The sequence below is a fragment of the Coregonus clupeaformis genome, chromosome 16, assembly GCF_020615455.1.
Source record: "Coregonus clupeaformis isolate EN_2021a chromosome 16, ASM2061545v1, whole genome shotgun sequence".
In the NCBI taxonomy this organism is placed as follows: Eukaryota; Metazoa; Chordata; class Actinopteri; order Salmoniformes; family Salmonidae; genus Coregonus; species Coregonus clupeaformis.
Window position 1 is genome coordinate 4,684,594 of NC_059207.1, and position 144,179 is coordinate 4,828,772.

Here is a 144,179-nt window from a genome sequence, read left to right on the forward strand (position 1 = left end):
TTCATGCATTTGGAATCATAACAGACAATTTGTTGAAAAGATGACCTTGGACCTTCAGGACAGTTGCATTGGTGAAGATGAAGTATTTATATCGAACATTCCTTAGAAGTAAAGGCCAGAGTCAAGTACATCCACCTCTGTGATTTTGAGGAAGATTATTTTATTGCTGATTAACATTTCCATATGGCTGGGCTGAAAACCATTGTGATGCTGGACAGTTGGCTCAGAGATGTACATAGATACGATGCATAGAGGCTCTGAGCCGTTGACTTGCTTGAACCAGCCAACGTGTCCTGGAGCCCCAGTGATATCGGTGCATTGCAGGGTGACATTCTCCCCAGGATGGGCCACCACTGAGTGTGGCGGAGAGACAGACAAAACAGGGGTCAGACCTGAAACATAAAAAAAGATTTAGAAACAACTTTCGGTCTAATTCTTATGGAATGTACATCTGGTGTGATTCAATAAAAAACGGTTGTTCACACACACACACACACACATATACTATACACACAGCTAGACACGGTCACAACTATTTGAAAGACCAAATCTATCGATGAATCACAACATCTGAACTGAAGATACAGTAACTTACATAAGCAGTAGAGGACAAGAGCTGGTAAATACAGTATGCGTTTCATTCTGTGTGTACATATACACTGCCAGACAATTAAGGGACTGAATCTTCACATAAGAGAGATTAAAGTAATTTGTGATTGGGGGTGGGACATGGAGTGACAACCATAGCTGCAAACAATGACCAGAGATTAATTTGTTCTTATCACCAACCACTCTTGCATTCGGTGTGAGAGAGAGAATGATAAGATATTTTAGTTGTAAACTGTAGTTTATCATGATCATAAAATTGTAAATACTCAGAATTCAAAAATATCATTTAAATAAAGGGTCTGCATGACAGTTAGTAACTATTCAAAATCAAAATCTCTTTTCACAGTGATGACACCCAGCATGGTTTGGTTTAATAATTCTATTGGGCAGGAGGACCCCCTGGGGTGGGAAGCTATTGGCTGGATTTGGTGGTGGTTAGCCAATAGGGGGCACTCTTCTGACTGCACCAAGTATATCACTAAACTTAGGAACTCTTGTGATTGGCAGGAGCAGTGGTTTGTAGTTCACCCATAGTATAACTTGCAGGGGGGCGTGTTGTTAAGACAACAACATCTGTCCTCCTTTGAAGATTAAGCTTTTGCTAAACTTCATTCTGTGTGTCACACGACCAATGAAATATTGGAGCACTGGAGGGTAACAATTATCCCAGTACGTACCACTATGGTCTGAGACAGAGAAACCGAAACTGGGACCAAACCTGAAACACAAATACACGTAAGAAATGATCAAATGTAATATATATTTAGGAAATCAACAAAAGTCCTGCACGGAACATTCTGTTGAGACACAATCTATCCTCATATTTAGATTCTAGAATGGATGAGGCAGTCAATATTACTTTAACCATAGTCTTCTTACTCAACCCATGGAGCAGTAGAGCTGGTAGGAATGTTCTGGCCATTCTGTGTGTAGATCTATTCTGATCTGTCTGGTTGTGAATCAGAGAACAGCTCTTCATTCACTCTGAGATCACAGTGAGGGATTTCATTGGAAGGGGGCGTGGTACTTGGTATTGGACAGCAATATACATTTATAGGAAACAGAAGTGACACTTTTAAAGGCATTTTATGTGGAATGTAAGTGACCTAAAGTAAAAACACCACAGGGTTTGACATAAGTCGCTCTGGATAAGAGCGTCTGCTAAATGACTAAAATGTAAAATAAAATGTTTGGGGAAGCGTTTGGGTTCGGTTGAGTTCATAGATGACCACAAGACTTTAGCCTAACAGATTTAGTGCTGGTTTATAGATGTTCAACTAACTATCCACTAACCCTAACGCAATCCCTAACCCCTAACCCCAGCCCTAACTCTAACCCTAGACCTAGCCTAACCTTAACCCTAACCCTTGCCTGGCTGTAGCTATAGCTACAAAAGTAGACAGGTCTTTTCAGAGATAGGCCTTTTGGCTCATGATCCTTCAGATCAGTCTGTGTGTCAGAGCTACTAGCCAATAATATCAGGTCATCACTGGCACTTTAAACTTTTAAAATGTCAATTAGACCACGAAGAACAAGCTGCAGGAAATGGGCATTAACTGACCCTATTAGGGACCCTTTTCACACGTTTGAGTCTAACTCTGATGCCGCGATATACTGCGGTTGAAGAGACCGATCACACATAGGACTTTTCATGAGGGACTTTGGAGAAAAGGTACAGTAATTATTACTATACTATTTAATTTAACTTGAAAAGGTGGTTAATTAATGTACATATCATTGTAGGTAAAGTGTAAAAATGAAAAAAATATGTTGATCACCATGTGATCATTCATAACTTTGACAAAACCTCATCTTCGTCCTGATCCGCATCTTTACTGATGTCACGTCAGATCAGCCAATCAGGCCTGTGGACCATCACTCCTTGTCCTTCTCTCCATCATAAGAACTGGAGTTATCTGCTGTCTGATCATCTTCATCATCATCTACACCACCAGGAAATAGATCAATTTAAGACAAATGTCAGTATATTATATGTAGTATGTTACCTGCTTTTGCCATATCCCTGTGTATGCACCTATTGTATGCAAGCATTAATAAATATCACTGTGAACATTGATACTGATTGAAGTTGTTGCAATATGTATTGAGTGCATTGGTCAGAGGTGCCAGAGGTTATCATGAAGGAAAATCGTTTTTTATTTCACGAAAAGTGACAGAGAATCTGGACGTTGTAGTCTTGTTGAATGCTACGGGTATGGGAAAATATTTTAGCTTGTTTATATTCTTCACATACGTTTCATATCTAACTGAGGGGCAGGGGTCTGGTGTTTATCGTCCAGATGAACAGATGGACAGGTGTAGTGCAGGGTGCTTGTCTTCAGCAGAGAAAGAGAATGATGCATGTTAGCCCTACTGCAGTGGAAAGTTACAGTTGGTCAGTGTCTCTGTCCCACATCACCCTTATTGTCAACTACCCCTCAAATCACCCACACATTTACACTTGGTGGAACAGTGACCAGGACCCGGTTTCCCAAAAGCATCTTAAGGCTAAGTTCATCGTTAGAACCACAGGATCTTTGACTTAAGATGCCTTTGGGAACCCGGGCGCTGGTTCTTTTGGAACTGGGTTGAGCAGGCCGAGTAAAGTACAGTCAGACAACAGTTTCAACAAACAACACTTTAATAGGGAATGGCGGTGGTCACACGTTCCATTTCATAGTTTTTTTTTCAATGTTCCAAATCTCAAACAAATAACAGAAATGAAACAAACCAAACAGAAAAGGGGCACAGGAAGTGGTGAAGACCAGGAAACAGGCATCCATATTCTCTCTATAGTACCGTTGCTTCAACTGAAAGTCCTCTGTATGATCTCACCAAACGCATACGCTTTCAGCCAACAAAGGGATCCACCATGCCCCTGGACTGCATCAATTCCTGTGGGCGGCCGTACCTCAAACAAACAGAAACAGGGGTTAAATGGGAGATTTAGTGAGTCAATTAGTCACACCTGTGACACACACCTAAATATTTTGCCCATTTTTTAAAAAGAGAGTCAATGATTAGATGCTTCACCAACCACACTCTGTTGACAGGTGGACAGTAAATCTGGCAAAACATACTGAGACATAATAGCCATCTCTTCTCTCAGTCTATGAGAGACCCAGTGATGTTCACCTCAGCAGGTTTCACTCTACACTGAGCAGCTTCTTCCTGTCACTCACACCACAGGAAGTGATGCGTTCCTCACTTGCCCCTCCTCTAACTCAGACCCCAATCATATTCTCCCGAAAAGGTGCTTCTCGGAATAGGGGGCTGTGATCAGTGCAAAGACAGGAACTACTAATTGACGAATAACATCATGACAAAGGCAATTTTTTAAAAACTCTTTATTTGTCGTCATAAATATTTTGCCAATTCAATCTAATGGCAGGTGGACTGAAAATCGGGCGAGAGAGAGCGAGAGGATAAGGTACATTTCATCCCCCAGTGTTAGTCTATGAGAGACCCAGTGATGTTCACCTCAGCAGGTCTCACTCTACACTGAGCTTCTCCTTCCTGTCACTCACACCACAGGAAGTGAGCAATACCCTCACTGGCCCTCCTCTACCTCAGACCCCTATCATATTCTCCTTATAAGTCATTCTTGGAATAGGGGGCTGTGATCAGTGTAAAGCCCAAACAGGAAATCCTAATTGGCGTTTAACATCATGACAAAGGCAATTTTGGTTTAACTCTTTATTTGTCTTTATAAGTGATCAGTATAATGCAATTGTCTACTGCTGGGTACTTTGCCCCTCAGGGTCACCCTGTAAAAAAAAATACCAAATCACTAACACACACAACAGAGATCTAAGTTAAGAGAGGCCAAAAGAGGCAACTACTCCTCTGCAACCATTAAACAGTTGTGTTTTTACTTCTAACTCCTCCTCTCTAACCTCACCCTGTACCACTGAGCTGTGTGGCCTAACTGAGTTGGAGAGGGCTACAGTCGCCATGAGGTACAATTCACAATTATAAACTGGGTGGTTCGAGCCCCGAATGCAGATTGGCTGACAGCCGTGGTATATCAGACCGTATACCACGGGTATGACAATATATTTATTTTTACTGCTCTAATTAAGTTGGGAACTAGTTTATAATAGCAATAAGGCACGTCAGCGGTCTGTGGTATATGGCCAATATACCCCGGCTAAGGGCTGTATCAGGCACTCAGCGTTGCGTGCGTTAAGAACAGCTCTTAGTCGTGGTATATTGACCATATACCACACCCCCCCAGGCCTTATTGCTTAAATATATACTGCAGAGATTGATTGATTTACATTTTAATACATGTAATATAATTACACATATACAATACAGTAAGATTTCAACTTATATTCAAAGATATGGCCAACCGATTTTCCTCCTCTTCCATCCTCCTCCACTTTGTCATCTTGTAGCAGCATACACTACATGGGGGTCCAGCTCCTTCTCTCTTCTCCTCTCCATCTTCCTCTTCTTGGAGGTTAAATTCAGGGCGGCATAATTCAATGCATCTGGATCTTGGTTCTGTAGATGTATAAATACCATGACATACAATTACAGTGTTTCTGAATAGTATTTCTGAATTATATTTCAAAAATAATATCACTGAACATACAGTATTTAATCATACAATATTTACCTGATCATTTTGTGTTTGTCGTTGAGAATCAGGTCCTGAATATGATATAAAAAGAGAGATGGATGAGAGAAGAGATTAACGGATAATTTCATTCTAGTTCACAGGCCCCATATTATCATGAAATGGGCTCTTACCTGTGTTGTGTCTGTTTGTGTCTCGTCTAATCTTGAGGACCAGGATGAGGATTACTATAGGCAGTGCCGCAGTCACAACACCCAGGATCAAAACCAGTGGAATGGGGTACATTCCTACAAAACCGATTTCAATCAGAATCAGAACTATTTAAAACATTACCCCGTTTGCTACCAATGGAACATTCTCAGTCTAGGTTGCTATAAAATGCTGTTGCACTTTATTTATATTCTGCGGTACTTTCATGGTACATCATATTAATTAATTTACGAAAGATTCTCACTTAACATAACAGAATAAACATACCTTCTTCACAGTGCTCTGTAAGGTCCTTTTCTGAATTGTTGTGACCTTTTGGACGATTAGGAGAGATAAATATTCCCACTGTTATTCCAACTGTAGTACGATACTATATCTCCAACATTTTCTCAATATCTCTGATACCTCATATACATGTTAGTGCATTTGGAGTCATAGCAGACAAGTTGTTGAAAATATTACCTTGGACCTTCAGGAGAGTTGCATTGGTGAAAATGACGTATTTATCGAACATTCCACAGAAGTAAAGACCAGAATCAGCTACATCCAACTCTGTGATTTTGAGGAAGATTATTATATGGCTGACAAACATTTCCATATGGCTGGGCTGAAAACCATTGTGATGCTGGACAGGTAACTCAGAGCTGTACATAGACGCGATGCATAGGGGCTCTGAGTCGTTGACTTGCTTGAACCAGCCAACGTGTCCTGGAGATCCAGTGACATTGGTGCACTGCAAAGTGACATTATCTCCAGGATGGACCACCACTGAGGAAGGAGGAGAGACCGACACAACAGGGGTCAGATCTGAAAGAGAGAAGACAAAGGTTTAGAAACAATTCCAAACATAGAACTTTCTGTTCACTCATGCACTACTATACCTAAGCATAGTCTTAACTATGAATCCCAAAATCATAATGACTTAGAAAACTTACACAAGCTGTAGAGGACAAGAGCTGGTAAATATATGCGTGCCATTCTGTGTTTAGATCTACACTGCCAGACCATGAAGGAAGGACTCCACCTTTAGATGAAAGTAATTTGTGATTAGGGGCGGGACATGGTGTGAGAGCCATATCTGCATAAAATGACCACAGATTATTTTGTTCTTACCACCAACCACTGATTTTCTACTCTTACATTTGGTTTGAGAGAGAGAATGATAATATATTATTGTAGGCTATAGTTTATCATTATAGAAGTTCCCAGAATTACCATTTTAAGTTGGTAAAACATACTGTATATTGTCAATTTTAAAGTAATAACGGGTCTGGATAGTAAACATTAAAAATATGTTTTCACAGTGATGACACCCATTAAAGTTACGTCTAGTCATTATTTTGGCCATTCTATCTGGGGTGGATAACTATTGGCTGGAATTGGTGGTTGTTAACCAATAGGGGGCGCTCCTCTGACTGCACCAGGTAGATCACTGAACGGAAGAACACATGCATTTGGCAGGAGCATTGGCTTTTAGTCACACTATAGTATACCTTAAAGGTATTGTGAGCTTCGCTGCATTACATTTGATCATAGAAGCTAAAAACAATAGTGTCAGCCCAACAGGACGCTCAGGTCTGTCTATCTGGCCTCTTGTAATCTGGGTTGTAATTCTGCTTGAGAATGTAACAGAGAGAATGTTTGTTACGATCAAGATGATGATGATAACTATCAGAACAAACGTTATGTTGTTCAGGAATCGGGTTTGATTCTCTTGAGAAGGAGAAAAATAATATCTATGTTTCAAATGAAGGAATTCGTAAGGTTGCTGACCAAAACAAATGGTGTAGTTAATAATACCTGTACCTATATTTGGTGCTCCGTGTGAGGATATAATGACATTATCAGATTTATTTGCATTGTATGTAGCCTTTTATTTTGAGATCAGGTCTCTGATTGCTAAAATATAATAATGTATCATAAACAATAATAGTCTAATAATTTATAATGGGGAAGATTATGTGTTAAAGTTTACCTGATCGACTGGTGCAGTTGGTAATCTATCAGTTCAGATTAAAAATAGGAAGGAAAAAAATGACATTAAGTAGAGTTTACGAGCAATCTTATTGAAGCGGTATATTTTCCTCTTACATGGACACATCGTCGAACATTACTGTGAAACATACATAACAGTACATCGATTAGTAGCTATTAGTATGCAAATTAGATGCAAATTACAGGTCTTTCTACACCTCTAGGTCCTCTGTTCCTTTCCTTGCATATCCCACATGACAGTAGAATGATCACAATCACAATGACAATGTTTGATGTGACCAGAGCAAGAGCGGTAAGAATCAGGGGGAAATCATACTCTGAAACCAAAGGATTTGATGATTTCAATCTGCTAATTTTCAATAAATGTTTTACTGGAGGAATATCAGGTAATAGTACATTTGATCTTGCAATACAGGTTACAAATTATGCATGCTATGAAACACTGTAAATGGTAAATTGGTGAAATAAGTGAAAGAAATTACCTTGACTCTTCTGGCTGGACTGACTCAGACATCATACTTCAAAAACAAACCTTTCTCAAAGGTCACAGTTTCATAATCCTGTGCAGCAAAGTAATGCATCCCTATACAGTTGCAGTCTGAAGTTTACATACATTAAAACTCGTTTTTCAACCACTCCACAATTTTCTTGTTAACAAACTATAGTTTTGGCATGTCGTTTAGGACATCTACTTTGTGCATGACACAAGTAATTTTTCCAACAATTGTTTACAGACAGATTATTTCACTTATAATTCACAATTCCAGTGGGTCAGAAGTTTACATACACTAAGTTGACTGTGCCTTTAAACAGCTTGGAAAATTCAGGAAAATGATGTCATGGCTTTAGAAGCTTCTGATAGGCTAATTGACATCATTTGAGTCAATTGGTGTGTACCTGTGGATGTATTTCAAGGCCTACCTTCAAACTCAGTGCCTCTTTGCTTGACATCATGGGAAAATCAAAATAAATCAGCCAAGACCTCAGAAAATAAATGGTAGACCTCCACAAGTCTGGTTCATCCTTGGGAGCAATTTCCAAACGCCTGAAGGTACCACGTTCATCTGTACAAACAATAGTACGCAAGTATAAACACCATGGGACCACGCAGCCGTCATACCACTCAGCAAGGAGACGCGTGCTGTCTCCAAGAGATGAACGTACTTTGGTGCGGAAAGTGCAAATCAATCCCAGAACAACAGCAAAGAACCTTGTGAAGATGCTGGAGGAAACAGATACAAAAGTATCTACATCCACAGTAAAACGAGTCCTAAGCCGAAGAACACCATCCCAACCGTGAAGCACGGGAGTGGCAGCATCATGCTGTGGGGGTGCTTTGCTGCAGGAGGGACTGGTGCACTTCACAAAATAGATGGCATCATGAGGAAGGAAAATTATGTGGATATATTGAAGCAACATCTCAAGACATCAGTCAGGAAGTTAAAGCTTGGTCGCAAATGGGTCTTCCAAATGGACAATGACCCCAAGCATTCTTCCAAAGTTGTGGCAAAATGGCTTAAGGACAACAAAATCAAGGTATTGGAGTGGCCATCACAAAGCCCTGACCTCAATCCTATAGAAAATGTGTGGGCAGAACTGAAAAAGCGTGTGCGAACAAGGAGGCCTACAAACCTGACTCAGTTACACCAGCTCTGTCAGGAGAAATGGGCCAAAATTCACCCAACTTATTGTGGGAAGCTTGTGGAAGGCTACCCGAAACGTTTGACCCAAGTTAAACAATTTAAAGGCAATGCTACCAAATATTAATTGAGTGGATGTAAACTTCTGACCCACTGGGAATGTGATGAAAGAAATAAAAGCTGAAATAAATCATTCTCTCTACTATTATTCTGACATTTCACATTCTTAAAATAAAGTGGTGATCTGAACTGAGACAGGACATTTTTACTAGGATTAAATGTCAGGAATTGTAAAAACTGAGTTTAAATTTATTTGACTAAGTTGTATGTAAACTTCCAACTTCAACTGTATCTGACTGCCTTGCATCTGAAATGGTCAGCATGAAGGAGGGAATGAGGTAGAGTATATCACACAATGGGGATTCAACAACCAATCAAATTCACCTGAAGAAAACAATAAATATGCCCAACGGGCCAATGAATTCACTACCACTCTTGATCGAGCCCAAACACCCTGACGGCGTGGGGTCAACATATGTTATACTTCGTTCTCTCCTTTAGGGAACAGGTACTTATATTCATGACTGTATGTTCCCCCTTCAATCGGTCACTCGATATAACATACTATGGGGACACATAATCCCGCCCCAAGCCGGCTCAGAGGGTAGCAAACTAGGAGGCACACGGCAGCCCAATCACACAGAGGTTCCACTGGCTCCAAAAGGGGGTCTAATACTTACCTGAGATGCCTGAACTGTCAGAGCCTCAAGAAGCCTGAGCAGTCAGAGACCCATATAGGGAACCAGATCCTGCTGCAACTTGGCTCTGTGCACTGACACGCTGCAGCCCAAGTCCATAGACACCACAGTTCCAAGAAACTTTCCACACAGAGCACAATACTTACCTTACAAGCCTGAAATGTCAGAACTCATACAAGGAACCGGAAGTCCACAACAACAGAACAGCTGCTGTAACTTGGCAAAGCGCACACACGTGCGCTGCATAGCATTGACCAGAGTCGATTAACCATAGCGGCCCGAGGCTCAAATCCACAGGAAAACCTGCAGTACCCTGGAATCTGTGTACTCATGCGCTGCCATGGCAGCCCAAGGCTCAAACACACAGGGAACTGTGGTAACCCTGATAAATGCACACTCTGTGACTTGATAATGCGCATTCGCACGCCGCCTCATCAACGAACCATGGCAGCACAAGGCTCAATCCCACAGGGGAACTGTGGTAACCCGGATAAAAATGCGCACCCGGCGTGCTGCCTAACACCTGCTCCCCGGACCCAGCCATAAGAACACTATGAGCCAGACTGGGAGCAGTTACATCCAAGCGAAGACATGTGGGGAACCTCAACTCGCTGCAGCACAGATATCACCTATCGTCATGCCCCTGAACAATGCCCAAGAAGCCGCCACACCCCTAGTGGAGTAAGCACGCACACCGCTAGGCAAACCTTCCCCCTTTGCTGTCATGTGGCAAAGTGTGTTTGAACGATGTAAGTAAAAAAACAGACCCAGAAGAGTTTTTTGGTTGAAGAGTTGTGTTTAGTTGTTTAAGGTTCCAACAATGTCATTTTCTTAACACATCTAGTGACTAAATGACAGCATAGGTCTCAAGTATCATGCTAGCTAGTCTTGGGTGTTAGCCTGGAAGAAGTTACAGGAGAGATGGGAGGGACAAAAGTAACACATTGTTAACTGATGACCTGGAATAAAATAAAACAAAGTTTAAGCACAGGCCATTGTCCCCTCTAATTCATATTGCTATTATAATGTTAGCAAAATATCAACAATGTTTGAAAATTATGTCATTTTTAGAATTAGGCAATAATCAATCGACTTGATGGATCAGCATCTCACATAAGCTTTTATAGACAGGTTAGTGGTTAAAAATAGGTATCTTTATGATTCTGGGGGTGAATTACCTTGTGTCAAGCCATGGAAATGTAATAACCATGATGAGTTTCCTGTTTGTGAAGAAAATAAAAATGTTTATTCTATCAAGACACAAGGAGCACGCATGACAAGGACAGCTGGAGTGCACCTGATTGGTAGGGCTAAGCATGAATAGTAATTGAAAATTGTGAAAAACATCTCCTTCTACATTCCCATTAAAGTGAGATGAGAAAATGATTGTTAATATAACTATTATGTCATCCATTTGTGTCCGATAAATATTGTAAGGCAAAATATTGTGGTTGTGCAACATTGCGATAAATTTCGAACCTGTAGCATTCATTTTTCAAATCGACACGAACATGAAATTATGGCTGATAGTACATTTGTTGAAAGTAACAAACATTACAAACCAGAAAAATTTAGATAACAGATATTCTGCACTTTTTGCCAGCTGTTACTTCCGTCCCATGGCTGTGTTACTCCCACCCCACCAGCAGGTACAAAAGTAACGTTGCGGTAGTTCTGTTCTTGGTCTATTTAATTTCAACGCATTTAACCTAGAAATGAAATTACAGTTGCTAATGGTAGTGGACATATATAAGTTGTTTGTCATAAAATATGATGTCTCTAGTTCTATCGATCTCTTAGTAATTAGGAAAAAAAACTAAAAGTGTTTATTTTGTCCCGGTTCTACTTAGACTTTTGCAGACTTTTCTCCTCCACAAGACTATCAGGAGAATGTGTGTTGCTATGAGGATAGTAATGATATCAACCAGAACAAACGTTATGTAGTTCAGCAATCCAGCTTGATTCTCTTGAGAAGTAGAAAAATAAATACATAAGTGTAAAAGGAGGGAATTCTTAAGGATGCTGACCAGAAACCCCCACATATAGTTTATAATAACTGTAACTACATTTGGTGCCCCGTGTGAGGAGAAGACATGATTATCAGAATATGTAAAGTTATATGCATAGCTTTTTTTAAATCAGCTCTTAGAAGTTCTTACCCTCAATGTCCAGCTTGGTTTCGTTCACTTGAGTTATTCATTGGCTAAAGAGAAACTCAGAAATTAAAACTGGAAACATAGTATGCTATTAAACTTCCTGTTTCTTCACTTAACTTGACACATGAGATATGCACCATCTCCAAAATAGTATTAATTATACCAGAATATTCCACAATGATACGATCCAACATAAGCATGGGCAACATTCCATAGGGTCAAATTAAAGCTAAAATCATCCTTTTGCAGCTCAAAACGAGATGTATTTGCGAAATCTTGCTGGAATTGCACTTTTTCATAGTAGGTTGTTACAATGGGTACAAGTCCATGTCCTGGTGTGTGTTTCAGCCATATCCAGGATAACACTGAGTCTACTGTGGAGAACCACTCCAGAGTCACAGATTCCCCTAGGGGCATCGATTCTGTTTGCACAGACTGAGATACAATGGGACGCATGCTACCATCTGGAACACACTGGACATAGTTGGAGAGGGAAATATTTGCCCATGGTGTAAATCATCCAGAGGTAAAGGGCTCATGTTTGGCTAATGTATGTAGATGTAAAATTAATAAATGGACATCCTCATTTGCATAATAGTTACAGTAAAGCCATGTCAATAAGTTGAGCCAAGGTAGAGAACAATGTCAGTTATCTTACAGTAAATAGCTTCCAAAACACAGGAGACTAGGCAGTCTAGATATGCACATACAGTACTTAGTGAGATGCAGAATCACCATACAGATGAATAGTGGGGTCATCTTGCAGTCCACCCTGAGTGGTTACTCTCCCCCACCATGAACCAAATGGACTGGTGCAGTAATCTGATCAGTAGGCTTTTTTGCCTGACAGTTACAGAGAAAGGCAGAAAGTCACCTTTTTTCTCTGATTGGTGGGAGAGACATCACACCCTTCATGGTAGGTGGGTGAACAGACACTGTACTTCTCACAAAGAGAGCATTTATTGCAAATCATATACAATACATGTATATCTATGCAGTATGTGGAGTCAGAGAGATTCTCATGGTGTTTAAGCACCAGGTCTCTCTTGAAAAATATATGTTTATCTCAACGAGACTAAACATAGGTTAAATAAAAAAGCATCTCTTCAGTGATACGGAATACAGTGCCTTCAGAAAGTATTCATACCCCTTGACTTCTTCCACATGTTGTTGTGTTACAGCCTGAATTCAAAATGGATAAAAAATAAATACATCTCTCACCCATCTACACACAATACCCCATAATGACAAAGTGATCATTGCTAGACAGTCATTTTCAAGTCTTGCTATAGACCTTCATGCCGATTTAAGTCAAAACTGTAACTAGGCCACTCAGGAACATTCAATGTAGTCTTGGTAAGCGACTCCAGTCTATATTTGGCTTTGTGTTTTAGGTTATTGTCCTGCTGAAAGGTGAATTTGTCTCCCAGTATCTGTTGGAAAGCAGACTTAACTAGGTTTTCCTCTAGGATTCTGCCTGTGGTTAGCTCTATTCCGTTTCTTTTTATCCTAAAAAGCTCCCTTGCCGATGACAAGCATACCCATAACATGATGGAGCCACCATCATTCTTGAAAATATGAAGAGTGGTACCTAGTGAAGTGCTGTTGCCCCAAACATAACGCTTTGTATTCAGGACATAAAGTTAATTTCTTTGCCATTTGTTTTTGCAGTTTTACTTGAGTACCTTATTGCAAACAGGTTGCATGTTTTGGAATATTTGTATTCTGTACAGGCTTCATTCTTTTCACTATGCCATTTTGTTAGTATTGTGGAGTAACTATAATGTTATTGATCCATCCTCATTTTTTTCCTATCACAGCCATTAAACTCTGGAACTGTTTTAAAGTCACCATTGGCCTCATGGTGAAATCCATGAGTGGTTTCCTTCCTCTCCGGCAACTGAGTTAGGAAGGGCGCCTGTATCTATGTATTGACTGGGTGTATTGATACACTATCTACAGTGTAATTAATAAAATCTCCATGCTCAAAGGAATATTCAATGTCTGCTTTTTTTAAATATTTACCCATCTACCAATAGGTGCCTTCTTTGTGAGCCATTGGAAAACTTCCCTGGTCTTTGTGGTTGAATCTGTGTTCGGAATTCACAGCTCGAGTGAGGGACCGTACAGATAATTGTATGTGTGGGGTACAGATATAAGTTAGTCATTAAAATAAGCATATTTACCCATCTATATATACAAACATTTTACATACCAGATTTCATGGCCCTATGTCCATCAGTTCATCTCATAGCCCGGGTGTTATATGGTGCCATCTAGCGGTGTAGCATAACCAACTTTGAATGCAGCAATTAATCATTCTCAAATTCCCTAGATACTAATTCATTGAGTCTATATGCCGAATCTGGAGTCAATCTGACTTATGGTTCATGAGAAGAAGATTTTTAAAGTATTTTTTTATCATTAGCATATGTGTTAACATGCATCTATAGGTACAGTGCAGCCATAATATTATTCTCAAAACCATTAAAAACTGATGTAGTGAGTCTAAATACAAAATCTGGAGTGATTCTGACGTATGGTTTATGAGGAGAAAATGATTGAAGATGATTTTGAGCATTAGCGTTACACATGCAAAGAATTAGTTGTTAATAGCTTCCTTGTTTTTTGAGATATCAATACAAAATTCAGTGTTGTTCATTTTAGGGATGTTCATGATCACTTTGACATGTTTCAAGCTGATAGGTCACTGTGGAGTGGATTTATAGGGGTTTAGATGGACACATACAATCAGATTTTTTATTAGTCAATAACTCAGCCATCTTTTGACCAATCCCTTGACTTTTCTCAAACTAAGTAAAGATGTGCCATGGGCCTACATTCCTACATTTGCTGTCATTTGGTCTTATGGTTAATGCATATTTTCTGAAAGGTCCCAGAGTCTGCAACACCACTTAGCAAGGGGCACCACCAAGCAAGCGGCACCATGAAGACCAAGGAGCTCTCCAAACAGGTCAGGGACAAAGTTGTGGAAAAGTACAGATCAGGGTTGGGTTATAAAAAAAATATCCAAAACTTTGAACATCCCACGGAGCACTATTAAATCCATTATTAAGAAATGGAAAGAATATGGCAACACAACAAACCTGCCAAGAGAGGGCCGCCCACCAAAACTCACAGACCAGGCAAGGAGGGCATTAATCAGAGAGGCAACAAAAGACCAAAGATAACCCTGAAGGAGCTGCAAAGCTCCACAGCGGAGATTGGAGTATCTGTCCATAGGACCACTTTAAGCCGTACACGCCACAGAGCTGGGCTTTACAGAAGAGTGGCCAGAAAAAAGCCATTGCTTAAAGATAAAAATAAGCAAACACGTTTGGTGTTCGCCAAAAGGCATGTGGGAGACTCCCCAAACATATGGAAGAAGGTACTCTGGTCAGATGAGACTAAAATTGAGCTTTTTGGCCATCAAGGAAAATGTCTGGCGCAAACCCAACACCTCTCATCACCCCGAGAACACCTTCCCAACAGTGAAGCATGGTGGTGGCAGCATCATGCTGTGGGGATGATTTTCATCGGCAGAGACTGGAAAACTGGTCAGAATTGAAGGAATGAGGGATGGCGCTAAATACAGGGAGTTCTTGAGGGAAAACTGTTTCAGACTTACAGAGATTTGAGACTGGGACGAAGGTTCACCTTCCAGCTGGACAATGATCCTAAGCATACTGCTAAAGCAACACTCGAGTGGTTTAAGGGGAAACATTTAAATGTCTTGGAATGGCCTAGTTAAAGCCCAGAACTCAATCCAATTGAGAATCTGTGGTATGACTTAAAGATTGCTGTACACCAGCGGAACCCATCCAACTTAAAGGAGCTGGAGCAGTTTTGCCTTGAAGAATGGGCAAAAATCCCAGTGGCTAGATGTGCCAAGCTTATAGAGACATTTACGCTCAAGTTTTTTATGTTTTAGTCTTAGTTCTTGTTTGTTTCACCCCAAAAAATATTTTGCATTTTCAAAGTGGTAGGCATGTTGTGTAAATCAAATGATACAACCCCCCCCAAAATCTATTTTAATTCCAGGTTGTAAGGCAACAAAATAGGAAAAATGCCAAGGGGGGTGAATACCTTCGCAAGCCACTATATATATCATGTACATTTGTGTTATTTGCGATAATGGTTCATGAGAATACGTTTTTTAAAGGTTTTCCAAAATGTTCAAGGTGGAACCCCAAATGATTACAAGTGAATCTGCATCATCAACATATGGGCATTTTACTTTTACAGTATGTCACCTAAGTTGATAGGTAATGAAACATTTGAACAGACAGTAAACAACATTTGCATTTGTAACAGCTGAAGGATTGAGAAACTGAATCATTGAATTGATCTATTTCCTGAGGAGGTAGATGATAAAGAGGATGGTCAGACAGCAGAAGAGGGCTCCAGTTCTTATGATGGAGAGGAGTACAAGGATCCTCATATCCACCTGAATATCACCACCTGAAAGAATTAAACCTTTTATATTTTCCATTTTTGTATATTTTTATGTAATCAGGGTTGGGTAGGTTACTTTCTAAATTTAATTTGTTACAGTTACTAGTTACCTGTCCCCAAAATTATAATCAGTTATGTAACTTACTGGTCTCTGACTTGTGGTCAGACTCAATCAGGTGAAACAAAATTTAATTTGCGCCTTTTTTCAATGCTGAATTGAATGTCATTGAGAAAACAGAAAGGTGTTATAATGTATTTTTCCCCAACCATCCTTTCTGAATTTAGCAGTAATCCAATAATTCATCATTTAGCTTTTCAAAAGTATCTGAAATCTGATTGCAATATTTTTGCTGGTAACGTAACTGATTATGTTTCTGTAAAAAAAAAAAAAGTTGACATGCAACTGATTACATGTAATCAGTTACTCCCCAGTTACTCCCCAACCCTGTATATAATATAGTATTGGCTAATACAGTGTTATACCTAAGGGTCATGTTTGTATATTGTTAATAAACAAGCATATTATATTTACCATGAATGTACAGCTTGGTCCCGTCTCCAAACAGTATTTCCCCACATGAGGCCACAGCACAGTAGTAAGTCCCAGCATCAGAGAGGTTGAGGTTCTATCGTATCTGAAGATTATGCCTTTGTTAAATGTTTTTCATGACGAAATGGAATGTTGGTTATGTTAGTATCAAAAGGCAATATTTAGTATAAGGTAACATATAATAGACAGGAAGTGTATTGTAAACTGGCCAGCAGAGGGAGCCCATCTTGTTGCATTGGTTATAAATAGGGGTACACGAAGAAGATAGGACAGAGCAGACATTAGAATTGGACGCCACTGCTCTCCGGACCACGCGTGTCTGTAAACTCATGCTGAAGCTTGTGGTCTGAATAAACCTTATGATCAATGTTCAGTATGAGCAGACTCCTTTTGTTGACAGCAATAATTGCCACCATTCATCATATACTACATAATGGCGAGCTTGCCAGGAGGGATGATGCAATCCTTCTTTGCTGCATTTGGAGTTGCCAAGCTAACTCAAGCTAACTTCGGTCTGGAGTCATGACCCGACTAGACACAGCTAAGTTGTTGGTTTTGTTACTGCTTGTGTACACTGGAGGAGTGTACCCTTATGACTGTGCCTTAGGTGGTGTTTTTGCTGATGACTGGGGTCTGGCTAATCATTATACAAATTTTAAAAATTGTTTATAGAGATGTGTTGTTTGAATAGTAAGTCAAGAACAGTCGGGGCCAAGATATGTATACAATTTTAGAGCATTGCAGGTTTAGATAAGCCCTCGTGACGAGGCGACCACAGGGTGGGCCAAAATCCTGGACATGCGTTATGAGTGTTCAGGTTCAGTCTGGGACTGGGGGTTGGTGGGACATTTCTTGGGGATGGCTTACTCAACTTCTGTTCGACGGGATAGTTGCATTGGGGGGGATCGCTCACTGAAATAGCCATACCCACGGCAGAATAAATTTAGGGCAAACGAAACAGTACTCAATTAAAGGAACGCAATGCTGGGTTTTGTTACATGTTGTAGGCTGCAGTTAGCGAAAGGCTAGTGCTAAAGGCTAATTGTGTTGCGTGCTACATGATAATCTCAACCTTAGAGGTCCACTGCAATGGATTCAAGCCTCTTAAACTTGTTTGTATGTGGTGGAACTGAAAGTTTTACGCAAATGTGAGCTCTGTTATGTGTAATTGTGTGAGTATAACGTATAAAATAGTGACGCTGTAGCGTAATGCTATCGGTCTATTGTGTGGGAAGCATGGGCTTAAGGGGTTGTGCGCATGTGCGTGTGATTTTACGGGGCTAAAAACTACGACATGAGGTCGCGTTGAGCCTACAAAACAAAATGGTGGCTTAGGGTCAGAGGTCTTTGGGGTTTCTTTGCAGGGGTTTAATAGCTACTGAGAAGGAAAGGTGGACACCATCTTTTAAAATCGTTAGAGTGACTTTTATTTGAACGGGAAACTATTTGGCGATATGTAGTAAAGTTATAAATCAAATATATGTTGACGGAGTATAATTAATTAAATTAAAAGACGATTAAAATTAAATGAAATGTTTTGGAGCGATCTATGTAATAAATGATATTTGCGCATGCGTGATTCTGCAAAACAACACATTGGTTAAACTGCAGGGGGAGACAGAGGAACACAGACGACGAAACCAATACGCATAAAGAGATTTTAACACGATGATTCTAGTTTAAACTGTGATTGGTTAAAGATGAAACTTGTTTTGTAGCCTATTGAATTTATAAATTAAATATAGGATAACGGATTATAATAGATTGAATTAAATAATTAAATGACGGATTAAAATCAAGGTTTTTGGGCGATCTATAATTAGTCCTGAGTTTAGTCTTAGAGTGAATAATGTAGAACGAATGAATATTGAATGGTTGGAAATACTCAGTGATGGCATGAACTACTAAAAGCTGTTCTTGTGTCTTTGTCCCTTGTCATGAGAGAGGGGGAGCGAGGAGATACAGGAAGTGATCACGTCACGTGGCAGAGGATCAAGTCAAAAAGGTTTTGGTACTGATTGTGGTTACAAGATCTTTCCCTAACAAGATATGTGATGTTATGACGATTTCGCATAAGCTTGGCAAACTGATTCATTAAAAATTGCATTTTGGAGGCTATGTGCATCACTGGGGTTTAATTACAGATGTGTTGGGAATCCAGGATGGATTGAGGATTCTTCTGTGAAATGTATGATAATTAGAGCTAATAGAGCAAGGGGTTATGGGAATTGGAGTATTGAAGGGTTGTAAGGTTAGAAGGCTTTGTTTATGGGTATTTTAGTCTGAAGTTTACTAACTTCATTTACTTGCATTTGATGGGTTGTGGTAAGATAGCCAACACTAATTGATATTGGTGACATAGGAATAGGAATTGGGGTTAATTATTCAGGATGGTTAATGGATTTGTTTAGGTTATATTAAGAATTACAGGGGGAAGCTTATATAACTTATATAGTCTAAAATAGGATAGTTCACAATAAAGGAATATAAAGGGCTTGATATAGGGGAAAATTGATTAAAATAGTCATTTTTTGATCAAAGTAGGGTTAGAGTAGTGTTAGGAGAGACTAATGGCAGATGTTAGTACACCTTTCTCACATATGGATTCAGCAGAAAGACATCATCCAGCAGGGTGATTATGGCATCAGAGATGAAGACGAATACGAGCAGAAACAACGATGAAGATGAATCCAGAAGACGGAAGAAAACCGAGATGTCTGGGAACTTAAGGAGATGAGGATGATGACGATGAGAGTGATTGATGAGAGGCCATGGGTGGAGGTGACTCTGTGATCAGAAGGAAGTGGCAAGAGAGGAAAGAAGGATACTGGAGACTTGATCTCTGATGAAAGTTGAACGAAGAAGGAGACAAGAGATTCGAGTTCTGATGAAGAAAGTGATGAAGATTTGGAGATGAAAGGTGTTGTATGTTCAAGAGGATTTTATCCTACAATGACTAGCAAAGAAGAAATGGAGGTATAGACCGATGCTTATCATGCCTGGATAAAGCGAATAGTTTAGAAGAAGTAACACCGCTGAAGATACAGAAGAGGAGAAACTGCTGAGGAAAGGATCCCAAGAATTGAAGAAGAAGAATACATTGAGGCAAAGATGCTGAAGAAAAGTAAGAAGATGATGGAAGACGATATTTCGAGGACAGAACTTGAAATATAAGCTTTTGAAGAATCCTGATATGTCAACAACAAAGAACAGGGACGAAGAAACTCTGAGAAGTCAATCATACAATTGGTGGAGAAGAGAAGCTTGTGTGATGAAGAATCAGAGTGAACCAAATCAACAATCACTGTTACAGCTTCAACTGAACAATATCCGGAAGGGGGTATCAGCTGAGAGCATCGATTAGAGAAGAAGAGAAAATAGCCAACAATTGAAGTAAAAACAACCGACCATTAGAAGTGATAGTGAATAGGGGAAAAACTTATCTGGGTTCAGCCTAAAGAGGTTAAACATATCACTCTGTAAAATAAACTAATTAGGTTAGGATAGGGATTTGAAGTAGTAAAACAGTTTACTCTTCGGGAATCAATTGAGCTCTGTTATAGAAGTCAAATAGGAATTACAATAGACATACTAATATTAGAAGATACTGTTATTGCAGTGTTGGGAAGAGAATTGAATTGTACAATAAGATGTACACTAGACTGTCTAAGACAATCTGTCTGAAAACTTAATAGGGGTGACTGTTATTTTGGGTTATATTCTTACACTAAGAGATTTGAGGTTAGGCTAAAAGGTGTTTAGTCGGTTTTGCCAAGTCTGTGTAAAGGAGTCAGGAGCAGGTGGGGAATTCCCAATCACGTATTCTAAAAATTGGTGGGGAAGGAATTTTGTCAATAAATCAGGGGAAAAGGTTTTAAATGTTATGAGAGAAAAGATTAGATTAAAATAAGTTAGGAGAACTAGGGGTGAAGGAACTCTGAGACAGTAAGCTAAGTTTCAAAGTTAGTAGTAAGACAGAGAGAGAACAGTGAGGAAGGACATTTTAAAGTTTAGTGGGGAGATATGGTAGGAGTTTAAATCGATTAGGAGCAGATGCATTGAGAAAGTATGTGTTGCTGAATGATTTGAGGGTGATTGAGTATCTATATTTACAGTTTCCAGCAGGGAGATCAAGGTCATTATAGGTGTATTTTGTGTAATCAAAAGTTTGAAAGTCAGGGATTTAGAGATAGGACTGCGATTTGGGGAAAAAGTGACACTAGTGGTGATGGATGGAAGTACAAGGAAAGAGTTCAAAGTCTTAGGGGAAAACTGGGGGAAAAATTAGGAGTAACTAAGGACATCAACACGTGAGGCTATTATAACAACAGTAAGAAGCAATTTAACTCTTTCAACATTGATAGGTATTAAAGTCATAAATATATTGCATTTGATTATAAGGGAACCAATACAGCACCAATTTTAGGGGGGAAAACACTTATTAGGGTTTAGGATGGGGACGTTTCTCTCATATGGAGAGATAATTATGGAGAATAAGTGTTGTTATTAGGACCAGGAGTAAAAGGAGGTATAGTTTAGAAGAGGGTTAGGAGTGACTGTTCACTTATTTTGCGTAAGGTTACAGATAAAGATCAGGGAGAATATGTGTACTTATCTAGTGAAAGCATAGGAATTTGTTCCGGTTAAGAATTATTGGTTAAAGGGCTATGTAATTTGTAAGGTGATGCTTATAATGGAAGATTTGAAGTCTGTAAAACTTTCCACAGTCACAGAGGGAGTTAAGGATAAGTTTATTACAGTAGTCACTCCAACAGGGAATAATCGAATAGGATGTTGGTAGTTTCCCACTAGAGGGAATTAAGGGTTTTAATTCATCAACTAAATCAACAACGTTAATGGTAACTTTGGGAAGGGATTAATGATACGATGGTAATAGCAAATGTAGGAAGGATGACAACAACTTTTCTGAAATTAAAGGAGGCAGCAAGAGAGACTCAGGGGTTTAGGTTACTACGAATAGGGTTAAAAAGTAGAGCAGATAGTAGTAGAGAGCAATATAGGTTAATCTGAAATGGAGAAGAGAGATTCATCATGGAAGCTGCAGGATGGGGTCTTTTGATTTTGATGACAGAGGGGGGGGGCATCTGATCAGTGCTGCTCGTTCCTCTGTTGTGAAAATTAGAGATAGATTAACTCATTCGGTAAGAGTCAGTGAGGAATCTTGAGGGTTGATGTCTGTTGGGGATGCCAGCCCAAGACGTGTTAGACGGTCGCGCGGCCTCTGGCAGGTGTGGGTCAGGGTTATGCTTTGTCATGACTGTGGTATCGGCAACAGTCATTGACCGATAAAATAATGTCATTGTCAGAACAGTGGTTTAAGCCTAGGGTTTAGGTGTTCTTGGGTAAATGGATTACCCTATGGGAATTGTTAGATGGAAAGTAAAGTCAGGTAACAGTGGAAACCTGAAGTATTCAGGTGAACCAGTGAGGATAAAAGTTGTTGTTATTCTAATAAAACATATGAGGTAAGGGGTGTGTTTATGGGAAGATCAGATTGGGATGTTATAGGATTACTTAGGATAAGTATGACCTTAAGGGTAGTAATGACAAATAATATGTTACTTAGGACTTTGATGGTTAAAAGATTAGCTTTTGACTGACAATGTGACTATGGGAATTTTAGAGATATTTGGTAGGTTTGTGATGATAGAGTATATTCTTACCCTATGGGGGATAGGATGTTGTTACAGGTCAACGTTTAAGCTTCCATATGAGGTTTTTACCATTAAAAGAGGAGTGGTACCAATACAGAAATCTGAAGCTAGGGTTGAAAATGGGGTGAAAAGAGACATGGCTACAGGTCATAGTCTTCAAGCCTATCATTGAAGAATAAGTTTAAGGGAGAAGGGGGGACTTCATTCATGGTATGGTGTAACATTTGGGAAGATAATATTGATAAATATTAGTTATACTTTGAGTCCAGATAGTTCAGATAATATCACTGGGGTTATAGATGCATTATAAGGGATGCATTTGAAAGGATTTGGTTGCAAGATCAATTAGGCCAGTAGGGGCAGTGATGGGTTAATGACAGCTTTGATAGCAAGGTGTAATATGTTACTGACTTTTGAGGAAGCTATGAGATTGAAATAGGTTGGAGAATGATGCCGGTGTTGACTGTTCCGGATCTGGACGAAGACGGACGAGGGGGTCTAGATGGACTACTGAATGGATAAATATCCTTTTTGATTATTTGATCATTTTATTTTTATTGTTTCAAGGAAAACATTTTTTTTTTAGTATGATTTTAGTATGATTTATGAATCAAGGGGGGATAGGTTAATGTGATTCATGCATCATTTATGTATCATTTTTTAAATTCTTAGGTGAAATGGAGGTTTAATTTGAAAGTGGTTGTTTTGCAAAGGATACTGTTTGGTCGTTTATTTTCTTGTCATTCCAGAAGCATTTGGGAGAACATGTGGAGATTGGAATACTCAAACAAAGACAATATGAAGGGAGAATATGACTGGAGGAGATGAAACAAGGAGGGTGTGGCTGATTCCATCATCAACAAGTCCATTGGAAGAGGACACTACAGGGAGATGAAGTGTAGTGGACTACATTCCAGTGTCTGCAATGAAATATAGACATATTTGATGTGTAATACATAATTGTGTCATATTCTTAGGTATTGATTTTAGTAGAATGATGTTTGATGTTATTGAATGCAGATGAGGATCTTAGATGCTTTTGTTTATTTCGGTGAATGTTTAGGGACAGAGAAGGTCTAGGAAGGGAGAGATTCATTGTACGATTCGATGGGTTGACCAGCCGTACAATGGATATTTATGGATAGGATTTTGTTTACATGTGTATTTAATTACATCATAGTTTCAAATGCATTTACATGGTTAATGAGGTTATCTGGAGTACCGACGGTGGTTGCCTGGGGCAGAGGGACCGTGAGAGAATTTTACTGTCTTGATTGATATGGATGGATGGCTGCTGGACAGTTTTTCGCTCTTACACTCCATAGAGATTTCTTCATATGTCATAGTAATGTATTCACACTTCATAAACAGGTATTTCATAGGAAGGTATTTACACTCTAGAGGAGAATGTGTTTGGTTTAATGTTAAAGATACTCAAGGAGATAAATGGTTAATAGTCATAATCTTATTCTGTTTGTTTTCGAGACGTTTATTTCGTCTCGAAAGGGGGAATATCGTATCTGAAGATTATGCCTTTGTTAAATGTTTTTCATGACGAAATGGAATGTTGGTTATGTTAGTATCAAAAGGCAATATTTAGTATAAGGTAACATATAATAGACAGGAAGTGTATTGTAAACTGGCCAGCAGAGGGAGCCCATCTTGTTGCATTGGTTATAAATAGGGGTACACGAAGAAGATAGGACAGAGCAGACATTAGAATTGGACGCCACTGCTCTCCGGACCACACGTGTCTGTAAACTCATGCTGAAGCTTGTGGTCTGAATAAACCTTATGATCAATGTTCAGTATGAGCAGACTCCTTTTGTTGACAGCAATAATTGCCACCATTCATCATATACTACAGTTCCTCTTGGGGAGGTTGTAGACACAGCTCTGTGTAGGAGACCCAGCCTCAGAGCTCTTCTCACACTGATCATGCCTGTCTCCATGGGTGTAAATGATTCCTGGATGGGATTCTCCTGAGCCATGTCTGAACCAATAGACACTGTGTCCTCCTGCACAGGTCTCAGTGTGTATTGTACAGTTCAGAGTCACAGAGTCTCCTTGCTGGACTGACTCAGATACAGACTGCTGGAGCACAGTCTTACTGTTGAACTCTGAACCTGAAAATAGTGTTTATATATGTCAGTAAATCAGTGTTGAATATGCTGTAGTAAGATTATATCCAAAATGTTACTTTTATATTTACTGCTCTTTATCGATCAATTACATTTTTTTGGAATGTCTGAAAATCAGTACTATACCTTTTACATTGAGAATGGTTCCTTTTCCAAATTCCACCACATTTGAGTGTGCGCTTCCACAGTAGTACGTGGCTGAATCCGAGCTTTTCAAGTCTGAAATGCTGAGGTGATTTATTCCTTTGCTGCTTTGCACTGAGAAGCGAGGGTTATCCTTAAACTCATGGTAAAATGTAGCACCTTTGTCATACTTATAGATGGTTGAGATGAGATGAGGTTTTTCTCCGAAGGGTTGCTTGTACCAGGAGAAATGCATGGCCATGTCGCTTTTATAGAGGCAGTGCAGAACCACTGTGTCTCCAACATTGGCTGACGTGAGACAACTCTCCTGTTGTATGGCAGAGGGCTCAGTCCCATCTAGCGCATAAACTACAAAAAAACAAAAGAAAACATCTTACAAAGATATATTAAACCTTATATACATTAAAAGATTGGATTGCCTGCAACTTAGAGGCTGCTGCCTATGGTCACTTTAATAATGTTGACATTCTGTTTTACCCTGCCTATATGTATATACTGTATTCTAGTCAAGGCCTATGCTGTTTAACTATTGTTGTCCATATACTATTCTAGACAACGTATTCTTCAGATATACTACATACTCTATCCATATACCGCCCATAATGTCTATACATCCCATCACCTGTTTTCACGTTGTCATTATGGGGTATTGTGTGTAGATTGATGAGGAAAACAATTAATTGAATCAATTTTAGAATAAGGCTGTAACGTAACAAAATGTGGAAAAAGGGAAGGGGTCTGAATAATTTCCGAAGGCACTGTATATACTGGAGTATATTGGAGTAAACTAATGGACAACAACACTTAGGCTTCTACCTCCAGTTTATACATACTATATACATTTTACGGACACAGTATATTTGACAATAGTTATCTTTTGTTTGTTTTTAGTCCCATCCTTCAGCTCCACTCAACCCCCTCCCATCTATCTCTGAACACCATCCAGTTTTGATTTCTATTTGCCATATATTTTTAAACTGTGCTGTGATGTTTCACAAACGTTCTGAACCTTTCTATTCTTATAGTTTCTACAGATTGTAAATTAAAGATTAACATTTTTGCTAAGAGTATTATTATATTGTTGATCTATGACTTTTTAAATCACCCAGTAGTGCTATTTGCAGAGTTAGCTCCAGTTAATTGTTGCAATTCTCCAGCCATTCCTGAACCTGCGACCAAAAACTAGCTACAAATGGACAGTACCAAAACAAATTATCTAATGATTCTGTCTCTTCACAGAAAAATGTGCAGAGCTGGGATGGTTGTAACCCCCATATATATACCATTCTATTGGTTGCAAGAATTTTGTCTAATCATTTAAATGGAAAAACTCTAAGTTTTGTGTATCAGTTCATATACCATGTGCCATGGAATCGGTATATCGGTATATTTTGCAATCTACATGGCACAGCTGTCAATTGTTTGGTCCTTAAATGAAACCGGTATACTTTTTTATTTATCACAATTTTCTTTAACGAATTTTTGTCTTTAATGCAGGGCCGACAGAAAAGTTCCTTACTTTCTCCTCCTTCCACTTGCCTGCATAAAGGGAAAAAGGCCATTCTTGAACATGGGGTGAGACATTCTTACTAATCTGCTAGAGAACCAGTTCGGATTTAAGTATAACTTTTGTATGACTGAAGCCTTTAGTGAGAGGTCTAATGCTATAATATTTAATCATTTCTGCCCTCCGAATTCATATTCATTATATAAATAGGCCCATTTCATTTTGTCTGGCTTGCCGTTCCAAATAAAATGGAATATTTTTTGCTCATATAATTTAAAAACATAAGTCGCTAGGTGTAGGCAAGGCCATAAGCAAATAGGTAAACTGGGATATGACTAAAGAGTTAATCAGGGTGATTTTCCCACAAATAGACAGGTATTTTCCTTTCCACGGTAGCAAGATCTTATCTATTTTTGCTAAATTTCTATAAAAATGTATTGTAGTGAGATTATTTATTTATTTCGGGATATGAATACCGAGTATGTCCACGTCACCATCAGACCATTTTATTGGTAAACTACACGGTAATATAAAAGTTGTATTTTTTTGTACTTATACGTAATATAGTACATTTATCATAATTTGGTTGTAATCCAGAGAGGTTAGACACATTATCTAGATCCTCTATGAGGCTATGGAGGGATCCAAATTGTGGATTTAAAAGAAAACAGGAATCATCAGCGTACAATGACACCTTATGTTTTTGTTGTGTATACACACAGATATTACTGCACTGTTGGAACTAGGAACACAAGCATTTCGCTACACCCGCAATAACATCTGCTAAACATGTGTATACGACCAATAACATTTGATTTGATTTTAAGTGCAAGATTGGATTGCCGCAAAGTGTCTGTGAATGTTAATGAAATCAATTGTACCATTATACACCCTGATGAAGGCTATGCTGAAACATGTCAGCTTTATTTTTTGTAAATGTTGTTCTATTGAACATACCATCAAAATAAAGTTTTAAAAACGTACCCATCTCTCCAAGTAGAAGAAATTTGCACAGTGGTGCGAACATCTTAATAGCTGTCATCCTTTTCAAACCTGTGTCTTGAGTGGAAAAGTCTACCCTTGTAGACCACTTCTCAAATGAGGTTATTTCGTTTCTCAGATGCATTGTATAGTCTGCAGTATGTCATGTAGCATTTCAGCAGAATTTGCTAGTTTCCCCAGTGGTAGGCTAAGTGCCCCTGTGGTGGCTTCACCTAACCCAGATTACAAGAGACCGGATGGACAGAGCTGAGCATCCTGTTGGATTGACACTATTGTGTTTATCTTCTATGATCAAATGTAATGCAGCGAAGCTCAGAATGTCACTTTTTGGATAAAGAATGAAGTTTAGCTAATGCCTGGCCTTCGTTTTCAAACGAGGATAGATACCATTGTCTTAATGAAGTTAAGCTAAAGCCTGGCCTTCATTTTCAAAGGACAATCCCTTTTAAGGTATACATTAGGTGGACTACAAGCCAATGCTCCTGTCATCCGCAAGAGTTCCTAAGTTCAGTGATTTACTTGGTGCAGTCAGAAGAGTGCCATTTCCAGCCAAAAGTTACCCATACCAGGAGCTCCTAACGCCCAATACAATTATTCAATGCAACCGTTCTGGGTGTCATCACTGTGAAAACAGATTTGGAATATTTACTAACGGTCATCCAGACCCTTTATTTAAAACGTTATTACTTTAAAATTGACAATATACAGTATGTTTGACCAACTTTTAAAATGGTACAATACTGGTAACCTCTATGATGATAAACTACAGCCTACAACTAAAATATATTATCCTTTGCTCTCTCAAACCAAATGCAAGAGTGGAAAATCAGTGGTTGGTGATAAGAAAACATTATCTGTGGTCTCACACCATTTTCCGCCCCTAATCACAAATTACTTTCATCTAAAGATGGAGTCCTTCCTTCACGGTCTGGAAGTGTAGATCTAAACACAGAATGGCACGCATATATTTACCAGCTCTTGTCCTCTACAGCTTGTGTACGTTTTCTAAGTCATTATGATTATGTGATTCATAGTTGAGACTAGGTTTAGGTATAGTAGTGCATGAGTGGACAGAAAGTTATTGTTTGGAATTGTTTCTAAACCTTTGTCTTCTCTCTTTCAGATCTGACCCCTGTTGTGTCTGTCTCTCCTCCCTCAGGGGTGGTCCATCCTGGAGATAATGTCACTCTGCAGTGCACCAATGTCACTGGATCTCCAGGACACGTTGGCTGGTTCAAGCAAGTCAACGACTCAGAGCCCCTAGGCATCGCGTCTATGTACAGCTCTGAGTCAACTGTCCGGCATCACAATGGTTTTCAGCCCAGCCATATGGAAATGTTTGGCAGCCATATAATAATCTTCCTCAAAATCACAGAGTTGGATGTAGCTGATTCTGGTCTTTACTTCTGTGGAATGTTCGATAAATACGTCATTTTCACCAATGCGACTGTCCTGAAGGTCCATGGTAATATTTTCAACAACTTGTCTGCTATGACTCCAAATGCACTAACATGTATCTGAGGTATCAGAGATATTATTGAGAAAATGTTAGAGATAAAATACTATAATGTTCTCTCCTAATATAACTCTCCTAATCATCCAACAGGTCACAAAGATTCTGAAAAGGACCTTACAGAGCATTGTGAAGAAGGTATGTTTATTCTGTTATTTTAAGTGAGAATCTTTTGTAAATAAAGTAATATCATGTACCATGAAAGTGCCACAGAATATAAATAAAGTACAACAGCAACTTATAGTAACCTAGCCATAGAATACTTGTTATTTCAGTTGCTGATCCACAGATGAGAATCCTGGTCCTTCTCTCCATCATAAGAACTGGAGTTCTCCTCTGCTGTCTGACCAGCTTCATCATCATCTACACCACCAGGAAATAAATAAAGCTAAGGCCAATGTCAGTAGAGTATATGTAGTATGTTACTTGCTTTCATCAAATCCCTGTGTATCCACCTATTGTATACGCATTAAAGTCCCAGTGCAGTCAAAAACTTGATTTTCCTCATTTCTATATGTGTCCGGATTTCTCTATTGAGGCTTATATCAAATGTAAGTGATTTGTTTATTTGTTATGAAAAGTGCAGATTCAGAGTTTTAAAATGGTATATCATACACTGTAGTTGGAGGAAACATGGGAAAGTTATGCTGCTTTAAAAGTTGATAAACGTGTTATCCCACTAAGTAGGCAAGTAGGAGAAATTAGCTTTTCACACTTCCTAGAGAGCTGTTCTTTGTTTACGCCCATATAGCATTGTTCACACCCTCTTAAGCCTTAGCCCCTTACACACATGTAAAAACATGCGAGTCAGCATTGCATTGTCCTCCAGAAAGTAGTCTCTCTACTAAACCCAGCTATATTCAGGGAGGCAATGCTTTTGAGGGCTGTATCAACACTTTTGCAGTTGTCCAAAGCTTTATATTTCCAAAAATCTGCACTAGCAAAGATTAACTATATACTGACCAGCAAAGCCCCCATTCTGTTATAGACAGAACCCTGTGACATGAAAGACCAATCAGGACTCATCTCTCAGCCAATCATGACCAGCCAGGAAGGATGATTTCTTTCTCCCTGTATAGCTCAGAGCTCATAATTGAACATCTTTATTCATATTAACAGATTCAATACAAGTTTTTAAATAAGGCACATGAAAGTTCACATGTTCAAGAAGGCATTTCTGCAAAAAAATAAAAAATATAAAGTGCATTTGAAAAGTATTCAGACCCCTTGACTTTTTCAAAATGTTGTTACGTTACAGCCTTATTCTAAAATTGATTAAATAAAATATTTTCCTCTTTAATCTACACACAATACTCCATAATGACAAAGTGAAAACAGGTTTTTAGAAATGTTTGTAAATTTCTAAATAATAAAAAACAGAAACACCTTATTTACATAAGTATTCAGACCCTTTGCTATGAGACTCAAAATTGAGCTCAGGTGCATCCTGTTTCCATTGATCATCCTTGAGATGTTCTTACAACTTGATTGAAGTCCACCTGTGGTAAATTCAATTGATTGACGGTGAATGTCAGAGCAAAAACCAAGCCATGAGGTCGAGGCACAGATCTGGGGAAGGGTACCAAAAAATTTCTGCAGCATTGAAGGTCCCCAAGAACACAGTGGCCTCCATCATTCTTAAATGGAAGAAGTTTGGAACCACCAAGACTCTTCCTAGAGCTGGCCGCCCGGCCAAACTGAGCAATCTGGGGAGAAGGGCCTTGGACAGGGAGGTGACCAAAATTCTGATTGTCACTCTGATGGAGATGGGAGAACCTTCCAGAAGTACAACCATCTCTGCAGAACTCCACCAATTAGGCTTTTATGCTAGAGTGGCCAGACGGAAGCCACTTCTCAGTAAAAGGCACATGACAGCCCGCTTGGAGTTTGCCAAAAGGCACCTGAAGAACATGAGAAACAAGATTCTCTGGTCTGAAGAAACCTAGATTGAACTCTTTGGCCTGAATGCCAAGCATCACGTCTGGAGGAAAACTGGCACCATCCCTACGGTGAAGCATGGTGGTGGCCGCATCATGCTGTGGGTATGTTTTTCAAATCGGGACCGAGGGAAAGATGAACGGAGGAAAGTACAGAGAGATCCTTGATGAAAACCTGCTCCAGAGCGCTCAGGACCACAGACTGGGGCGAAGGTTCACCTTCCAACAGGACAACGACCCTAAGCACACAACCAAGACAACGCAGGGGTGGCTTCGGGACAAGTCTCTGAATGTCCATGAGTGGCCCAGCCAGAGCCCGGACTTGAACCTGATCTAACATCTCTGAAGTGACCTGAAAATAGCTGTGCAGCGATGCGCCCCATCCAACCTGACAGAGCTTGAGTGGATCTGCAGAGAAGAATGGGAGAAACTCCCCAAATACATGCTGCCAAAGGTGCTTCAACAAAGTACTGAGGAAAGGGTCTGAAAACTTATGTGAATGTGATATTTCAGTTTTGTATATTTTATAAATTTGCAAACATTACTAAAAACCTGTTTTTGCTTTGTCATTATGGGGTATTGTCACGGATCCCCCCGGTACTGCTGCTCATTCCGTTCACCAGCTCCAGAGGTCTACGTCACCGGCCTTCTAGGTGTCACTGAACTAGATCATTACCAGCAACCCCGGACTGTCTTGTCTCATTACGCACACCTGGTTCCCATTCCCCCTGATTAGTATGTGTATATATGTGCCCTCTGTTCCCCATTGTCCTTGTCGATTATTGTCCCATGTCCGTTGGTCTCGTGAGTACCGTGTATTGTGCTCTGGTTGTTTACGGGTCTCGTCCCGCTCTTTGTTTGGGTTACATCCCTTTGATATACACTGCTCAAAAAAATAAAGGGAACACTTAAACAACACAATGTAACTCCAAGTCAATCACACTTCTGTGAAATCAAACTGTCCACTTAGGAAGCAACACTGATTGACAATAAATGTCACATGCTGTTGTGCAAATGGAATAGACAACAGGTGGAAATTATAGGCAATTAGCAAGACACCCCCAATAAAGGACTGGTTTTGCAGCTGGTGACCACAGACCACTTCTCAGTTCCTATGCTTCCTGGCTGATGTTTTGGTCACTTTTGAATGCTGGTGGTGCTTTCACTCTAGTGGTAGCATGAGACGGAGTCTACAACCCACACAAGTGGCTCAGGTAGTGCAGCACATCCAGGATGGCACATCAATGCGAGCTGTGGCAAGAAGGTTTGCTGTGTCTGTCAGCGTAGTGTCCAGAGCATGGAGGCGCTACCAGGAGACAGGCCAGTACATCAGGAGACGTGGAGGAGGCCGTAGGAGGGCAACAACCCAGCAGCAGGACTGCTACCTCCGCCTTTGTGCAAGGAGGAGCAGGAGGAGCACTGCCAGAGTCCTGCAAAGTGACCTCCAGCAGGCCACAAATGTGCATGTGTCTGCTCAAACGGTCAGAAACAGACTCCATGAGGGTGGTATGAGGGCCCGACGTCCACAGGTGGGGGTTGTGCTTACAGCCCAACACCGTGCAGGACGTTTGGCATTTGCCAGAGAACACCAAGATTGGCAAATTTGCCACTGGCGCCCTGTGCTCTTCACAGATGAAAGCAGGTTCACACTGAGCACGTGACAGATGTGACAGAGTCTGGAGACGCCTTGGAGAACGTTCTGCTGCCTGCAACATCCTCCAGCATGACCAGTTTGGCGGTGGGTCAGTCATGGTGTGGGGTGGCATTTCTTTGGGGGGCCGCACAGCCCTCCATGTGCTCGCCAGAGGTAGCCTGACTGCCATTAGGTACCGAGATGAGATCCTCAGACCCCTTGTGAGACCATATGCTGGTGCGGTTAGCCCTGGGTTCCTCCTAAAGCAAGACAATGCTAGACCTCATGTGGCTGGAGTGTGTCAGCAGTTCCTGCAAGAGGAAGGCATTGATGCTATGGACTGGCCCGCCCTGTTCCCCCAGACCTGAATCCAATTGAGTACATCTGGGACATCATGTCTCGCTCCATCCACCAACGCCACATTGCACCACAGACTGTCCAGGAGTTGGTGGATGCTTTAGTCCAGGTCTGGGAGGAGATCCCTCAGGAGACCATCCGCCACCTCATCAGGAGCATGCCCAGGCGTTGTAGGGAGGTCATACAGGCACGTGGAGGCCACACACACTACTTAGCCTCATTTTGACTTGTTTTAAGGACATTACATCAAAGTTGGATCAGCCTGTAGTGTGGTTTTCCACTTTAATTTTGAGGGGGACTCCAAATCCAGACCTCCATGGGTTGATACATTTGATTTCCATTGATAATTTTTGTGTGATTTTGTTGTCAGCACATTCAACTATGTAAAGAAAAAAGTATTTAATAAGATTATTTCATTCATTCAGATCTAGGATGTGTTATTTGAGTGTTCCCTTTATTTTTTTGAGCAGTGTATATATATATATATATATATATATATATACGTGTTTGTGTTAGGTGAAGTAAATAAAACCCATAATACGTATTCCTGCGCCTGTCTTCTAATCATTATACAACGTGACAGGTATTGTGTGCTGCATATTGCTTCGGCAGCACATATACTAAAATTGGAACGATACAGAGAAGATTAGCATGGCCCCTGCGCAAGGATGACATGCAAATTTGTGAAGCGTTCCATAATTTTTCCTTCTAACCGCCCCCTTACCCCACCCCACCCCCCACACCCTCCCAAAAAAAAAGTATAGTGGTTATCCCACTGGCTATAAGGTGAATGCACCAATTTGTAAGTCGCTCTGGATAAGAGCGTCTGCTAAATGACGTAAATGTAAATGTAAATGTGTGTAGATTGATGAGGATTTTTTTTTTTATAATCCATTTTAGAATAAGGCTGTAATGTAACAAAATGTGGAAAAAGTCAAGGGGTCTGAATACTTTCCGAATGCACTGTATATTTTCAAATGGCCCTATTGTGAATTAAGAACAGGCGTCAAACGCCTCAGTTCCTGTAACCGGTCACATATATTTCCACACTAGGAGGTTGGAATAAGACTGTGTAATTGTGAAAATGATATAATGCCCTTTTAGTGTAAGCTGTTTAAAAAGAGCTCCTGAAATGTCTGCCAGTTTTGGTGAGATGGAGCTTTGGCCTGCCTGGTGACATCACCAGGCTGTAAATTAATAGACCAATAAGAAAGAGAGTTCCTGACCTCTCTGCAAATAACAGCTAGTTTTCAGTTTTTCCCTCCCCACTAAGACCACTCCCGGACAGTCCTAGGAAAATTATTGCTTGAGAAATTGCTCTTTGCTATGAAGCAATTTTTGTTACTTTTTGACCATTTTCATTGTGAACAATCAAAGTTAGGTACTTAATTGTTATCCAGAAATTATTTTATATTGAGATAAAAATGGCTGCATTGGACCCTTAGGTGACAGAGGTTTTCATGAAGAGAAAGAGTTAACAAAACTATTAATATGATACTTTTTTCCCCCTGAAAAGTGAGAGAAAATTTACATTGTACTCGTGTTGAATGATTTTTGGCATGGGAAATGCTTTTAGCTTGTTTTCTGTGTTCTTTAAACACTCTATACTCTACACCCTAATTGAGCAGCTGGGGTCTGGTGTTTTCGTCCAGATAAACAGATGAAGAGAGGTGAGAAAAGAGCTTGTGGTTTTGATGCACTGAAATGAGAGGTGTGGTGAGAACTGAATGCCAGTCTTCCTGTAGTGCAGGGTGCTCGTCTTCAGCAGAGAAAGATGCATGTTAGGTCCCTTATCGTCAACCCCCTGCCGAGAGAGGAGAGAGAGAGAGAGAGAGAGAGAGAGAGAGAGAGAGAGAGAGAGAGAGAGAGAGAGAGAGAGAGAGAGAGAGAGAGAGAGAGAGAGAGAGAGAGAGAGACTCTCTTTCCGTGTTAGTCTGTGAGAGGCCCAGGGATGTTCACCGCAGCAGGTCTCAGGCAACACTGAGCTGCTCCTCCTCACTTCGCCCCTCCTCTACCTCTGACCTATATCATATTCTCAATAAAAGGTGACTAGCTGCTTCTCAGAATATGGGTCTGTGATCAGTGAAAAGAAAAAACAGGAAATAGTAAAGGGATGAATAACATCATGAGAAAGTCAATTTTGATTTAACTCTTTATTTGTCTTTATAAGTGACAAATACAATACAATCGTCAACTGCTGGGTACTTTACCCTTTAAGGCCACCTTATTAGAAATAACCAAATCACTAATATACACAACAGAGATCTAAGTTAAGAGAGGCCAAAAGAGGCAACTACTCCTCTGAAGCCATTAAACAGTTGTGTTTTGACTTCTAACTCCTCCTCTCTAACCACACCCTTACTAGTGGAGTCTTTTGTTTAGACATGTAGCTAGCTAGCTAGCTAGCTATAAAAATTTACCATAATGCCAACTCATAATGTTACTACCCTGCATGAATCTACAGGTAGGTAAAGCTTACCAACTAGTTAGGTTCAATGTTAGTTAGCTAGCTAACATTAGGCTATAACTAGCAATGCAAATAGTTCTGAGATATGAATAATATTACTACATAGATCATACACATAACGTTAGTAAGTGAGCCAGCCAGCCAGCTAACGTTAGCTAGCTAGCTAACAGTACATTTTAACTTGCAATGAAAACGACTTTCTGACTAAATTAGAAACGTATAATATCTGAAAATGTAGCTTGCTAGACTCTCTTACCCGTATACATGGATGAACGCTTCTCCCTCTCTGTCACGGATGCCATGGTTGCCCTTAGTTTGAAGATGCAATCCGGAGACAGATGTTTTATACAACAGCCTTCTGTGTAAGTTGACTGAGAACACATTCTCATTTACAGCAACGAACTGGGGAATAGTTACAGGGGAGAGGAGGGGGATGAATGAGTCAATTGGAAGCTGGTGATGATTAGATGGCCATGACAGTATGAAGTGCCATGAGATCTTCAGTGACAACAGAGAGTCAGGACACCCGTTTAACGTCTCATCCGAAAGACTGCACCCTAATTGTCTACATCACTTCCAATCCCCCATATGTTTTTTTTCTCTTGCAAATATATATATATATATATATATATATATATATATATATATATATATATATATATATATATATATATATATATATATATACAGTGGGGAGAACAAGTATTTGATACACTACCGATTTTGCAGGTTGTCCTACTTACAAAGCATGTAGAGGTCTGTCATTTTTATCATAGGTACACTTCAACTGTGAGAGATGGAATCTAAAACAAAAATCCAGAAAATCACATTGTATGATTTTTAAGTAATTAATTTGCATTTTATTGCATGACATAAGTATTTGATCACCTACCAACCAGTAAGAAATCCGGCTCTCACAGACCTGTTAATTTTTCTTTAAGAAGCCCTCCTGTTCTCCACTCATTACCTGTATTAACTGCACCTGTTTGAACTCGTTACCTGTATAAAAGACACCTGTCCACACACTCAATCAAACAGACTCCAACCTCTCCACAATGGCCAAGACCAGAGAGCTGCGTAAGGACATCAGGGATAAAATTGTAGACCTGCACAAGGCTGGGATGGGCTACAGGACAATAGGCAAGCAGCTTGGTGAGAAGGCAACAACTGTTGGCGCAATTATTAGAAAATGGAAGAAGTTCAAGAAGACGGTCAATCATCCTCGGTCTGGGGCTCCATGCAAGATCTCACCTCATGCGGCATCAATGATCATGAGGAAGGTGAGGGATCAGCCCAGAACTACACGGCAGGACCTGGTCAATGACCTGAAGAGAGCTGGGACCACAGTCTCAAAGAAAACCATTAGTAACACACTACGCCGTCATGGATTAAAATCCTGCAGCGCACGCAAGGTCCCCCTGTTCCAGCCAGCGCATGTCCAGGCCCGTCTGAAGTTTGCCAATGACCATCTGGATGATCCAGAGGAGGAATGGGAGAAGGTCATGTGGTCTGATGAGACAAAAATATAGCTTTTTGGTCTAAACTCCACTCGCCGTGTTTGGAGGAAGAACAAGGATGAGTACAACCCCAAGAACACCATCTCAACCGTGAAGCATGGAGGTGGAAACAACATTCTTTGGGGATGCTTTTCTGCAAAGGGGACAGGACGACTGCACCGTATTGAGGGGAGGATGTATGGTGCCATGTATCGCGAGATCTTGGCCAACAACCTCCTTCCCTCAGTAAGAGAATTGGAGATTGGTCGTGGCTGGGTCTTCCAGCATGACAACGACCCGAAACACACAGCCAGGGCAACTAAGGAGTGGCTCCGTAAGAAGCATCTCAAGGTCCTGGAGTGGCCTAGCCAGTCTCCAGACCTGAACCCAATAGAAAATCTTTGGAGGGAGCTGAAAGTCTGTATTGCCCAACGACAGCCCCGAAACCTGAAGGATCTGGAGAAGGTCTGTATGGAGGAGTGGGCCAAAATCCCTGCTGCAGTGTGTGCAAACCTGGTCAAGACCTACAGGAAACGTATGATCTCTGTAATTGCAAACAAAGGTTTCTGTACCAAATATTAAGTTCTGCTTTTCTGATGTATCAAATACTTATCAAATACTTATGCAAATTAATTACTTAAAAATCATACAATGTGATTTTCTGGATTTTTGTTTTAGATTCCATCTCTCACAGTTGAAGTGTACCTATGATAAAAATTACAGACCTCTACATGCTTTGTAAGTAGGAAAACCTGCAAAATCCGCAGTGTATCAAATACTTGTTCTCCCCACTGTATATATATATACATATCCTTTAAAAAAATATATTTCCCTTTATTACTTTCCAATCCCACCACCCCTTCCCTAATTGGAGTAAACTAGTGAACAACAATGCTTAGGCCTCTACTTCCAGCTTATACATACTATATACATTTTATGGACACAGTCAATTTTACAATAATTATATTTAGTTTGTTTTTACTCCTGAACTTCCTCTACCCTCAACCTCTCCGATCATTTTCATGATATCCATCTGGTTTGCTTCTATATGCCATATCTTTCTAACTGTGATCTTTCACAAAAGCTCTCAACCTATAACCTATATACTTATTATAGACACAGTATGCTTTACATTAGTTATCTTGTTGTTATTAGTTGTTGTTAGTTGTTATTAGTCCCATCCTTCAGCTCCATTCAACACCTCCCATCTATCTCTTAACACCATCCATATTGGATTTCTATTTGCCATATATTTTTCAACTGTACTGTGATGTTTCACAAAAGTTCTGAACCCTTCTATTCTCATTGTTTCTACAGATTGTAAATTGAAAATAAACATGTCTGCTAAAAGTATTATTATATTATTGATCGATTGACTATGACGTTTCACCTGATAATTTGTTGGTTCTCTTTGAGAATGTCTTTGAGTCTACTGTATCATTAGTCCTGCGTTGAACAGTGACCTGTGAAGTTATATGAAATTCCTGAATAATCCCTATAGGTGTACCTTGATTCAAATGTGTGAAAAGGTCCTCTATAGGTGTCAGCTAATGCCCCTTTTTTTGCAATTTGTACTTCATTGTCTAACTGACATTAGAAAGGTGATAAGTGCATCAACTACAGTGAGACAGTGATGACCTGATATTATTAGTTATTGGCTCTAATACCCAGACAGATCTGCAGGCTTTGATCATGAGCTAAAAGGGTCAGGGCTATGGTTAAGGTTAGGGTTAGGGCTATGGTTAACGTTTGGGGTAGGGTTAGGGAGAATAGGATTGGGGTCTGAGGTAGAGGCGGGACCAGTGAGCAACACATCACTTCCTGTGGTATGAGTGACAGGAAGGAGCAGCTCAGTGATGAGTGATACCTGCTGAGGTGAACATCACTGGGCCTCTCATAGACTAACACTGGGGGATGACATGGCCCTTATGTCCTCTCTCTCTCTCACCAGATTTCCAGTCCACCTGCCAACACATCAGTGTGGTTGGTGAAGCATTTGAGTGTAAATGTGTGGGTGATTTTAGGGGGGATTGGCGATAAGGGGATGTGAGACAGAGACACTGACCAACCGTCATTTTCCATTGCGGTAGACTTAACATGCGTCATTCTCTCTCTCTCTCTCTGCTGAAGACAAAAAAACCTGCACCACAGGAAGACTGGCCTTCAGCTCTCAGCTCTCACCACACCTCTCAGTGCATCAAAACCACATACGCTCTTTTCACACATCTCTTCATCTGTTCATCTGGATGAAAAACACTAGACCAGACCCCTGCTGCTCAATTAGATGTTCAAAGTATTTTTTTAAAATACCAACAAGGTAAAAGTATTTCCCATACTATAAAGCATTCAAAAAGCGTACAAAGTACAGACACCTTTAACTTGACAGAAAAAGTATCATCTATTTATACATTTGCCAACTATTTTCCTTCATGAAAAAACAACTGCAGTCAGTATCAATGTTCACAGTGATAGTTATTAATGCTTATACACAGTGCTTAAGTTGTAAATCGGGAGGTATCGGAATAAAAAGTGAATGCGAGAACGGGGGTGACCTGGGGGGCTCTGAGGTACCGGAACGGAAAAAAAGCACCTTTATAATAAAGCAGTGCATGCATATCATCACATTTGCGCAGTGGCATAGACAAGTAGATTCGCTTACAGAAGTTGCACACATGGGAAGAATTTGGCCTTTTATAAACACATTTCATGCACTTCTACAACATTTTATATGACTGGAGACTTTAGCAGAATCTTTTTTAATACTGCACAAATGATTGAAATAACACGACACTGACACTGACAAACTGATAATCTGAGATCAATGAAAACGGATTTGCCGCGCGATCCCGGGCTTTATGCCTTGTGATTGGGCTACATAAACACAATCCACAGCTGGGCAATTTTCTGTGGCTAAATTATAGGCCTACCCCTGGAGTAGTATTCTGAATTATTTGATTTCTTTCTGAACAGACAGCAGTAATTATATAACATTGGCAAATTTATTTCAGTGAATCAGAGGTGCTGCAGCTCCTCCAGCACACTTACCGCGGCTATGATTCTATAAGGAAATAAATGATGATGTGCAATGCTGGAGAGATGAGAGTTGCAGGCTCATGTCTATCAGAGCAGAGAGAGGGAGAGAGACCATAGAAAGTGAATCTCATTCTAGTTCTGAGAGAGAGAGATACAGGCGCGCTTCTCTCTCTCACCACAGCAACGGCCATGCATTGGTCTCAAACATGCGCTATAATGGCTGAAAATCGACGTTTTCACATTAAGTTTTTTAGGGCAGGAGAATTAATGAGGCGGCAACTCGAATGAACTTTGATCGCTTTTATTAGAATTTTTACATTGCAAACAGCTATTTCTTTTCTCAGCGAAACAGTCCACAACTGAGAGGTGTATAATTTGAGCCGGATTCTGGCGGAACAGGATCAGGCTCAAATTAAACACTGCTTATACAGGTGCATACACATGCAGTGGCGTCAGTTCAGCTAAACCTAGGATATGGCAAAGTGAGGGTGGGGGGATATTTTTTTCAGGGGGGGGGGTGGAAGTTGACGCTGATTTACTGCATTTCTACTGTCACACCCTGGCTCTGGGACTCTATATGTTGAGCCAGGGTGTGTTCTTTCTGTTGTGTTTATTTCTATGTTGGCCAGAGTGACTCCCAATCAGAGGCAACGAGTGTCAGCTGTCGTTGGTTGTCTCTGATTGGGAGCCATATTTAAACTATCTGTTTTCCAATTGTGTTTGTGGGTTCTTGTTCCGTGTTGGTCATTGTTACCGTGGACTTCACGAGTCGTTTCTTGTTTTGTTTATTGTTGTCTATTATCACTAAAGATAATAAAGTTTAAACATGTTCGTTCATCACGCTGCGCCTTCGTCTATTCCCTACGACGATCGTGACATCTACACAATTTATAAACTCTAAAATGCTATTTGGAGAACAGCAAAAACAAAAACAGCCATTAATTATCACTGCAAATGATCAATTGATCAATGATGAATTGATGTTTACTGATCATGAAAAGCATACAGTTACTTGCTGTATAACTCTGATGATGGAGCTAAATGTGCACAATTGTTTTGCATGGAATAATCAGGAAATGTGTCGGTCTGACTATGCACTTCAAGAGGTGATGATATTAGCGGAGCTGTGGGCCTCCTTGCCCCCCAGCAGGCAAATTGAGCGCTCTACACCTTATTGTGATGTTTTATTGAAAGTGACCTATAAAATGTCAAACACTATAGTATAACCTCAATCTCATCATAAATTGACTTATTTACTAGTGGAACGGCACATACAGTGCAATGTGAAATAGATGCATAATACACGCTATCAAGTCAGGCGGGTGATCGAAAACGGCCCGAAAGAGGCGAGCAAACTCCCCGTAGTCCTCCAACGCGGCACCTCCCTCGTTCCACACCGCGTTGGCCCACTCCAGGGCTCTCCCACAAAGGCAGGAAACGAGGACAGATACCTTCTCCCGCTCCAGTGGCGCCGGCCTGATGCTGGAGAAATACAGCTCTAGTTGGAGCAGAAATCCCTTACATCGCGCTGCCGTCCCATCAAACGCCGGTGACCGAGATATCTGGATCCCTCCAGGGGCTGGGGTGTAGATGGCTGGATCCGGTTGACCAGCTGGTCTCGATAGATCGGGTCCTCTCTTCTCCAGGCGTTGTGCTACCTGAAGAACTCGATCCATCGCTTCCCCCAAGCTGGCAAGCATTGAGGAATGCTCCTGGACCCTTGCCACAACTCCAAGCATGCGGTCTTCTCCTGCTGACTCCATTCAGCAGGTGAGTGATTCTGTGACGAGGTGTGAATGAAGGAGTCAGGCAAAGGAGGTAAAATACCAAAGTCCAGAGTTTATTCCGTTTACATAAATAAAATGCACCCAGCGTAAAAACGAAACATCACAAGGGAAATATTCCACCTTGGCAAATACAAATGGAAGAGTAGCTCAACCGAGCTACTCGCTCTCACAATGAAACAATCACTCACAAAGACAAGGGGAACAGAGGGAACACTTATACACATACTAATTAGGGGAATGAGCACCAGGTGTGTGTGATTGACAAGACAAGACTTGACAAGTGGAGTGATGAGAATGGGATCGGCAGTAGCTAGTAAGCCGGTGACGACGAACGTCGAAACCTGCCCGAACAAGGAGGGAGGCAGCCTCGGCGGAAGTCGTGACAGTTTCGTCTCTTCTCTATACCCTTTCCAGGCTGTTCTGTCAGCAATTTTACAGTACGTTTTTATACTTATGAATTTCTGAAACCTACCTATGCTAAATGTCAGACAAAAATTGAAAAATAGTTGCGTCAATGTATAATTCCATCTTTGATGACAGCATCTCCTCATGCATAGACTACTCGTCCTGTGTGTCAGATGGGAGTGAGAGTCAGGAGGTTATGGGTGTCTGTTTATACAGAAGTGGAGTGAGGGTCCACAGGCCTGATTGGCTGCTGTGACATCAGTAAACACATGGAACAGCACAGACGTACCCTCCCCTCTGAACTTTTTCTGTCCTCATGCTACAAGAGAACCGTTTCCGTTTTCTTCAGAAAGCTATCATTGGTAATGATTGAGCGATAAGAACACTATATGTACGATATGGATATATACTTCTCATTTCAGTTCTTAAATTTGAATTGCTATGATTTGTAATAATTGTCCAGCAGCATACCACCCTGCATCTTACTGCTGGCTTGCTACAGAAGCTAAGCAGGGTCGGTCCTGGTTCATCTGCGGATGGCAGACCAGATGCTGCTGGAAGTGATGTTTGAGGGACAGTAGGAGGCACTCTTTCCTCTGGTCTAAAAAAAGGTCCCAGGGCAGTGTTTGGGGACATTGTGTCCAGACTCTCTGTGGTCACTAAAAGATCCCATGGCACTTATTGTAAGAGTAGGGGTGTTAACCCTGGTGTCCTGGCAAATTTCCAATTTGACCAACATGGCTTCCAAATGGTTCATTAAACTCCCCTGTTATTATTCCCTATGTTGTTGCTGTAAATGAGAATGTGTTCTCAGTCAACTGGTTGTCAAGCTCATATCTACACACTCAAAGGTATCATTAGTATGACAACTGCTTATAAATGCGTTCTCTAGCAAATGTTTTGAAGAGTGCTTACACTTTTTTGGTCTTTTGTTCCAAAATGTATTTTTTTTTTTTTTTACATTGGATAAACGTACAGACTCAGAGCTTCAAAATGGTATATCGTACACTGCAGTTGAGGACCTTGGGAAAGTAATGCTACTTTGAAAGTTGATTAACTTGTAACCCCACTTTTGAGAAAATGGCCCTTGAATGTTTTGGTACACCTACTAGAGAGCTCTTCCTTGTTTACACACATTCAGCATCGTTCACACCTCTTAAGCCTTAGCCCCACCCATCTCTTTAAGGATTCACATGTGAGGCCATGCGCTAAACAGAGTGAGTACGGTAGTGTAGTAAACAACCAAATATTTAAAGACTAAAAGGGGTGAAAAGTAGTAGCCCACAAGAAGGGAAAAACTCCAGGGAAAAATACACCTTATCTAGTCCTTGGCCTATATCCTAATCTGACTTTGGTGGAGCTCATGTTGTTCTTTACATTGCTGCCTCTGGTAAACTAACTGTAAGTCGCTCTGGATAAGAGCGTCTGCTAAATGACTAAAATGTAATGTAAATGTAAACACACACTATTTCAAATCAAATCTAAGTTTATTCGTCACATGCACAGGATACAGAAGGTGTAAACTGTACAATGAAACGCTTACTTGCACATTTGCAATTAGCAATATCAAAAATAGTATGTGTCAATGGAAAAGAGTCAACAAAGTGTAAATTCCAGTAGAGAAAGAACAAAATAATATACACTATGTACAATAACAATATCAATAACGAGATCAGTGATAGATGAGGTAGTTATATGCATACAATCAACGATAAAGTGACTGAGCAGCAGGATAAAAAATAAATAGTAGCAGCAATGTGTGTGTGTATGTGTGTGAGTGTGTCTGAAATCACCCCCAGACACACCTGGCCAAGTAGATGGTTCATGAAAAAGAAAGGCTATATCCACCCACCAGCCACATCTAGCTAAGTGTATGGGTCTCTATTGTCTAGATATGTACACATGTTCATGAAATACAATAGATTATGTCACGATAGTCGTATACAGAGGAGGACCAAGGCGCAGCGTGATGAACGAACATGTTTAAACTTTATTAATATTTAGTGATAATAGACAACAATAAACAAAACAAGAAACGACACGTGAAGTCCACGGTAACAATGACCAACACGGAACAAGAACCCACAAATACAAAGGGAAAACAGACAGTTTAAATATGGCTCCCAATCAGAGACAACCAACGACAGCTGACACTCGTTGCCTCTGATTGGGAGTCACTCTAGCCAACATAGAAATAAACACAACAGAATGAACACACCCTGGCTCAACATATAGAGTCCCAGAGCCAGGGTGTGACAGATTAGGCCTTAATCATCCCAAGACACACCTGGCTAAGTTGATGGGTCAGATAATCATCTGGCGAAGTTGAGTCTTGTGTTTAGACATTTAACGTTAGCAAGATAGCTAGCTAAACAATGAACAATAATCCCAACGCATACGGTATGGTAATACAAATGGATTGTCATAGCTAGCCACCATGCATGAAATTATGTAGTATGAATCTGCAGGTTGAAAGCTAAACAACTAGGTTAAATGATAGCTAGCTATCAGTAGGCTATATAACTAGCAATGCAAATGGTTTTATGAGATGAATAATATTACTACACAGCTCATACACGTACTGTAGCTAGCTAGTGTCAGGGCGTGTTGTAGGTGTAGTGTAGGAATCAAACGCAGGACGCAGACTGAATGTTCCAAAGGCTGTATTACTGGCCCAACACAGGCAACAGGACAACTAAGCCCGACAGCAAAACCCGCACGAAGGCGAAAGGTAAATGCGCACTAACAGGTGCGACAAAATGTAACGGTGCACACACAAGTGCAAAATAAGCTCCAGCACAGTGGAGAAATACGCTCAACCGAGCAAAACACAACACTGACGGAAACAATCACACACAACACTAGACAAACACAACGAGAAACTTATAGGACACTAATTACGTCAAAACAGAAACAGGTGTGGAAACAAACAGACAAAAGCAAACGAACATGAAACATCTAGCGGTGGCAGCTAGAATTCCGGAGACGCACGTAACGCGAAGCCTGCCCCGAACAAGGAGAGAGAGGCAGCCTCGGCCGAAACCGTGACAGCTAGCCAGCCAGCTAACGTTAGCTAGATAGCTACCTAGCTAGCTAACAGTAGGCTTTAACTTTCAATGGAAACAACTTTCTGACAAAATTTGAAAATGTAGCTAGACTCTTACCCTTATGCATTGTTGAATGCTTCATGACTGGAAAGCCTTTCACTAAGTTAAACATACACTACCGGTCAAAAGTTGTAGAATACCTACTAATTCAAGGGTTTTTCTTTATTTTTACTATTTTCTACATTGTAGAATAATAGTGAAGACATCAAAACTATGAAATAACACATATGGAAGGAATCATGTAGTAACCAAAAAAGTGTTAAACAAATCAAAATATATTTTATATTTGAGATTCTTCAAATAGCCACCCTTTGCCTTGATGACAGCTTTGCACACTCTTCTCATTCTCTCAACCAGCTTGACCTGGAATACTTTTCCAACAGTCTTGAAGGAGTTCCCACATATGCTGAGCACTTGTTGGCTGCTTTTCCTTCACTCTGCGGTCTGACTCATCCAAAACCATCTCAATTGGGTTAAGATTGTGGAGGCCAGATCATTTGATGCTGCACTCCATCACTCTCCTTCTTAGTAAAATAGCCCTTACACAGCCTGGAGGTGTGTTGGGTCATTGTCCTGTTAAAAAAACAAATGATAGTCCCACTAAGCCCAAACCAGATGGGATGGCGTATCACTGCAGAATGCTATGGTAGCCATGCTGATTAAGTGTGCCTTGAATTCTAAATAAATCACAGACATTGTCACCAGTAAAGCACCCCCACACATAACACCTCCTCCTCCATGCTTTACGGTGGGAACTAGACATGCAGTGATCATCTGTTCACCCACATGGCATCTCACAAAGACACAGCGGTTGGAACTGTGGTGAATGATGGACGGAGTCAGGCGCAGGAGTAAAATAACCGGATGCAGATTTATTCCTTCCAGACATACAAGCCTACAACGGCAATCGAAACAGGTACAGGGGAAACAATCCTCCCCGTCCAAACACAGTCTAAGAAAATACAATAAAGGTAATGACACAGGGGAAAATCAACCCTGGCAAAATAAATGAGAGAGTATCTCAACCGAGCTACTCTCCTCCCACATAGAACAATCACTCACAAAGACAAGGGAGCAGAGGGAACACTTATACACAGACTAATTAGGGGATGAGCACCAGGTGTGTGTGAAAGACAAGACAAGACAAGTGGAGTGATGAGAATGGGAGCAGCAGTAGCTAGTAAGCCGGTGACGTACGAACGCCGAAACCTGCCCGAACAAGGAAGGGAGGCAGCCTCGGCGGAAGTCGTGACAGTACCCCCCCACCCCCCTTGATGCGCGGCTCCAGCAGCATACTGACCCCGATGAGAGTTGCAGGCTCATGTCTATCAGAGCAGAGAGAGGGAAAAGTGAATCTCATTCTAGTTCTGAGAGAGAGAGATACAGGCGCGCTTCTCTCTCTCACCACAGCAACGGCCATGCATTGGTCTCAAACATGCGCTATAATGGCTGAAAATCGACGTTTTCACATTACGTTTTTTAGGGCAGGAGAATTAATGAGGCGGCAACTCGAATGAACTTTGATCGCTTTTATTAGAATTTGTACATTGCAAACAGCTATTTCTTTTCACAGCGAAACAGTCCACAACTGAGAGGTGTATAATTTGAGCCGGATTCTGGCGGAACAGGATCAGGCTCAAATTAAACACTGCTTATACAGATGCATTCACATGCAGTGGCGTCAGTTCAGCTTACATTGCAAACAGCTATTTCTTTTCTCAAGTAGAGGTACGGATCAGCCAAATAGGTTCTGGAGCGAAACAGCAACTGAGTATATTGAGTTAAATAAACACTGCTTATACAGGTGCATACACATGCAGTGGCGTCAGTTCAGCTAAACCTAGGATATGGCAAAGTGAGGGTGGGGGGATATTTTTTTCAGGGGGGTGGAAGTTGACGCTGATTTACTGCATTTCTACACAATTTATAAACTCTAAAATGCTATTTGGAGAACAGCAAAAACAAAAACAGCCATTAATTATCACTGCAAATGATCAATTGATCAATGATGAATTGATGTTTACTGATCATGAAAAGCATACAGTTACTTGCTGTATAACTCTGATGATAGAGCTAAATGTGCACAATTGTTTTGCATGGAATAATCAGGAAATGTGTAGGTCTGACTATGCACTTCAAGAGGTGATGATATTAGCGGAGCTGTGGGCCTCCTTGCCCCCAGCAGGCAAATTGAGCGCTCTACACCTTATTGTGATGTTTTATTGAAAGTGACCTATAAAATGACAAACACTATAGTATAACCTCAATCTCATCATAAATTGACTTATTTACTAGTGGAACGGCACATACAGTGCAATGTGAAATAGATGCATAATACACGCTATCAAGTCACAACAAGGCCGACATCAAATGCAGACATCCATAGTTTGGGGAAGATATTTCTTCACCATAAAATTGCACCTTTATAATGAAGGATTTCATACATCTAGCATCGCATTTGCAGACCAATGTAAGATAGGCTACTATTCCTAATGTGATGAGTAGATTGCATAGTCAGAATTTAGGCTAATAATATAACTCAATCACTCTTAGCAAAACAGACAGTTCTGAACAGGTAGGTCTAATCAGAGATGTTTCTTCTCCATTCTTTGCACAGGAAAAATGTGGCCTTTTATAAACAAATTAGTATCCTACTCTGGTGACACTGACAACAGATCATTAAAAGTGACCTTGTCTTGAATGCAACCATCTAATCTGGCCTACGGAAAGGGGAGACACAAATTGTACAATATGATGTCCATCTAGCCTGAAGGAGGAAATTATTGTCCCCAAAAAACGTTCCAGTGGTACTGATCCAATGATAAAGACAGTGAATATGCTCGCGCTCACCGGGGCTTTGGCCTCCGCTGGTGCCAACAACATAAGCTACTGTTCGCTCAATTGGTAGAGACAGATTTGGCTTTTTATTGTGTTCTCTTTTCAGCAATAGCCATTTGCTTTCTGAACTATGTTTTCCTTACGATTGTATTTTGAAAAATGCGATAGGCCTAGGCATATTTAACAGCTTTTCACTAACCGCCACAACTCAACAATAAGTAATTTGGTAGGCTATTTGTCTTGCCGCGTGCACTGCTCAAATTGCACGTTTAAAACAATCCACAGCCCATTTTTTTAAACAAGATGATAATCTGTGGCCAAAACATGCTCTCTGGTGTTGTATTTTGAATGATTTTATTTATTTCTGTACAGGCACGAGTAATTATATAGCTAATTGTGCCGACATCAATATGGATGTAACCGGTGCATAAAACAACTGGCGGCAAGGCTTACATGGCCGAGTTCAAATGCGACATCAAATTCAAAGCAATCGGCGCACTGCCTAAACGGCTGACCAGCAAAGCAAACTTCCTGGCACTGCTCTGCTTTCTTAAAGTGAGAGAAAAGGCGCACAGGCTGGCAGCTTCTCCCCTAACGATGCTCCGCATGGTCCTAAACCCAGCCAATCAATATGCTAAACATCCGTTGTATTTTAATTAGGATTAGAATGATTTTAGTCTACTTTTTTGTAGCCTACTTTTACATGTTTGACTGCCATACCCTGCCACACCCAACTGACACCCCTGTACATAGGGATTTGGTGAAAGCAAGTAACATACTACATATACTCTACTGACATTGGCCTTAGCTTTATTTATTTCCTGGTGGTGTAGATGATGATGAAGCTGGTCATACAGCAGAGGAGAACTCCAGTTCTTATGATGGAGAGAAGGACCAGGATTATCATTTGTTGATCAGCAACTGAAATAACAAGAATTCTCAGTCTAGGTTGCTATAAGACGCTGTTGTACTTTATTTAAATTCTGTGGTACTTTCATGGTACATCATATAAATTCATTTACGAAAGATTCTCACTTAAAATAACAGAATAAACATACCTTCTTCACAATGCTCTGTAAGGTCCTTTTCAGAATCTTTGTGACCTTTTGGAAGATTAGGAGAGATAAATATTCCCACTGTTATTCCCACTGTAGTACGATAGTATTATATCTCCAACATTTTCTCAATAATATCTCTGATACCTCATATACATGTTAGTGCATTTGGAGTCATAGCAGACAAGTTGTTGAAAAGATTACCTTGGACCTTCAGGAGAGTTGCATTGGTGAAAATGACGTATTTATCCAACATTCCACAGAAGTAAAGACCAGAATCAGCTACATCCAACTCTGTCATTTTGAGGAAGATTATTCTATGGCTGACAAACATTTCCATATGGCTGGGCTGAAAACCATTGTGATGCTGGACAGTTGACTCAGAGCTAAACATAGACGCGATGCCTAGGGGCTCTGAGTAGTTGACTTGCTTGAACCAGCCAACGTGTCCTGGAGCTCCAGTGACATTGGTGCACTGCAAAGTGACATTATCTCCAGGATGGACCACCACTGAGGGAGGAGGAGAGACCGACACAACAGGGGTCAGATCTGAAAGAGAGAAGACAAAGGTTTAGAAACAATTCCAAACATATAACTTTCTGTTCACTCATGCATTACTATACCTAAACCTAGTCTCAACTATGAATCATAAACTCGTAATGACTTAGATAACTTACACAAGCCATAGATGACAAGAGCTGATAAACATATGCGTGCCATTCTGTGCTTAGAGCTACACTGCCAGTCCATGAAGGAAGGACTACATCTTTAGATGAAAGTGATTTATGATTAGGGGCGGGACATGGTGTGAGAGCCATAGAGGCATACAATGACCACAGATCGTTTTTTTCTTACAACCAATCCCTGATTTTCCACTCTTTCATTTGGTTTGAGAGAGAATGATAAGATATTAGTTATAGACTGTAGTTTATCATCATAGAGGTTCCCAGAACTGACCATTTTAAGTTGGTCAAACATACTGTATATTTTCCATTTTAAAGTAATAACGTTTAAATAAAGGATCTGGATTACAGTAAATATACAAAAAAATCTGTTTTCACAGTGATGACACCCATTACAGTTGGGTCTAATCATTCTATTGGCATTCTATCCACCCCCCTTGTGTGAATAACAATTGGCTGGAATTGGTGGTTGTTAACCAATAGGGGGCGCTCCTCTGACTGCACCAGGTAGATCACTGAACGGAAGAACACATGCGTTTGGCAGGAGCATTGGCTTTTAGTCACACTATAGTATACCTTAAAGGTATTGTGAGCTTCGCTGCATTACATTTGATCATAGAAGCTAAAAACAATAGTGTCAGCCCAACAGGACGCTCAGGTCTGTCTATCTGGCCTCTTGTAATCTGGGTTGTAATTCTGCTTGAGAATGTAACAGAGAGAATGTTTGTTACGATCAAGATGATAACAATCAGAACAAATATTATGTAGTTCAGCAATCGGGTTTGATTCTCTTGAGAAGGAGAGTTTCAAATGAAGGAATTGGTAAGGTTGCTGACCAAAACAAATGGTGTAGTTAATAATACCTGTACCTATACTTGGTGCCCCGTGTGAGGATAAAATGATATTATCCAATTTTTGGGCATTTTATGCAACCTTTTACTTAGAGATCAGGTCTCTGATCGTTAAAATATAATAATGTATCTAATAATAAATACATAAATAAATAATAATCTATGTATCTAATAATATAATGTTTTATTGGAATAATATCAGGTAATAGTACACTTTATCTTACAATACAGGTTACCAATTATGCATGCTATAAATCTCTGGAAATGGTAAATTGGTAAAATAAGTGAAAGAAATTACCTTGAATGTCCAGCTTGGTCCTGTTCCCAAACAGTATCTCCCCACATGAGGCCACAGCACAGTAGTTAGTCCCAGCATCAGAGAGGCTGAGGTTCCTCCTGGGGAGGTTGTAGACACAGCTCTGTGTAGGAGACCCAGTCTCAGGGCTTTTCTCACACTGATCACTCCTGTATCCATGGGTGTAAATTATTCCTGAACGGGATTCTCCTGAGCCATGTCTGAACCAATAGACACTGTTCTCCTGCACAGGTCTCAGTGTGTATTGTACAGTTCAGAGTCTCTTGGCTGGACTGACTTAGACACAAGCTGCCGAATGAGATGCTTGGTACTGGAATCTGCACATTTTGCAATAAAGCCAAGGCTCTATATGATTCCATATGAATGGCATAATTTCTACATACAAAAAATGCCAGACAGTTACGTATTATTAAACTTCTGTGTTACTTACCATCATACTCAAAAACACACCTTTCCCGAAGGTCACAGTTTCCAAAGTAACTGTATCCTAATATCTGACTGCCTTGCATCTGAAATGGTCAGCACAAAACGTAGAGTTATGAATATAACTACTGTTCTAGTTATCATACTATGGGGAGTCAAGGACCAATCACATTCACCTGAAGAAAGCAAAAAACAATCCCAATGGGCCAATGAATGCAGAGCCTGCCTCGGAAGCCCCGCCTTCCTGGCTATAACACCAGGGCTCGCATTAATTTAGTAAATTCAGAACCGCTCTTGAGCGAGCTCAAACCCCCTGACGGCGCGGGCCAAAATATGTTATACCTTGTTCTCTCCTTCAGGGAACAGGTAGTTATATTCACAACAGTACGTTCCCTTTCAGTCGGTAACTTGATATAACATACTATGGGGACACATAATCCCGCCCCAAGCCGGCTCAGAGGGTAGCAAACTAGGAGGCACACGGTAGCCCAATCACACAGAGGTTCCACTGGCTCCAAAAGGGGGTCTAATACTTACCCGAGACGCCTGAACTGTCAGAGCCTTATGAGGCCTGAACTGTCAGTGCCCCATACAGGGAACCAGAAAATGCTGCAACTTGGCTATGTGCACTGACACGCTGCAGCCCAAGTCCATAGACACCACAGTTCCAAGAAACGTCGCACACAGAGCACAATACTACCTTACAAGCCTGAAATGCCAGAACTCATACAAGGAACCGGAAGTCCACAACAACAGAACAGCTGCTGTAACTTGGCAAAGCGCACACGTGCGCTGCATAGCATTGACCAGAGTCTGTGAACCACAGCAGCCCGAGGCTCAAATCCACAGGAAAACCTGCAGTACCCTGGAATCTGTGTACTCCTGCGCTGCCGTGGCAGCCCATGGCTCAAACACACAGGGAACTGTGGTAACCCTGATAAATGCACACTCTGCGCACTTCCGCACACAGTTATAATGGTGCCAGAGGGGATGGCTGCAGTTTTATGGACTCTTAACCAACCGTGCTGTTAAATTTTTTTTTTGCATTGTTTGTAACTTATTTTGTATATAAGGTTGATGCTACTGTCTTTATGACCGAAAAGAGCTTCTGGACATCAGAACAGCGATTACTCACCTTGAACTGGACGAATACTTTTTCTTTAATGAGTTCTTACGAGAGAGATTTGCTCCAGACACCCGACAGGGCCCGTATCCCCGTCATTCGCAGTAGAAAGAAAAGGAGATATCGCGGAAAGAGATCGGGGTGCCTGTTAAGGAGCTGGCGACGAGTGGCTAATCTGCCTTTGCCATCGATACTATTGGCCAACGTACAATAGCTTGATAATAAAGTGGACAAGCACGTATATCCTACCAACGGGACATTATAAACTGTAATATCTTATGTTTCACTGAGTCGTGGCTGAACGATGGCATGAATAACATACAGCTGGCGGGTTATACACTGTATCGGCACGATAGAACAGCAGCCTCTGGTAAAACAAGGGGTGGCGGTCTTTGTATATTTGTAAACAACAGCTGGTGATTGATATCTAAGGAAATCTCGAGGTTTTGCTCGCCTGAGTTAGAGTATCTCATGATAAGCTGTAGACCACAATATCTACCAAAAGAGTTTTCATCTATATTCTCCGTAGCTGTCTATTTACCACCAGAAACCGATGCTGGCACTAAGACCGCACTCAATGAACTGTATACGGCCATAAGAAAACAGGAAAACGCTCATCCAGAGGCGGCGCTCCTAGAGGCCGGGTACTTTAATGCAGGGAAACCTAAATCCGTTTTACCTCATTTCTACCAGCATGTTAAATGTGCAACCAGTGCGAAAAAAACTCTAGTCCACCTTTACTCCACACACAGAGATGCCTACAAAGCTCTCCCTTGTCCTCCATTTGGCAAATCTGACCATAATTCTATCCTCCTGATTCCTGCTTAAAACAAAAACTAAAGCAGGAAGCACCAGTGACTCGTTCAATAAGAAAGTGGTCAGATGAAGCAGATGCTAAGCTACAGGACTGTTTTGCTAGCACAAACTGGAAAATATTCCGGAATTCTTCCGATGGCATTGAGGAGCACACCACATCAGTCACTCGCTTCATCAATAAGTGCATCGATGATGTCGTCCCCACAGTGACTGTACGTACATACCCCAACCAGAAGCCATGGATTACAGGCGACATCCGCACTGAGCTAAAGGGTAGAGCTGCCACTTTCAACGAGCGGGACTCTAACCCGGAAGCTTATAAGAAATCCCGCTATGCCCTCCGACGAACCAATAAACAGGCAAAGAGTCAATACAGGACTAAGATCGAATCGTACTACAACGGCTCAGACGCTCGTCGGATGTGGAAGGGCTTGCAAACTATTACAGACTACAAAGGGAATCACAGCTGCGAGCTGCCCAGTGACACAATACTTCCAGACGAGCTAAATTACTTTTATGCTCGCTTTCGAGGCTAGTAACACTGAAACATGCATGAGAAAATCAGCTGTTCCAGACGACTGTGTGATCATGCTCTCCGTAGCCGATGTGAGTAAGACCTTTAAACAGGTCAACATTCACAAGGCCGCAGGGCCAGACGGATTACCAGGACGTGTACTCCGAGCATGCGCTGACCAACTGGCAAGTGTCTTCACTGACATTTTCAACTTCTCCCTGTCTGAGTCTGTAATACAAACATGTTTCAAGCAGACCACCATAGTCCCTGTGCCCAAGAACACTAAGGTAACCTGCCTAAATGACTACCGACCCGTAGCACTCACGTCTGTAGCCATGAAGTGCTTTGAAGGCTGGTCATGGCTCACATCAACACCATTATCCCAGAAACCCTAGATCCACTCCTATCTGTATACCGCCCCAACAGATCCACAGATGATGCAATCTCTATTGCGCTCCACACTGCCCTTTCCCACCTGGACAAAAGGAACACCTATGTGAGAATGCTATTAATTGACTACAGCTCAGCGTTCAACACCATAGTGCCCTCAAAGCTCATCACTAAGCTAAGGACGCTGGGACTAAACACCTCCCTCTGCAACTGGATCCTGGACTTCCTGACGGGCCGCCCCCAGGTGGTAAGGGTAGGTAACAACACATCTGCCACGCTGATCCTCAACACGGGGGCCCCTCAGGGGTGCGTGCTCATTCCCCTCCTGTACTCCTTGTTCACTCATGACTGCATGGCCAGGCACGACTCCAACACCATCATTAAGTTTGCCGATGGCACAACAGTGGTAGGCCTGATCACCGACAACGACGAGACAGCCTATAGGGAGGAGGTCAGAGACCTGGCCGTGTGGTGCCAGGACAACAACCTCTCCCTCAACGTGAGCAAGACAAAGGAGATGATTGTGGACTACAAGAAAAAGTAGAGGACCGAGCATGCCCCCCATTCTCATCGACGGGGCTGTAGTGGAGCAGGTTGAGGGCTTCAAGTTCCTTGGTGTCCACATCACCAACAAACTAACATGGTCCAAGCACACCAAGACAGTCATGAAGAGGGCACGACAAAACCTATTCCACCTCAGGAGACTGAAAAGATTTGGCATGGGTCCTCAGATCCTCAAAAGGTTCTACAGCTGCACCACCGAGAGCATCCTGACTGGTTGCATCACTGCCTGGTATGGCAACTGCTAGGCCTCCGACCGCAAGGTGTATGGCCCATTACATCACTGGGGCCAAGCTTCCTGCCATCCAGGACCTCTATACCAGGCGGTGTCAGAGGAAGGCCCTAAAAATTGTCAAAGACTCCAGCCACCCTAGTCATAGACTGTTCTCTCTGCTACCGCACGGCAAGCGGTACGGGATTTTAAAATTCTACAAGCCATAAGACTCTGAACATCTAATCAAAGCTACTGAGACTATTGCATTGTGCCCCCCGCCCGCCCGCCCCCCTTTTACGCTGCTACTACTCTCTGTTTATTATCTATGCATGGTCATAATAATTACCTACATTAATATTACATCAATTACCTCGTCTAACCGTTGCCCCCGCACATGACTCGGTACAGTACCCCTGTATATAGCCTTGCTATTGTTATTTTACTGCTGCTCTTTAATTCTTTGTTACTTTTATTTCTTATTATTTGTAGTATTTTTTTGTATTCTTTCTTAAAACTGCATTGTTGGTTAAGGGCTTGTAAGTAAGTAATTTGATTTGATTTGAAGGCTGCTGAAGGGAATCCACAGGGAAACTGTGGTAACCTGGACATAATGCTGCCTAACTTCGACCACGAACAAGTCCATAGACCCTACCGGTTCCAAAAAGGCTCCTGAGGAGTCTGGAATGCCTGAACTCACACAAGGAGTCCAAAAAAACAACAGGGCACCTGCTGTCACTTGATAATGCGCATTTGCACGCTGCCTCATCGCCGAACCATGGCAGCCCAAGGCTCAAACCCACAGGGAAACTGTGGTAACCCAGATAAGAGTGCGTAAACCGGCGCGCTTCCTAACTCCCAGACACAGCCATAAGAACACTATGAGCCAGACTGGGAGCAGTTACGTCCCAAGCGATAAAACCTCACAAAGGCATGTGGTGAACTTCAACTTGCTGCAGCACAGATAACACCAATCGCTATGCACCTGAACAATGCCCAAGAAGCTGCCACACCCCTAGTGGAGTAAGCACACACAACGCTATGCAAACCTTGCCCTTTGCTGTCATACGCCAAGGAGATAGCCTCCACAAACCAAAGAGAAAGACGCTGTTTAGAAAGTACCTTACCCCGAAATGGATTAGCAAAACAGACAAATAGCTGGTGACAAATGCAGATATCCTTGAGCTGATCTATATACGGGCGCAGAGCGCCAATCTATATACTCGCGCAGAGCACGCAATAGTCACAGGCCACTCAACCATCGTTGCTCACTAGAAGCAAGCGTAGGAGATGAAAAGGGTAACACCTCGAAAGCTAGAAACCTGTAAGATATACGCATAACCTTAGGAACAAAAGCTGCATTAGGACGTAACATCACCTTGGAGTCGCCAGTCGCAAACTCCAAACAGGGAGGGTGTACTTATAGCGCGTGGATATTTCCACAATGGCCATGAGCAGGGCAGACTTGTGGGAAAGGACCTCCAGGTCCACAGACTCCAATGTTTCAAAATGAGGCTCACACAGAGTAGCCAGGGCCAAAGCCAGGTCCCAGGTCAGTGCCAAAGCCTTAGACACTGGTCTGAGTGATGCTCGTTTTTCAGGAACTGCACCACCAGAGGATGAGACCCCGGGGTAGAGCCATCAATCCCTACATGACACGCCGAGATGGCTGCCATATAAACTATCCATGTAGAAAAGGAAAAGCCCTGCTCAAAAAGCTCTTGCAAGAACACCACAATAGAGCTCTGAAAAGGAGAATCTCCTTTAATCTGACACCAACCCTCAAACGCACTCCAATTATACGTTTACAACCCCCTCGTAGAGGGCATTCACGCCAACTGTATAGTCGTAATCAAATTCGAGGGTAAACCCCTAGCCGTCAATTTCAGCCAAACCCAAAGATTCCATATCTGTGGTCGTGGATGCCAAACACTCCTGTGCACCTTGGACAAAAGATACAGACGACACGGAACTCTCCACGGGTCCCTGCCTAACAGGCGGATGATCTCTGCGAACCAGGGTTGTCTCGGCCAACGGGGAGCCCCCAGAAAAAAGACCTCCTGTGGACCCTCTCCAAGAGGAAAAGCATAAAGCCGAGCCCGAGGTCACTGATGCACCAAAGCATCCGTTCCCTACGGATCGTCCAGATCCCTCATTGAGAAGCACAGGAGACAAAGCGCTTTTTCTCGCAATGCGTAAAGATCAACATTGGCCTTGCTGAACCAATCCCATATCTGGGCAACCACCGAGGGGTGAAGTCTTCACTCCATTGAGAGAGGAAAGTAGATCCGCACCCACATTGAGAGATCCGGAAAGGTATGTCGGGGTGAGTGACAAGAAATGTACACTGCTCCTTATGAGCAGATAACGGGCCAGGTTCAGGAGAGGGAGAGAGAGAGAGAGACCACGTCTCCCTGATGTACGTCACCGCCGTCCTGTTGTCAGACCTTACCAACACATGCTGCCCCTCCAATATCGGAAGAAAATGCCTCAGCGCCAGAAAAACTGCAAGTAGCTGCAGGTAATTTATTTGCCAAACCCCCCTTTCCGAGTAGCCCACACACAGTGCTCCCCATCCCAGTGAGGATGACTCTGTTGCGATCACCTTTCGGGACATTACCCGGCCCATGGGAACTCACTGTGACAGCAGTCGCGGGCTTCTCCAAGGAGTTAATGGAACCGAGTCCAGAACGAGACCCAGAAAACTGAACGTGTCAGACAACTTTACCTGTGAGTCACCATGAACCCAGAGACCAAATATCAGAAAACAGTGTGAAGATTCACCTGATCCCTCAACTCCGCTATGACCAGCCAATCATCCAGACAGGCCAATATTCTGATCCCCTGACACAGGACGGTGCCAAAGCTGCCTCGCCACCATAGCAAAGGTGCGGGCGACAGGGAGTGTCTGAAGGCAGGACCAGGAACACGTAAGCCACACCCTCGAAATTAAACCTCAGAAACCTTCTGTGGTGAGGATGTATAGCCACACAAAAATATGCATGCTCTGATCAATGGACATTAACCAATCGCTTGGACGCACCAATGCGTGAGCACCTTGAGTGGTTTGTCCAAACCACTCAAGTCCAGGATGAGATGCAGCGTTCCATTGCTCTTAGGAACTAGGAAAGACCAGCTGTACCAACCGCTCTGTACTTCCGACACAGGAATCACCCGGATAGCTCGCTTCCAAAGAAGGGAGGAAATCTCCTCTCTTAAAACAGATGCTAGGACACACCCACGGGGACATCTCGCATGCCCGCCCACTGGGTGAAGCACGCAGCCAACCTCCCATACATTGTCATCTACACTCACTACTGCAAGTCGCTCTGGATAAGAGCGTCCATCAATGTAGCTTTCCAGAATGCAGTTCTCAAACACCTTCAGGGAAGCAGAGCACCCATCCAGCTAGCCATTGCTTGGCTGGGATGCCCATCAGGGAATTGAAATCCAGTCCCCTGCATTACAGGCGGGAAACAACTCTGACCACAAACAGCCCCCCTCTCCCCATCTCCGGCAGCCCTGAGGCCACTGTAACACAGTTACAGGCAAACAGGACATCACTTGTGAGTATCTTTAATTTTCATTATTAAATCACATGCCCTAGGGCACGGTCTGAGTCTCAAAACTGGCTGTTTAGCCTTTTTGAACTTACTCTTACCACTGGCCATCTTACTCAAGCAGAGCAGAAGTGGTAGGCTTTTAGCAAACACAAATCCTACCCAAGCAAGGAAGCATTAGCTACACAAGCAGAGCAGAAAGTAGCTAGCTTTTAGGAAACACAAAGACTGATACCAAGACCCGAACTCGCAACTAGGGGTACGAGAATTCTCTCCCCACTAACAGACATCTAAGTTGGAGCGGAATTTAGTAGTCTTCATGTGCTTGAAATATTTGTAAATTGCGTGACATGTTCTCCTTCAGGCGAACTGAAGAGCGAAGAATTTAGGAAATGAATGCGAGCACAGGTGTTTTAGCCAGGAAGGCGGGGCTTCCGAGGGCGTGCTCTGCATTCATTGGCCCGTTGGGTGTGTTTTTAGTTTTCTTCAGGTGAATATGATTGGTAATTGACTCCCATAGTATGTTATACCGAGTGACCGACTGAAAGGGAACTGTCCCTGTTCTTCTCTGCAGCGAACCAAGGGTTGTTGTCAAACTCCCTATAAAATGTTGGACTTCCAGAGTGAGCATAAATAGATACAATCATCACTGGAGCTTGTCCCACTGTCAGTTTGAACCCGTAGTAGTTTCCAACTTCACCTGACATGAGGCATTGCAAATTTACTGTATCTCCTTGGGTGAATGTCTTCAGGATATCAGACTGAATGATCGTAGCAAGAGAACAGCCTTAAAAATAATTAAAAAACAAAATGTAGCATACTTCAATACCTTTGTTTCTGTGATGAGGTGTGAATGAAGGAGTCAGGCGCAGAAGGTAAAATACCGAAGTCCAGAGTTTATTCCGTTTACATAAATAAAACGCACCCAGCGACAAAACGAAACATCACAAGGGAAATATTCCACCTTGGCAAATACAAATGGAACGATAGCATGGCATCACGGCAGGCTAGCTCCCGTCGGACATCCTCCCTTAGGAGGCACCGGAAATGGTCGATCAGGGCCCGCTAGTTCCACCCGGAACCCCGCTGCCAGCGTCCGGAACTCCAGCACGTAGTCCTGTGCGGTCCTCGTCCCCTGCCTCAGATGGACCAGTCGTTCGCCCGCCTCGCAACCCTCAGGCGGGTGATCGAAAACGGCCCGAAAGAGGCGAGCAAACTCCCCGTAGTCCTCCAACGCGGCACCTCCCTCGTTCCACACCGCGTTGGCCCACTCCAGGGCTCTCCCACAAAGGCAGGAAACAAGGACAGATACCTTCTCCCGCTCCAGTGGCGCCGGCCTGATGCTGGAGAAATACAGCTCTAGTTGGAGCAGAAATCCCTTACATCGCGCTGCCGTCCCATCAAACGCCGGTGGCCGAGATATCTGGATCCCTCCAGGGGCTGGGGTGTAGATGGCTGGATCCGGTTGACCAGCTGGTCTCGATAGATCGGGTCCTCTCTTCTCCAGGCGTTGCGCTACCTGAAGAACTCGATCCATCGCTTCCCCCAAGCTGGCAAGCATTGAGGAATGCTCCTGGACCCTTGCCACAACTCCAAGCATGCGGTCTTCTCCTGCTGACTCCATTCAGCAGGTGAGTGATTCTGTGACGAGGTGTGAATGAAGGAGTCAGGCAAAGGAGGTAAAATACCGAAGTCCAGAGTTTATTCAGTTTACATAAATAAAATGCACCCAGCGTAAAAACGAAACATCACAAGGGAAATATTCCACCTTGGCAAATACAAATGGAAGAGTAGCTCAACCGAGCTACTCGCTCTCACAATGAAACAATCACTCACAAAGACAAGGGGAACAGAGGGAACACTTATACACATACTAATTAGGGGAATGAGCACCAGGTGTGTGTGATTGACAAGACAAGACATGACAAGTGGAGTGATGAGAATGGGATCGGCAGTAGCTAGTAAGCCGGTGACGACGAACGCCGAAACCTGCCCGAACAAGGAGGGGAGGCAGCCTCGGCGGAAGTCGTGACAGTTTCGTCTCTTCTCTATACCTTTTCCAGGCTGTTCTGTCAGCAATTTTACAGTACGTTTTTATACTTATGAATTTCTGAAACCTACCTATGCTAAATGTCAGACAAAAATGGAAAAATAGTTGCGTCAATGTATAATTCCATCTTTGATGACAGCATCTCCTCATGCATAGACTACTCGTCCTGTGTGTCAGATGGGAGTGAGAGTCAGGAGGTTATGGGTGTCTGTTTCTACAGAAGTGGAGTGAGGGTCCACAGGCCTGATTGGCTGCTGTGACATCAGTAAACACATGGAACAGCACAGACGTACCCTCCCCTCTGAACTTTTTCTGTCCTCATGCTACAAGAGAACCGTTTCCGTTTTCTTCAGAAAGCTATCATTGGTAATGATTGAGAGATAAGAACACTATATGTCCGATATGGATATATACTTCTCATTTCAGTTCTTAAATTTGAATTGTTATGATATGTAATAATTGTCCAGCAGCATACCACCCTGCATCTTACTGCTGGCTTGCCACAGAAGCTAAGCAGGGTCGGTCCTGGTTGATCTGCGGATGGCAGACCAGATGCTGCTGGAAGTGATGTTTGAGGGACAGTAGGAGGCACTCTTTCCTCTGGTCTAAAAAAAGGTCCCAGGGCAGTGTTTGGGGACATTGTGTCCAGACTCTCTGGGGTCACTAAAATATCCCATGGCACTTATTGTAAGAGTAGGGGTGTTAACCCTGGTGTCCTGGCAAATTTCCAATTTGACCAACATGGCTTCCAAATGGTTCATTAAACTCCCCTGTTATTATTCCCTATGTTGTTGCTGTAAATTAGAATGTGTTCTCATTCAACTGGTTGTCAAGCTCATATCTACACACTCAAAGGTATCATTAGTATGACAACTGCTTATAAATGCGTTCTCTAGCAAATGTTTGGAAGAGTGCTTACACTTTTTGGTCTTTTGTACCAAAATAAAATAAAAATAAAATAAAAATTTACATCGGATAAACGTACAGACTCAGAGCTTCAAAATGGTATATCATACACTGCAGTTGAGGACCTTGGGAAAGTAATGCTACTTTGAAAGTTGATTAACTTGTAACCCCACTTTTGAGAAAATGGCCCTTGAATGTTTTGGTACACCTACTAGAGAGCTCTTCCTTGTTTACACACATTCAGCATCGTTCACACCTCTTAAGCCTTAGCCCCACCCATCTCTTTAAGGATTCACATGTGAGGCCATGCGCTAAACAGAGTGAGTAAGGTAGTGTAGTAAACAACCAAATATTTAAAGACTAAAAGGGGTGAAAAGTAGTAGCCCACAATAAGGGAAAAACTCCAGGTAAAAATACACCTTATCTAGTCCTTGGCCTATATCCTAATCTGACTTTGGTGGAGCTCATGTTGTTCTTTACGTTGCTGCCTCTGGTAAACTAACTGTAAGTCGCTCTGGATAAGAGCGTCTGCTAAATGACTAAAATGTAATGTAAATGTAAACACACACTATTTCAAATAAAATCTAAGTTTATTTGTCACATGCACAGGATACAGAAGGTGTAAACGGTACAATGAAACGCTTACTTGCACATTTGCAATTAGCAATATCAAAAATAGAATGTGTCAATGGAAAAGAGTCAACAAAGTGTAAATTCCAGTAGAGAAAGAACAAAATAATATACACTATGTACAATAACAATATCAATAACGAGATCAGTGATACTGGTGATAGATGAGGTAGTTATATGCATACAATCAAGGGTAAAGTGACTGAGCAGCAGGATAAAAAACAAATAGTAGCAGCAATGTGTGTGTGTATGTGTGTGAGTGTGTCTGAAATCTCCCCCAGACACACCTGGCCAAGTAGATGGTTCATGAAAAAGAAAGGCTATATCCACCCACCAGCCACAACTAGCTAAGTGTATGGGTCTCTATTGTCTAGATATGTACACATGTTCATGAAATACAATAGATTAGGCCGTAATCACCCCAAGACACACCTGGCTAAGTTGATGGGTCAGGTAATCATCTGGCGAAGTTGAGTCTTGTGTTTAGACATGTAACGTTAGCAAGATAGCTAGCTAAACAATGAACAATAATCCCAACGCATACGGTATGGTAATACAAATGGATTGTCATAGCTAGCCACCATGCATGAAATTATGTAGTATGAATCTGCAGGTTGAAAGCTAAACAACTAGGTTAAATGATAGCTAGCTATCAGTAGGCTATATAACTAGCAATGCAAATGGTTTTATGAGATTAATAATATTACTACACAGCTCATACACGTACTGTAGCTAGCTAGCCAGCCAGCTAACGTTAGCTAGATAGCAACCTAGCTAGCTAACAGTAGGCTTTAACTTTCAATGGAAACAACTTTCTGACAAAATTTGAAAATGTAGCTAGACTCTTACCCTTATGCATTGTTGAATGCTTCATGACTGGAAAGCCTTTCACTAAGTTAAACATACACTACCGGTCAAAAGTTGTAGAATACCTACTCATTCAAGGGTTTTTCTTTATTTTTACTATTTTCTACATTGTAGAATAATAGTGAAGACATCAAAACTATGAAATAACACATATGGAAGGAATCATGTAGTAACCAAAAAAGTGTTAAACAAATCAAAATATATTTTATATTTTAGATTCTTCAAATAGTCTCCCTTTGCCTTGATGACAGCTTTGCACACTCTTCTCATTCTCTCAACCAGCTTGACCTGGAATACTTTTCCAACAGTCTTGAAGGAGTTCCCACATATGCTGAGCACTTGTTGGCTGCTTTTCCTTCACTCTGCGGTCTGACTCATCCAAAACCATCTCAATTGGGTTAAGATTGTGGAGGCCAGGTCATTTGATGCTGCACTCCATCACTCTCCTTCTTAGTAAAATAGCCCTTACACAGCCTGGAGGTGTGTTGGGTCATTGTCCTGTTAAAAAACAAATGATAGTCCCACTAAGCCCAAACCAGATGGGATGGCGTATCACTGCAGAATGCTATGGTAGCCATGCTTATTAAGTGTGCCTTGAATTCTAAATAAATCACAGACATTGTCACCAGTAAAGCACCCCCATACATAACACCTCCTCCTCCATGCTTTACGGTGGGAACTAGACATGCGGTGATCATCTGTTCACCCACATGGCGTCTCACAAAGACACGGCGGTTGGAACTGTGGTGAATGATGGACGGAGTCAGGCGCAGGAGTAAAATAACCGGATGCAGATTTATTCCTTCCAGACATACAATGCGCCTACAACGGCAATCGAAACAGGTACAGGGGAAACAATCCTCCCCGTCCAAACACAGTCTAAGAAAATACAATAAAGGTAATGACACAGGGGAAAATCAACCCTGGCAAAATAAATGAGAGAGTATCTCAACCGAGCTACTCTCCTCCCACATAGAACAATCACTCACAAAGACAAGGGGGCAGAGGGAACACTTATACACAGACTAATTAGGGGATGAGCACCAGGTGTGTGTGAAAGACAAGACAAGACAAGTGGAGTGATGAGAATGGGAGCAGCAGTAGCTAGTAAGCCGGTGACGACGAACGCCGAAACCTGCCCGAACAAGGAAGGGAGGCAGCCTCGGCGGAAGTCGTGACCGTCCCCCCCCCCCCCCTTGATGCGCGGCTCCAGCAGCATACTGACCCCGATGAGAGTTGCAGGCTCATGTCTATCAGAGCAGAGAGAGGGAAAAGTGAATCTCATTCTAGTTCTGAGAGAGAGAAATACAGGCGCGCTTCTCTCTCTCACCACAGCAACGGCCATGCATTGGTCTCAAACATGCGCTATAATGGCTGAAAATCGACGTTTTCACATTACGTTTTTTAGGGCAGGAGAATTAATGAGGTGGCAACTCGAATGAACTTTGATCGCTTTTATTATAATTTTTACATTGCAAACAGCTATTTATTTTCTCAGCGAAACAGTCCACAACTGAGAGGTGTATAATTTGAGCCGGATTCTGCCGGAACAGGATCAGGCTCAAATTAAACACTGCTTATACAGATGCATTCACATGCAGTGGCGTCAGTTCAGCTTACATTGCAAACAGCTATTTCTTTTCTCAAGTAGAGGTACCGGATCCAGCCAAATAGGTTCTGGAGCGAAACAGTCCACAACTGAGAGGTGTATAATTTGAGCCGGATTCTGGCAGAACAGGATCCGGCTCAAATTAAACACTGCTTATACAGGTGCATACACATGCAGTGGCGTCAGTTCAGCTAAACCTAGGGTATGGCAAAGTGAGGGTGGGGGGATATTTTTTTCAGGGGGGTGGAAGTTGACGCTGATTTACTGCATTTCTACACAATTTATAAACTCTAAAATGCTATTTGGAGAACAGCAAAAACAAAAACAGCCATTAATTATCACTGCAAATGATCAATTGATCAATGATGAATTGATGTTTACTGATCATGAAAAGCATACATTTACTTGCTGTATAACTCTGATGATAGAGCTAAATGTGCACAATTGTTTTGCATGGAATAATCAGGAAATGTGTAGGTCTGACTATGCACTTCAAGAGGTGATGATATTAGCGGAGCTGTGGGCCTCCTTGCCCCCCAGCAGGCAAATTGAGCGCTCTACACCTTATTGTGATGTTTTATTGAAAGTGACCTATAAAATGTCAAACACTATAGTATAACCTCAATCTCATCATAAATTGACTTATTTACTAGTGGAACGGCACATACAGTGCAATGTGAAATAGATGCATAATACACGCTATCAAGTCACAACAAGGCCGACATCAAATGCAGACATCCATAGTTTGGGGAAGATATTTCTTCACCATAAAATTGCACCTTTATAATGAAGGATTTCATACATCTAGCATCGCATTTGCAGACCAATGTAAGATAGGCTACTATTCCTAATGTGATGAGTAGATTGCATAGTCAGAATTTAGGCTAATAATATAACTCAATCACTCTTAGCAAAACAGACAGTTCTGAACACGTAGGTCTAATCAGATATGTTTCTTCTCCATTCTTTGCACAGGAAAAATGTGGCCTTTTATAAACAAATTAGTATCCTACTCTGGTGACACTGACAACAGATCATTAAAAGTTACCTTGTCTTGAATGCAACCATCTAATCTGGCCTACGGAAAGGGGAGACACAAATTGTACAATATGATGTCCATCTAGCCTGAAGGAGGAAATGATTGTCCCCAAAAAACATTCCAGTGGTACTGATCCAATGTTAAAGACAGTGAATATGCTCGCGCTCACCGGGGCTTTGGCCTCCGCTGGTGCCAACAACATAAGCTACTGTTCGCTCAATCGGTAGAGACAGATTTGGCTTTTTATTGTGTTCTCTTTTCAGCAATAGCCATTTGCTTTCTGAACTATGTTTTCCTTACGATTGTATTTTGAAAAATGCGATAGGCCTAGGCATATTTAACAGCTTTTCACTAACCGCCACAACTCAACAATAAGCAATTTGGTAGGCTATTTGTCTTGCCGCGTGCACTGCTCAAATTGCACGTTTAAAACAATCCACAGCCCATTTTTTAAATAAGATGATACTCTATGGCCAAATCATGCTCTCTGGTGTTGTATTTTGAATGATTTTATTTATTTCTGTACAGGCACAAGTAATTATATAGCTAATTGTGCCGACATCAATATGGATGTAACCGGTGCATAAAACAGCTGGCGGCAAGGCTTACATGGCCGAGTTCAAATGCGACATCAAATTCAAAGCAATCGGCGCACTGCCTAAACGGCTGACCAGCAAAGCAAACTGCCTGGCACTGCTTTCTTAAAGTGAGAGAAAAGGCGCACAGGCTGGCAGCTTCTCCCCTAGCGATGCTCCGCATGGTCCTTAACCCAGCCAATCAATATGCTAAACATCCGTTGTATTTTAATTAGGATTAGAATGATTTTAGTCTACTTTTTTGTAGCCTACTTTTACATGTTTGACTGCCATACCCTGCCATACCCAACTGACACACCTGTACATAGGGATTTGGTGAAAGCAAGTAACATACTACATATACTCTACTGACATTGGCCTTAGCTTTATTTATTTCCTGGTGGTGTAGATGATGATGAAGCTGGTCAGACAGCAGAGGAGAACTCCAGTTCTTATGATGGAGAGAAGGACCAGGATTCTCATCTGTTGATCAGCAACTGAAATAACAAGAATTCTCAGTCTAGGTTGCTATAAGACGGTGTTGTACTTTATTTATATTCTGTGGTACTTTCATGGTACATCATATAAATTCATTTACGAAAGATTCTCACTTAAAATAACAGAATAAACATACCTTCTTCACAATGCTCTGTAAGGTCCTTTTCAGAATCTTTATGACCTTTTGGAAGATTAGGAGAGATAAATATTCCCACTGTTATTCCCACTGTAGTACGATAGTATTATATCTCCAACATTTTCTCAATAATATCTCTGATACATCATATACATGTTAGTGCATTTGGAGTCATAGCAGACAAGTTGTTGAAAAGATTACCTTGGACCTTCAGGACAGTCACATTGGTGAAGATGATGTATTTATCGAACGTTCCACAGAAGTAAAGACCAGAATCAGCTACATCCAACTCTGTGATTTTGAGGAAGATTGTTCTATGGCTGACAAACATTTCCATATGGCTGGACTGAAAACCATTGTGATGCTGGACAGTTGACTCAGAGCTGTACATAGACGCGATGCCTAGGGGCTCTGAGTAGTTGACTTGCTTGAACCAGCCAACGTGTCCTGGACCTCCAGTGACATTGGTGCACTGCAAAGTGACATTATCTCCAGGATGGACCACCACTGAGGGAGGAGGAGAGACCGACACAACAGGGGTCAGATCTGAAAGAGAGAAGACAAAGGTTTAGAAACAATTCCAAACATAGAACTTTCTGTTCACTCATGCATTACTATACCTAAACCTAGTCTTAACTATGAATCATAAACTCGTAATGACTTAGATAACTTACACAAGCCATAGATGACAAGAGCTGGTAAACATATGCGTGCCATTCTGTGTTTAGATCTACACTGCCAGTCCATGAAGGAAGGACTACATCTTTATTAGAAAGTGATTTATGATTAGGGGCGGGACATGATGTGAGAGCCATAGAGGCATACAATGACCACAGACAGTTTTTTTTCCTACAACCAATCCCTGATTTTCCACTCTTTCATTTGGTTTGAGAGAGAATGATAAGATATTAGTTATAGACTGTAGTTTATCATCATAGAGGTTCCCAGAACTGACCATTTTAAGTTTGTGAAACATACTGTATATTTTCCATTTTAAAGTAATAACGTTTAAATAAAGGATCTGGATTACAGTAAATATACAAAAAAATCTGTTTTCACAGTGATGACACCCATTACAGTTGGGTTCAATCATTCTATTGGGCTCTGTAAGGTTCAATCATTCTTTTCTATCCAAGATGGCGAAGTAGTGCAGTCCTGTTTCTGTCGTGTGTCTGTAAATAGCCTGTAAATACCCTGTTTTTTTGTATTTTTCGTACATATTTCCCTATCAGACTTTTCATCCTTCTACAAAATATACTTTCCTGCAACCCGCCTCACTCAATGTGGAACGGATTCTATTATTGACTTACCTTTTATCTAGAATCTAGAATCTCCAGTTGAAACTAGCTAGCCAGCTAACTAGCTACTTGCTATTAGCCACAGCTAGCGGTGTTTCACCCAGATCATTGGATTTTTTCCGCGGGATTAATTTTTAATCACTGGACATTGATCACCGGATATTCGGCCAGTCTGCACAGCGCGTTATCGACCCAGAACATATCAGCTTTTCTGCCGGAATCACTGATTCACTGGACCTTTAACTCCGGATTCATCGCTACCAGCTGGCTACAACAACAACAAAACGGACGCTGTGGTCTGGCTAATCATCCCGAGCTAGGCCCATCTCCCGGCTATCTACCTCTCTATCAACCGGACGGGACCACCTAGTGTTGACACGGAGCCCCGCCGATCCTACACGACTGGTCTGCCGACGAAATCGTCTGATGTGGTTACGACGTTAACCACGAAGATTCCATCCATCTGCTAGCCCTGGCCCGTTAGCACACGTTATCCGTGGCCTCTTACTCACTAAACTGAACTAGCTACTGAACTAGCTACTTGCTATTAGCCACAGCTAGCGGTGTTGCACCCAGAATATTGGATTTTTTTCCCGCGGGATTAATTTTTAATCACTGGACATTGATCACCGGATATTCGGCCAGTCTGCACAGCGCGTTATCGACCCAGAACATATCAGTTTTTCCGCCGGAATCACTGAATTCACTGGACCTTTAACTCCGGATTCATCGCTACCAGCTGGCTACAACAAAACGGACGTAGCACACGCTAGCCGTGGCCTCTTACTCACTAGCGCTTCACCACCGGACCTTATGATAACTCAGCTATACAGCTGATATCTGCTGGACTGTTCCTTTTACGGTACTACATCCTGTTTATGTTTAGCCTCAGCCCAAACATGGTTAGTTTATTGTTGTTTCGGTTATTTCTAATTGTACTATATCACTGTAGACCCCCAGCCTAGCTAAACCTGCCTTAGTTAGCTCCTTTGTCCCTCCGCCCATACACTCAGAGACCGACTCAATTGATGCCTCTAGAGATACTATCTCTTTCATTGTTACCCAACGCTTAGGTTTACCTCCACTTTACTCATATCCTTCCATATCCTTGTCTGTACATAATGCCCTGAATCTTTTCTATAACACCCGGAAATCTGCCCCCTTTATTCTATGTACCCAACGCACTAGAAGACCAGTTCTTAAAGCCTTTAGCCGTATCCTTATTCTAGTCCTCCTCTGTTCCTCTGGTGATGTAGAGGCTAACCCAGGGCCTGTAGCCCCCAGTATCACTCCTACTCCCCAGGAGCTATCATTTGATGACTTCTGTAATCGCAAAAGTCTTGGTTTCTTGCACATAAATATCAGAAGTCTACTTCCTAAGTTTGAGTTATTCACTGCGTTAGCACACTCTGCCAACCCTGATGTTCTAGCAGTGTCTGAATCCTGGCTCAGGAAGGCCACCAAAAATTCTGAAATTTCCATCCCCAACTATAACATTTTCCGTCTAGATAGAACTGCCAAAGGGGGTGGAGTTGCAATCTACTGTAGAGATAGCCTGCAGAGCTCTATCATACTATCCAGGTCTGTGCCCAAACAGTTTGAGCTTCTACTTCTAAAAATCCACCTTTCCAGAAATAAGTCTCTCACTGTTGCCGCTTGCTACAGACCCCCTCAGCCCCCAGCTGTGCCCTGGACACCATATGTGAATTGATTGCCCCCATTTATCCTCTGAGTTTGTACTGCTTGGTGACCTAAATTGGGATATGCTTAATACCCCAGCCATCCTACAATCCAAGCTAGATGCCCTCAACCTCACGCAAATTATCAACGAACCTACCAGGTACAACCCTAAATCCTTAAACATGGGTACCCTCATAGATATCATCCTGACTAACATACCCTCTAAATACACCTCAGCTGTCTTCAACCAGGATCTCAGCGATCACTGCCTTATTGCCTGCGTCCGTAACGGGTCTGCGGTCAAACGACCACCCCTCATCACTGTCAAACGCTCCCTAAAACACTTTAGCGAGGAGGCCTTCCTAATTGACCTGGCCCAGGTATCCTGGATGGATATAGATCTCATTCCGTCAGTAGAGGATGCCTGGTTGTTCCTTAAAAGTAATTTCCTCTCAATCTTAAATAAACTTGCCCCATTCAAAAATACAGAACTAAGAACCGATATAGCCCCTGGTTCTCCTCAGACTTGACTGCCCTTGACCAGCACAAAAACATCCTGTGGCGTACAGCATTAGCATCAAATAGCCCCCGCGATATGCAACTTTTCAGGGAAGTTAGGAACCAATATACACAAGCAGTCAGGAAAGCAAAGGCTAACTTTTTCAAACAGAAATTTGCATCCTGTAGCACTAACTCCAAAAAGTTTTGGGACACTGTAAAGTCCATGGAGAATAAGAGCACTTCCTCCCAGCTGCCCACTGCACTGAGGCTAGGAAACACTATCACCACCGATAAATCTACAATAATCGAGAATTTCAACAAGCATTTTGCTACAGCTGGCCATGCTTTCCATCTGGCTACCACTAACCCGGCCACCAACTCTGCACCCTCTGCTGCAACTTGCCCATGCCCCCCCGCTTCTCCTTCACACAAATTCAGACAGCTGATGTTTTGAAAGCGCTGCAAAATCTGGACCCCTACAAATCAGCTGGGCTAGACAATCTGGACCCTTTCTTTCTAAAACTAGCCGCCGAAATTGTCGCAACCCCTATTACTAGTCTGTTCAACCTCTCTTTCATAACGTCTGAGATCCCCAGAGATTGGAAAGCTGCCGCGGTCATCCCCCTCTTCAAAGGGGGTGACACTCTAGATCCAAACTGCTACAGACCTATATCCATCCTGCCCTGCCTTTCGAAAGTATTCGAAAGCCAAGTTAACAAACAGATCACCGACCATTTCGAATACCACCGTACCTTCTCCGCTATGCAATCCGGTTTCCGAGCTGGTCACGGGTGCACTTCAGCCACGCTCAAGGTCCTAAACGATATTATAACCACGATTGATAATAGACAGTACTGTGCAGCCGTCTTCATCGACCTGGCCAAGGCTTTCGACTCCGTCAACCACCGCATTCTTATTGGCAGACTAAATAGCCTTGGTTTCTCAAATGACTGCCTCGCCTGGTTCACCAACTACTTCTCAGATAGAGTTCAGTGTGTCAAATCGGAGGGCCTGTTGTCTGGACCTATGGCAGTCTCTATGGGGGTGCCACAGGGTTCAATTCTTGGGCCGACACTTTTCTCCGTGTATATCAATGATGTCGCTCTTGCTGCTGGTGACTCTCAGATCCACCTCTACGCAGACGACACCATTTTGTATACATCTGGCCCTTCATTGGACACTGTGTTAACAAACCTCCAAACGAGCTTCAATGCCATACAACAATCCTTCAGTAGCCTTCAACTGCTCTTAAACACTAGTAAAACTAAATGCATGCTTTTCAATCGAACGCTGCTAGCACTCCGCCCACCCGACTAGAATCACCACTCTCGACGGGTCTGACCTAGAGTATGTGGAAAACTACAAATATCTAGGTGTCTGGTTAGACTGTAAACTCAACTTCCAGACTCACATAAAGAATCTCCAATCCAAAGTTAAATCTAGAATCGGCTTCCTATTTCGCAACAAAGCCTCCTTCACTCATGCTGCCAAACATGCCCTCGTAAAACTGACTATCCTACCGATCCTTGACTTCGGCGATGTCATTTACAAAATAGCCTCCAACACTCTACTCAGCAAATTGGATGTAGTCTATCACAGTGCCATCCGTTTGTCTCCAAAGCCCCATACACTACCCACCACTGTGACCTGTACGCTCTTGTTGGCTGGTCCTCACTACATGTTCGTCAGTCAAACCCACTGGCTCCAGGCCATCTATAAATCACTGCTAGGCAAATCCCCGCCTTATCTTAGCTCATTGGTCACCATAGCAGCACCCACCCGTAGTCTGCGCTCCAGCAGGTATATCTCACTGGTCATTCCCAAAGCCAACACCTCCTTTGGCCGCCATTCCTTCCAGTTCTCTGCTGCCAATGACTGGAACGAATTGCAAAATCTCTGAAGCTGGAGACTCTTATCTCCCTCAATAACTTTAAGCATCAGTTGTCAGAGCACCTTACCGATCACTGCACCTGTACACAGCCCATCTGAAATTAGCCCACCCAACTACCTCATCCCTATATTGTTATTTATTTTGCTCTTTTGCACCCCAGTATCTCTATTTGCACATCATCTCTTGCACATCTAGCATTCCAGTGTTAATACTATTGTAATTATTCTGCACTATAGCCTATTTATTGCCTTACCTCCATAACTTGCTACATTTGCACACACTGTATATATATTTTCTGTTGTATTTCTGACTTTATGTGTTTTTTACCCCATATGTAACTCTGTGTTGTTTTTATTGCACTACTTTGCTTTATCTTGGCCAGGTCGCAGTTGTAAATGAGAACCTGTTCTCAACTGGCTTACCTGGTTAAATAAAGGTGAAATAAAAAAATAAAATAAATGGGCATTCTATCCACCCCCCTTGTGTGGATAACTATTGGCTGGAATTGGTGGTTGTTAACCAATAGGGGGCACTCCTCTGACTGCACCAAGTAGATCACTGAACGGAAGAACACATGCGTTTGGCAGGAGCATTGGCTTTTAGTCACACTATAGTATACCTTAAAGGTATTCTGAGCTTCGCTGCAGTACATTTGATCATAGAAGCTAAAAACAATAGTGTGAGGATAAAATGATATTATCCAATTTTGGGGCATTTTATGCAACCTTTTACTTAGTGATCAGGTCTCTGATCGTTAAAATATAATAATGTATCTAATAATAAATAAATAAATAAATAAATAAATAATAATCTATGTATCTAATAATATAATGTTTTATTGGAATAATATCAGGTAATAGTACACTTTATCTTACAATACAGGTTACCAATTATGCATGCTATAAAACTCTGGAAATGGTAAATTGGTAAAATAAGTGAAAGAAATTACATTGAATGTCCAGCTTGGTCCCGTTCCCAAACAGTATCTCCCCACATGTGGCCACAGCACAGTAGTAAGTCCCAGCATCAGAGAGGCTGAGGTTCCTCTTGGGGAGGTTGTAGACACAGCTCTGTGTGGGAGACCCAGCCTCAGGGCTTTTCTCACACTGATCACTCCTGTATCCATGGGTGTAAATTATTCCTGAACGGGATTCTCCTGAGCCATGTCTGAACCAATAGACACTGTTCTCCTGCACAGGTCTCAGTGTATATTGTACAGTTCAGAGTCACAGAGTCTCCTGGCTGGACTGACTTAGACACAAGCTGCCGAATGAGATGCTTGGTACTGGAATCTGCACATTTTGCAATAAAGCCAAGGCTCTATATGATTCCATATGAATGGCATAATTTCTACATACAAAAAGCCAGACAGTTACGTATTATTAAACTTCTGTGTTACTTACCATCATACTCAAAAACACACCTTTCCCGAAGGTCACAGTTTCCAAAGTAACTGTATCCTAATATCTGACTGCCTTGCATCTGAAATGGTCAGCACAAAACGTAGAGTTATGAATATAACTACTGTTCTAGTTATCATACTATGCGGAGTCAAGGACCAATCACATTCACCTGAAGAAAGCAAAAAACAAGCCCAACGGGCCAATGAATGCAGAGCCTGCCTCGGAAGCCCCGCCTTCCTGGCTATAACACCAGGGCTCGCATTAATTTAGTCAATTCAGTACCGCTCTTGAGCGAGCTCAAACCCCCTGACGGCGCGGGGCCAAAATATGTTATACCTTGTTCTCTCCTTCAGGGAACAGGTAGTTATATTCACAACAGTACGTTCCCTTTCAGTCGGTAACTTGATATAACATACTATGGGGACACATAATCCCGCCCCAAGCCGGCTCAGAGGGTAGCAAACTAGGAGGCACACGGTAGCCCAATCACACAGAGGTTCCACTGGCTCCAAAAGGGGGTCTAATACTTACCCGAGACGCCTGAACTGTCAGAGCCTTATGAGGCCTGAACTGTCAGTGCCCCATACAGGGAACCAGAAAATGCTGCAACTTGGCTATGTGCACTGACACGCTGCAGCCCAAGTCCATAGACACCACAGTTCCAAGAAACGTCCCACACAGAGCACAATACTACCTTACAAGCCTGAAATGCCAGAACTCATACAAGGAACCGGAAGTCCACAACAACAGAACAGCTGCTGTAACTTGGCAAAGCGCACACGTGCGCTGCATAGCATTGACCAGAGTCCGTGAACCACAGCAGCCCGAGGCTCAAATCCACAGGAAAACCTGCAGTACCCTGGAATCTGTGTACTCATGCGCTGCCATGGCAGCCCATGGCTCAAACACACAGGGAACTGTGGTAACCCTGATAAATGCACACTCTGTGCACTTCCGCACACAATTGTAATGGTGCCAGAGGTGATGGCTGCAGTTTTATGGACTCTTAACCAACCGTGCTGTTAAATTTTTTTTTTGCATTGTTTGTAACTTATTTTGTACATAAGGTTGCTGCTACTGTCTTTATGACCGAAAAGAGCTTCTGGACATCAGAACAGCGATTACTCACCTTGAACTGGATGAATAATTTTTCTTTAATGAGTTCTTACGAGAGGGATTTGCTCCAGACACCCGACAGGGCCCGCATCCCCGTCATTCGCAGTAGAAAGAAAAGGAGATATCGCGGAAAGAGATCGGGGTGCCTGTTAAGGAGCCGGCGACGAGTGGCTAATCTGCCTTTGCCATCGATACTATTGGCCAACGTACAATAGCTTGATAATAAAGTGGACAAGCACGTATATCCTATCAACGGGACATTATAAACTGTAATATCTTATGTTTCACTGAGTCGTGGCTGAACGATGGCATGAATAACAGCTGGCGGATTATACACTGTATCGGCACGATAGAACAGCAGCCTCTGGTAAGACAAGGGGTGGCGGTCTATGTATATTTGTAAACAACAGCTGGTGAATGATATCTAAGAAAATCTTGAGGTTTTGCTCGCCTGAGGTAGAGTATCTCATGATAAGCTGTAGACCACAATATCTACCAAAAGAGTTTTCATCTATATTCTTCGTAGCTGTCTATTTACCACCACAAACCGATGCTGGCACTAAGACCGCACTCAATGAACTGTATACGGCCATAAGAAAACAGGAAAACGCTCATCCAGAGGCAGCGCTCCTAGTGGCCAGGTACTTTAATGCAGGGAAACCTAAATCTGTTTTACCTCATTTCTACCAGCATGTTAAATGTGCAACCAGAGTGAAAAAAACTCTAGACCACCTTTACTCCACACACAGAGACGCCTACAAAGCTCTCCCTTGTCCTCCATTTGGCAAATCTGACCATAATTCTATCCTCCTGATTCCTGCTTAAAACAAAAACTAAAGCAGGAAGCACCAGTGACTCGTTCAGTAAGAAAGTGGTCAGATGAAGCAGATGCTAAGCTACAGGACTGTTTTGCTAGCACAAACTGGAAAATATTCCGGAATTCTTCCGATGGCATTGAGGAGCACACCACATCAGTCACTCGCTTCATCAATAAATGCATCGATGATGTCGTCCCCACAGTGACTGTACGTACATACCCCAACCAGAAGCCATGGATTACAGGCGACATCCGCACTGAGCTAAAAAGGGTAGAGCTGCCACTTTCAAGGAGCGGGACTCTAACCCGGAAGCTTATAAGAAATCCCGCTATGCCCTCCGACGAACCAACAAACAGGCAAAGCGTCAATACAGGACTAAGATCGATCGTACTACAACGGCTCAGATGCTCGTCGGATGTGGAAGGGCTTGCAAACTATTACAGACTACAAAGGGAAGCACAGCCGTGAGCTGCCCAGTGACACAAGACTTCCAGACGAGCTAAACCACTTTTATGCTCGCTGAGGCAAGTAACACTGAAACATGCATGAGAGAATCAGCTGTTCCAGACGACTCTGTGATCATGCTCTCTGTAGCCGATGTGAGTAAGACCTTTAAACAGGTCAACATTCACAAGGCCGCAGGGCCAGACGGATTACCAGGACGTGTACTCCGAGCATGCGCTGACCAACTGGCAAGTGTCTTCACTGACATTTTCAACTTCTCCCTGTCTGAGTCTGTAATACAAACATGTTTCATGCAGACCACCATAGTCCCTGTGCCCAAGAACACTATTTAAAAATAAAAAATAAATTCTTTCACCTTTATTTAACCAGGTAAGCCAGTTGAGAACAGGTTCTCATTTACAACTGCGACCTGGCCAAGATAAAGCAAAGTAGTGCAATAAAAACAACACAGAGTTACATATGGGGTAAAAAACATAAAGTCAGAAATACAACAGAAAATATATATACAGTGTGTGCAAATGTAGCAAGTTATGGAGGTAAGGCAATAAATAGGCTATAGTGCAGAATAATTACAATATTATTAACACTGGAATGCTAGATGTGCAAGAGATTATGTGCAAATAGAGATACTGGGGTGCAAAAGAGCAAAATAAATAACAATATAGGGATGAGGTAGTTGGGTGTGCTAATTTCAGATGGGCTGTGTACAGGTGCAGTGATCGGTAAGGTGCTCTGACAACTGATGCTTAAAGTTATTGAGGGAGATAAGAGTCTCCAGCTTCAGAGATTTTTGCAATTCGTTCCAGTCATTGGCAGCAGAGAACTGGAAGGAATGGCGGCCAAAGGAGGTGTTGGCTTTGGGAATGACCAGTGAGATATACCTGCTGGAGCGCAGACTACGGGTGGGTGCTGCTATGGTGACCAATGAGCTAAGATAAGGCGGGGATTTGCCTAGCAGTGATTTATAGATGGCCTGGAGCCAGTGGGTTTGACGACGAACATGTAGTGAGGACCAGCCAACAAGAGCGTACAGGTCACAGTGGTGGGTAGTGTATGGGGCTTTGGAGACAAAACGGATGGCACTGTGATAGACTACATCCAATTTGCTGAGTAGAGTGTTGGAGGCTATTTTATAAATGACATCGCCGAAGTCAAGGATCGGTAGGATAGTCAGTTTTACGAGGGCATGTTTGGCAGCATGAGTGAAGGAGGCTTTGTTGCGAAATAGGAAGCCGATTCTAGATTTAACTTTGGATTGGAGATTCTTTATGTGAGTCTGGAAGTTGAGTTTACAGTCTAACCAGACACCTAGGTATTTGTAGTTGTCCACATACTCTAGGTCAGACCCGTCGAGAGTGGTGATTCTAGTCGGGTGGGCGGGTGCCAGCAGCGTTCGATTGAAAAGCATGCATTTAGTTTTACTAGTGTTTAAGAGCAGTTGGAGGCTACTGAAGGATTGTTGTATGGCATTGAAGCTCGTTTGGAGGTTTGTTAACACAGTGTCCAATGAAGGGCCAGATGTATACAAAATGGTGTCGTCTGCGTAGAGGTGGATCTGAGAGTCACCAGCACCAACACTAAGGTAACCTGCCAAAATGACTACCGACCCGTAGCACTCACGTCTGTAGCCATGAAGTGCTTTGAAAGGCTGGTCATGGCTCACATCAACACCATTATCCCAGAAACCCTAGATCCACTCCTATCTGTATACCGCCCCAACAGATCCACAGATGATGCAATCTCTATTGCGCTCCACACTGCCCTTTCCCACCTGGACAAAAGGAACACCTATGTGAGAATGCTATTAATTGACTACAGCTCAGCGTTCAACACCATAGTGCCCTCCAAGCTCATCACTAAGCTAAGGACGCTGGGACTAAACACCTCCCTCTGCAACTGGATCCTGGACTTCCTGACGGGCCGCCCCCAGGTGGTAAGGGTAGGTAACAACACATCTGCCAAGCTGATCCTCAACACGGGGGCCCCTCAGGGGTGCGTGCTCATTCCCCTCCTGTACTCCTTCTTCACTCATGACTGCATGGCCAGGCACGACTCCAACACCATCATTAAGTTTGCCGATGGCACAACAGTGGTAGGCCTGATCACCGACAACGACGAGACAGCCTATAGGGAGGAGGTCAGAGACCTGGCCGTGTGGTGCCAGGACAACAACCTCTCTCTCAACGTGAGCAAGACAAAGGAGATGATTGTGGACTACAAGAAAAAGTAGAGGGACCGAGCACGCCCCATTCTCATCGACGGGGCTGTAGTGGAGCAGGTTGAGGGCTTCAAGTTCCTTGGTGTCCACATCACCAACAAACTAACATGGTCCAAGCACACCAAGACAGTCATGAAGAGGGCACGACAAAACCTATTCCCCCTCAGGAGACTGAAAAGATTTGGCATGGGTCCTCAGATCCTCAAAAGGTTCTACAGCTGCACCACCGAGAGCATCCTGACTGGTTGCATCACTGCCTGGTATGGCAACTGCTAGGGCCTCCGACCGCAATGCGTATGGCCCATTACATCACTGGGGCCAAGCTTCCTGCCATCCAGGACCTCTATACCAGGCGGTGTCAGAGGAAGGCCCTAAAAATTGTCAAAGACTCCAGCCACCCTAGTCAGAGACTGTTCTCTCTGCTACCGCACGGCAAGCGGTACCGGTGCGCCAAGTCTAGGTCCAAGAGGTTTCTAAACAGCTTCTACCCCCAAGCCATAAGACTCCTGAACATCTAATCAAATGCTACTGAGACTATTTGCATTGCCCCCCCCCCCGTCCCCGTCCTCTTTTACGCTGCTACTACTCTCTGTTTATTATCTATGCATGGTCACTTTAATAACTCTACCTACATGTACATATGACATAAATTACCTCGTCTAACCGTTTCTCCCGCACATTGACTCGGTACCGGTACCCCCTGTATATAGCCTTGCTATTGTTATTTTACTGCTGCTCTTTAATTCTTTGTTACTTTTATTTCTTATTATTTGTAGTATTTTTTTGTATTCTTTCTTAAAACTGCATTGTTGGTTAAGGGCTTGTAAGTAAGTAATTTGATTTGATTTGAAGGCTGCTGAAGGGAATCCACAGGGAAACTGTGGTAATCTGGACATAATGCTGCCTAACTTCGACCACGAACAAGTCCATAGACCCTACCGGTTTCAAAAAGGCTCCTGAGGAGTCTGGAATGCCTGAACTCACACAAGGAGTCCAAAAAAACAACAGGGCACCTGCTGTCACTTGATAATGCGCATTTGCACGCTGCCTCATCGCCGAACCATGGCAGCCCAAGGCTCAAACCCACAGGGAAACTGTGGTAACCCGGATAAGAGTGCATAACCGGTGCGCTTCCTAACTCCCAGACACAGCCAGAAGAACACTATGAGCCAGACTGGGAGCAGTTACGTCCAAGCGATAAAACCTCACAAAGGCATGTGGTGAACTTCAACTTGCTGCAGCACAGATATCACCAATCGCTATGCACCTGAACAATGCCCAAGAAGCTGCCACTCCCCTAGTGGAGTAAGCACACACACCGCTATGCAAACATTGCCCTTTGCTGTCATACGCCAAGGAGATAGCCTCCACAAACCAAAGAGAAAGACGCTGTTTAGAAAGTACCTTACCCCGAAATGGATTAGCAAAACAGACAAATAGCTGGTGACAAACGCAGATATCCTTGAGCTGATCTATATACGGGCGCAGAGCGCCGATCTATATACTGCGCAGAGCACGCAATAGTCACAGGCCACTCAACCATCGTTGCTCACTAGAAGCAAACGGAGGAGATGAAAAGGGTAACACCTCGAAAGCTAGAAACCTGTAAGATATACGCATAACCTTAGGAACAAAAGCTGCATTAGGACGTAACATCACCTTGGAGTCGCCAGTCGCAAACTCCAAACAGGGAGGGTGTACTTATAGCGCGTGGAGATTTCCACAATGGCCATGAGCAGGGCAGACTTGTGGGAAAGGACCTCCAGGTCCACAGACTCCAATGTTTCAAAATGAGGCTCACACAGAGTAGCCAGGGCCAAAGCCAGGTCCCAGGTCAGTGCCAAAGGCTTAGACACTGGTCTGAGTGATGCTCGTTTTTCAGGAACTGCACCACCAGAGGATGAGACCCCGGGGTAGAGCCATCAATCCCTACATGACACGCCGAGATGGCTGCCATATAAACTATCGATGTAGAAAAGGAAAAGCCCTGCTCAAAAAGCTCTTGCAAGAACACCACAATAGAGCTCTGAAAAGGAGAAACTCCTTTAATCTGACACCAACCCTCAAACGCACTCCAATTATACGTTTACAACCCCCTCATAGGGGGCGTTCACGCCAACTGTATAGTCGTAATCAAATTCGAGGGTAAACCCCTAGCCGTCAATTTCAGCCAAACCCAAAGATTCCATATCTGTGGTCGTGGATGCCAAACACTCCTGTGCACCTTGGACAAAAGATACCGACGACACGGAACTCTCCACGGGTCCCTGCCTAACAGGCGGATGATCTCTGCGAACCAGGGTTGTCTCGGCCAACGGGGAGCCCCCAGAAATCAACAACAGACCCTCCTTTTGGACCCTCTCCAAAGAGGAAAAGCATAAAGCCGAGGCCGAGGTCACTGATGCACCAAAGCATCCGTTCCCTACGGATCGTCCAGATCCCTCATTGAGAAGCACAGGAGAAAAAGCGCTTTTTCTCGCAATGCGTAAAGATCTACATTGGCCTTGCTGAACCGATCCCATATCTGGGCAACCACCAAGGGGTAAAGTCTTCACTCCATTGAGAGAGGAAAGTAGATCCGCACCCACATTGAGAGATCCGGAAAGGTATGTCGGGCTGAGTGACAAGAAATGCACACTGCTCCTTATGAGCAGATAACGGGCCAGGTTCAGGAGAGGGAGAGAGAGATAGGGAGAGAGAGAGAGAGACCACGTCTCCCTGATGTACGTCACCGCCGTCCTGTTGTCAGACCTTACCAACACATGCTGCCCCTCCAATATCGGAAGAAAATGCCTCAGCGCCAGAAAAACTGCAAGTAGCTGCAGGTAATTGATTTGCAGCGCCCTTAGCGCTGTCGACCAAACCCCCCTTTCCGAGTAGCCCACACACAGTGCTCCCCATCCCAGTGAGGATGACTCTGTTGCGATCACCTTTCGGGACATTACCCGGCCCATAGGAACTCACTGTGACAGCAGTCGCGGGCTTCTCCAAGGAGTTAATGGAACCGAGTCCAGAACGAGACCCAGAAAACTGAACGTGTCAGACAACTTTACCTGTGAGTCACCATGAACCCAGAGACCAAATATCAGAAAACAGTGTGAAGATTCACCTGATCCCTCAACTCCGCTATGACCAGCCAATCATCCAGACAGGCCAATATTCTGATCCCCTGACACAGGACGGTGCCAAAGCTGCCTCGCCACCATAGCAAAGGTGCGGGCGACAGGGAGTGTCTGAAGGCAGGACCAGGAACACGTAAGCCACACCCTCGAAATGAAACCTCAGAAACCTTCTGTGGTGAGGATGTATAGCCACACAAAAATATGCATGCTCTGATCAATGGACATGAGCCAATCGCTTGGTCGCACCAATGCGTGAGCACCTTGAGTTGTTTGTCCAAACCACTCAAGTCCAGAATGAGATGCAGCGTTCCATTGCTCTTAGGAACTAGGAAATACCAGCTGTACCAACCGCTCTGTACTTCCGACACAGGAATCACCCGATTAGCTCGCTTCCAAAGAAGGGAGGAAATCTCCTCTCTTAAAACAGATGCTAGGACACACCCACAGGGACATCTCGCATGCCCGCCACTGGGTGGAGCACGCAGCCAACCTCCCATACATTGTCATCTACACTCACTACTGCAAGTCGCTCTGGATAAGAGCGTCCATCAATGTAGGTTTCCAGAATGTAGTTCCCAAACACCTTCAGGGAATTGAACTCCAGTCCCTTGCATTACAGGCGGGAAACAACTCTGACCACAAACAGCCCCCCTCTCCCCATCTCCGGCAGCCCTGAGGCCACTGTAACACAGTTACAGGCAAACAGGACATCACTTGTGAGTATCTTTAATTTTCATTATTAAATCACATGCCCTAGGGCACGGTCTGAGTCTCAAGACCGGCTGTTTAGCCTTTTTGAACTTACTCTTACCACTGGCCATCTTACTCAAGCAGAGCAGAAGTGGTAGGCTTTTAGCAAACACAAATCCTACCCAAGCAAGGAAGCATTAGCTACACAAGCAGAGCAGAAAGTAGCTAGCTTTTAGGAAACACAAAGACTGATACCAAGACCCGAACTCGCAACTAGGGGTACGAGAATTCTCTCCCCACTAACAGACATCTAAGTTGGAGTCGAATTTAGTAGTCTTCATGTGCTTAACATATTTGTAAATTGCGTGACATGTTCTCCTTCAGGCGAACTGAAGAGCGAAGAATTTAGGAAATGAATGCGAGCACTGGTGTTTTAGCCAGGAAGGCGGGGCTTCCGAGGGCGGGCTCTGCATTCATTGGCCCGTTGGGTGTGTTTTTAGTTTTCTTCAGGTGAATATGATTGGTAATTGACTCCCCATAGTATGTTATACCGAGTGACCGACTGAAAGGGAACTGTCCCTGTTCTTCTCTGCAGCGAACCAAGGGTTGTTGTCAAACTCCCTATAAAATGTTGGACTTCCAGAGTGAGCATAAATAGATACAATCATCACTGGAGCTTGTCCCACTGTCAGTTTGAACCCATAGTAGTTTCCAACTTCACCTGACATGAGGCATTGCAAATTTACTGTATCTCCTTGGGTGAATGTCTTCAGGATATCAGACTGAATGATCGTAGCAAGAGAACAGCCTTAAAAATAATTAAAAAACAAAATGTAGCATACTTGAATATCTTTGTTTCTGTGACGAGGTGTGAATGAAGGAGTCAGGCGCAGAAGGTAAAATACCGAAGCTAGAGTTTATTCCGTTTGCATAAATAAAACGCACCCAGCGACAAAACGAAACATCACAAGGGAAATATTCCACCTTGGCAAATACAAATGGAACGATAGCATGGCATCACGGCAGGCTAGCTCCCGTCGGACATCCTCCCTTAGGAGGCACCGGAAATGGTCGATCAGGGCCCGCTCGTTCCACCCGGAACCCCGCTGCCAGCGTCCGGAACTCCAGCGCGTAGTCCTGTGCGGTGCTCGTCCCCTGCCTCAGATGGACCGGTCGTTCGCCCGCCTCTCGACCCTCAGGCGGGTGATCGAAAACGGCCCGAAAGAGGCGAGCAAACTCCCCGTAGTCCTCCAACGCGGCACCTCCCTCGTTCCACACCGCGTTGGCCCACTCCAGGGCTCTCCCACAAAGGCAGGAAACGAGGACAGATACCTTCTCCCGCTCCAGTGGCGCCGGCCTGATGCTGGAGAAATACAGCTCTAGTTGGAGCAGAAATCCCTTACATGCGCTGCCGTCCCATCAAACGCCGGTGACCGAGATATCTGGATCCCTCCAGGGGCTGGGGGTGTAGATGGCTGGATCCGGTTGACCAGCTGGTCTCGATAGATCGGGTCCTCTCTTCTCCAGGCGTTGTGCTACCTGAAGAACTCGATCCATCGCTTCCCCAAGCTGGCAAGCATTGAGGAATGCTCCTGGACCCTTGCCACAACTCCAAGCATGCGGTCTTCTCCTGCTGACTCCATTCAGCAGGTGAGTGATTCTGTGACGAGGTGTGAATGAAGGAGTCAGGCAAAGGAGGTAAAATACCAAAGTCCAGAGTTTATTCCGTTTACATAAATAAAATGCACCCAGCGTAAAAACGAAACATCACAAGGGAAATATTCCACCTTGGCAAATACAAATGGAAGAGTAGCTCAACCGAGCTACTCGCTCTCACAATGAAACAATCACTCACAAAGACAAGGGGAACAGAGGGAACACTTATACACATACTAATTAGGGGAATGAGCACCAGGTGTGTGTGATTGACAAGACAAGACTTGACAAGTGGAGTGATGAGAATGGGATCGGCAGTAGCTAGTAAGCCGGTGACGACGAACGTCGAAACCTGCCCGAACAAGGAGGGGAGGCAGCCTCGGCGGAAGTCGTGACAGTTTCGTCTCTTCTCTATACCCTTTCCAGGCTGTTCTGTCAGCAATTTTACAGTACGTTTTTATACTTATGAATTTCTGAAACCTACCTATGCTAAATGTCAGACAAAAATTGAAAAATAGTTGCGTCAATGTATAATTCCATCTTTGATGACAGCATCTCCTCATGCATAGACTACTCGTCCTGTGTGTCAGATGGGAGTGAGAGTCAGGAGGTTATGGGTGTCTGTTTATACAGAAGTGGAGTGAGGGTCCACAGGCCTGATTGGCTGCTGTGACATCAGTAAACACATGGAACAGCACAGACGTACCCTCCCCTCTGAACTTTTTCTGTCCTCATGCTACAAGAGAACCGTTTCCGTTTTCTTCAGAAAGCTATCATTGGTAATGATTGAGCGATAAGAACACTATATGTACGATATGGATATATACTTCTCATTTCAGTTCTTAAATTTGAATTGCTATGATTTGTAATAATTGTCCAGCAGCATACCACCCTGCATCTTACTGCTGGCTTGCTACAGAAGCTAAGCAGGGTCGGTCCTGGTTCATCTGCGGATGGCAGACCAGATGCTGCTGGAAGTGATGTTTGAGGGACAGTAGGAGGCACTCTTTCCTCTGGTCTAAAAAAAGGTCCCAGGGCAGTGTTTGGGGACATTGTGTCCAGACTCTCTGTGGTCACTAAAAGATCCCATGGCACTTATTGTAAGAGTAGGGGTGTTAACCCTGGTGTCCTGGCAAATTTCCAATTTGACCAACATGGCTTCCAAATGGTTCATTAAACTCCCCTGTTATTATTCCCTATGTTGTTGCTGTAAATGAGAATGTGTTCTCAGTCAACTGGTTGTCAAGCTCATATCTACACACTCAAAGGTATCATTAGTATGACAACTGCTTATAAATGCGTTCTCTAGCAAATGTTTTGAAGAGTGCTTACACTTTTTGGTCTTTTGTTCCAAAATGTATTTTTTTTTTTTTTTTTACATTGGATAAACGTACAGACTCAGAGCTTCAAAATGGTATATCGTACACTGCAGTTGAGGACCTTGGGAAAGTAATGCTACTTTGAAAGTTGATTAACTTGTAACCCCACTTTTGAGAAAATGGCCCTTGAATGTTTTGGTACACCTACTAGAGAGCTCTTCCTTGTTTACACACATTCAGCATCGTTCACACCTCTTAAGCCTTAGCCCCACCCATCTCTTTAAGGATTCACATGTGAGGCCATGCGCTAAACAGAGTGAGTACGGTAGTGTAGTAAACAACCAAATATTTAAAGACTAAAAGGGGTGAAAAGTAGTAGCCCACAAGAAGGGAAAAACTCCAGGGAAAAATACACCTTATCTAGTCCTTGGCCTATATCCTAATCTGACTTTGGTGGAGCTCATGTTGTTCTTTACATTGCTGCCTCTGGTAAACTAACTGTAAGTCGCTCTGGATAAGAGCGTCTGCCAAATGACTAAAATGTAATGTAAATGTAAACACACACTATTTCAAATCAAATCTAAGTTTATTCGTCACATGCACAGGATACAGAAGGTGTAAACTGTACAATGAAATGCTTACTTGCACATTTGCAATTAGCAATATCAAAAATAGTATGTGTCAATGGAAAAGAGTCAACAAAGTGTAAATTCCAGTAGAGAAAGAACAAAATAATATACACTATGTACAATAACAATATCAATAACGAGATCAGTGATAGATGAGGTAGTTATATGCATACAATCAACGATAAAGTGACTGAGCAGCAGGATAAAAAATAAATAGTAGCAGCAATGTGTGTGTGTATGTGTGTGAGTGTGTCTGAAATCACCCCCAGACACACCTGGCCAAGTAGATGGTTCATGAAAAAGAAAGGCTATATCCACCCACCAGCCACATCTAGCTAAGTGTATGGGTCTCTATTGTCTAGATATGTACACATGTTCATGAAATACAATAGATTATGTCACGATCGTCGTATACAGAGGAGGACCAAGGCGCAGCGTGATGAACGAACATGTTTAAACTTTATTAATATTTAGTGATAATAGACAACAATAAACAAAACAAGAAACGACACGTGAAGTCCACGGTAACAATGACCAACACGGAACAAGAACCCACAAATACAAAGGGAAAACAGACAGTTTAAATATGGCTCCCAATCAGAGACAACCAACGACAGCTGACACTCGTTGCCTCTGATTGGGAGTCACTCTAGCCAACATAGAAATAAACACAACAGAATGAACACACCCTGGCTCAACATATAGAGTCCCAGAGCCAGGGTGTGACAGATTAGGCCTTAATCATCCCAAGACACACCTGGCTAAGTTGATGGGTCAGATAATCATCTGGCGAAGTTGAGTCTTGTGTTTAGACATTTAACGTTAGCAAGATAGCTAGCTAAACAATGAACAATAATCCCAACGCATACGGTATGGTAATACAAATGGATTGTCATAGCTAGCCACCATGCATGAAATTATGTAGTATGAATCTGCAGGTTGAAAGCTAAACAACTAGGTTAAATGATAGCTAGCTATCAGTAGGCTATATAACTAGCAATGCAAATGGTTTTATGAGATGAATAATATTACTACACAGCTCATACACGTACTGTAGCTAGCTAGTGTCAGGGCGTGTTGTAGGTGTAGTGTAGGAATCAAACGAGGACGCAGACTGAATGTTCCAAAGGCTGTATTACTGGCCCAACACAGGCAACAGGACAACTAAGCCCGACAGCAAAACCCGCACGAAGGCGGAAGGTAAATGCGCACTAACAGGTGCGACAAAATGTAACGGTGCACACACAAGTGCAAAATAAGCTCCAGCACAGTGGAGAAATACGCCAACCGAGCAAAAACACAACACTGACGGAAACAATCACACACAACACTAGACAAACACAACGAGAAACTTATAGGACACTAATTACGTCAAAACAGAAACAGGTGTGGAAACAAACAGACAAAAGCAAACGAACATGAAACATCTAGCGGTGGCAGCTAGAATTCCGGAGACGACGAACGCCGAAGCCTGCCCGAACAAGGGAGAGAGGCAGCCTCGGCCGAAACCGTGACAGCTAGCCAGCCAGCTAACGTTAGCTAGATAGCTACCTAGCTAGCTAACAGTAGGCTTTAACTTTCAATGGAAACAACTTTCTGACAAAATTTGAAAATGTAGCTAGACTCTTACCCTTATGCATTGTTGAATGCTTCATGACTGGAAAGCCTTTCACTAAGTTAAACATACACTACCGGTCAAAAGTTGTAGAATACCTACTAATTCAAGGGTTTTTCTTTATTTTTACTATTTTCTACATTGTAGAATAATAGTGAAGACATCAAAACTATGAAATAACACATATGGAAGGAATCATGTAGTAACCAAAAAAGTGTTAAACAAATCAAAATATATTTTATATTTGAGATTCTTCAAATAGCCACCCTTTGCCTTGATGACAGCTTTGCACACTCTTCTCATTCTCTCAACCAGCTTGACCTGGAATACTTTTCCAACAGTCTTGAAGGAGTTCCCACATATGCTGAGCACTTGTTGGCTGCTTTTCCTTCACTCTGCGGTCTGACTCATCCAAAACCATCTCAATTGGGTTAAGATTGTGGAGGCCAGATCATTTGATGCTGCACTCCATCACTCTCCTTCTTAGTAAAATAGCCCTTACACAGCCTGGAGGTGTGTTGGGTCATTGTCCTGTTAAAAAACAAATGATAGTCCCACTAAGCCCAAACCAGATGGGATGGCGTATCACTGCAGAATGCTATGGTAGCCATGCTGATTAAGTGTGCCTTGAATTCTAAATAAATCACAGACATTGTCACCAGTAAAGCACCCCCACACATAACACCTCCTCCTCCATGCTTTACGGTGGGAACTAGACATGCAGTGATCATCTGTTCACCCACATGGCATCTCACAAAGACACAGCGGTTGGAACTGTGGTGAATGATGGACGGAGTCAGGCGCAGGAGTAAAATAACCGGATGCAGATTTATTCCTTCCAGACATACAAGCCTACAACGGCAATCGAAACAGGTACAGGGGAAACAATCCTCCCCGTCCAAACACAGTCTAAGAAAATACAATAAAGGTAATGACACAGGGGAAAATCAACCCTGGCAAAATAAATGAGAGAGTATCTCAACCGAGCTACTCTCCTCCCACATAGAACAATCACTCACAAAGACAAGGGAGCAGAGGGAACACTTATACACAGACTAATTAGGGGATGAGCACCAGGTGTGTGTGAAAGACAAGACAAGACAAGTGGAGTGATGAGAATGGGAGCAGCAGTAGCTAGTAAGCCGGTGACGACGAACGCCGAAACCTGCCCGAACAAGGAAGGGAGGCAGCCTCGGCGGAAGTCGTGACAGTACCCCCCACCCCCCCTTGATGCGCGGCTCCAGCAGCATACTGACCCCGATGAGAGTTGCAGGCTCATGTCTATCAGAGCAGAGAGAGGGAAAAGTGAATCTCATTCTAGTTCTGAGAGAGAGAGATACAGGCGCGCTTCTCTCTCTCACCACAGCAACGGCCATGCATTGGTCTCAAACATGCGCTATAATGGCTGAAAATCGACGTTTTCACATTACGTTTTTTAGGGCAGGAGAATTAATGAGGCGGCAACTCGAATGAACTTTGATCGCTTTATTAGAATTTGTACATTGCAAACAGCTATTTCTTTTCACAGCGAAACAGTCCACAACTGAGAGGTGTATAATTTGAGCCGGATTCTGGCGGAACAGGATCAGGCTCAAATTAAACACTGCTTATACAGATGCATTCACATGCAGTGGCGTCAGTTCAGCTTACATTGCAAACAGCTATTTCTTTTCTCAAGTAGAGGTACCGGATCCAGCCAAATAGGTTCTGGAGCGAAACAGTCCACAACTGAGAGGTGTATAATTTGAGTCTCAAATTAAACACTGCTTATACAGGTGCATACACATGCAGTGGCGTCAGTTCAGCTAAACCTAGGATATGGCAAAGTGAGGGTGGGGGGATATTTTTTTCAGGGGGGTGGAAGTTGACGCTGATTTACTGCATTTCTACACAATTTATAAACTCTAAAATGCTATTTGGAGAACAGCAAAAACAAAAACAGCCATTAATTATCACTGCAAATGATCAATTGATCAATGATGAATTGATGTTTACTGATCATGAAAAGCATACAGTTACTTGCTGTATAACTCTGATGATAGAGCTAAATGTGCACAATTGTTTTGCATGGAATAATCAGGAAATGTGTAGGTCTGACTATGCACTTCAAGAGGTGATGATATTAGCGGAGCTGTGGGCCTCCTTGCCCCCCAGCAGGCAAATTGAGCGCTCTACACCTTATTGTGATGTTTTATTGAAAGTGACCTATTGTCATGAGCACTCTCTCTCCCTGGTAGCAACATTAATTGCATTCAATTATCTTCCACTCTGCTCACCTCCCTCTCTCTACTCAGCCTAACTAGCTCCACCTGCCCTGCTCTGCTCTTGTTACCTGGCCAGCTGCACTGCATTTCCCACTCACCATCCTCACCTTGCCTCACTCTGTTCTAATTACTCTGCCAGCTGAACTGCATTTCCCCACTACCTCTCCCAGTATATCAAGCCCTGGTTTTCAGCCAAGCCCTGTCAGATCGTCTTCAAACCCGGACCAGTAACCTGCCTGTCTGCGCTCTGACTCCTGTTTGTGATACCGATCCTTTCTTGACTGCCTCCTTGTTCTACTGCCCCGTCTATCCCAACCTGCCTTCTGGACCTCGACTACTCTCCGATCTTCAGCCCCTCCGGTAACTCGTTTCTGCCTTCTGTCTCTCACCACGATATTTGCCCAGCCCTGATCTGTACTTCTGCCTGCCATTCATATTGCTGTTGTGTGTGTGTGTTCCCCCAGGTCTCCGACCACCAGATGAGCGTGCCCAGACGTTTCACCACCCTCAGCCCGATACGCCGCTCCATCACTGGGGGAACACACACTAAGCACTTGGACTGGACACCCCCGGACATTTGGTGACCCCCGGAGCACAGGTACCCACAGGAGGACCCTGAAAGACCCCTGACACCCCTGGGACTCCTCTTCCCGCCTGTAACCTTGAATAAAGAACTCTGAATTTGAACTTGCGCTCTTGGGTCCTCTTCTGTTCGTGACAGAACGATCTGACCATCATGGACCCAGCGCACTCCCCTGACCACGATGGAGGAAGAGCCAGAGAGGACTGCCCTACAGCGACTGGAACGCTCTGAGGGAGACATAAATCGGATGGCTGGCGACATCGCTTCCCTTCTCCAGCTATTCAACCAGCAGCAACAACAGTTCCAACTGCAGCAACAACAGCTAGCCCAAGCCCTGCAACTACTCTCAAGCCCGGCTACTCCACCTGCACCCCCCTGGTCCTTTTGTTCCTGTACCACCGATACTCCTTCATCCCTCCGCTGGAGGTCCCAATGCTGCAGGCCCGGCAGTGCTGCCACCAGATCCCCACGCTCCTGAACCAAGGATTGGGAACCCGGAACGCTTTTGATGGCAACCAGAAGCAAGTAAGACCATTCTTGAGCAGCTGCCGAATCCAGTTTGCACTACAGCCCAGGACTTTCTCAACAGAGGGGAGCCAAGGTGGGGTATGTCATCACACATCTCACCGGTCGAGCTCGGTTGTGGGGAACGGCGGAATTCGACCGGCAAACCCCAGCCTGTGCCTCCTTCAGTGCCTTTGAGGAGGAGATGTTAAAGGTCTTTGACCTAGGCTCGCCAACAGCCGAAGCGTCACAAGCTCTGCTCACCATCCGTCAGGGCAATCGGACAGTGGCAGACTTCTCCATTGACTTTCGTACCCTGGCCAGTCAAAGCTCGTTTAACCCAGAGGCACTGGTGCAAGCCTTCCTCCATAGCCTGGCGGACTATATCAAGGACGAGCTTGTTTCCCATGACCCGCCCTCAACGCTTGATGCCGCCATTGACCTTGCCGTTCGCATTGACCGCCGTATACAGACCCGGAGGAGGGAGAAGGGCCGTCTCAGTCAACCTGCCATCCGTACTCGGGTCGATACTGCTTCTGTCCAGCCCCTGCCTGTCAAGTCCCATAGCCAACTCAATCAGCCTGAGCCCATGGAGATTGGCCGTGCCTCTCTGACTCCCGAGGAGCGTCGGCGCCGTCTAAGCTCCAACCTTTGCCTCTACTGTGGTGGCGAGAATCACCGTGTCGCTACTTGTCCGGCAAAAGCCGCAGCTCACCAGGTGTAGGGGAGATCCGGGTGAGCTCAACAAGCCTTCAGTCTCCTCCATCCGAAAGACCCTGCTTCATCTCCGCCTTCAGCTTTCTGACAAGACTCATACATTGGCCGCCCTTGTGGATTCCGGAGCCGAAGCAAACATCATGGACCCTGAGCTTGCACAGCAACTGGGCGTGAACCATCATCAACTGACACAACCCATTCCTGCACGAGCCCTGGATGGGCATCATCTTGGCACCGTCACTCATATCTCCGCCCCTGTGACAATCCTGCTGTCAGGAAACCACCAGGAGTCCATCCAGTTTCACCTCCTACACTCACCTGGCCAACCACTCATTCTTGGATACCCGTGGCTCCGTCAGCACAACCCCCACATCGACTGGGAGACAGGAACAGTCCGTGAGTGGGGAAGGAGTTGTCACCAGACCTGTTTAAGGGGGGCCACCCTGCCCGTTCACCGGGGAAGGATCTAGCGCTACCTCCGACATATCCAATGTTCCGGCCTGTTACCACAGCCTGAAAGAGGTGTTCAACAAATCCAAGGCGACATCTCTACCCCCACACAGACCCTATGACTGCGCGATTGATCTCCTGCCTGGCACAGCACCTCCCAAGGGTCGTCTGTATTCACTGTCAGCCCCGGAAAGAAAGGCCATGGAGGACTACATTAATGACTCTCTTGCCTCCGGGATAATTAGACCGTCGTCTTCCCCGCAGGAGCGGGATTCTTCTTTGTCGGCAAGAAGGACGGTTCTCTTCGTCCATGCATAGATTACCGGGGTCTGAACGACATCACGGTTAAGAATCGCTACCCACTGCCCTTACTTTCGTCTGCCTTCGAACTGCTGCAGGGAGCCACTGTATTCACTAAGCTGGACCTTCGCAATGCCTACCATCTGGTGCGGATGAGGGAGGGAGACGAATGGAAGACAGCGTTCAACACACCAACCGGCCACTATGAATATCTCGTCATGCCCTTCGGCCTCACCAATGCCCCAGCAGTTTTTCAAGCCCTAGTGAATGATATCCTCAGGGGACATGCTAAATACGTTCGTATTTGTGTACCTTGACGATATTTTAATATTCTCAAAGACTCTGTCAGAACACACGCACCACGTCCGGTTGGTCCTGCGCCGCCTGCTGGAGAACTCTCTTTCGTGAAGGCAGAGAAGTGCGAGTTCCATGCCAAGACCGTTTCATTCCTGGGGTATGTGGTGACCGAGGGCAGCATTCAGATGGATCTCACGAAGGTGTCGGCTGTCACTTCCTGGCCAGTTCCTGAGTCTCGGAAGAAGTTGCAACAGTTCCTGGGCTTTGCCAACTTTTATAGGAGATTCATCAGAAACTATAGCACAGTGGCTGCACCCCTCACGGCGCTAACCAGCACTAAACAACCGTACCAATGGACATCAGCTGCTGATAAGGCCTTCAATATCCTCAAGACATGTTTCACTTCTGCTCCCATCCTCCAGATGCCAGATGCAGCAAGGCAGTTTGTGGTGGAGGTAGATGCTTCGGACGTGGGAGTGGGTGCAGTGCTTTCTCAAAGAGCAGCTGAGGATGGCAAGATGCACCCCTGTGCCTTTCTACTCCCGTCGGCTAACCCCTGCCGAATGCAACTACGACATTGGGAACCGCGAGCTGTTGGCTGTCAAGCTCGCCCTTGAAGAATGGCGGCACTGGTTAGAGGGGTCAAAGGAACCATTCGTAGTGTGGACAGACCACAAGAACCTGGAGTATATCCAAACAGCCAGGAGGCTGAACTCCCGTCAACAGCGGTGGTCTCTGTTCTTTACGCGCTTCAATTTCACGCTCTCCTACCGCCCGGGATCTCGCAACATCAAACCTGATGCTCTTTCCCGGATGTTTCAGAAGGACGAGACCACCGCCATGACAGCTCCCATTCTTCCCAGCCACTTGGTCGTAGCGGCCCTCACCTGGGAGATCGAGAAGCAGGTCATGGAGGCTCTTCGGGACCAGCCAGGTCCAAGCACCAGCGCCCCCAACCGTCTGTTTGTTCCAGCAAATCTCAGGTCACCTGTGATTCAGTGGGGGCACGAATCCCGTCTGGCCTGTCATCCCGGCATCACTCGCACCCTTCATCTGGTCCGCCAGCGGTTCTGGTGGCGGGGGATGAGACGGGATGTCCGAGAATTCATCCGAGCTTGTCCCACTTGTAACCGAAACAAGACTCCCAACCAGCCTCCTGCTGGGTTGCTGCAACCCCTACTCATACCCAAGAGGCCCTGGTCCCACGTTTCACTGGACTTTGTTACGGGCCTTCCGCCCTCTGACGGACACACAGTCATCCTTACCATTGTTGACCGCTTTAGTAAGATGACCCACTTCGTGCCCCTTCCCAAACTACCCTCTGCTAAAGAGACCTCCCAGGTGGTCCTGGAACATGTGTTTCGTATCCATGGCCTACCCCAGGATATAGTGTCAGACCGGGGCCCGCAATTCTCAGCAACCTTTTGGAAGGAGTTCTGTCATCTCCTTGGGGCCACCGCCAGCCTATCGTCTGGATTCCACCCGCAGTCAAACGGCCAGACTGAACGCATGAACCAGGAGCTGGAGAAGGCACTGAGGTGTGTGGCTTCCCAAAATCCCCGGGCCTGGGCTCAACACCTGCTCTGGGTGGAATATGCCCATAATTCACTCACCAGTTCCTCCACCGGGCTCTCCCCCTTTCAGTGTGTCTACGGGTATCAACCTCCACTGTTTGCCAGCCAGGAGGCGGATGCCACCTGTCCGTCTGCTCTTGCGTATGCCCGCCGCTGCCGCCGCACTTGGGCCCAGGCTCGCACTGTGCTCCTGAAGTCTGGAACCAGCTACGCCGTCGGTGCCAACCGACGGAGGACCCCAGCACCTACTTACCGGGTTGGTCAGAAGGTCTGGCTGTCTGCCCGGGATCTGCCGCTGCGGGTTGTATCACGAAAGCTGGCCCCTCGCTTCATTGGTCCTTTTCCTGTGCAGAAAGTCATCAGTCCAACGGCGGTCCGACTTCAGTTGCCCGCTTCCATGCGGGTCCACCCCACCTTCCACGTCTCCAAGGTCAAGCCGGTCCATGAAAGTCCCCTGGTCCCTGCAGCTCCGGCGCCACCTCCTCCGCGCCTCGTAGATGGCGGTCCTGTCTTCACCGTCGGCGGCTGCTCCGCCCTAGGCGAAGGGGTAGGGGTCTCCAGTACCTCGTTGATTGGGAGGGATATGGTCCAGAGGAGAGGACCTGGATCCCGGCCAGGAGGATAGTGGACCGGACCCTTATCACTGACTTCCACCCGACTACATCCTGATCAGCCTGCAATCCGTAGGGGGCCGTCAAGAGGGGTTCCTAGCCGTCCGGCCCGCCCTGCTCCTGTCTCAGTGCCTGTCCTGTCTCCCGACCGTGACCCTCCAGCTCCTTCTGAGGATGAGGAGATTCACTCGGACCGCTCGGAGGAGTTCTGACCCGCCGCCTGCTCCCCTCCACCCTCCCGGCATGATGTTGTTCTTGGGACTTCTGGGGCCGTCCCTTGGAGGGGGGTCCTGTCATGAGCACTCTCTCTCCCTGGTAGCAACATTAATTGCATTCAATTATCTTCCACTCTGCTCACCTCCCTCTCTCTACTCAGCCTAACTAGCTCCACCTGCCCTGCTCTGCTCTTGTTACCTGGCCAGCTGCACTGCATTTCCCACTCACCATCCTCACCTTGCCTCACTCTGTTCTAATTACTCTGCCAGCTGAACTGCATTTCCCCACTACCTCTCCCAGTATATCAAGCCCTGGTTTTCAGCCAAGCCCTGTCAGATCGTCTTCAAACCCGGACCAGTAACCTGCCTGTCTGCGCTCTGACTCCTGTTTGTGATACCGATCCTTTCTTGACTGCCTCCTTGTTCTACTGCCCCGTCTATCCCAACCTGCCTTCTGGACCTCGACTACTCTCCGATCTTCAGCCCCTCCGGTAACTCGTTTCTGCCTTCTGTCTCTCACCACGATATTTGCCCAGCCCTGATCTGTACTTCTGCCTGCCATTCATATTGCTGTTGTGTGTGTGTGTTCCCCCAGGTCTCCGACCACCAGATGAGCGTGCCCAGACGTTTCACCACCCTCAGCCCGATACGCCGCTCCATCACTGGGGAACACACACACTAAGCACTTGGACTGGACACCCCCGGACATTTGGTGACCCCCGGAGCACAGGTACCCACAGGAGGACCCTGAAAGACCCCTGACACCCCTGGGACTCCTCTTCCCGCCTGTAACCTTGAATAAAGAACTCTGAATTTGAACTTGCGCTCTTGGGTCCTCTTCTGTTCGTGACACCTATAAAATGACAAACACTATAGTATAACCTCAATCTCATCATAAATTGACTTATTTACTAGTGGAACGGCACATACAGTGCAATGTGAAATAGATGCATAATACACGCTATCAAGTCACAACAAGGCCGACATCAAATGCAGACATCCATAGTTTGGGAAGATATTTCTTCACCATAAAATTGCACCTTTATAATGAAGGATTTCATACATCTAGCATCGCATTTGCAGACCAATGTAAGATAGGCTACTATTCCTAATGTGATGAGTAGATTGCATAGTCAGAATTTAGGCTAATAATATAACTCAATCACTCTTAGCAAAACAGACAGTTCTGAACAGGTAGGTCTAATCAGAGATGTTTCTTCTCCATTCTTTGCACAGGAAAAATGTGGCCTTTTATAAACAAATTAGTATCCTACTCTGGTGACACTGACAACAGATCAATAAAAGTGACCTTGTCTTGAATGCAACCATCTAATCTGGCCTACGGAAAGGGGAGACACAAATTGTACAATATGATGTCCATCTAGCCTGAAGGAGGAAATTATTGTACCCAAAAAACATTCCAGTGGTACTGATCCAATGATAAAGACAGTGAATATGCTCGCGCTCACCGGGGATTTGGCCTCCGCTGGTGCCAACAACATAAGCTACTGTTCGCTCAATTGGTAGAGACAGATTTGGCTTTTTATTGTGTTCTCTTTTCAGCAATAGCCATTTGCTTTCTGAACTATGTTTTCCTTACGATTGTATTTTGAAAAATGCGATAGGCCTAGGCATATTTAACAGCTTTTCACTAACCGCCACAACTCAACAATAAGTAATTTGGTAGGCTATTTGTCTTGCCGCGTGCACTGCTCAAATTGCACGTTTAAAACAATCCACAGCCCATTTTTTTAAACAAGATGATAATCTGTGGCCAAAACATGCTCTCTGGTGTTGTATTTTGAATGATTTTATTTATTTCTGTACAGGCACGAGTAATTATATAGCTAATTGTGCCGACATCAATATGGATGTAACCGGTGCATAAAACAACTGGCGGCAAGGCTTACATGGCCGAGTTCAAATGCGACATCAAATTCAAAGCAATCGCGCACTGCCTAAACGGCTGACCAGCAAAGCAAACTTCCTGGCACTGCTCTGCTTTCTTAAAGTGAGAGAAAAGGCGCACAGGCTGGCAGCTTCTCCCCTAACGATGCTCCGCATGGTCCTAAACCCAGCCAATCAATATGCTAAACATCCGTTGTATTTTAATTAGGATTAGAATGATTTTAGTCTACTTTTTTGTAGCCTACTTTTACATGTTTGACTGCCATACCCTGCCACACCCAACTGACACCCCTGTACATAGGGATTTGGTGAAAGCAAGTAACATACTACATATACTCTACTGACATTGGCCTTAGCTTTATTTATTTCCTGGTGGTGTAGATGATGATGAAGCTGGTCATACAGCAGAGGAGAACTCCAGTTCTTATGATGGAGAGAAGGACCAGGATTATCATTTGTTGATCAGCAACTGAAATAACAAGAATTCTCAGTCTAGGTTGCTATAAGACGCTGTTGTACTTTATTTAAATTCTGTGGTACTTTCATGGTACATCATATAAATTCATTTACGAAAGATTCTCACTTAAAATAACAGAATAAACATACCTTCTTCACAATGCTCTGTAAGGTCCTTTTCAGAATCTTTGTGACCTTTTGGGAAGATTAGGAGAGATAAATATTCCCACTGTTATTCCCACTGTAGTACGATAGTATTATATCTCCAACATTTTCTCAATAATATCTCTGATACCTCATATACATGTTAGTGCATTTGGAGTCATAGCAGACAAGTTGTTGAAAAGATTACCTTGGAACTTCAGGAGAGTTGCATTGGTGAAAATGACGTATTTATCCAACATTCCACAGAAGTAAAGACCAGAATCAGCTACATCCAACTCTGTCATTTTGAGGAAGATTATTCTATGGCTGACAAACATTTCCATATGGCTGGGCTGAAAACCATTGTGATGCTGGACAGTTGACTCAGAGCTAAACATAGACGCGATGCCTAGGGGCTCTGAGTAGTTGACTTGCTTGAACCAGCCAACGTGTCCTGGAGCTCCAGTGACATTGGTGCACTGCAAAGTGACATTATCTCCAGGATGGACCACCACTGAGGGAGGAGGAGAGACCGACACAACAGGGGTCAGATCTGAAAGAGAGAAGACAAAGGTTTAGAAACAATTCCAAACATATAACTTTCTGTTCACTCATGCATTACTATACCTAAACCTAGTCTCAACTATGAATCATAAACTCGTAATGACTTAGATAACTTACACAAGCCATAGATGACAAGAGCTGATAAACATATGCGTGCCATTCTGTGCTTAGAGCTACACTGCCAGTCCATGAAGGAAGGACTACATCTTTAGATGAAAGTGATTTATGATTAGGGGCGGGACATGGTGTGAGAGCCATAGAGGCATACAATGACCACAGATCGTTTTTTTTCTTACAACCAATTCCTGATTTTCCACTCTTTCATTTGGTTTGAGAGAGAATGATAAGATATTAGTTATAGACTGTAGTTTATCATCATAGAGGTTCCCAGAACTGACCATTTTAAGTTGGTCAAACATACTGTATATTTTCCATTTTAAAGTAATAACGTTTAAATAAAGGATCTGGATTACAGTAAATATACAAAAAAATCTGTTTTCACAGTGATGACACCCATTACAGTTGGGTCTAATCATTCTATTGGCATTCTATCCACCCCCCTTGTGTGAATAACAATTGGCTGGAATTGGTGGTTGTTAACCAATAGGGGGCGCTCCTCTGACTGCACCAAGTAGATCACTGAACGGAAGAACTCATGCGTTTGGCAGGAGCATTGGCTTTTAGTCACACTATAGTATACCTTAAAGGTATTGTGAGCTTCGCTGCATTACATTTGATCATAGAAGCTAAAAACAATAGTGTCAGCCCAACAGGACGCTCAGGTCTGTCTATCTGGCCTCTTGTAATCTGGGTTGTAATTCTGCTTGAGAATGTAACAGAGAGAATGTTTGTTACGATCAAGATGATAACAATCAGAACAAATATTATGTAGTTCAGCAATTGGGTTTGATTCTCTTGAGAAGGAGAAAAATAATATCTAAGTTTCAAATGAAGGAATTGGTAAGGTTGCTGACCAAAACAAATGGTGTAGTTAATAATACCTGTACCTATACTTGGTGCCCCGTGTGAGGATAAAATTATATTATCAAATTTTTGGCCATTTTATGCAACCTTTTACTTAGAGATCAGGTCTCTGATCGTTAAAATATAATAATGTATCTAATAATAAATACATAAATAAATAATAATCTATGTATCTAATAATATAATGTTTTATTGGAATAATATCAGGTAATAGTACACTTTATCTTACAATACAGGTTACCAATTATGCATGCTATAAAACTCTGGAAATGGTAAATTGGTAAAATAAGTGAAAGAAATTACCTTGAATGTCCAGCTTGGTCCTGTTCCCAAACAGTATCTCCCCACATGAGGCCACAGCACAGTAGTTAGTCCCAGCATCAGAGAGGCTGAGGTTCCTCCTGGGGAGGTTGTAGACACAGCTCTGTGTAGGAGACCCAGTCTCAGGGCTTTTCTCACACTGATCACTCCTGTATCCATGGGTGTAAATTATTCCTGAACGGGATTCTCCTGAGCCATGTCTGAACCAATAGACACTGTTCTCCTGTACAGGTCTCAGTGTGTATTGTACAGTTCAGAGTCACAGTCTCTTGGCTGGACTGACTTAGACACAAGCTGCCGAATGAGATGCTTGGTACTGGAATCTGCACATTTTGCAATAAAGCCAAGGCTCTATATGATTCCATATGAATGGCATAATTTCTACATACAAAAAGCCAGACAGTTACGTATTATTAAACTTCTGTGTTACTTACCATCATACTCAAAAACACACCTTTCCAGAAGGTCACAGTTTCCAAAGTAACTGTATCCTAATATCTGACTGCCTTGCATCTGAAATGGTCAGCACAAAACGTAGAGTTATGAATATAACTACAGTTCTAGTTATCATACTATGGGGAGTCAAGGACCAATCACATTCACCTGAAGAAAGCAAAAAACAAGCCCAATGGGCCAATGAATGCAGAAGCTGCCTCGGAAGCCCCGCCTTCCTGGCTATAACACCAGGGCTCGCATTAATTTAGTAAATTCAGAACCGCTCTTGAGCGAGCTCAAACCCCCTGACGGCGCGGGCCAAAATATGTTATACCTTGTTCTCTCCTTCAGGGAACAGGTAGTTATATTCACAACAGTACGTTCCCTTTCAGTCGGTAACTTGATATAACATACTATGGGGACACATAATCCCGCCCCAAGCCGGCTCAGAGGGTAGCAAACTAGGAGGCACACGGTAGCCCAATCACACAGAGGTTCCACTGGCTCCAAAAGGGGGGTCTAATACTTACCCGAGACGCCTGAACTGTCAGGAGCCTTATGAGGCCTGAACTGTCAGTGCCCCATACAGGGAACCAGAAAATGCTGCAACTTGGCTATGTGCACTGACACGCTGCAGCCCAAGTCCATAGACACCACAGTTCCAAGAAACATCCCACACAGAGCACAATACTACCTTACAAGCCTGAAATGCCAGAACTCATACAAGGAACCGGAAGTCCACAACAACAGAACAGCTGCTGTAACTTGGCAAAGCGCACACGTGCGCTGCATAGCATTGACCAGAGTCCGTGAACCACAGCAGCCCGAGGCTCAAATCCACAGGAAAACCTGCAGTACCCTGGAATCTGTGTACTCATGCGCTGCCGTAGCAGCCCATGGCTCAAACACACAGGGAACTGTGGTAACCCTGATAAATGCACACTCTGCGCACTTCCGCACACAGTTGTAATGGTGCGAGAGGGGATGGCTGCAGTTTTATGGACTCTTAACCAACCGTGCTGTTTAAAAAAAAATTGCATTGTTTGTAACTTATTTTGTACATAAGGTTGCTGCTACTGTCTTTATGACCGAAAAGAGCTTCTGGACATCAGAACAGCGATTACTCACCTTGAACTGGACGAATAATTTTTCTTTAATGAGTTCTTACGAGAGGGATTTGCTCCAGACACCCGACAGGGCCCGCATCCCCGTCATTCGCAGTAGAAAGAAAAGGAGATATCGCGGAAAGAGATCGGGGTGCCTGTTAAGGAGCCGGCGACGAGTGGCTAATCTGCCTTTGCCATCGATAATATTGGCCAACGTATAATAGCTTGATAAGAAAGTGGACAAGCACGTATATCCTACCAACGGGACATTATAAACTGTAATATCTTATGTTTCACTGAGTCGTGGCTGAACGATGGCATGAATAACATACAGCTGGCGGGTTATACACTGTATCGGCACGATAGAACAGCAGCCTCTGGTAAAACAAGGGGTGGCGGTCTATGTATATTTGTAAACAACAGCTGGTGATTGATATCTAAGAAAATCTTGAGGTTTTGCTCGCCTGAGGTAGAGTATCTCATGATAAGCTGTAGACCACAATATCTACCAAAATAGTTTTCATCTATATTCTTCGTAGCTGTCTATTTACCACCACAAACCGATGCTGGCACTAAGACCGCACTCAATGAACTGTATACGGCCATAAGAAAACAGGAAAACGCTCATCCAGAGGCGGCGCTCCTAGTGGCCGGGTACTTTAATGCAGGGAAACCTAAATCCGTTTTACCTCATTTCTACCAGCATGTTAAATGTGCAACCAGAGCGAAAAAAACTCTAGACCACCTTTACTCCACACACAGAGACGCCTACAAAGCTCTCCCTTGTCCTCCATTTGGCAAATCTGACCATAATTCTATCCTCCTGATTCCTGCTTAAAACAAAAACTAAAGCAGGAAGCACCAGTGACTCGTTCAATAAGAAAGTGGTCAGATGAAGCAGATGCTAAGCTACAGGACTGTTTTGCTAGCACAAACTGGAAAATATTCCGGAATTCTTCCGATGGCATTGAGGAGCACACCACATCAGTCACTCGCTTCATCAATAAGTGCATCGATGATGTCGTCCCCACAGTGACTGTACGTACATACCCCAACCAGAAGCCATGGATTACAGGCGACATCCGCACTGAGCTAAAGGGTAGAGCTGCAACTTTCAAGGAGCGGGACTCTAACCTGGAAGCTTATAAGAAATCCCGCTATGCCCTCCGACGAACCAATAAACAGGCAAAGAGTCAATACAGGACTAAGATCGAATCGTACTACAACGGCTCAGACGCTCGTCGGATGTGGAAGGGCTTGCAAACTATTACAGACTACAAAGGGAAGCACAGCCGCGAGCTGCCCAGTGACACAAGACTTCCAGACGAGCTAAATTACTTTTATGCTCGCTTTCGAGGCAAGTAACACTGAAACATGCATGAGAGAATCAGCTGTTTCAGACGACTGTGTGATCATGCTCTCTGTAGCCGATGTGAGTAAGACCTTTAAACAGGTCAACATTCACAAGGCCGCAGGGCCAGACGGATTACCAGGACGTGTACTCCGAGCATGCGCTGACCAACTGGCAAGTGTCTTCACTGACATTTTCAACTTCTCCCTGTCTGAGTCTGTAATACAAACATGTTTCAAGCAGACCACCATAGTCCCTGTGCCCAAGAACACTAAGGTAACCTGCCTAAATGACTACCGACCCGTAGCACTCACGTCTGTAGCCATGAAGTGCTTTGAAGGCTGGTCATGGCTCACATCAACACTATTATCCCAGAAACCCTAGATCCACTCCTATCTGTATACCGCCCCAACAAATCCACAGATGATGCAATCTCTATTGCGCTCCACACTGCCCTTTCCCACCTGGACAAAAGGAACACCTATGTGAGAATGCTATTAATTGACTACAGCTCAACGTTCAACACCATAGTGCCCTCAAAGCTCATCACTAAGCTAAGGACGCTGGGACTAAACACCTCCCTCTGCAACTGGATCCTGGACTTCCTGACGGGCCGCCCCCAGGTGGTAAGGGTAGGTAACAACACATCTGCCACGCTGATCCTCAACATGGGGGCCCCTCAGGGGTGCGTGCTCATTCCCCTCCTGTACTCCTTGTTCACTCATGACTGCATGGCCAGGCACGACTCCAACACCATCATTAAGTTTGCCGATGGCACAACAGTGGTAGGCCTGATCACCGACAACGACGAGACAGCCTATAGGGAGGAGGTCAGCGATCTGGCCGTGTGGTGCCAGGACAACAACCTCTCCCTCAACGTGAGCAAGACAAAGGAGATGATTGTGGACTACAAGAAAAAGTAGAGGACCGAGCACCATTCTCATCGACGGGGCTGTAGTGGAGCAGGTTGAGGGCTTCAAGTTCCTTGGTGTCCACATCACCAACAAACTAACATGGTCCAAGCACACCAAGACAGCCATGAAGAGGGCACGACAAAACTTATTCCCCCTCAGGAGACTGAAAAGATTTGGCATGGGTCCTCAGATCCTCAAAAGGTTCTACAGCTGCACCACCGAGAGCATCCTGACTGGTTGCATCACTGCTGGTATGGCAACTGCTAGGCCTCCGACCGCAAGGTGTATGGCCCATTACATCACTGGGGCCAAGCTTCCTGCCATCCAGGACCTCTATACCAGGCGGTGTCAGAGGAAGGCCCTAAAAATTGTCAGACTCCAGCCACCCTAGTCATAGACTGTTCTCTCTGCTACCGCACGGCAAGCGGTACCGGAGCGCCAAGTCTAGGTCCAAGAGGTTTCTAAACAGCTTCTACCCCCAAGCCATAAGACTCCTGAACATCTGCATTGCCCCCCCCCGTCCCCGTCCTCTTTTACGCTGCTACTACTCTCTGTTTATTATCTATGCATGGTCACTTTAATAACTCTACCTACATGTACATATTACATCAATTACCTCGTCTAACCGTTGCCCCCGCACATTGACTCGGTACCGGTACCCCCTGTATATAGCCTTGCTATTGTTATTTTACTGCTGCTCTTTAATTCTTTGTTACTTTTATTTCTTATTATTTGTAGTATTTTTTTGTATTCTTTCTTAAAACTGCATTGTTGGTTAAGGGCTTGTAAGTAAGTAATTTGATTTGATTTGAAGGCTGCTGAAGGGAATCCACAGGGAAACTGTGGTAACCTGGACATAATGCTGCCTAACTTCGACCACGAACAAGTCCATAGACCCTACCGGTTCCAAAAAGGCTCCTGAGGAGTCTGGAATGCCTGAACTCACACAAGGAGTCCAAAAAAACAACAGGGCACCTGCTGTCACTTGATAATGCGCATTTGCACGCTGCCTCATCGCCGAACCATGGCAGCCCAAGGCTCAAACCCACAGGGAAACTGTGGTAACCCGGATAAGAGTGCGTAACCGGCGCGCTTCCTAACTCCCAGACACAGCCATAAGAACACTATGAGCCAGACTGGGAGCAGTTACGTCCAAGCGATAAAACCTCACAAAGGCATGTGGTGAACTTCAACTTGCTGCAGCACAGATAACACCAATCGCTATGCACCTGAACAATGCCCAAGAAGCTGCCACACCCCTAGTGGAGTAAGCACACACAACGCTATGCAAACCTTGCCCTTTGCTGTCATACACCAAGGAGATAGCCTCCACAAACCAAAGAGAAAGACGCTGTTTAGAAAGTACCTTACCCCGAAATGGATTAGCAAAACAGACAAATAGCTGGTGACAAATGCAGATATCCTTGAGCTGATCTATATACGGGCGCAGAGCGCCAATCTATATACTCGCGCAGAGCACGCAATAGTCACAGGCCACTCAACCATCGTTGCTCACTAGAAGCAAACGTAGGAGATGAAAAGGGTAACACCTCGAAAGCTAGAAACCTGTAAGATATACGCATAACCTTAGGAACAAAAGCTGCATTAGGACGTAACATCATCTTGGAGTCGCCAGTCGCAAACTCCAAACAGGGAGGGTGTACTTATAGCGCGTGGATATTTCCACAATGGCCATGAGCAGGGCAGACTTGTGGGAAAGGACCTCCAGGTCCACAGACTCCAATGTTTCAAAATGAGGCTCACACAGAGTAGCCAGGGCCAAAGCCAGGTCCCAGGTCAGTGCCAAAGGCTTAGACACTGGTCTGAGTGATGCTAGTTTTTCAGGAACTGCACCACCAGAGGATGAGACCCCGGGTAGAGCCATCAATCCCTACATGACACGCCGAGATGGCTGCCATATAAACTATCCATGTAGAAAAGGAAAAGCCCTGCTCAAAAAGCTCTTGCAAGAACACCACAATAGAGCTCTGAAAAGGAGAATCTCCTTTAATCTGACACCAACCCTCAAACGCACTCCAATTATACGTTTACAACCCCCTCGTAGAGGGCGTTCACGCCAACTGTATAGTCGTAATCAAATTCGAGGGTAAACCCCTAGCCGTCAATTTCAGCCAAACCCAAAGATTCCATATCTGTGGTCGTGGATGCCAAACACTCCTGTGCACCTTGGACAAAAGATACCGACGACACGGAACTCTCCACGGGTCCCTGCCTAACAGGCGGATGATCTCTGCGAACCAGGGTTGTCTCGGCCAACGGAGAGCCCCCAGAAATCAACAACAGACCCTCCTGATGGACCCTCTCCAAAGAGGAAAAGCATAAAGCCGAGCCCGAGGTCACTGATGCACCAAAGCATCCGTTCCCAACGGATCGTCCAGATCCCTCATTGAGAAGCACAGGAGACAAAGCGCTTTTTCTCGCAATGCGTAAAGATCTACATTGGCCTTGCTGAACCGATCCCATATCTGGGCAACCACCGAGGGGTGAAGTCTTCACTCCATTGAGAGAGGAAAGTAGATCCGCACCCACATTGAGAGATCCGGAAAGGTATGTCGGGCTGAGTGACAAGAAATGCACACTGCTCCTTATGAGCAGATAACGGGCCAGGTTCAGGAGAGGGAGAGAGACAGAGAGGGAGAGAGAGAGAGAGACCACTCTCTACGTCACCGCCGTCCTGTTGTCAGACCTTACCAACACATGCTGCCCCTCCAATATCGGAAGAAAATGCCAGAAAAACTGCAGGTAGCTGCAAGTAATTGATTTGCAGCACCCTTAGCGCTGTCGACCAAACCCCCCTTTCCGAGTAGCCCACACACAGTGCTCCCCATCCCAGTGAGGATGACTCTGTTGCGATCACCTTTCGGGACATTACCCGGCCCATGGGAACTCACTGTGACAGCAGTCGCGGGCTACTCCAAGGAGTTAATGGAACCGAGTCCAGAACGAGACCCAGAAAACTGAACGTGTCAGACAACTTTACCTGTGAGTCACCATGAACCCAGAGACCAAATATCAGAAAACAGTGTGAAGATTCACCTGATCCCTCAACTCCGCTATGACCAGCCAATCATCCAGACAGGCCAATATTCTGATCCCCTGACACAGGACGGTGCCAAAGCTGCCTCGCCACCATAGCAAAGGTGCGGGTGACAGGGAGTGTCTGAAGGCAGGACCAGGAACACGTAAGCCACACCCTCGAAATGAAACCTCAGAAACCTTCTGTGGTGAGGATGTATAGCCACACAAAAATATGCATGCTCTGATCAATGGACATGAACCAATCGCTTGGACGCACCAATGCGTGAGCACCTTGAGTTGTTTGTCCAAACCACTCAAGTCCAGGATGAGATGCAACGTTCCATTGCTCTTAGGAACTAGAAAATACCAGCTGTACCAACCGCTCTGTACTTCCGACACAGGAATCACCCGAATAGCTCGCTTCCAAAGAAGGGAGGAAATCTCCTCTCTTAAAACAGATGCTAGGACACACACACGGGGACATCTTGCATGCCCTCCACTGGGTGGAGCACGCAGCCAACCTCCCATACATTGTCATCTACACTCACTACTGCAAGTCGCTCTGGATAAGAGCGTCCATCAAATGACCAAAATGCTAAATACACATTGTCACCATTGACAGCCCAAAAACGTGGCCCTGTTTGTCATTCTCAGCGGTGCATGACATTGATGCTCCGCATATGAAAAAAAACAGGGGTCCAGATATCATACCAGAGTCTCCTAGTCATAATCAAGAGTTGGACTAGCATTTACGTGCATTTTCCCAGCAGGAAGGTCGTATTCCACGAGTTCCCACTATGACATGAACGCAGCAAGAAATGACTGCTACTTCCTGCTTTCGCTTGTCCTCGGAACGGGACTGCATGGACTCCATAGCTGAGCCAAACACTAGTTCGGGGAAATTGTCTCGCCCAAAACACATTCTCCCCGCTCCGGTAGGCTATTTGTGACCAAGTCCACCGGAACCAGCCATGTTCTATTCAGGAGCAAAGGACTGGGATTAGCCTCTCTGTTGGCCTCCGAGACCAGGCATGCAAGCTAGCCACGGCCCTATAAAACAGTTCCACATTCATGCATTTTGGCTGAATGTGAGTTATTCCAGGTCAAAAAACTGAAAAAGAGTCAAGCGACGCTTTACCGCAGTCATGACAGGTGGTAAAACTTTCCCCAACCTAGACACCAAGTTGCGAAGGAGAGGAGAACCATACCGCCGGCCGCAATATCTGTGGCAGAGGCACGAAAAAAAACATGAACCAGTCAGAGACACCACATCCTTTCCAGAATGTAGTTCCCAAACACCTTCAGGGAAGCAGAGAACCCATCCAGCTAGCCATTGCTTGGCTGGGATGCCCATCAGGGAATTGAACTCCAGTCCCCTGCATTACAGGCGGGAAACAACTCTGACCACAAACAGCCCCCCTCTCCCCATCTCCGGCAGCCCTGAGGCCACTGTAACACAGTTACAGGCAAACAGGACATCACTTGTGAGTATCTTTAATTTTCATTATTAAATCACATGCCCTAGGGCACGGTCTGAGTCTCAAAACCGGCTGTTTAGCCTTTTTGAACTTACTCTTACCACTGGCCATCTTACTCAAGCAGAGCAGAAGTGGTAGGGTTTTAGCAAACACAAATCCTACCCAAGCAAGGAAGCATTAGCTACACAAGCAGAGCAGAAAGTAGCTAGCTTTTAGGAAACACAAAGACTGATACCAAGACCCGAACTCGCAACTAGGGGTACGAGAATTCTCTCCCCACTAACAGACATCTAAATTGGAAATATTTGTAAATTGCGTGACATGTTCTCTTTCAGGCGAACTGAAGAGTGAAGAATTTAGGAAATGAATGCGAGCACTGGTGTTTTAGACAGGAAGGCGGGGCTTCCGAGGGCGGCCTCTGCATTCATTGGCCCGTTGGGTGTGTTTTTAGTTTTCTTCAGGTGAATATGATTGGTAATTGACTCCCCATAGTATGTTATACCGAGTGACCGACTGAAAGGGAACTGTCCCTGTTCTTCTCTGCAGCAAACCAAGGGTTGTTGTCAAACTCCCTATAAAATGTTGGACTTCCAGAGTGAGCATAAATAGATACAATCATCACTGGAGCTTGTCCCACTGTCAGTTTGAACCCGTAGTAGTTTCCAACTTCACCTGACATGAGGCATTGCAAATGTACTGTATATCCTTGGGTGAATGTCTTCAGGATATCAGACTGAATGATCGTAGCAAGAGAACAGCCTTAAAAATAATAAAAAAACAAAATGTAGCATACTTGAATATCTTTGTTTCTGTGACGAGGTGTGAATGAAGGAGTCAGGCGCAGAAGGTAAAATACCGAAGTCCAGAGTTTATTCAGTTTACATAAATAAAACGCACCCAGCGACAAAACGAAACATCACAAGGGAAATATTCCACCTTGGCAAATACAAATGGAACGAAAGCATGGCATCACGGCAGGCTAGCTCCCGTCGGACATCCTCCCTTAGGTGGCACCGGAAATGGTCGATCAGGGCCCGCTCGTTCCACCCGGAACCCCGCTGCCAGCGTCCGGAACTCCAGCGCGTAGTCCTGTGCGGTCCTCGTCCCCTGCCTCAAATGGACCAGTCGTTCGCCCGCCTCTCGACCCTCAGGCGTGTGATCGAAAACGGCCCGAAAGAGGCGAGCAAACTCCCCGTAGTCCTCCAACGCGGCACCTCCCTCGTTCCACACCGCGTTGGCCCACTCCAGGGCTCTCCCACAAAGGCAGGAAACGAAGACAGATACAGTGGGGAAAAAAAGTATTTAGTCAGCCACCAATTGTGCAATTTCTCCCACTTAAAAAGATGAGAGAGGCCTGTAATTTTCATCATATGTACACGTCAACTATGACAGACAAATTGAGATTTTTTTCCCCAGAAAATCACATTGTAGGATTTTTTATTAATTTATTTGCAAATGATGGTGGAAAATAAGTATTTGGTCACCTACAAACAAGCAAGATTTCTGGCTCTCACAGACCTGTAACTTCTTCTTTAAGAGGCTCCTCTGTCCTCCACTCGTTACCTGTATTTATGGCACCTGTTTGAACTTGTTATCAGTATAAACTCCTGTCCACAACCTCAAACAGTCACACTCCAAACTCCACTATGGCCAAGACCAAAGAGCTGTCAAAGGACACCAGAAACAAAATTGTAGACCTGCACCAGGCTGGGAAGACTGAATCTGCAATAGGTAAGCAGCTTGTTTTGAAGAAATCAACTGTGGGAGCAATTATTAGGAAATGGAAGACATACAAGACCACTGATAATCTCCCTCGATCTGGGGCTCCACGCAAGATCTCACCCCATGGGGTCAAAATGATCACAAGATCGGTGAGCAAAAATCCCAGAACCACACGGGGGGACCTAGTGAATGACCTGCAGAGAGCTGGGACCAAAGTAACAAAGCCTACCATCAGTAACACACTACGCCGCCAGGGACTCAAATCCTGCAGTGCCAGACGTGTCCCCCTGCTTAAGCCAGTACATGTCCAGGCCCGTCTGAAGTTTGCTAGAGTGCATTTGGATGATCCAGAAGAGGATTGGGAGAATGTCATATGGTCAGATGAAACCAAAATATAACTTTTTGGTAAAAACTCAACTCGTCGTGTTTGGAGGACAAAGAATGCTGAGTTGCATCCAAAGAACACCATACCTACTGTGAAGCATGGGGGTGGGAAACATCATGCTTTGGGGCTGTTTTTCTGCAAAGGGACCAGGACGACTGATCCCTGTAAAGGAAAGAATGAATGGGGCCATGTATCGTGAGATTTTGAGTGAAAACCTCCTTCCATCAGCAAGGGCATTGAAGATGAAACGTGGCTGGGTCTTTCAGCATGACAATGATCCCAAACACACTGCCCGGGCAATGAAGGAGTGGCTTCGTAAGAAGCATTACAATGTCCTGGAGTGGCCTAGCCAGTCTCCAGATCTCAACCCCATAGAAAATCTTTGGAGGGAGTTGAAAGTCTGTGTTGCCCAGCGACAGCCCCAAAACATCACTGCTCTAGAGGAGTTCTGCATGGAGGAATGGGCCAAAATACCAGCAACAGTGTGTGAAACCTTGTGAAGACTTACAGAAAACGTATGACCTGTGTCATTGCCAACAAAGGGTATATAACAAAGTATTGAGAAACTTTTGTTATTGACCAAATACTTATTTTCCACCATATTTTGCAAATAAATTCATTAAAAATCCTACAATGTGGTTTTCTGGAGAAAGAAAATCTCATTTTTTCTGTCATAGTTGACGTGTACCTATGATGAAAATTACAGGCCTCTCTCATCTTTTTAAGTGGGAGAACTTGCACAATTGGTGGCTGACTAAATACTTTTTTCTCCCACTGTATTTCACTCACACCTTAGTTTTACTTTAGTTTTCACTTTCTCCAACAGTCTGTGTCTGAGTCAGTCCAGCCAGGAGACTCTGTGATTCTGAACTGTACATTCTGGGAAGGCTTTCCACTAGATGTTGGAACATTGCTGCAGGGATTTGCTTCCATTCAGCCACAAGACCATTAGTGAGGTCGGTGTTGGGCGATTAGGCCTGGCTCACAGTCGGCATTCCAATTCATCCCAAAGGTGTTCAATGGGATTGAGGTCAGGGCTCTGTGCAAGCCAGTCAAGTTCTTCCACACCGATCTGGACAAACCATTTCTGTAGGGACCTCGCTTTGTGCACGGGGGCATTGTCATGCTGAAACAGGAAAGGGCTTTCCCCAAACTGTTGCCACAAAGTTGGAAGCACAGAATCTAAACACAATACCCAATTCTGACAAAGCAAAAACAGGTTATTAGAAATGTAAAATCATTTACAAATAAAAAACTATTTAGTTAAAGGAAGTCTTTGCATAAGTAACCTATTTATTCAAGTCATCTCTACTCGGAAATGTTTTGTCCTCTTTCAGACGTCTTGATATCATGCCACTCACACCCAACTACCACACATAGAACCAGTTCCCAGGTACTTGCAGTCTGCTCTAAGCAACATGAGGCCGTATCTACTCTGCTATCTGCACTCTGTGTCTCCTTGTGGTTTTCAGCAGGACGTCTATTTGATGTAAGTCTGTTGTTCTTACAATCTTTACCTGTTGTTCATGTTGCCACTGACAGTTTGCAGCCATAAACTTACTTGAACCAGTTCACAGGTACGGTCAGAGTGAATGTGAGAACTACAAACCACAATTTCTTGCAAGACCATTCAGGAGTTATGGTACAATACAAGACCAATGGTTGTCTGAATGAGGCGTCAACAAAAATGACGCCTTCAGTTCGACCAATCACCAATAGCCCCATTGTTGAAGTGTTGTACACATGGGTAGTCTTTTTCCACTCAAGATGATACTTTCAAAGATGTTCACACTGTGTATGATATTTCTCCTCCTTAAACAAATGGGTAAGTCACATTTAATTTCATTTTCTCTGCTTGTGTGATGTGTACCATAACAAAATACATTGGGTATTGATATTACAGTCCATTTCAAGCAATCCACATAGAATAATTGCATTTTTTATTATGTGATGGCTAATATATGTGAGTAGCTAAGAAATAAATGTTTTTTTGTGTGTGTTATAGATCATGTTCCAGCTGCAGCACAATCCTCAGCCATTCGTCTCACGTCAGCCAATGTTGGAGACACAGTGACTTTGCACTGTTTCCATGAAGGTGACATGGCAGTAATATTCTCCTGGTACAAGCAACCCTTTGGAAATATTCCTCGGCTCATGTCAACATATTTTTTAAAGTATGACAGTGACGCTGTATTTTACCATGAATTTATGGGTAACCCTCGCTTCTCAGTGGAAAGTGATAAAGGAAAAAATCACCTAAGGATCTCAGACATGGAACTCTCTGATTCAGCCACATACTACTGTGGGAGCACTTATGGAAACAAGATGGAGTTTGGAGAAGGAACCATTCTCATTGTAAAAGGTACAGAAATAATTCTTATTTTCAGATTGTTAAAAATCTTAGATTATACATGAAGAGTGTAGAAGAATAGCTAAAGGAAATTGAATTATTGTGACAATCAAATGTACATAAAAGGTTGATGTCCGCGCCCCCGCGGAAATCTAATTAGCATCATAAAAAATACCCATACAAATCCTTCAGTTTAAGCTAGAGATATATGTTTATTTGCATTGGATGAGTCTCAATCCACCGCATCCGCCTATGTCGCTCTTCCGCATCTGCGGTGAAAGGTGACAGAGCTAGAGCGGTGTTTGTCAGACCATGAGACATCCCGAAAATGATGGAACGATGAGACTCTCAGGAACATGACGGTGTTCTCCGTTTTGCTCTACATCCTCCACAAAAAATAACAAATTCCTGATCTTTCTTATATCTCTCAGATATAGGACAGACACTTCAGAACAAACTTCTTTTAGACTATGTTTTGGGGGACTATATGTTGTTCCATGCAGTTAATCTGTTATTCAATGTGTTTGTGTGGACTAATAGCAGTAATGCCAAATACAATTTTCCATCAAATAATTGTATATATTTTTTTATACTTCAAGGGGTCTTAAAATTCAAAATCAAATAGCAAAATGATCCTTGGTATGACCTTCTTAAAACAATTCCATATAGCCTAATAGAACCCACCCCCCACCCACCCCCCCCAGCTTAGCTTTTTAGATTATTTAGTTCAAAAAATAATGGGTTAAATACATGTACAAAAAATAGACTGTTATGGGTTAAGTAATCTCATAATGAGATCCTTTCATGGTTAAAAAAATGTTAGGTAGGGATGTTTTGGATATTCAAAAGATTTACTGACATGATACTTCTTTTCAGGTTCAGAGTCCAACAGCAAGACAGTTGTTCAGCAGTCTGTGTCTAAATCAGTCCAGCTAGGAGACTCTGTGACTCTGAACTGTACAATACACACTGAGACCTGTGTAGGAGAACACAGTGTCTATTGGTTCAGACATGGCTCAGGAGAATCCCATCCAGGAATAATTTACACCCATGGAGACAGGGGTGATCAGTGTGAGAACAGCCCTGAGGCTGGGTCTCCTACACAGAGCTGTGTCTACAATCTCCCCAAGAGGAACCTCAACCTCTCTGATGCTGGGACTTACTACTGTGCTGTGGCCTCATGTGGGGAGATACTGTTTGGGAACGGGACCACACTGGACTTTGAGGGTTGTGACTTTACTGCCCAGATGAGAATCCTGGTCCTTCTCTCCATCATAAGAACTGGAGTTCTCCTCTGCTGTGTGACCATCTTCATCATTATCTATACCACCAGGAAATAAATAAATCTTAGACAAATGTCGATTGACTTTCGGTTTTGGAGTAAATGTTGGAAATATCATCACTATGTATTGAAAATTAGTATTTAGTCTCGTGTAGCTCAGTTGGTAGAGCATGGCGTTTGCAACACCAGGGTTGTGGGTTCGATTCCCACGGTGGACCAGTATAAAAAAATAATTAAAAATATATAAAAAAATGTATGCACTCAGTAACTGTAAGTCAATCTGGATAAGACCGTCTGCTAAATGACTAAACTGTAAAATGTATTTATTGAGATTGCTGAGTTGTTTCATATAGCATTTTTGTATCTAATGACCTTCGACCTTGTTTAAAAAGTTGGATGTCAGTTGATTAAATTGCTCTTCTGAAATCCCTGAGTATGTTGCTTCTTTTAGCATCAATAAATATCAATTTAAACAACTGATACTGACTAAAATATACTTGTTCCTTCTCTTGTGTTCTGTACATACAGTATGTCTGTATGAATGTGTGCAGAGGGCTTCTGCAGACCCAACCTACTGATAAATGCTAAACCCACCCATGCTTGCACCCACACAGTGAGATGTTCACAGGTACCTGTACACTGTGGTCTGCTGTGAGCACAAAACAAGGCCGTCTCTACGCTTTGGACAGGCCTGCTTGCCTTTTACATACCCTGCGTCTCTATGTGGTTTTCAGCAGGATGTCTATGTGGTGTCAGACTGTTTTCTCTCATTCTTTCATTGTTGTTCACAACCAAGACAATTAGCAACGCAGTCCACTTATATACTGTATGCCATGTAGCCTGTATCTTGTCACAAGATCATAGGTTTAATTAGTTCAAACTACAATCATTTGTTTACAGAGTTTAAAGTAGAACTTGTATCAATGTAAGCTAGGCTACAGCCAATAGGCCTACCCACTAGGTACACCCCTACTAAATACTCAACTAGTAGCCTACACTTGAGTTAGTACATGAATGACAGGGATAAGACTGACTTTCACTCTGTAGGTGTTTCCCCCACATACCCTCTCAGTAATGCTTCACCCCTGTTCACCCTACATACAGTACATGACCAAATGTATGTGGACACCTGCTCGTCGGAAATCTAATTCCAAAAACATGGGCATTAATATGAGTTGGTCCCCCCTCTGCTGCTATAACAGCCTCCACTCTTCTGGGAAGATTTTCTACTAGATGTTGGAACATTGCTGCGGGGACTTGCTTCCATTTAGCCACAAGCGCATTAGTGAGGTCGGGCATTTGATGTTGGGCGATTAGGCCTGGCTCACAGTCGGCGTTCCAGTTCATCCCAAAGATGTTTGATTTGGTTGAGGTCAGGGCTCTGTGCAGGCCAGTCAAGTTCTTCCACACTGATCTTGAAAACCATTTCTGTATGGACCTCGCTTTGTGCACTGGGGAATTGTCATGCTGAAACAGGAAAGGGCCTTACCCAAACTGTTACCACAAAGTTTGAAACACAAAATCATCTAGAATGTCATTGAATGCTATAGTATTAAGATTTTCCTTCACTGGAACTAAGGGGTCTAGCCCGAACCATAAAAAACAGCCCCAGACCATTATTCCTCCTCCACCAACGTTTACAGTTGGCACTATGCATTTGGGCAGGTAGCATTCTCCTGGCATCCGCCAAACCCAGATTCGTCCGTCGGACTGCCAGATGGTGAAGCGTGATTCATCACTCCAGAGAAAACGTTTCCCACTGCTCTAGAGTCCAATGGCGGCGAGCTTTACACCACTCCAGCCGACGCTTGGCATTGCGCATGGTGAACTTAGGCTTGTGTGTGGCTGCTCGACCTTGGAAACCCATTTTATGAAGCTCCCGACGAACAGTTATTGTGCTGACGTTGCTTCCAGAGGGAGTTTGGAACTCGGTAGTGAGTGTTGCAACCGAGGACAAACTATTTGTACGCGCTTCAGCACTCGGCAGGTCCTGTTCTGTGAGCTTGTGTGGCCTACCACTTTGCGACTGAGCCGTTGTTGCTCCTAGACGTTTTCACTTCACAATAATAGCACTTACAGTTGAATGGGGCAGCTCTAGCAGGGCAGAAATTTGACGAACTGATTTGTTGGAAAGGTGGCATCCTATGTCGGTGCCACGTTAAAAGTCACTGAGCTCTTCAGTAAGACCATTCTACTGCCAATGTTTGTCTATGGAGATTGCCTGGCTGTGTGCTCAATTGTATACACCTGTCAGCAACGGGTGTGGCTGAAATAGTCGACTCAACTATTTTGAAGGGGTGTCCACATACTTTTGTATATATAGTGTATGTATCTGTGCACAATGAAGGACTGCAGTTCATCTGTCTTTCAATAGGGAGAAGCAGTGTACTATTATGGAAGTCCCCATGACTGCCTCAACAGTAGAGTTGGCAGCAACTTGTAGAAGTGGTCAAAATGTTCACTAATTTGATGAACAATCATTGAACTCACTTTCCTGTGGAATCTCATGTGTCTAGTAGAAATAGTGGTCCAACAATTTTTTTGTGCATTTTAGCTAACCCTTTCCTAACCTTAACTTAATTTTCATAACCTGCCATGTTAATACTCCTAACCTGCCATTTTAATTATCATAACCGGCTGCGTAAGTTCTCTTAACCTGCTACAAAAAGTCTGCAGACCGGTCCATAGAATAGCCTTGGTTTCCACTAATGCGATACTGCCTCACACTGGCTTGCCTGCTCTTTCTTTTCACTAATGATGCGAGTGTGTTCATTCTTCGGTGTTTTGCATATAGAATATCCTAGCCTATTCATTGATGATAGGCCCTGCTTTACTGAAGTTGCTAGACATTGCAAGCCAAAAAATTGTGATTTACAGCATTCCATTGCGAAATACAGCTTTTGATTTTGCTATAGATAGGCCTAGTGCACGGTTCTGACTCTGTCTGCATGACTGTCTGTCCGCCTTCCCTCTCTCTCCGTGCCTCGCTAGCTCGCTTTGAAAGATGCAAGTGTTTGTGTTCTCAAGCCTCGTTCTTATTACCCATAAGAACTCCGTTATGTTGCACCGTTTGTCATGCATTTAAATGGGGACGTCCACAACGGAGTGGAATCGCAACGCCCCATGCAGTTGAAGGCTCCGTTGCGAGATGGACATGGCATACTTAGAAGTTTTCCAAACTTTGCGTCGTCTTCAGTCCAGCCAGAGTCCATTGAAGAACAGAAAGTTACCAAACCACAGAAGAAGATGAAAGTATATGGTTTTCGGTGATGACTTTATGGGAAAGCTAGCAACTTGAAACATTTACCCATTTCTATAAGTGAGTACTGTTTTCAATACTAATGTTAAAAAATACACATTTGCTATTAAGTCAATTATATTATATGACTGTTGCCTCCCGTTTAAGTTTTTTGTGATGATAATGATGTTTGTTTTTGATGATAATTATTAGGTAGAGGTCACTAGCCTAACTTTTAGCTAGCTAGCTAGCTGCTCTGCAGTGCAAGCTAGCTCGAGAAAAGAGTATCTAAACAAAACATGTTTTATTATCACCTGAAACAATATCTTTACCCTGTCTTGAATGAAAAGGTCATATTTTGCAATCTCCCAAAATAAATGTGATCTCTGATGAGAGACAGGCTTTCCTCCATTTTGCTTTAGATACACTACACTTGTCCGTTCCGTATAGCGGGGAAAGACTCCGTAAAGATTACGTAAGGTGTAATGAAATACATCACAATATGTACGGGCATCAGAAGTACAGCAACTAATCAGTCTCCTCCGTTCCAAAAATACTGAATCTTAGGAGTCGATTCCTAGCGGAAGTCGGAAGTCGAGGGATCAATTATTTTGGCGACGAGTCTCCACCACTACGTCAAAGTCATTAACAGTTGTAAAAATTGCAGAGAAAGGCAAGTGACAGCAGCAAAGTCCTGTATGACATTAATTTGAGAAGTTAAATGAGAAGGAAATGCTAACTTTGCGAGGTGGAATTGAGGTACACTAATAGTAGTACAGGTGCAATACTTAGCCATCTGAAAGGGATGCACCGTGAGACCCAAACCGTTGCTGGCAGCAGCGTAGCTGCATTGTGAATTCACATGGAATCGTTTTAACGGAAAACCGATTTCTGCAGTTTAAATGTAAAGAATAGTTTTACACATTTATAACATGTTATAAATCAATTTCAGCTTCATAGAATAGCCAGAAGGATATATCAGACAGCTCAGACTGTCCTCCTCATAGGATCATTACTACTTATGTCAAATAAGTAATCATGAGCCACAATCACTAAAAATGAAACAGGTAGTAGAGCGATATGATGAAGACAATGATATGTGTTTGTGAGTGTAGTTTATAAATTGAGTTCCAGGAAGTCTTTACATAAGTAAGGCACACAACCTATTTCTTCAAGTCATCTCTCCTCTGAAATGTTTTGTCCTCTTTCAGACGTCTTGATATCAGGCCACACACACCCACCTACCACACATAGAACCAGTTCACAGGTACTTGCGGTCTGCTCTAAGCAACATGAGGCCGTATCTACCCTGCTACCTGCACTCTGTGTCTCCTTGTGGTTTTCAGCAGGACGTCTATTTGATGTAAGTCTGTTGTTCTTACAATCTTTACCTGTTGTTCATGTTGCCACTGACAGTTTGCAGCCATAAACTTACTTGAATATATGTATAGTTATCTGAAATCAGTTCCAAACCACAAGGAACTGCTAATTAAATCTGTTTGAACCCTCTAATTTAACAATCTCAGTCCAGGGGGAGGGACAAGTTTGTGATGATGTCATGGGAGAATTTTCAGTACATTCGCAATCAGACATTTCTTGTGAAGCACAAAGACTACTGCAGGGTCCTCTGTAAGAAGACCAAAAGAGGAGGAACCTCCTTCTGATAGATTGCCTCCTATGAGAACAACATTCACCAGAGAGTGATTGGCTGAGGTTTCCAATCAGGCATGCTCTCTTAGGTGTTACACTTCAGTTAGTGCATGTTTCTGTGAATGATGGGGAATGAGACTGACATACAATTGACTTGTTTTATCCTGTCATCTGATGTACTGTAACTGTTAAATGACTTGGTCAAACTAGTATTTGTTAACTTTAGGGGCACTTGATGTATCTTAACAGGTGCAATGGAGACAAGATAGCCTAAATAGAGTGAACCTAAAAAAGTAACTGTGAGAACACAAGTGGTAAACAAACAGAAAATATAATTTCCACACAGGTACGGCCAGAGTGAATGTGAGAACTACAAACCACAATTTCTTGCAAGACCATTCAGGAGTTATGGTACAATACAAGACCAATGGTTGTCTGAATGAGGCGTCAACAAAAATGACGCCTTCAGTTCGACCAATCACCAATAACCCCATTGTTGAAGTGTTGTACACATGGGTAGTCTTTTTCCACTCAAGATGATACTTTCAAAGATGTTCACACTGTGTATGATATTTCTCCTCCTTAAACAAATGGGTAAGTCACATTTAATTTGATTTCTCTGCTTGTGTGATGTATACCATAACAAAATACATTGGGTATTGATATTACAGTCCATTTCAAGCAATCCACATAGAATAATTGAATTTTTTATTATGTGATGGCTAATATATGTGAGTAGCTAAGAAATAAATGTTTTTTTGTGTGTGTTATAGATCATGTTCCAGCTGCAGCACAATCCTCAGCCATTCGTCTCACGTCAGCCAATGTTGGAGACACAGTGACTTTGCACTGTTTCTATGAAGGTGACATGGCAGTAATATTCTCCTGGTACAAGCAACCCTTTGGAAATATTCCTCGGCTCATGTCAACATATTTTTTTAAGTATGACAGTGACGCTGTATTTTACCATGAATTTATGGGTAACCCTCGCTTCTCAGTGGAAAGTGACAAAGGAAAAAATCACCTAAGGATCTCAGACATGGAACTCTCTGATTCAGCCACATACTACTGTGGGAGCACTTATGGAAACAAGATGGAGTTTGGAGAAGGAACCATTCTCATTGTAAAAGGTACAGAAATAATTCTTATTTTCAGATTGTTAAAAATCTTAGATTATACATGAAGAGTGTAGAAGAATAGCTAAAGGAAATTGAATTATTGTGACAATCAAATGTACATAAAAGGTTGATGTCTGCGCCCCTGCGGAAATCTAATTAGCATCATAAAAATACCCATACAAATCCTTCAGTTTAAGCTAGAGATATCTGCAGTGTTTGTCAGACCATGAGACATCCCGAAAATGATGGAAAGATGAGACTCTCAGGAACATGATGGTGTTCTCCGTTTTGCTCTACAACCCCCACAAGCGTCTTGGGACTCGTCTGCAGTCGGTACAGCCGATCTTCCAACTTCTGTCTGTAGCGTCTGAACAGTTTGGGCTACACACTAATATGACCCCTCTGTAGAAAGGTGAGACTATCACAAAAACGTACGTGTCGGTTGATTTGCTCTAGACTCATCTGAATGTCCCCTGATACCAGTTGAAAAAATATGGAGACTGTTTAGTGCCAAAAATATGGGGTTAAATACAGGTACAAAACAAATAAAAACATTCCTGATCTTTCTTATATCTCTCAGATATAGGACAGACACTTCAGAACAAACTTCCTTTAGACTATGTTTTGGGGGACTATCTGTTGTTCCATGCAGTGAATCTGTTATTCAATGTGTTTGTATGGCCTAATAGCAGTAATGCCAAATACAATTTTCCATCAAATAATTGTTTCATATATTTTTTTTTATACTTCAAGGGGTCTTAAAATTCAAAATCAAATAGCAAAATGATCCTTGGTATGACCTTCTTAAAACAATTCCATATAGCTTAATAGAACCCCCCCCCACCCCGACCCCCCACCCTCCCAGTTGAGCTTTTTAGATTATTTAGTTAAAAAAATAATGGGTTAAATACATGTACAAAAAATAGACTCTTATGGGTTAAGTATTATCAAAATGAGATCCTATCATGGTTAAAACATTTTAGGTAGGGATGTTTTGGATATTCAAAATATTTACTGACATGATACTTATTTTCAGGTTCAGAGTCCAACAGCAAGACAGTTGTACAGCAGTCTGTGTCTAAATCAGTCCAGCTAGGAGACTCTGTGACTCTGAACTGTACAATACACACTGAGACCTGTGTAGGAGAACACAGTGTCTATTGGTTCAGACATGGCTCAGGAGAATCCCATCCAGGAATCATTTACACCCATGGAGACAGGGGTGATCAGTGTGAGAACAGCTCTGATGCTGGGTCTCCTACACAGAGCTGTGTCTACAACCTCCCCAAGAGGAACCTCAGCCTCTCTGATGCTGGGACTTACTACTGTGCTGTGGCCTCATGTGGGGAGATACTGTTTGGGAACGGGACCAAGCTTGACATTGACCGTAAGTAATACTTCTGACATTCTGTTTTGTTATAATCAATGTTCTTTACATTGCAGGCAAGGTATCATTTAGTTCTGTTTTCTATATCATTCGGATATCTTTGTTTTTCTCTTTCATTCAGATATCTTTGTTTTCTATATCATTCAGATACTTTTTTTCTATATCCTTCAGATATCTTTGTATCTGAGAGAAGAAAGTATGACTCTCAGATCAGGTAGAGTCTTGTTGGTGTCTTAAACATTGTCAAGGCTTTATCCCTCAGTGTCTCAGTGTCTCTGTCCCTATTTGATATTTCACAGATGGTTGTAAGGAGGACCATCTTCTGTTCACATACTTCCTGGTTGTAGCGTTGGGTCTGTGTGTCATCCTCATCATTGTCCTTACATGTGTTTTGTACAAGATGAGTAAGTGCACAGGTAAGCAATATTATTGTCCAAGATACAGTATGCTTATTAATTGTTGGTAGAATTACATTATTTTACATGTTTTGGTCAAAGTTGGTCATAAAGGCTCTTCATTGTATGATGATGATGATTATATTGATTCTTATGTTTGATTAAAAGGAACGCACCCTCAGCCAAGTGCTCCTGCTGTCCCCAGTCATGATAACCAGGTAACCTGACCTAACACTTGTTTAGCTGTTGCTGAATCAATGTATTTTTCCTTTGATAAAAATATTAAAATAGTTTTGTTTCACAATACCGCAATGTTTAGTCTAATACCAAATATTGGACTTAGATTTTTTCTATTGCTCTCAGGATCAAGATGTTGACACACTCCATTATGCCGCTCTGACGGTCGTCCACAAGAATCCGAAGGCCGAGAGACAGAGGAGCGACATGGAGAGAGATACTGTGTACTCTGGGGTGAGACGCCAAAACATGGACTGAAACGTCAACTTTTCCTCTTTAATAACTTGCATTGATTTTGTGTGTTCTACACTGTATGTATGTATGACTGTGGCTTTTTCATTGCTAATTTTTACATTGATACTGTTGTGCATTTTAGATCAAATAAAACATTCAACTACTTTCATATAGAGGAATTGTTTGATTTGCATTTATGTTTTTGTCCTTACATTTCTACAACACTTCCTCCCACATATTCAGTGTGCAACAACCATATCAAGGCTATGCTCAATGTAAAAAAATATGGTTGGTTGCATAATAACTGTAAATATGAATCTATTGTGGGTGTTTTAGCCTCTCACACTGTTTTATTTTAGTTGTATCCTGTATCACAGCTCTCTGTGGTGTTCTGACTGCCCTAAATAGATTTTCCACTCACGTAAACAGGGTGTTCCGTTTGCTTCCATTTAAGAAACATATTTCAAAAGAACCGGCGGAATGAATACACACCTGATCACACGTAAACACACAGCCATGTTGTATTCCTTCTCGCATTCAAGCTCTCTCCTCCTCTCACCTCTTCCCTTCGCTTGTGGACTTCAATGCACAACACATCAGTTGTATGTGACCAGGCGAAACCTTTCCAAGCCAAACCGCTACACACAGCCTACATCGTTGTCACCATATTAGCTAAAGTAACGTCATAGTCAGTATAGCTAATAGAAGTAACGCGTTAGTAAACACACTACAATCATGCAGTAATGTTACAATGTAAGCAGTTACACTGGCGGGCCCTGGTGGCAATACATTTGTAAAACCAAAAGCTTACCTTGACTTGGAAGAGTTCCAGTGTTGTGTTGGATAGTCATAGCCAGCTAGCTAATATAGCATCCCTCTGTTTGAGCAGGGTGTTTCCATAGGCTAAACTAGCTAGCTGCATTTGCTAGCTAAGTAAGTAAAACTGAAAAAAAAAAGACAATCTCTCTATATATATATTTCTCTCTTGCTTCTCCTTCATTTTGGAAGAAATGAATTTGTTCAAAACTGTTCAACTATTGTCTTTCTCTCTCTCTTTGAGTCAACTACTCACCACATGTTATGCACTGCACTGCTAGCTAGCTGTAGCTTATGCTTTCAGTACTAATTAGATTAATTCTCTGATCCTTTGATTGGGTGAACAACATTTCAGTTCATGCTGCAAGAGCTCTGATAGGTTGGTGGACGTCCTCCGGAAGTTGTCATAATTACTGTGTAAGTCTATGGATGGGGGTGAGAACAATGAGCCTCCTAGGTTTTCTATTGAAGTCAATGTACCCAGAGGAGGACGGAAGCTAGCTGTCCCCCGGCTACACCATGGTGCTACCCTACTGCGTGCTGTTGAGGCTACTGTAGACCTCCTTTGCAAAATAGTGTGTTTTAATCAATTATTTGGTGACATGTGAATATATTTAGTATAGTTTCTTCTAAAAATGACAACTTTTTTAATGTTTTACCATTTTTATTTTTATGACATCCACTGAAGAGGATGGTCCTCCCCTCCCTCCTCTGAGGAGCCTACACTGCTCCATGAGATAAGTACACTAAAAATAAACTCATCAGCTGAATATACTTTGAACAGAATTGATCCAACAGATTCAGTGTGCAACAACCATATCAAGCCTTTTCTCAATGTAAAAAGAGGGTTGGTTGCATAATAACTATAAATATGTATCTATTGCTGGTGTTTTAGCCTTTCAAACTGTCTTCATTTAGCTGTATCCTGTATCACAGCTCTCTTTGGTGTTCTGACTTCCCTAAATAGATTTTCCACTCACGTAAACTCAACTCTAACCCCCAGCAATGACCGTCAGTCCTCGCCACACTCTCTTTTCACACACCATCAAAACCACAAACATCCATGCCACTAAGAGCACAACTCTCTCTCTCTCCAAAAGAAAAGACTGAACTAAAAATAAACTTGTTAGCTGAATATACTTTGAAAAGTATTGATATGGTTGAGAGACTGATTTCAAATATGACAATGTTCACATAGTAACTGAGCAGTTTTCACAAACTATTGACAAAATGTGAATATGTATAAGTGCACCTTGCAGGACTGCAATCCATTTGTCTTTCAACAGGGAGCAGCAGTGTACATGGAAGTCCCCATAACTGCCTCAACAGTAGAGTTGGCAGCAACTTGTAGAAGTTGTCAAAATGTTCACTAATTTGATGAAGTATCATTAACAGCATTCATATGTCTAGCCAAAATTGCAGTCAAACAAATGCTAAAAAAGACATGTGTAGCTATTAAGAATCTATAACAAGGTAATATAGTCATTACATGTAAAAAAGAAAATCCAGCTGTAAGTAGAAATCCCCAAACAGGCCAGGCAGTCATCATCACTGGATCATTACCACTAACCTCAACATATAATAAAGTGAAGCTTAGTAACAAGGAGCAACAATCACTCAAAATGAAACAGGTAGTAGAGTGATCTGTATGATGAAGACAATGACTCATGAGTTTGAGTGTGTAGTTTTGTAATTGTGTTCCAGGGAGTCTTTGCATAAGTAAAGCACAACCTATTTTTTCAAGTTTTATCTCCTCTGAAATGTCTTGATCTTTTAGATGTGTTGATAGCATGACACCCATATCCACCCACACACAGCTAACAAGTTCACAGGTACTTGCGGTCTGCTCTAAGTACGAGGCCATATCTAGGCTTTGGTCAGGCCTGCTGGCCTTGTACACACAGGACCCTCCTACCTGCTCTCTGTGTCTCTGTGGTTTTTAGCAGGATGTCTATCTAGTGTAAGTCTGTTGTTTTAGCATTTGTTACTGTTGTTCATGTTGCTACTGACAACTTGCAGCGACAGCAAACCAGTTCTTTATAAACTTACCCAGATATATATAGTTATAATAACAATAACAATATAAATAATAATATGCCATTTAGCAGACACTTTTATCCAAAGCGACTTACAGTCATGTGTGCATACATTTTTACGTATGGGTGGTCCCGGGGATCGAACCCACTACCCTGGCATTAGAAGCGCCATGCTCTACCAATTGAGCTACAGAGGACCACCCAACTGAAATCAGTTACAAACTGCAAATAACTGCTAATGAGCTCTATTTGAACTCTCCAAGTTAAGCATCTCATGTCATGTGTAGTACAGAACTATCTATACTATATCTATGGGCTCAGGGGGAGGGGCCATTTTATGATGATGTCATGGGAGAACTAGTACATTCTCAATCAGACAAGTGTTCTAGGGCTACTGCAGGGTTCTCTGTAAGGAGACCAATAGAGGAGGATTCTCCTTCTGATAGATTGCCTCCCATGAGAACCACAATAACCAGACAGTGATACAGAGTGGATAAAGTGTGCCATGTGTATTGGTTACATTAGGCTCAAATCAAATGTTATTGGTCGCATACATATATTTAGCAGATGTAGAGATCTAACAGTGCAGTAATATCTAACAATACACGACAATACACACAAATCTAAAAAGTAAAAGAATGGAATTATGAAAAACAGAAATATTGGGATGATTAATGTCGGATTCCGGAGTATAAATATATATGTGATGGGATGTACAGTGAGGGAAAAAAGTATTTGATCCCCTGCTGATTTTGTACGTTTGCCCACTGACAAAGAAATGATCAGTCTATAATTTTAATGGTAGGTTTATTTGAACAGTGAGAGACAGAAGAACCAGAAAAACGCATGTCAAAAATGTTATAAATTGATTTGCATTTTAATGAGGGAAATAAGTATTTGACCCCTCTGCAAAACATGACTTAGTACTTGGTGGCAAAACCCTTGTTGGCAATCACAGAGGTCAGACGTTTCTTGTAGTTGGCCACCAGGTTTGCACACATCTCAGGAGGGATTTTGTCCCACTCCTCTTTGCAGATCTTCTCCAAGTCATTAAGGTTTCGAGGCTGATGTTTGACAACTCGAACCTTCAGATCCCTCCACAGATTTTCTATGGGATTAAGGTCTGGAGACTGGCTAGGCCACTCCAGGACCATAATGTGCTTCTTCTTGAGCCACTCCTTTGTTGCCTTGGCCGTGTGTTTTGGGTCATTGTCATGCTGGAATACCCATCCACGACTCATTTTCAATGCCCTGGCTGAGGGAAGGAGGTTCTCACCCAAGATTTGACGGTACATGGCCCCGTCCATCGTCCCTTTGATGCGGTGAAGTTGTCCTGTCCCCTTAGCAGAAAAACACCCCCAAAGCATAATGTTTCCACCTCCATATTTGACGGTGGGGATGGTGTTCTTGGGGTCATAGGCAGCATTTCTCCTCCTCCAAACACAGCGAGTTGAATTGATGCCAAAGAGCTCGATTTTGGTCTCATCTGACCACAACACTTTCACCCAGTTCTCCTCTGAATCATTCAGATGTTCATTGGCAAACTTCAGACGGGCCTGTATATGTGCTTTCTTGAGCAGGGGGACCTTGCGGGCGCTGCAGGATTTCAGTCCTTCACGGCGTAGTGTGTTACCAATTGTTTTCTTGGTGACTATGGTCCCAGCTGCCTTGAGATCATTGACAAGATCCTCCCGTGTAGTTCTGGGCTGATTCCTCACCGTTCTCATGATCATTGCAACTCCACGAGGTCCTCTGTAGCTCAGCTGGTAGAGCATGGTGCTTGTAACGCCAAGGTAGTGGGTTTGATCCCCGGGACCACCCATGCACAAAAATGTATGCACGCACGACTGTAAGTCGCTTTGGATAAAAGCGTCTGCTAAATGGCATATTATTATATTATTATTATTATCTTGCATGGACCCACAGGCCGAGGGAGATTGACAGCGCTTTTGTGTTTCTTCCATTTGCGAATATTCGCACCAACTGTTGTCACCAGTGGCGGCTCCTGAAAAAATTCTCAGGGGGGGCAATTTTTCTGATGATTTAGGTGACCTACACACATTTTTAAAAAGATATGTCCAGCAACAACATGAAGACAGGGGCAGCATATAAGTCAATACCAGAAGCATTTATTGACTGATCTCAAAAGTGTTGGCTTACAAAAGCAAAATAAGTTATCACAGTAAAAATAATCAAGGGTGTTCTTTCACATTCCTCAACACTGCATAAACAATATGCATTTCCATAAACAAATGAAATATCAGCTGAAAATACAGCATCTTGGTATTTGTTCAGATTGCAGGATCAACAAGAGCTTTTACCACATTTTTTGATATTGTTTAATCTTACCTTATGGCCTGCACTTGCTTGTGAAGCTGTCGAGGGCACGTTTGATAAACACAGCATCGATGTCCTTCTTCTGTAGCTTCTGGTACAGAATGTCGACGTGGGGCATGATTTTGTGAAAAAGCCGCAGGGAAAAAAATTAAATCTTCATCATGTAGTATCCTCACGTAGCCAGCTGCCTCTCTCAAGGTGTGCTGGTCAAATGAACCCAATGAACCCGTCCGGATGGCTTCAAAACATTCTATGAGGTCGTCTCGATTCTCGTAGACAGTGTTCACGACTCTGCTGTTGCTAACCTCATCGTTGTGGCGGCGGACAGCTAGCCTGTATCCCTCATCCAGTTGAGTGGCAATATTCACTCTCCCAAAAGCAGACAATCTCAAACAGCTATCCATGTGGGTCTTTGACAGCTCATGTTTCTTAATCTTTTCTGAAAGATGGTGCATGTCCGTTACTGCCTTGCCGCCTTCAGGGTGAAAGAGTAGTTTCTTAGTTACGTTCATCGTATGCGTTACGTATGACGAAAGCGCGTAAGTGCAAGCCCTCAGAAACCCATAGAGATTGTATTGAAAGCTCAGATATTTGAAAAAAAATATTTTACATTAGAGGCTATGAGAGACTTCTGGGCGATTTTCAACCTGACTGAAATCGCCCCAAAACGGGCGGGGACATTTGAAGCACGACTTTAGCATGATTGGACATTTATTGGCAGATCAGGCGTCTAGATTAGAACACTGAACTACTGTTGCCGTGATATAATTGATTAGAAAAAAAATCCCTTCCTTTTCCCGTTTGGCAGTGCGTCGCCCATATCGCCCTAATGAACACACCGCCCCTGGTTGTCACCTTCTCACCAAGCTGCTTGGCAATGGTCTTGTAGCCCATTCCAGCCTTGTGTAGGTCTACAATCTTGTCCCTGACATCCTTGGAGAGCTCTTTGGTCTTGGCCATGGTGGAGAGTTTGGAATCTGATTGATTGATTGCTTCTGTGGACAGGTGTCTTTTATACAGGTAACAAACTGAGATTAGGTGAACTCCCTTTTAGAGTGTGCTCCTAATCTCAGCTCGTTACCTGTATAAAAGACACCTGGGAGCTATAAATCTTTCTGATTGAGAGGGGGTCAAATACTTATTTCCCTCATTAAAATGCAAATCAATTTATAAAATTTTTGACATGCGTTTTTCTGGATTTTGTTGTTGTTATTCTGTCTCTCACTGTTTAAATAAACCTACCATTAAAATTATAGACTGATCATTTCTTTGTCAGTGGGCAAACGTACAAAATCAGCAGGGGATCAAATACTTTTTTCCCTCACTGTATAGACAATAATGACAGTATATGGATAGAATATGTAGTATACCTGAATAATAGTATATGTACAGCAAAAGTTCATTAGGATAGGCCTTGACTAGAATACAGTATATACAATGCATTCGGAAAGTGTTCAGACCCCTTGAATTTTTCCACATTCTGTTACGTTACAGCCTTATTCTAAAATTGATTACATTCTTTTTTTCCCTCATCAATCTACTCACAATACCCCATAATGACACAGCAAAAACAGGTTAATAGAAATATTTGTAAATTTATAAAATAAAAAACGGAAATATCACATTAACATAAGTATTCAGACCCTTTACTCAGTACTTTGTTGAAGAACCTTTGGCAGCAATTACACCCTTGAGTCTTCTTTGGTATGATGCTACAAGCTTGGCACACTTGTATTTGTGGAGTTTCTCCCATTCGTCTCTGAAGATCCTCTCAAACTCTGTCAGGTTGGATGGGGAGCGTCGCTACACAGCTATTTTCAGGTCTCTCCAGAGATGTTCAATCGGGTTCAAGTCCGGCCTCTGGCTGTGCCACTCAAGGACATTCAGAGACTTGTCCCGAAGCAACTCCTGCGTTGTCTTGGCTGTGTGCTTAGGGTGTTGTCCTGTTGGAACGTGAACCTTCACCACAGTCTGAGGTCATGAGCGCTCTGTACTTTGCTCTGTTCATCTTTCCCTCGATCCTGACTAGTTTCCCAATCCCTGCCACTGAAAAACATCTCCACATGATGCTGCCACCACCATGCTTGACTATACGGATGGTGCCTGGTTTCAGACGTGACGCTTGGCATTCCTTTAGGGGCCTTTTAGAGTCCTTTAGGGGCCTTTTGGCAAACTCCAAGCGGGCTGTCATGTGCCTTTTACTGAGGAGTGGCTTCCGTCTGGCCACTCTACAAAAAAGGCCTGATTGGTGGAGTGCTGCAGAGCTGGTTGTCCTTCTAGAAGGTTCTCCCATCTCCACAGAGGAACTCTGGAGCTCTGTCAGAGTGACCATCGGGTTCTTGGTATCCTCCCTAACCAAGGCCCTTTCCATGATTGCTCAGTTTGGTCGGGCGGCTAGGTCTAGGAGGAGTCTTGGTGGTTCCAAAATTCTTCCATTTAAGAATGATGGAGGCCACTGTGTTCCTGGGGACCTTCAATTCTGCATAAAGGTTTTGGTACCCTTCCTCTGATCTGTGCCTCAACACAATCCTGTCTCGGAGCTCTACAGACAATTCCTTCGACCTCATGGCTTGGTTATTGCTCTGACATGCACTGTCAATTGTGGGACCTTATATAGACAGTAGTGTGCCTTTCCAAATCATGTCCAATCATTTGAATTTAACACAGGTGGACTCCAATCAAGTTGTAGAAACATCTCAAGGATGATCAATGGAAACAGAATGCACCTGAGCTCAATTTCGAGACTCATGGAAAAGGGTCTGAATGCATATGTAAATAAGGTATTTATGTTATTTTTAATGTATTTCTTTTGCAAAAAATTATAAAAAATGTTTTCGCTTTGTCATTATAGGCTATTGTGTGTAGATTGATGAGGATTTTTTTTAGAATAAGGCTGTAACGTAACAAAATGTGGAAAAAGTCAAGGGGTCTGAATACTTTCTGAATGCACTGTACATATAAAGTGGGTAAAACATTATGTGAACATTATTTAAAGTGAACAGTGTTCCATTAATAAAATGACCATTGGTCCATTAATAAAGTGACCAGTGTTACATTAATAAAGTGACCAGTGTTCCATGACTACAGTGCCTTGCAAAGGTATTCATCCCCCTTATCCTATTTTGTTGCATTACAACCTGTAATTTAAATAGATTTTTATTTGGATTTCATGTAGTGAAATGAAAAAAACTTTTTTTTTTTTTAAATTCTAAAAAATAAATAACGGAAAAGTGGTGAAAGCATATGTATTCACCTCCTTTGATATGAAGCCCCTAAATAAGATCTGGTGCAACCAATTACCTTCAGAAGTCACATAATTAGTTCAATAAAGTCCACCTGTGTGCAATCTAAGTGTCACTTGATCTGTCACATAATCTCAGTATGTATACACCTGTTCTGAAAGGCCCCAGAGTCTGCAACACCACTAAGCAAGGGGCACCACCAAGCAAGCGGCACCATGAAGACCAAAGAGCTCTCCAAACAGGTCAGGGACAAAGTTGTGAAGAAGTATAGATCAGGGTTGGGTTATAAAAAAATATCAGAAACTTTGAACATCCCACGGAGCACCACTAAATCCATTATAAAAAAATGGAAAGAATATGGTACCACAACAAACCTGCCAAGAGAGGGCCGCCCAACAAAACTCACGGACCAGGCAAGGAGGGCATTAATCAGAGAGGCAACAAAGAGACCAAGGATAACCCTGAAGGAGCTGCAAAGCTCCACAGCGGAGATTGGAGTATCTGCCCATAGGACCACTTTAAGCCGTACACTCTACAGAGCTGGGCTTTATGGAAGAGTGGCCAGAAAAAAGCCATTGCTTAAAGAAAAAAAATAAGCAAACACGTTTGATGTTCGCCAAAAGGCATGTGGGAGACTCCCCAAACATATGGAAGAAGGTACTCTGGTCAGATGAGACTAAAATTGAGCTTTTTGGCCATCAAGGTAAACGCTATGTCTGGCACAAAACCAACACATCTCATCACCCCGAGAACACCATCCCCACAGTGAAGCATGGTGGTGGCAGCATCATGCTGTGGGGATGTTTTTCATCGGCAGGGACTGGTAAACTGGTCAGAATTGAGGAATGATGGATGCCGCTAAATACAGGGAAATTCTTCAGTCTTCCAGTTTCAGTCTTCCAGAGATTTGAGACTGGGACGGAGGTTCACCTTCCAGCAGGACAATGACCCTAAGTATACTGCTAAAGCAACACTCAAGTGGTTTAAGGGGAAACATTTAAATGTCTTGGAATGGCCTAGTCAAAGCCCAGACCTCAATCCAATTGAGAATCTGTGGTATGACTTAAAGATTGCTGTACACCAGCGGAACCCATCCAACTTGAAGGAGCTGGAGCAGTTTTGCCTTGAAGAATGGGCAAGCTTATAGAGACATACCCCAAGAGACTTGCAGCTGTAATTGCTGCAAAATGTGGCTCTACAAAGTATTGACTCAAGTTTTTCTTTTTTTTGGTCTTATTTCTTGTTTGTTTCACAATAACAAATATTTTGCATCTTCAAAGTGGTAGGCATGTTGTGTAAATCAAATGATACAACCCCCCCAAAATCAATTTTAATTTCAGGTTGTAAGGCAACAAAATAGGAAAAATGCCAAGGGGGTGAATACTTTCTCAAGCCACTGTAGGTACATAGGGCAGCAGCCTCTAAGGTGCATAGTAGAGTAACCTGGTGGTAGCCGTCTAGTGACAGTGACTACAGTTCAGGGCAGGGTACTGGGCGGGGGCCAGCTAGTGGTGACTATGTAACAGTCTAATGGCCTTAATATAGAAGCTGTTTTTCAGTCACTTGGTCCCAGATTTGATGCACCTGCACTGACCTCGCCTTCTGGGTGGTAGCGGGGTGAACAGGCCGTGTCTCGGATGGCTGAGGTCCTTGATGATCTTCTTGGTCCTCCTATGACACAGGGTGCTGTAGATGTCCTGGAGGACAGGCAGTGTGCCCCCACTGATGCGTTGGGCAGAACGCTCCACCCTCTGGAGGGCCTTGAGGTTGTGGGCGGTGCAGTTTCCATACCAGGGGATGATACAGCCCGACAGGATGCTCTCAATGGTGCATCTGTAAAAGTTTGTGAGGGTCTTATTTGTCAAGCCAAATTTCTTCATCCTCCTGAAGTTGAAGAGGCTCTGTTGTGCCTTCTTCACCACACTGTCTGTGTGGGTGGACCATGTCAGATTTTCAGTGATGTGTACGATGTACACTGCGGCCCTGTGGATGGGGGCATGTTCCCTCTGTTGTCTCCTGAAGTCCACGATCAGCTCTTTAGTTTTGTTGACGTTGAGGGAGAGGTTATTTTCCTGACACCACTCTGACAGGGCCCTCACTTCCTCCCTTTAGGCTGTCTCGTTGTTGTTGGTAATCAGTCCTACCACTGTTGTGTTGTCTGCAAACTTGATGATTCAGTTGGAGACGTGCGTGGCCACACATTCATGGGTGAACAGGGAGTACAGGAGGTGTAATGGAGGTGTTGTTGCCTACCTTCACCACCTGGGGGCGGCGCGTAAGGAAGGCCAGGACCCAGTTGCACAGGGCGAGGTTCAGACCCAGGCCTCCGAGCTTAATGATGAGCTTGGAGGGCACTATGGTGTTGAAGGCTGAGCTGTAGTCAATGAACAGCATTCTTACATAGGTATTCCTCTTGTCCAGATGGTATATGGCATGTGCAGTGCGATGGCAATTGCGTCATCCGTGGATCTGTTGGGGCGGTATGCAAATTGCATTGGGTCTAGGGTGTCAGGTAAGGTGGAGGTGATACAGTATGATCCTTAACTAGCCTCTCGAAGCACTTCATGGTGACAGACGTGAGTGCTAAGGGGCGATAGTCATTTAATTCAGTTACCTTCGCTTTCTTGGGTACAGGAACAATAGTAGACATCTTGTAGCAAGTGGGTACAAAAGACTGGGATAGGAAGAGATTGAATATCTTATCCAGAGCAACTTACAGGAGCAAGTAGGGTTAAGTGCCTTGCTCAAGGGCACATCCACAGATTTTTCACCTAGTCGGCACAGGGATTTGAACCAGCCCAATGCTCTTAACCGCTAGACAAGACATGTTCTATGTACTGTATAACAGCCCTCCTATGGGTCATCTGGAGTACTGTAACTGTTGAATGACCTGTTCAAAATAATAATAGTTTTCTTTCAAATACTTTAAGTACACTTGGTTTTGCTGGTCTTTTGCAATGGAGGCCAGATAAATCAAGTGCAACTAAAGTAAGTGAGAAAACAAATAGTCTACTATTTTGACCCAGTGTTCTCCAGACAGGTGAGAAAACTAATAGTCTACTATTTTGACCCAGTGTTCTCCAGAGAGGTGAGAAAACAAATAGTCTACTACTTTGACCCAGTGTTCTCCAGAGAGGTGAGAAAACTAATAGTCTACTATTTTGACCCAGGGTTCTCCAGAGAGGTGAGAAAACTAATAGTCTACTATTTTGACCCAGTGTTCTCCAGAGAGGTGAAAAACGAATAGTCTACTATTTTGACCCAGGGTTCTCCAGAGAGGTGAGAAAACCACAAACCACCAAACAAGTAAAACCTCCAAGACAGTTACTTACATTCTACAGCATCCTGTGTCTCAGTGAGTCCAGCCAGTAGACTGTGTGACTCTGTAGGGTGCAATAGACCACAAGACCATGGTCGTCTGAATCAGGCGTTAACAAAGAAGATTGGGTCCAGTTCAACCAATCACCCCTTAGCCCATTGTTGAAGTGTTGTACACATGGGTAGACTTTCTCCACCCAAGATGGTATTTTCAAAGATGGTGTCATTCATCTCATATTAGCCAACGTTAGAGACACAGTGACTTTTCACTGCTTCCATGAAGGCCACATGGCACTAAAATTTTTGTGGTAGAGAGCTGATCTAATTTCCCAAATCAATAAGCAGCCTTGTCAAGCTAATATTTGATTGCCTTTATTCAATAACTCTGACTTGCTTTATATTGTGTTCTTCACAAGTTTTGCCCGGGATGTTCAAACTATGTTAGGCCAGAGGATAAATGTTATAGTCGTTTTTATTCCTGTTTAGACTGACAATAAAATCCCCCAGTTAAGTGTTCCCTCCTGCTGTATGATGGCTACCTGTAGAGTGTCGTCATATATGAAGGTGCCCCTTTGTCAGATTCAAACTCTATACAATGCAAGAAGGACTGACATTACAATGATGAATAGACATTGGTCTATCTTTTTGTTTTTTTGCTAACTTGTGTAAGAATATGTAATGAATTTAGATCCTTTTTAAAAGCTTACATTTTATTGGCTTTTAGAATCCATTTGAATGACTTTATAGTATGAATATTATAAGTATTTTATATGTTTTTCGGTCTATATCTTGATCTTCAATCCATATTGATTGTTTGCTTTGACAGTTTGTTCATTTACCAAGGACATATTCCAACCAGGCCTGGTCATGGTTACTGAGATGGGAGGTAGTTTGACTATCACTTGCTTTTGGCCAATTGACGTGAATAGCTATGTCACTTGGTTCAAGCAGACTGTTGGACAGAGACCCCTTCGCATGGCATCATCACTTTTCATTGGCCAAGATAGTTTTTACTTCAACAACTTTACCAAGGACTTCACTGGGACTAAAGGTCTGAGTGTGAAGAGAGGAGTTGACAGCTTTAACCTGAACATCTCCAAGACCCAGTTAGGGGACTCAGCTACATACTACTGCGGTGCTATTGAAGTGGGCAAAGTCCAATTTGGACAAGGAGCTGTTTTGATTGTCAAAGGTAAACTAACTTAGTTCTTTATTTTGGAAGTTCATTTTGCAGCCATGAAATTCTAAATATACATTAGAAATCTTTGATAAATAAATTTAGCAGGACAATACAATTTACACACCATGATCTTACTCTGTTATTCTTTTCAGATTTAGAGTCCAACAGCATGTCTGGGAACGGGACCAACCTAGATGTTGAGTGTGGTCACTGATGATCCACAGATGAGAATCCTGGTCCTTTACTCCATCATAAGAACTGGAGTTCTCCTATGCTGCCTGACCATATTCATCATTGTCTACACCACCAGTAAATAGATCAAGCTAAGGCCAATGTCAATAGACTTGGGTTTTGCAGTAACTGTTGAAAATATCATAATTGCAAATTATGTTTAACTGAGATTGCTGAGTTGTTCATATTGCATTTTTTAAAATTAAAAAGTTGCATGTTAATTGATTTAACTGCTCTTCTGTAAATATACATACAGTGCATTTGGAAAGTTTTCAGACCCCTTGACTTTTTCCACAATTTGTTAGGTAACAGCCTTATTCTAAAATTGATTAAATTAATTTATTTCCTCATCAATCTATACACAATACCCTATAATGACTAAGTGAAGGTTTTTAGACGTTTTTGCAGATTTATTAAAAATAAAAACAGAAATACCTTATTTGCATAAATATACAGACCCTTTGCTATGAGTCTCGAAATTGAACTCACGTGCATCCTGTTTCCATTGATCATCCTTGATATGTTTCTACAACTTGATTGGAGTCCACCTGTGGTAAATTCAATTGATTGGACATGACTTGGAAAGGATCACACACCTGTCTATATAAGGTCCCACAGTTGACAGTGCAAGTCAGAGTAAAAACCAAGCCATGAGGTCGAAGGAATTGTCTGTAGAGCTCTGAGACGGGATTGTGTCGTGGCACAGATCAGGGGAAGGGTACCAAAAAATGTCTGCAGCATTGAAGGTCCCCAAGAACACAGTGGCCTCCATCATTCTTAAATGGAAGATGTTTGGAACCACCAAGACTCTTACTAGAGCTGGCCGCCTGACCAAACTGAGCAATCGCGGGAGAAGGGCCTTGGTCAGGGAGGTGACCAAGAACCTGATGGTCACGCTGACAGAGCTCCAGAGTTCCTATGTGGAGATGGGAGAACCATCCAGAAGGACAACCATCTCTGCAGCACTCCACCAATCAGCCCTTTATGGTAGAGTGGACAGACGGAAGCCACTCCTCAGTAAAAGGCACATGACAGCCCTCTTGGAGTTTGCCAAAAGGCACCTAAAGGACACTCACTCTTTGGCCTGAATGCCAAACGTCACGTCTAGAGGAATCCTGGCACCATCTCAACAAAACACTGAGTAAAGGGTCTGAATAGTTATGTAAACGTCATATTTCCGTTTTTTTGTACATAAACATTTGCAAACATAAAAAACCAAATGGTTTTTGCTTTGTCGTTATGGGGTATTGTGTCTAGATTGGTGAGGGAAAAAAAACAATTTAATCAATTTCAGAATAAGGCTGTAACGTAACAAAATGTGAAAAAAGTCAAGGGGTCTGTACACTTTCTGAATGCACTGTATATACTGTATATACATACAGTTGAAGTCGGAAGTTTACTGACACCTTAGCCAAATATATTTAAACTCAGTTTTCACAATTTCTGACATTTAATCCTCATTTAAAATTCCCTGTCTTAGGTCAGTTAGGATCACCACTTTATTTTAAGAATGTGAAATGTCAGAATAATAGTAGAGAGAATGATTTATTTCAGCTTTTATTTCTTTCATCACATTCCCAGTGGGTCAGACGTTTACATACACTCAATTAGTATTTGGTAGCATTGCCTTTAAATTGTTTAACTTGGGTCAAACGTTTCGGGTAGCCTTCCACAAGCTTCCCACAATAAGTTGGGTGAATTATGGCCCATTCCTCCTGACAGAGCTGGTGTAAATGAGTCAGGTTTGTAGGCCTCCTTAAGCCATTTTGCCACAACTTTGGAAGTATGCATGCATTGTCCATTTGGAAGACCCATTTGCGACCAAGCTATAACTTCCTGACTGATGTCTTGAGCTGTTGCTTCAATATATCCACATAATTTTCCTTCCTCATGATGCCATCTATTTTGTGAAGTGCACCAGTCCCTCCTGCAGCAAAGCACCCCCACAGCATGATGCTGCCACCCCAGTACTTCACGGTTGGGATGGTGTTCTTTGGCTTGCAAGCAACCCCCTTTTTCCTCCAAACATAACGATGGTCATTATGGCCAAACAGTTATATTTTTGTTTCAACAGACCAGAGGACATTTCTCCAAAAAGTACGATCTTTGTCCCCATGTGCAGTTGCAAACCGTAGTCTGGCTTTTGTATGGCGGTTTTGGAGCAGTGGCTTCTTCCTTGCTGAGCGGCCTTTCAGGTTATGTCAATATAGGACACGTTTTACTGTGGATATAGATACTTTTGTACCTGTTTCCTCCAGCATCTTCACAAGGTCCTTTGCTGTTGTTCTGGGATTGATTTGCACTTTTCGCACCAAAGTACGTTCATCTCTAGGAGACAGAACGCATCTCCTTCCTGAGTGAAATGACGGCTGCGTGGTCCCATGGTGTTTATATTTGCATACTATTGTTTGTACAGATGAACGTGCTACCTTCAGGCGTTTGGAAATTGCTCCCAAGGATGAACCAGACTTGTGGACGTCTACAATTCTTTTTTCTGAGGTCTTGGCTGATTTCTTTTGATTTTCCCATGATGTCAAGCAAAGAGGCACTGAGTTTGAAGGTAGGCCTTGAAATACAGTGGCTTGCGAAAGTATTCACCCCCCTTGGCCTTTTTCCTATTTTGTTGCCTTACAACCTGGAATTAAAATTGATTTTTTTGGGGGTTTGTATCATTTGATTTACACAACATGCCTACCAATTTGAAGATGCAAAATATTTTTTATTGTGAAACAAACAAGAAATAAGACAAAAAAACAGAAAACTTGAGCATGCATAACTATTCACCCCCCCAAAGTCAATACTTTGTAGAGACACCTTTTGCAGCAATTACAGCTGCAAGTCTCTTTGGGAATGTCTCTATAAGTTTGGCACATCTAGCCACTGGGATTTCTGCCCATTCTTCAAGGCAAAACTGCTCCAGCTCCTTCAAGTTGGATGGGTTCCGCTGGTGTACAGCAATCTTTAAGTCATTCCACAGATTCTCAATTGGATTGAGGTCTGGGCTTTGACTAGGCCATTCCAAGACATTTAAATGTTTCCCCTTAAAACACTTGAGTGTTGCTTTAGCAGTATGCTTAGGGTCATTGTACTGCTGGAAGGTGAACCTCTGTCCCAGTTTCAAATCTATGGAAGACTGAAACAGATTTCCCTTAATAATTTCCCTGTATTTAGCGCCATCCATCATTCCTTCAATTCTGACCAGTTTCCCGGTCCCTGCCGATGAAAAACATCCCCACATCATGATGCTGCCACCACCATGCTTCACTGTGGGGATGGTGTTCTCGGGGTGATGAGAGGTGTTGGGTTTGCAACAGACATAGCGTTTTCCTTGATGGTCAAAAAGCTAAATTTTAGTCTCATCTGACCAGAGTACCTTCTTCCATATGTTTGGGGAGTCTCCCACATGCCTTTTGGCAAACACCAAACGTGTTTGCTTATTTTTTTCTTTACGCAATGGCCTTTTTTCTGGCCACTCTTCCATAAAGCCCAGCACTGTGGAGTGTACGGCTTAAGGTGGTCCTATGGACAGATACTCCAATCTCCGCTGTGGAACTTTGCAGCTCCTTCAGGGTTGTCTTTGGTGTCTTTGTTGCTTCTCTGATTAATGCCCTCCTTGCCTGGTCTGTGAGTTTTTGTGGGCGGCCCTCTCTTGCAGGTTTGTTGTGGTGCCATATTCTTTCAATTTTTTAATTATGGATTTAATGGTGCACTGTGGGATGTTCAAAGTTTCTGATATTTTTTTAAAACCCAACCCTGATCTGTACTTCTCCACAACTCTGTCCCTGACCTGTTTGGAGAGCTCCTTGGTCTTGATGGTGCCGCTTGCTTTGTGGTGACCCTTGCTTTCAGAACAGGTGTATATATACTGAGATCATGTGACAGATCATGTGACACTTAGATTGCACAAAGGTGGACTTTATTTAACTAATTATGTGACTTCTGAAGGTAATTGGTTGCACCAGATCTTATTTAGGGGCTTCATAGCAAAGGGGGTGAATACATATGCACACACCAATTTTCCGTTAATTTTATTTTTCACTTCACCAATTTTGAGTATTTTGTCTATGTCCATTACATGAAATCCAAATAAAAATCCATTTAAATTACAGGTTGTAATGCAACAAAATAGGAAAAACGCCAAGGGGATGAATACTTTTGCAAGGCACTGTACATCCACAGGTACACCTCCAATTGACTCAAATGATGTCAATTAGCCTATCAGAAGCATCTAAAGCCATGACATCATTTTCTGGAATTTTCCAAGCTGTTTAAAGGCAGAGTCAACTTAGTGTATGTAAACCTCTGACCCACTGGAATTGTGATACTGTGAATTATAAGTGAAATAATCTGTCCTTAATCAATTGTTGGAAAAATTACTTGTGTCATGCACAAAGTAGATATCCTAACCGACTTGCCAAAATTATAGTTTGTTAACAAGGAATGTGTGGATTGGTTGAAAAACAAGTTTTAATGACTCCAACCAAGTGAATGTAAACTTCCGACTTCAACTGTATATTTATTATACATATTTAACCCCGTTTTTTGGGTAAGTACAAAACGACCTCCATACTTCCATTCGTTTTTTTAACCGGTACCGGTGACCTTCAGACGAGTCCCGTGAAACACTGTCATGCCTACTCCTGCTCCCTCCCTCCGGCGCTTGACGTCACCGGTCTACTAACCACTGGCCCTGGCAACTATGATTACGCACACCTGCTCCCCATCATTACGCACATCTGGTCATCATTATTGCCGTGAATACTCCCCCTTTATTTAGCCATCAGTAGACATTAGTCATTAGGTAGTGTTGTTTTCTCTCAAGTTCTGTACGTTTCTCATGTTTTGTTCATCTGCATCGATTCATTATTAAACTCACCTTCTGCACCTGACTCCCAGCGTATTACGTTACACACTTGAGGGGGTTGTAGAGCAAAATGGAGAACACCATCGTGTTCATGAGAGTCTCATCTTTCCATAGAGTGGTCATAAATTTTTAGGCCAAACCGTTCCGATGCTACAGACGCTTTCGAGAGAAGACCAATTTTCGGGATGTCTCATGGTCTGAGAAACACTGCTCTAGCTATGCTACCTTTCACCGCAGATGTGGAAGTGCGACATCGGCGGATGTAGTGGATTGAGACGCAGCCAATGCAAAAAACAGATCTCTCAAGCTTAAACTGACGCTTCTTGATGAGGATTTTTGTTATAATGTTACTTAGATTAACGCACCAGTGTGTCTATTGACTCTAGGGGGTTAAACAACAGATATTGACTAAAATAGACTTGTTCCATTTCGTGTACAGTAGTATGTCTGTATAGAGGTTTGTGCAGAGGGCTTCTGCAGACACAACCTACTGATAAATGCTAAACCCACCCATGCTTGCACCCACACAGCGAGCTGTTCACCTCCACACTGTGGTCTGCTGTGAGCACAAAACAAGTCCGTCTCTATGCTTTGGACAGGCCTGCTGGCCTTTTACATGTGTCTCTATGTGGTTTTCAGCAGGATGTCTATGTGGTGTCAGTCTGTTTTCTCTCATTCTTTCATTGTTGTTCACAACCATGACAATTAGCAACACAGTCCACTTATATACTGTATGCCATGTAGCCTGTATCTTGTCACTTACAAGACAATAGGTTTAATTCATTCAAACTACAATCATTTGTTTACAGAGTTTAAAGTAGAACTTGTATCAATGTATGCTAGGCTACAGCGAAGAGGCCTACCCACGAGGTACACCCCTATTAACCGTTCAACTAGTAGCCTACACTTGAGTTAGTACATGAATGACAGGGATAAGACTGACTTTCACTCTGTAGGTGTTTCCCCCACATACCCTCACAGTAATGCTTCACCCTGTTCACCCGACATATAAGGATACGGTTCATTCAGAAAGTATTCAGACCCCTTCCCTTTTTCCACATTTTGTTATGTTACAGCCTTATTCTAAAATGGATTAAATAAAAACAAATCCTCATCAATCTACACACAATAGCCCATAATGACAAAGTGAATACAGGTTTTTTGAAATTGTTGCAAATTTATTCAAAATAAAAAACAGAAATACCTTATTTATATAAGTATTCAGACCCTTTGCTATGAGACTGTCGGGCGTGCTGAATGTAGATGTGGTGCAGGAATCAGGCGCAGGACACAGAAGCTTAGTCCAACAGACTTTAGTCACAAAAATACAAAACGAGCCTCAAAAGAGCCCGGAGGCGAGCGATTACGCACACAAGGCGTAAACTACAAAACACAAAGCAAACGCGCACAACCGTGCGCAAAACCTCTTCAAAACAGAGGAGCAAAACTAACAGCAACTGTAGACAGGCGGAACAATAACACACAACACAAGACTAACCAAACGAGAAACTTATAGGAGACATAATCAATCAAACAGGAAACAGGTGTACACAATCAGACAAAATCAAACAGACATCGAAAACATCAAACGGTGATAGCTAGTACTCCGGAGACGACGACCGCCGAAGCCTGCCCGAACAAGGAGGAGGAGCAGCCTCGGCCGAAACCGTGACAGTACCCCCCCCTTGACGCGCGGCTCCAGCTGTGCGCCGACCCCGGCCTCGGGGATGACCAGGAGGACGCGGAGCACTCCGGTGTCCACGGTGGAACTCCGTCAGGAGAGACGGGTCTAGGATGTCTCTCCTCGGCACCCAGCACCGTTCCTCCGGACCGTACCCCTCCCACTCCACGAGATATTGGAGACCCCCCATCCGACGTCTCGAATCCAGGATGGACCGAACTGTGTACGCCGGAGCCCCCTCGATGTCCAGTGGGGGCGGAGGAGTCTCTCTTATCTCATCGTCCTGGAGTGGACCAGCTACCACCGGCCTGAGAAGAGACACATGGAACGAGGGGTTAATATTCTTATAATCAATAGGCAGTTGTAACCTGTAACACACCTCGTTCAATCTTCTCAGGACTTTAAAAGGCCCCACAAACCGCCGACCCAGTTTCCGGCAGGGCAGACGGAGGGGTAGGTTTCTGGTAGAGAGCCAGACTCGATCACCAGGTGCGTACACCGGCCCCTCACTGCGGTGGAGATCGGCGCTCGCTTTCTGACGACGGATGGCCCGCTGCAAGTGGACGTGTGCAGTGTTCCACGTCTCCTCCGAGCGCCGCACCCACTCATCCACCGCAGGAGCCTCGATCTGGCTCTGCTGCCACGGTGCCAGAACCGGCTGGTAACCTAACACACATTGGAAAGGGGTTAGATTGGTTGAGGAGTGGTGGAGAGAGTTCTGGGCCATCTCTGCCCAGGGGACATACCTCGCCCACTCCTCCGGCCGGCCCTGGCAATACGATCTAAGAAACCTACCCACATCCTGGTTCACACGTTCCACCTGGCTCACCGAGACCCCCAAACGCTCCATAAACGCCCTCCAGACTCTGGAGGTAAACTGGGGACCTCGATCAGACACTATATCCTCGGGTAACCCGTAGTGCCGGAACACGTGGGTGAATAGTGCTTCGGCGGTCTGTAGGGCAGTAGGAAGACCCGGCATTGGGAGCAGACGACAGGCCTTAGAGAACCGATCCACAACAACCAGTATAGTAGTGTTCCCCTGTGAGGGGGGAAGGTCTGTGACGAAATCCACCGAGAGGTGAGACCATGGTCGTTGTGGAACGGGCAGGGGTTGTAACTTTCCCCTGGGCAGGTGTCTAGGCGCCTTACACTGGGCGCACACCGAGCAGGAGGAGACATAAACCCTCACATCCCTGGCTAACGTTGGCCACCAGTACTTAGCGCTAAGGCAGTGCACAGTCCTGCCAATACCAGGATGTCCAGAGGAGGGTGACGTGTGAGCCCAATATATCAGTCGATCCCGAACCTCGAGCGGAACGTACGTCCGACCCACCGGGCACTGTGGAGGACTAGGGTCGGTACGCAACGCCCGCTCGATTTCAGCATCGACCTCCCACACTACCGGTGCCACCAGACAAGACTCCGGCAGTATGGGAGTGGGCTCAACGGACCTCTCCTCCGTGTCATACCGCCGAGACAGTGCGTCTGCCTTACCGTTCTGGGACCCAGGGATGTACGTGATCTTAAATATGAACCGGGCTAAAAACATGTTCCACCGCGCCTGGCGAGGGTTCAATCTCCTAGCTGCCCGGATGTACTCCAGGTTAAGGTGGTCAGTCAAAATGAGAAAAGGGTGTTGAGCCCCCTCAAGCCAATGCCTCCACACCTTTAGGGCCTGTACCACGGCTAACAGCTCCCTGTCCCCTACGTCATAATTTCGCTCCGCCGGGCTGAGCTTTTTGGAGTAAAAAGCACAGGGGCGGAGTTTAGGTGGCGTGCCGGACCGTTGCGAAAGTACGGCCCCAATACCGGCCTCAGACGCGTCAACCTCCACCTGAAATGGTAAAGCGGGATCCGGATGCGCCAGCACCGGAGCCGAAGTAAACAGGTCCTTCAGTCTCCCAAAGGCCCTGTCCGCCTCGGCTGACCACTGCAAACGCACCGGACCCCCCTTCAACAGAGACGTTATGGGAGCTGCCACCTGTCCAAAACCCCGGATAAACCTCCGGTAGTAATTTGCAAACCCCAAAAACCGCTGCACCTCTTTAACAGTGGTTGGAGTTTGCCAATTACGCACGGCTGACACTCGGTCAACCTCCATCTTCACCCCTGAAGCAGACAACTGATAACCCAAAAAGGAGATCGACTCCTGGAAAAACAGACATTTCTCTGCCTTGACATACAGGTTGTGCTCCAACAGCCTCCTCAACACTCGGCGCACCAGGGCTACATGCTCGGCTCGGGTAGAAGAGTACACAAGAATGTCATCAATGTACACGACCACACCCTGCCCCTGCATGTCCCTGAAGATCTCATCTACGAAGGATTGGAAGACTGAAGGAGCGTTCATCAACCCGTATGGCATGACGAGATACTCGTAATGACCTGAGGTGGTACTAAATGCTGTCTTCCATTCATCGCCCCCTCTAATGCGCACCAAGTTGTATGCGCTCCTGAGATCTAGTTTTGTGAAGAAACGCGCCCCGTGCAATGACTCCGTCATAGTCGCAATCAGAGGGAGTGGATAACTGTATTTCACCGTGATCTGATTGAGACTACGGTAATCAATGCACGGGCGCAAACCTCCATCCTTCTTCTTCACAAAAAAGAAGCTCGAGGACGCAGGGGAAGTGGATGGCCGTATGTATCCTTGTCTCAGAGATTCGGCTATGTAAGTCTCCATAGCTCTCTTCTCCTCTTGAGACAGAGGATACACATGGCTCCGTGGAAGCGCTGCTCCTGCCTGGAGGTCTATCGCACAATCTCCCTGCCTATGAGGAGGCAACTGCGTCGCCCTCGATTTACTGAACACGATTGCCAAATCCTCATACTCGGGGGGAATGTGCAATGCGGGCACCTGGTTTGGACTCTCCACCGAGGTCGCCCCCACGGAAACACCTAGACATCACCCCACACACTGGGCAGACCACTCCTTAAGAGCCCTCTGTTGCCACGAAATGGAAGGATTATGGGTAATCAACCAGGGAAGCCCCAACACCACCGGATACGCGGGAGAGTCAATCA

The 144,179-nt window shown here is 43.5% G+C and overlaps 3 protein-coding genes and 2 pseudogenes across 4 annotated transcripts; 3 read left to right on the forward strand and 2 right to left on the reverse strand.

Annotated features, from left to right (window-relative positions):
- Positions 1–2,484: 2,484 nt before the first annotated feature.
- LOC123492739 lies at positions 2,485–27,413 on the reverse strand. The gene is made up of 7 exons (XM_045225878.1): positions 27,410–27,413; positions 24,901–25,266; positions 24,505–24,753; positions 16,941–17,036; positions 5,867–6,211; positions 5,368–5,481; positions 2,485–2,552 (listed from the first exon to the last, which is right to left on the reverse strand). Exons 1-7 carry the CDS (start codon positions 27,411–27,413, stop codon positions 2,485–2,487), a joined length of 1,242 nt encoding a protein of 413 aa, XP_045081813.1.
- A 6,044-nt stretch (positions 27,414–33,457) lies between these two features.
- LOC123492768 lies at positions 33,458–33,570 on the forward strand (annotated as a pseudogene).
- Positions 33,571–42,197: 8,627 nt separating this feature from the next.
- Positions 42,198–60,875, reverse strand: LOC123492740 (annotated as a pseudogene).
- A 50,430-nt stretch (positions 60,876–111,305) lies between these two features.
- LOC121572152 (immunoglobulin alpha-2 heavy chain-like) lies at positions 111,306–113,281 on the forward strand. The gene is made up of 3 exons (XM_041884080.2): positions 111,306–111,381; positions 111,562–111,918; positions 112,783–113,281. Exons 1-3 carry the CDS (start codon positions 111,324–111,326, stop codon positions 113,244–113,246), a joined length of 879 nt encoding a protein of 292 aa, XP_041740014.2. The 5' UTR covers positions 111,306–111,323; the 3' UTR covers positions 113,247–113,281.
- Positions 113,282–118,594: 5,313 nt separating this feature from the next.
- LOC121572151 lies at positions 118,595–121,575 on the forward strand. 2 transcript variants are annotated; one of them, XM_041884078.2, is made up of 6 exons: positions 118,595–118,670; positions 118,850–119,206; positions 120,231–120,581; positions 120,881–120,997; positions 121,145–121,194; positions 121,340–121,575. In XM_041884078.2, exons 1-6 carry the CDS (start codon positions 118,613–118,615, stop codon positions 121,469–121,471), a joined length of 1,065 nt encoding a protein of 354 aa, XP_041740012.2. In that variant the 5' UTR covers positions 118,595–118,612; the 3' UTR covers positions 121,472–121,575. The 2 variants fall into 2 exon arrangements, with proteins under 2 accessions (XP_041740012.2, XP_041740013.2); XM_041884079.2 differs by having other exon boundaries at positions 120,881–120,985.
- Positions 121,576–144,179: the final 22,604 nt, after the last annotated feature.

Bases quoted from the DNA above. Each gene is read 5' to 3' on its own strand.
- LOC123492739 (XM_045225878.1), bottom strand. The intron at 17,037-24,504 runs GGAACTGTAGTA...TTCAGATACGAT, and splicing joins TGTCTACAACCTCCCCAAGA to AGAACCTCAACCTCTCTGAT. The intron at 6,212-16,940 runs GTAAATATAATA...TCTCTCTTTCAG, and splicing joins GACCAAGCTGTACATTCATG to ATCTGACCCCTGTTGTGTCG.
- LOC121572151 (XM_041884078.2), top strand. From the start codon at position 118,613: ATGATACTTTCAAAGATGTTCACACTGTGTATGATATTTCTCCTCCTT. The intron at 120,582-120,880 runs GTAAGTAATACT...GATATTTCACAG, and splicing joins GACCAAGCTTGACATTGACC to ATGGTTGTAAGGAGGACCAT. The intron at 120,998-121,144 runs GTAAGCAATATT...TTTGATTAAAAG, and splicing joins CAAGATGAGTAAGTGCACAG to GAACGCACCCTCAGCCAAGT.
- LOC121572152 (XM_041884080.2), top strand. From the start codon at position 111,324: ATGATACTTTCAAAGATGTTCACACTGTGTATGATATTTCTCCTCCTT. The intron at 111,382-111,561 runs GTAAGTCACATT...TGTGTGTTATAG, and splicing joins TCTCCTCCTTAAACAAATGG to ATCATGTTCCAGCTGCAGCA. The intron at 111,919-112,782 runs GTACAGAAATAA...ACTTCTTTTCAG, and splicing joins AACCATTCTCATTGTAAAAG to GTTCAGAGTCCAACAGCAAG.